Here is a 138,791-nt window from a genome sequence, read left to right as displayed (position 1 = left end):
TTTCCCACCGGAACTATGTGAGAATTTATTTTCCTAGATCCACTGCCGTGCTGAGTATTGCCCTTCTCTTTGCCCATCTGATAAGAGTATACAGTAATTCATTGCTCTCTGAGGCTGTATTCCCTTGCTTTCCAGAGAAGTCAAGTATCTTCTCAGTTAGCTTTCTTCTTTTGTGAATTGTCCTTTTGTATTACCTGTCCACCTTCCTATTTGACTTTTAAAACTAATGCATTTTTGTGGCGCCTGGGTGGCTCAGATGGTTAAGCATCTGCCTTCAGTTCAGGTCATGATCTCAGGGTCCTGGGATCGAGTCCTGCGTCAGGCTCCCCGCTCAGCAAGGAGTCTGCTTCTCTCTCTCCCTCTGCTTGCTATCCTCCTGCTTGTGTTCTCTGTCTCTCTCTCAAATGAATAAATAAAATCTTTAAAAAGAAAGAAAGAAAGAAAACTAATGTATTTTTAAGGGATCTTTATTCTGGATATTCCTTTTTCTGTTTTGTTTGTTTCAGACAACTTCTTTACACATCTGCCAGCTCTTCAACTTTCTTAATCTTGATTTTGTTTATCATTTCTTTTGTTGTATTGAGGTTTTAATTTTATTATGATTGAACATTATAATTTTTACTCTGTGATTGTGTGTCTGTGTGTGTCCTGTTTTAGGAACTCTTTCCTTTTTGGAAATCAAAATATATTCTTCTGTATTTCCTTCCAACTGTTCTGAAGTTTTATTTGTTACATTTTCTCTTGACTCCACCTACACTTTGTTTTTTGTGTGAGGCACAATGTGGGGATCTAACTTTTTTCTTTTACATTTGTCAAGCTAATTGTCACAACACCATTTACTTAAGTTCTTTCTTTCTTCATGGAATTTATGTGTTTCCCTCTCATTTTCAGGCTTTCTATTCCTATTATGAATCTGTTGTATCCCCTTCCACACTTTTTAAAAAAAGATTTACTTATTTTACAGAGAGAGCGCGTGCATGTGAGTGGGGGGAGGGGCAGAGGGAGCGGGAGAGAATCTCAAGCAGACTCTGCACAGAGCGTGGAGCTCAATCTCATGACCCTGAGACCATGACCTGAACCAAAATCAAGAGTCAGATTCTTAACCAACTGAGCCAGCCACATACTGAGATGTCTAATAATCTTTCTATTATCATCTTTCTATATATCAAAAAAATATATTTTTTTCCAGGTGAGCTTTTAGGGTTATTAGGGCTTAACGGAACCAGTAAAAGCACATCCATTAGGATGTTAACTGGAGACACAAAACCAAGTGCAGGACAGGTAGGTAGATGAGATGAATAATATGTAATCTAAAATACCCAGGATAAAGTCAATTTGAAGATCTAATTGGCTTTATTAAGCAATTGATGATTTGGGCAGCATCCCATCTAGCAAGAAGAGAGACATTCTTCTCCCCTCTATTGATAGCATCTGTGGTCACTGTGACGCATCTTTCTCTTCTCCAACCTGAGTGTCCCAACTTTCCAGCCCGTGTGGTCATTCACAGTACACCCCAGATTGGCACGGTGGCTGCTATTGGCCTGGGACATGTGGTGGCCCATTTCCAATCCACTGGGCTCCAATAGGGACCCTAACTGTGCCTCCCAGGCTATTTTGTTGAACCAGAAGTATTTTCAACTCTATTAGGGGCAAACTGTAATGGCTTCTGAAAAAAAGCCCAAGAGGCTATCTGTTCCTTAGACAACCATAGACAACCATAGCTGTCTTCACTCTAATCTCCTGATGTCTGCCTTTTCCCCAGGTTTCTTCTTCCCACAGCTTCCTGCCGCTGTGCCGAGTCTACTAAAGCTCACATGCAGGGAAGGAAAACTTCTCAGGATGTCTCCTCCCTCAAACAGAGATCTCACAAAGTGGACAACACCCAAAGATAACACACGCTCTTCCCCCCGCAAACCTGAGCAAACACGTTTGTGTGTTTAGCTATAAGACTCTCTGTCCATCACTCCATTTAAGATTTGCCTGTATTTTCTGTTTGTACCCTAAGGTGATGTCGTAAACCATCCAGATTGAAAAAAGATGAGCTCCTAATACCTGGCCATCCTTCTGCAGTTAAATAGAGCTTCAACCTGGAGGAGTACAGCCTCTTGCCTCCCAGCCTAGAGCAGGTGGGTCAGTGTGAGTGATTTTATATCATCCGTAGACTATCAGTATACAATACATGCAAGACCTTACACTCACTTGGAGCTACAGGACGCAGGGTGACATCCCTCTCTCTATTCCTTGCCCCCCTTTCCTGGAGAGGTTTTCTTGCACCTCTCTGAGGAGCAGGAACTGGATGATTTTGATGAGGAACTTCACCCCTCAGTGAAGTCACGCTTCCACAGGTATTTAAGCCCTAAATGCCCTATGTTTCTACAAAAGAAATATAATGTTATAACTTACTAAAAATGTTTTAGAATGATAAAGTTGTAATATTATAACTTTATATAATATTATATATAATAATTATGTAATTATTATTTTATAATTATTATCATATAATTATTTATATAATTATATAATTAAAATTATATTATATAATTATAATTATATATCATTATATTATATAATATAATATATATTATATTATATAATTATCATATTATATGTTATTATATTATATTATAATATATTATTTTATTATATTATATATAATATAATAAATATATAATAGTATATTATATATATAAATATATAATAGTATATATTATATATAATATAATAATATATATTATAACTTTATAACTATAATATTATAAAGTTGTATATTATAACTATAATGTTATACATTTCCTGAGAAACACAGCATGGTTCTTCCTGTGGTGGAGAGGAGGAGCAAGGGTTGGGCAGTTACAGCCACCACATGAACAGAGGCACGTGATTGAGCCCACCTCCCAGTCACAGCCTCTGTGTCTCTACAGGTCATGTCTAGTTTTCTTTTTGTTAACTCAACATTATGTGTGAAATCCATCTACATGGCAACTGATCACTCTTATTTGTTTTTGTGTGGTATTTCACTGTATAAATCTACCGTAATTGATTTATCCATTCAGGCTATTATGAATAAGCCTGCTGTGAACATCCACTTATAGGTCTTTTGGTAGAAATAAGCATTCATTTCTGTGTATCGATGTCCTAGTGTCTAATTGCTGCTGGTCATAGAGTAGGCACTTACTTACCCATAGTAGATACTACCAAACAGTTATGAAAAGTAATCATACAAATTCACATGAGTCATATCAATAGTATGCAAGAATTCTGAGCCTTCCACATTGTTGCCTATCTGTTTAATAATAGACATTCTGGTGGGTGTACACAAGTATCTTATTACGATTTTAATTTACGTTGCATTGATGGCTAATGATGTTAAATCCCTTTTCACATTTATTGGCCATTTGGAAATATTTTTGCATTGAGATCTCTTGTCCATAAAAAAAATCAAGTTGTATGCCTTTTGTTTATTGACTTGTGTGGATCTACAGCGGATGCACACATGTTCTCTTATTTTATGATTTTTAGTTTCATGCTCGTAATACTTCCTTTTAATGAACAGAATTTCATTTATGGCTAGTCCTGACTTAAAAATACTTTGTTTTCCCCAATGTTATGAAAATATTCCTCTGAATAAGTCTTTATTTTTCCTTTTTTTTTTCATTTTAAAATCTTTACTAAAAATATAGTAACAGTGTCTTCATTGTGTTTATGGGTAAATATGTGATCTATTAATACAAAGTATTTTTGATAAATTGTTTTCTAGTCTTAAGTTTTTTTTGTAATATACTAAATATTATATCTTGATCTAAAGTTTTTTCCAAATGTTTTCCTTTATTCTCTAAGAAAAATATTTTTAAAATATTTTTTAAATTTAATTTTATTATGTTATGTTAATCACCATACATCACATCATTAGTTATTGACGTAGTGTTCCATGATTCATTGTTTGCATATAACACCCAGTGCTCCATTCAATACGTGCCCTTTTTAATACCAATTTCCTTTCTAATTACCCATTACTTTCTAATTACGTCTTTTAGTTCATTTTTCTCCATTTTGGCACTGCTAAGACCTCCAATACAATGCTGAAAACACTCCACTGATTGTGGACATCCTTCTTTTTCCTACTCAAAGGGGCAAAACATTCCATACTTCTTCCATGAAGAGTAATATTAGCTGTGTTTTTTTAAAAATCCTTTATCATATTGAAGAATTCCCTTCTTAGTCTGCTGATAGTTTTTATTATGAACAGGTGTAGATTTTTACAAAATGATTTTTTCTTTTGGTAAAGTAACCATTAATTATTAGTGGTTAATATGATTAATTAAATCAATTGATTTTTGAATGCTGACCAGACTTGCATTCTTGGACCAGTTGATGGCCAATTAGGTCATGACTATCTGTATTTGATTTGGCAACATTTGCTCAGGATTTTGTATCTATGCTTATGAGGCATGTTGTTCTATAATTTTCATTTCTTATAATACCCTTGTTTGATGTTGGTATGAAAGTAGTGCTGGCCTCCTAAAACACATTGGGAACTTGTGTGGATCACACAAGATCAGATGTCTGAAGGGACGCTCAGACTCCTCCTGTGAGCTTTTAAAGGTAAAGGATATGCTAGACCAGGAAAAAACATAAGCAAGCAGTGGGCTCTGAGAATACTGCCCTGGGCTTCTTTCTTAGTCACACAGAATGTGCTTCTTGGACTTAGGATCTACCAAGATATGTGTAAGAAATTTGACATCAGGGAAGTCTGGGAAAAAGTTTTCAGCAAGATCTTCTATACCTCACTGCTCATGATGCCAACCTATCTTCAGGAGTTGGGCCAAGAGACCCTCGCCCTCCCGTCACTCAGGATCATAATTCTGGTCTTTGTCTCCCACCATTTCAATTGACACTGGTTTTGAATTGATTGTAGTTTCCTCTTTTGAGTGATCATCAAATATTTCAAAAGTCATTGATGCCGGCTTTCATGGCACGCATCTGCCATGGTCCTGTCGCAGCTCTAAGTGTTGGTGGAACATCTGGATCATCTAATCTCTTTAGTGTTCCATTCCAATTTTGGTAATTATCCATTTCTTCCATTTTTAATTAACCTCCTACATAGTCTACATGACTTAATTATTACAAGGTTTTTGTTTTTTTACATGTTTATTCTGATCTTCTTTCTTCCAAATGACGGACATTTCCTCCCCATTATTCAGGCACATTTGTGGTAGCTGGGTGAGGAGGTCTGCAACCACTTCCCTCCCCCCAGCTTATCCCCCTGACAATAAAGTCCTCCGAGGGGCCAAACAGTGGGAGGCCCTTTTATGATGGCATCCCGCATGAACTGAGGTAAAGACAAAATAAAAAGAAATTGAAGACTCGCCAGTTACCAAGTCTAAAGTTGCTTGCATTCCCAAAATTTTGGCAGCCTCAGAAGGAGTACTCCACTTCATATGTATGACTGGAGTTGCACAATTCCTGTCTCAGTGTACTTTATACAACCCTCATATTTACCCTGGTTAACAAATTGGGGATTGAGAATTTGTCCCTTTATACAAATTTCTACAAAAGCTGGTGCCACCTGATGGCCTGAGTAAGACTGAGCATTCCCTTGCACTTGGGCGTATCTGGTGCAAGAAGAAGAGTTCTTTGATATTCGTGTGTAAAATCCACTTCAATAGATGTTCAAGAGAGGGAGGGAGTTCCTTAAGCTTGCTCACAAAGCAGCCTAAGTCTTTGACCACATCTCCCCATGTTTAGGTAGTCTTGATTCTCCCTCCCCCCCTGCTACCTATATCATCTTGTTGGTGACCATTTATTAGACAGGGACCATATTCCCATCCAAAGAGGTTTCCCCCAACTCCTTTATGATGTTAAGTCCCTCCCTTACAGACTGAATCACTAGCCATAACTCAGGGGTTCGGGTGGTCTTGGGCTGTTACTTAGTTACTTTCATTCTTGGTGAAGGAACCCAAAGCAGCCAAGGTACCATTTTCTTGGCTGACCTCGGCTTGAATTTTCTTTTACAATGTACTTGTAATTCATCTTTGGCCCTAGATATACCAACCCCAAAGCCCCAGATAAGCTTTTCCTTTTGTCCACCACTGTGGTGCTTTGCGACTTCACCCCAGGGATGGCCACGAAACCCAGTGGGCATCAGCGGTTCTTCTCCTTTGGCAACCTTTTCCATTTGTCTCTCTCCCAAACAAAGCTACAGCCATTATTAAAACTGCGGCACCAAGGATACTTTCTTGTACACAGTGCCAATTCCATAAATTGTATAGAAGCAGATAATTGAAAGAACACACAGACTCTTTGGGTGTATTTCGGTAAGGTACAGCAGGGAAAACAAAGGGCAGGGAAATTATCTGGGGCCTGAGGGAATTCCAGAAGTAAGTCCTCAACGGTCCTTTTTCAGTCACACGGGTTACTCTTTGTATTTTGATTACCAGCCACAAAATAGGTGCAAGGAATATTGGCTTCAGGAGAGCCCAGGTAAAAGTATATAGCAGCATGTTTATCCCTCACTGGTGATTTATCCAAACCAGGCTGTGTTAACTGGTTAAATTAGATGTGAACTATCACCTCAACATCTCCATACAATGAAGACAGGATAGCCCCAGGTACTGGCCGGGGCATTTCACATTTTAAGCAAATTACTAGCTGGCCCTTCTAGTCTTCTCTTGGCCGAGGGTCAGTAGCCGACTTCCAAAGTCACTGGAGATAACATGGGCCCATCCAGTCTAGCAGTAAGGTAATTCTTTACATATGTATTCCTTCTGTTTTTTGAAAAGTTTCTGTAAGAGTGTACCAGTTCTTCCTTAAGTATTTAGAAACATTTTCCATCTAGATCTGGCTATTTCCCTCCTCCCCTCCAAGGAAAGGTTTGTGGTGATAAATTCAGTGACTTAAATTGATATAGAATTATTAGATTTTTTTATTGCTTCTTGTGTTACTTTTGGTAGGTTGCGTTTTTAAGGATTTCTCATTTAATCTGAATTTTCAAATTTATTAAAATATAATAGTTTATAATACCCTCATTACTTTTTGATGTTAGTGGGATTTATAAAGAAACTTTCCTTTTCATTCCTGATATAAGTAATTTGTTCTCTGTTTTCTTATTTTCTTACTCAGCCCTCCTAGTAGGTTAACAATTTTTATTATTATTTTTTAAGAATCAAATTCTGGCTTTGTTGGTCTTTCTCTTTGGGGCAACTAGACTTCTCTATTGGGTTAAATTTGCTGTTCTATTTCTAGCTTCTTAAGGTGGAAGCTTCGGTCACTGATGTTCAACCTCTTTTCTAATATACACCTTTAGAGCTATAAATTGCTCTCTAATCATTACTTTAGATATAATCCCAAGTTTGATATGTTGTATTTTCATTATCATTAAGAAATAATGTTTTCTAATTTTTCATTTTGATATATTTTTTAAAATATCATTGTGGCATCTCTTCTGAGTCCCATTTCTTATTTAGAATTGCATTCCAAACATCTATGGAAACACACATGCATGTATGTATGTATATACATCTGCATGCATTATTATTCTATTTTCAAAAATATTTCATTTTTTTAAAAGATTTTTTTTTTATTCATTTGAGAGAGAGAGAACAAGAGCATAAGCAGGAGGGAGGAGCAGAGAGAGAGGGAGAAGCAGACTCCTGCTGAGCGGGAAGCCAGTGGTGGGGCTGGATTCCAGGCCCCAGGATCATGACCTTAGCCGAAGGCAGACGCTTAACTGACTGAGCCACCCAGCGCCCCCTAGAAAATGTTTCATTTTAATCTATATTTCCTTTTGGGCGCCCAAATAATTAAGTTAGCCAGTGGTTTACGTATTTTTAAATGTTTATTTATTTAAAAGTTTCAGTTAGATCTATTTTCCTTCTCTACTTACTAATCTTTACTTTTTTTTTTTTTTTTTTTGCTGTCTCTTTGCTTTGGCTTTCTTTCTAGTTTATTTTGTTGTGATTTTACTAGCTTTCTGTGCTAGAAATGGACACTTTTTATTTTCTTTTTTCCAGTAGGAGTATGTGTTGGAGGAGGTCACAAGGGGGACAGGACTGCCCCAGGCCCCCAGGGCTGGCCCCAGCAATCCCAGGCTGCTCGCTCCTCCCTGGTCCCTGGAATGTGTGACCCACCCGCCTCACCCATGCCAGAGCCATTTTGAAGATCTCAGCCTTCAGAAAGCAATGTGCTGTTGAGACCATATGGAGGGTGTACAAGACTGAACCCCATTAAGGCCTTTGTGTAAACAATTAAGATTCTGGTGGCCGGTGTGGAGATCTCCCTGTCTGGCCGCGTGGGAAACAAGCCTCCTAAGTAAGTCCCCTTGCTTCTTAAACCCGCCACCTGCTATGGAGTGGTCTGCCTGTGTCTTCTGGTCTCCTGGCCCTCTGCCTTGGTGGGAGGTGTGTGTGTGGGGGGCGGGGGGCAAGTTTCAGATGTCACCCGGAGAACTCCTGAGGGTGCGAACCAACACTATTTAAGGCCATGAAAGTTTCCTTTAATCACTTACCTAAATATGTGCCCCTGATTCTGACCTGTAGTGTCTTATGAGCACTACTTTTTGTAAAATCAGGAACTTCCCGTTTTATGTCCCTTTCCACTCAAGAGGTGTTTAGAAGGTTGTGCTGTTTCCAGATGGACCACCTTTTACGTTCTGCTACTAATTCTTAGCCTTATTACATAATTTTCTCAGAATATTGTTTATCGTATTTCTATTTTCTGTAGAACTTATTGATTGATTTTGTGACCTGATACAGAGTCAGTATTTCTGACAGGTCCACGTACACTGGAGAGAAAGACGGGCTCCCTGTGGTCAGGGCGTCAAGTTATTTCTATCGATGTATGATAGAGCGACATAAATTCAGACTTAAGAAGTTGCAAGAGGGGCACCTGAGTGGCTCAGTTGGTTAAGGCATTGGGCTCCCTGCTCAGCGGGGAATCTACTTCTCCCTCTGTCTCTCCCCTCGGGCTTGTGCTCTCTCTTTCACTCTCTCTCTAAAATAAATAAATAAAATCTTAAAAAAAAAGAGAAAAGTTGCAAGAATACTTGCACACATGCAAAGTACACAGACACACACATAGACCCAGCCATACACATAGTACCTCGTTGCTGTGATGTTTAAAACAGGCAGATAGAACTATATATATATATACATATAACTATAGTTTTATGTGTATCTATATCTCTATGTAGTACCTCTGTAAGTATGTTGTTCAGATCTTCTGGGTCCTCACTGTGTTTCGTGCGGTTCCTCTGTCTCGTGCTGAAGGTGGTGTGTTAAAGTATTCCACTGTTGTGATGCTTCTCTTCATGTCTCCCTAGCACCTCTTTGTAATTTTTGTTCTATAGAATTAGTTGCTGGGCTTTTGGTGAATAAATATCATAATTGTTATAAATTGATTGTCATGTTTAATTTTTTTTCTTGGAGTTATATTTAGCTTGATAGCAGTATTGCTACATAGGATTTCTTACCAATTACCGGTATATTTTTGCCAATCTTCTTTCATTCCTGCTGCGGACAATTTCTGGGTTTTTGTTTGTTTTTATGGTTAGGTTAGCTAGAGGTCATCAATATTATCAGTCCTTCCAAAGACCCTGCTTCTGGTTTCATTGAATTTCTCTATTACTTTCCTTTATTATTTATTCTAGCCTCCATGTTAATTTTAGACTTTTCTTTTTTCTTATACTAGCACATACAACCATAAATTGTCCTCTAAGTACTGTGTTAGCTGCTTCTCAGAAATTTTGATATGCTGCATTTTATTTTTATCACTTCAAAATATTTTATTTCTCCTTTTAATATATTCTTTGAAATATTTTAAGTATATTGTTTAATTTCCAGCTGTTTGGGAAATCTCCAAGTGTATTACTATGATTAATTTCAGTTTAATTCCCTTTTGGTCAAGCTCACTTTTAAAAATACTTTTAATTTATTAAATTTATTGAGATTTGTTTTGTGGTTAATATAGGTCTCTTGTGATGAATATTCCATGTGTATTTTTTGAAAAATTTTTAAAGATTTTATTTATTCGAGAGAGAGAGTGAGCACGAGCAGGGGCAGGGGTGGGGGGTAGGTCCAGCAGAGAGAGAGGGAGAAGCAGACTCTCCACTGAGCTGGGAGTCCAACGTGGGGCTCGATCCTAGGACCGGGAGATCATGACCTGAGCTGAAGGCAGACGCTTACCTGACTGAGCCACCCAGGTGCCCCACATTTATTTTCTTTTTAAATCTGTTTTGTTTTGTTTTTTGCCTGGAATGTTCAGTAGAGGCCAATGAATTCAAGTAGCTTGACTGTGTTGTTCAAATTTCCTATATACTTATTAACTTTTTAATCTAATGATTTTATCAGCTACTGAGATATAGGTGTTGAAATCTCCAAATATAACTGTGGACTTTTAATTGGCTTTTTCAGTTCTATTCCCCCCCCCCTTTTTTTTTCTCTTTATACTCATTTTTTATTAAACAAATAAGGCTGGTGGGAGTTCTGTTTTTTCAATCATGAGGTTTCAAGCTCTGCTCTTAGGTCTGTGTACATTTAGGTTTTCCATGTCTTTTAATGAATCAACCCCCATATTATTAGGAAATATTCCTCCATTGCTGGAAATAATTCTTGTCCTGAAATCTAGTATGTATCATATTAATGGAACCACTCCAGTTTTCCTGTGATAAGTCTTTCCATAGTGTACCTTTCCCATTGTTTTAGTTCTCATCTTTGGGTCTTTAAATTTAAAGTGGGCTTTCATTTTTTGTTGGTAGCATATATTTATGTCACACTTTTAATATTAAATCTGGAATTCACTCTTCTAACTGGAGTGTTTTGATTATTTGTATTTAGTGTCATTGTTGAAATTGGTTGGGTTAAATCTACCATGATTTTTTAATTTCCCATCTGCTTACTATTTCCTTTTTGTCACTATTCCTTTTTTTTTTTTTTTTTTTTTACTGATTTTATTCATTTAGTATTCTACTTTATCTATGCACTTGTCGTATTAGCTTTCTTTCTTATTTATTTTCAGTGGCTCCTTTAGGGCTGACATTATGTATCTTTGTTTCTTTTTATTTTTTTGCACTGTGCCCAGTTCCATCAGCTATTTTTTGTTTTTCTGAAAAGTATTTATTTTGTCTTCCTTTTTGGTAGATATTTTTACTTCGTTAGAAATCTAAGTGGATTAATTTTTTTCCCTACTATAACAATGTGGCTCCATTGGCTATTGACTTGCATGGTTTCTGATAAGAAATGAACCTGGCTTTTTGCAGAGTTGTAGCAGAAACAGTGATTTGACACAATCTGCTACCTCTTGTCTAAAATCAGAAGCATCAGCAAACTTCTGCTTGAAGTTCATGGGTCTGTGAATATTTGCAAAAGGGCACAGGACTCAGAACTGAGTGTTTCAATCATCTGTAAATCATTTATGCATGAGAAAAGAAAGAATCAAAGCAAGTGAATTGTGGCATATACTGATTAATGTGAGCTCTGAAATTTTAATTGTAGCAAAGAATGTGGAAGTGATAGAGAAGTCATCTGGTCAGCTGGAGCTACTCCAGGAACAGGTGCAGAAGGTTCTCCTTTCAGTATCTTAGCCAAAAAAATCATTGAAAAGTTACCATGTGTTTGTGGTGAGATAATGCACCTTATTTTGGTAGCCCGACTAAATACAACTCCTCACCTGAGAGTTAAGAGTGCATTTCGGCCAGTATTAGAATATAATCATAGAGTACAGACCTGAAATTTTCCCTGGAGATGATACTGTCATTTGCGTGCTTTACAAATAAGGAAACTTCTCTGCATATGTGAGAACAGAGGGACCTTTATTACCAGCATGGGCTCTTGCATGCAATTGAAGCATCCTCGTGGTTTTCACACGTGATTTCCAGTTGTCTATTACTGGGCCTCAGCTACAGTGTGCTAATGGTGTTTCGCAGTAGCCATCAAATATCTTCACTTTTGTATTTACCTGTTGAGACCATGGTCTCAAAAGCCTTAGAGATTTGTACCTGCTAGTGCATTCCTTTCCGCCAGTGCATTTCCTCCTTCTCCAAAGGTGAAAGTTTGAACTGTTGGTCCACCACCCCCCTTTGCACAGGTTTGCGTTCTCCTACCACCCGACTACCCAAAGAAGGGAGGTTTCCATTTCCAGCGAGGAAGTAAGCGATATAGTGTCAAAATCCCATCTCCTTGCCCATTTTCTTGGACCATTTCGGATATTAAATATTAGATTCTCTAGCGCACGACACTGAATTGGCATTTTGAGTGCAAGATAAGGGATTCTTGTCTTTTAAAAGAAAGACGATGGGACCAAATGGCCAACAGACACATGAAAAAGTGCTCAACATCGCTCGGCATCAGGGAAATCCAAATCAAAACCTCAATGAAATATCACCTCCCACCAGTCAGAATGGCTAAAATTAACAAGTCAGGAAATGACAGATGTTGGCAGGGATGGGGAGAAAGGGGAACCCTCCTACACTGTTGGTGGGAACGCAAGCTGGTGCAGCCACTCGGAAAACAGTATGGAGGTTCCTCAAAAAGTTGAAAATAGAGCTACCCTACGACCCAGCAATTGCACTACTGGGTATTTACCCCAAAGATACAAATGTAGGGACCCGAAAGGGTACGTGCACCCCGATGTTTATAGCAGCAATGTCCACAATAGCCAGACTGTGGAAAGAGCCAAGATGTCCATCGTCAGATGAATGGATAAAGAAGATGTGGTATATATACACAATGGAATATTATGCAGCCATCAAAAGGAATAAAATCTTGCCATTTGCAATGACGTGGATGGAACTGGAGGGTATTATGCTGAGCGAAATAAGTCAATCAGAGAAAGACATGTATCATATGACCACTGATATGAGGAATTCTTAATCTCAGGAAACAAACTGAGGGTTGCTGGAGTGGTGGGGGGTGGGAGGGATGGGGTGGCTGGGTGATAGACATTGGGGAGGGTATGTGCTATGGTGAGCGCTGTGAATTGTGCAAGACTGTTGAATCACAGATCTGTACCTCTGAAACAAATAATACATTATATGTTAAAAAAAAGAAGAAGAAGAAAAAGATAGCAGGAGGGGAAGAATGAAGGGGGAAATCGGAGGGGGAGATGAACCATGAGAGACAATGGACTCTGAAAAGCAAACTGAGGGTTCTAGAGGGGAGGGGGGTGGGGGGATGGGTTAGCCTGGTGATGGGTATTAAAGAGGGCACATTCTGCATGGAGCACTGGGTGTTATACACAAACAATGAATCATGGAACACTACATCAAAAACTAATGATGTAATGTATGGTGATTAACATAACATAATTATTAAAAAAAAGGATATCAAAAAAAAAAAAAAGAGGATGGGAGAAAAAGGAATGTGGAATTGTGATATCAGAGCAAGAAAGCCTCAGGCAGCCTGGCAGAGGGCTCCGGATGAGTTCTGCCAGCAAAGTTGTCTGCATCAGGTTGGAACAGCTGGGCTTTGTATCGATACCAGCTTCACTCAGTCACTGGATACAAGTGGCCCTGGAAAGAATGTGACCTTGTGTCATATGGGCTTCTGCAGGGAAGATGGATCCAGAAGGAACTGACAGCTAGAGGCTGTCTACTGATCCTGCTCCCCAGAGCTAGGCAGCAGTTTCTTCCTTGAATGGAGGATTCGATGAAAGAGCTTCATGTCTACCGCAGTAATATGAAAGCAACATCATAACTCCATCAGGGTACAGCTCATTAATATGAGAATATCACGAAGGTACCATAGATAAGCATTGTCAGTGAGGTCATTGCCCCACAGATACACGGAATCAAATCTTATGAAAGGGCATCTAATGCTTTCTGATTTTCAGATGTGGTCTATTTATCTAGGTAACAGATTATGAATATTGAACATTTCTGAACAGAATTTCATGCTGAATTCTTAAATATTTTCAGTCTCCTAATTGTAAAATCATCCAGGTTGCCCCATGCTTAGGAATACAGTTTGACTGGTGTAGATGGAGGGAAGAGAGAATGGACCTAGATTTCCAGTATACTTGGGAAATTTTAGGAAACCGGAGGTGTCGTCAGGACATTGAGCTCTTGGTTGGAGTAGTGATGCCCAGAGGCAAGTATGCAGCTTAGAAAGTAAGGTAAGAGATATCAAGAAGGCAGTTGGACTGGTGCTGCCTGCTTCCTTCCAAGGACCCTGAGATGCTAAACTGACTGGATTTACCTTTTGTCCCCCAAATCCTTCTTGCGATCCAGATCATTTTCTTTATCGTGAATTCACTCTAGACTGTGACTATACCGAACAGACTCATATTTACCAAATAAAGACTAGAAAGAAGTTTTCCGCAGATTTGCATTTGTTGTAGGTGGTAGCCTGACACCCGGAGCCCAGCCTCCCCCTAGTCTCCCAGGGGTTCCTCTCCAGTGGTCTATACATTTCTGGGGGAGAATATGCAACATTTAGCCCAAACTTCCTTCAAATTAAAAATAGGTAAGAGATAAAAGATTGAAATGAGATTCTGAGAAGCAGATAATTTCAAACATTAAAATAATCCACGTATATGATCCATTGAATTTGACCATCATATGGAAAATGTAAAAACCTCAAATTGAAATTCAAGAGTATGCAACCAAGGAGGTAAGGTATTCTGTTTATAGGTGTGTATATTGTTGTTGGGATGGTTTCATCTCTTGCTCTGTGTTTTTTTGTTTGTTTCACTGTCTTGCATGTATGTTGGTGCAAAATAAGCAAAACCTAGTTAATTACATACCCAGTTATATATATTCATCAAAGGAGACTATGTTTTAGAGCGTAGAGACACACACATTAAACACAAAATATGATACATCCCTTTGTAATTGATATTCTTTTATTGGTTTACACCAATAAGTGGATTAAACCAATGGCTTAAGAAACAGGCCACTCATCTAGATGCTGATAACACGTTCTCCTTTGGTTAGTTGCACTTTACAACTAAGCATCCTCGAACATTCCCTCCAGCTCAGTCTTACGGTCTTCTGTTTGTTTTTCTTGCTACGCTAGCTCAGGGGCTCTGCTAGTCAGAACTTCCTCATTGTGCTCTTTTCCTTGTTATTGCTCAGTGATATCTTTGCTTGCTTGTCACCTACTCTAAGGTAAGCATTCAGGTTTTCTGGTTCTGGAAGACTCCTGACTCCTTTTCAGAGCAGCATGGTCACAGGGACACATCTTCTATCCATTCTTTGATTAAGCTGAGCACCTCAGCTGTCTCAAGGACGTGGTCATTGGTCACTGTCCTCAGATAGGCAGTGTGGCGGGGACTGACCCACCACTGCTGGTGGTGTATTTTCAGTCTGCTGGGCTCCTCTTCCAGGCTCTCACTGCCCTTCCCAGACTATTTTGGTCAACAGCAAGGGCGTTCAATCCAATTAAGGGCCATCTGCAGTGGTTTCTGGGAAGAGACACAGAAGGATATCTGCTCTAAAAAACCACAGATAACCAGCTCTATAATCTTCGGTTGCTTCTTTTTTCAAATGTTCCTTCCTCCCACCATTTCCTGCTACTGTGCTGAATGTTAAAACACTTGCTCATGTGCAGGAAGGAACCTTTAAGTTCAGATGCAGTATCTAAGCATTTTTTGTTTTCTCAAACAGACAGAAGCAAATGCATTATGTATTTTAACCCTGTGACAAACTGGGTCCACAGACTTTTATTACCTTATCTTGTTCCTTAGCATTGATACTTTGTTGCTTTTTCAGATCATCTGGATACAGAAATGTATGAACTCTTTTTTTTTTTAATTGAAATAGAGTTGACACATAATGTTACATTACTTTCAGGTGAAAAATGTGTGAACTGTTAACAATAGTTCCATAGTTTTAGAGTTAGAAATTCCATCTGGGGGAGGACAGCAGTCCCAGAGCTCTGCAAGGAGCAGGACTTGGCTGATTTTGATGAGAAAATAGATTCCTTGGTGAAGTAGAAGCTCCTGCAGGAAGACCCATAAAGCCCAAATACCCTACGGTTCTGTTTATGCCTCTGTGGTTTTGTAAGAGAATTATTTTTGTAGCTTTAATATGATGCCTTAATGTTGAATGATTATACCAATTATTTGGTATAAACTATCGTGGAACTCATGTTATGATTTTACATAGAGATGCTGAGATGAATCTTCATGCCAGAAGGAGGGCAAGTGCTAGGGTAAAGTCAGTGATGACATTGACTGAGAAGATCACCCTGTCATAACCAAGATAGATGGGTGGATGGGGAGAGAGACAGAGGGACAGAGAGAGAGGATAGATAATAGATAGTTATCTTCGATAACAAATCAAACTGACAAATGCACAGGACTCGACTTTAAAAGCGTGCAGCTCTCATTTAGGTCAATGTTGGATTCTGGCTTGATTGTTATCCTATGTGCTAAATATAAAAACTAAATACTAATTCCAGTTATCTCCTGGACCCCCTTTAGGTTTATGATAAAAGTAAAAAACAAAACAAACAAACAAAAAACCCCAAAACCCCAGAAAACATAAATGGTGATCAGTTTGAGTATAGCCCTCAACAATCCATTTGCTAATGCAGATTAAACATCTAATTTGAGAAAGAGGTTGGAATTTGGAATCCCAGGTCATCTGAGACGGCATTGGCTTCTTTCTCGTTACATGGTTGAGATTAAAGCCCTAAAGCCCATAACCTTACTGAGTCTGGTGTCCTCTTAGTCCTGTTTACCCACTAGGTTGTATGGAACTCAAATGAGAAACCGCAGGTGGAAGTTTTGTAAACCACAAAGCTCTTTATGCAGATTTTCTACTGAAGCAGAATGCACATTCACACAATGTGTGACCTTGACAACACAAAGTGATTTCCATTAACTCCTAAAATCTTCACTGGTAGGTCACAGACTGGTAAGTCTCTGATCCATTCTCCAGGACAAGAAGCCCACACAACGAAACATTCTCATTTTAACAGAATTTTCCCACCCTGGGCCTCTCCTGTGCCATAGGGCGTATAGATCACATGATGGGAGTGGCAACTGTTTGCAGAACACTCTGAAGTAAAGTCCGTTCCTACTCCAGGCTTCACTCAAAGATGGCAGCCTTCCCGGTGAGGCAGTGCATGGGCTGGAGAGTATTACTAGATGTTGAATGTGTTGCCTCCAGAGTACACAAAGCCATACTAGGTACTGGTCTTCTATTGGTAGAGGATGCAAGATGTGGCAATTCATCTCTTACTTTGGAGGAGATATGCAGAGCACCCCTGACCACTAGACCGAGAACGCCTTCAGTGACGTGATGGGTTCCTTATCCTCAGATGATTTGTCTCCTACTCTCTGGAGCATTTGTGTCTTCCCCATGTGACCAGTGGTGCCCTAGTCATCTCTCCTTGTCCTGATAGATCAGCATGATGTTATCGATGTATCAATATGATGTTCTGGGAGACACTCTAGATCTCTTAAGACTGTAACAGAGGCAAGAGGGTTAACGTAGCCCTGAGGCAAAACTATCAAGGAATATTATTGTGTAACTCACCTGACTATGAACTTTTTTCTAATCAGAATAGAAAAGACTCACCAGCTGATTCTGTTCTAGGAACAGATACCATGTCTGGCAAAGCAGCTGTCACGTTCTGTTTGAGCTTCCAATAACCTGGTTGTTCTTCAGGATCCATCTGGTTTCTGGAGGGATAAGACTAGTAAATTAAATGAAGATGTGGTAGATACACTTCCTTTGTGTCCTGTATGTCATTAATGGTCTCTACTTTCCCTCTCCTCAAGATGTGGTGTTGTTCTTGATTCAGGGTCTTGGCTGGGGGTGGGTTGAAGGAATTGTCAGAAGTGTCCACTTTCCCTTCCCCATTATGTGAGACTTCTTACCCAACAGGCTCAGGACCCAACGTGGGGGTTATTCCCAATACCAAGTATAATTAATTCCTTTTTTTTTTTAAAGATTTCATTTATTTATTTATCGGAGAGAGAGAGAGCATGCACAAGCTGGGGGACTGGCAGAAGGGACAAGGAGAAGCAGGCTCCCCGCTGAGGGAGCCCAGTGTGGGACTCGATACCAGGACCTAGGGATCATGACATGAGCCAAAGGCAGACGCTTAACTGACTGAGCCATCCAGGCATACCCAAGTATATTAATTCTAATGTTATACCTGGTGTTAGAGAAATGGCCACTAGGTGTGTTCATAGACCCGGTGGGACCACATAAAGCTGGGCTTTGACCATAACTCCATTTATTACCTTGACTTCATGTGCCCATTCTAACAATGAGGCCATAATGACATTTTGGTTTTCTAAATATCAGTGTCCATTTAGGCCCTATGTCCAATAGCTCTAGAAATGTCTGAGGACTTTTTTTTCTCCCTCTAGTGTACAGTCATCCAAGTAAATGGCTGTAGGTTACTTTGAGTAAGGACTAGGGGAAACCATCTGGCTACTTCTTCAGACAGAAGATTCTGGATCTGAAAATTAGCTCAGGACTGGGAACTACACAAGGAATAATAAGTTTTTATTGGAGTGATGGTGACTGCCTCTTACTCTCCATTCTTGACTCGTTCTGGTTGTAGCTATTAAGCAGCATCCCGTTGGCTGCCTACCTGTTCTGCCCCCATATGGTGGTAAGGCTTCTACATTCTACTTAAAGTGGTAAAATATTGCTTCTAAGTAGACTGTGTAAAGTTAAGTGTGTCTCTTGTAATCCCTAGAGCAACCGCTAAAATAACTACACAAATATATATGGTTTAACATCACAGTGGATAAATTGGAATACTTAAATTTTTCAGATAAGACAAAAGAAGGTAGGAAATGAGAAACAGAAGAATGAAAATCAGAGAAAATACATAACAACATGGCAGAACTGAATCCTGAAATATCAGTAGTTAGGTTAAATGTAACTGGTCTACACATACCAATTAAAAGGCATGTGTTCAGATTGGATTTAAACAAACAAATGAACAAAAATGATGTCACTGTAGGCTGTCTAAAAGAAGCTCACTTCATATAGAATTATATAGATAGTTGAAAATAAAAAGATGGAAGAAATATACCATGGGAACCAATCAAAAGGAAGTGGGAATGGTTATATTAAAATCAGACAAAGTAGGGGCGCCTGGGTGGCTCAGTTGTTAAGCATCTGCCTTCGGCTCAGGTCATAATCCCAGGGTCCTGGGATTGAGCCCCGCATCAGGCTCCCTGCTCAGCGGGAAGCCTGCTTCTCCCTTTCCCACTCCCCCTGCTTATGTTCCCTCTCTCACTGTGTCTCTCTCTGTCAAATAAATAAATAAAATCTTAAAAAAAAAAAAATCAGACAAAGTAGACTTCCGAGCAGAGAAAGTCACCAGGAATAGAGATGGGCATTATTACATAATGATAAAAAGGTCAATTCACCAAGAAGACATACCAGTTCTAACTATCTATGTACCTAACACCACAGTGTCAAAGCGGATTGGACAAGACTAGTGAGATCTGAAAGGAAAACAGAAAAATCCATAATTTTTGTTAACTTCGTCAGTACTCCTCTCTCAGTAATCAGCAGACCTAGTAAACAGAAAACCAGCAAAAATATAGAAAAACTGAACAGCACCATCAACCAACTAGATCTAACGGATATCTATGTAATACTCCGCACACTCAACAGCAAAATGCACTTCTCCTCAAGTGCATGTGGAATATTCACGAAGACAGATCATATCCTGGATCACAAAACAAGTCCTAACAAATTTGACATACAAAATAAATTTTTTGACCATCATACAATTAAACTAGAAATCAATAACCAAAATATAACAGGAGCATCTCCAGACACTTGCAAATTGGCCCATGTTTCAATAATTCACGGGTCAAAGACTAAGTCATGAGGGAGATTAGAAATATTCTGAGCTGAGTAAAAATGAAAAACAGAAATGAAAACCCTGATTATCCAAGTGATGATGTCAATCAGGCACTGGAGAGCCCTGTGTAGAGAGGAGCTTTTCTCTGATTCAACTGTTTACTTTCTCTTCAAAGGCACTGCTTTCAATGGTGATATTAGCCAACAGTTACGTGGGACAGAATAGACAAAAGCTTAGGAATACTGGATCTCCCTGATAAGATTGCTCCTTATGATATGATATGGACAGGCCACCAAGTGTAAATTCCACTGCGTTCTGCAGGATTTGGCCGAATGTCAATGAGAAGCCCAACGGTCCAAGAGGGATCACGTGAATGCAATGTTTGGCAGGGTCCACAGAGCCCAGGCTGTAACTTCTGAAGCCGGCCCTCGCAGGAACTTTTCATAGAAGTCAGTTAAAGCAGATTCTAGAGATGTGGTAGAAACCAGGGGAAAATGTGCATTGTTTTCTTCTAAATAAGGAGATCAGTGGATAAACTGTGCTTCTCAGAGTCCTGGCCTCAAATGTCTCAAAAGTAAGTTCACCGTATTTTTTCCGTGTTGTGATTTGTGTTTGGAGGTTTTGTTTTTTCCTTTTTTTCCCTCTCGCAAAATTAGAAATAAGCCTTTAGGAATTGAATGCTGACCCTCTGTGGGAGAATCATTTTGAAAACTAATGGGCTATCTTGATGTTTTTGAACACTCAGTGTTTAATATTGTGTAAATGAAAGCGCTGAGTTAAAATACAGTGTTTTATTAAACATTATGCAATTGTTAAATGATTTTTAACCAGAAACTGAGCTTGGAAATAAGCCGAAATTTGCTTTAAAAATTTAGGAAGAACTAAGTATCTTGAGAATTGATTTGTAAACCTGAGTTTTTTCCAAAGTGATAGATATTTACTTTTATTGCCCAATAATGTTAGGGCATTTTGGATAAACTGTTCTATGACTCTGAGACTGTTTACCAGAAGCATTTACAGAAATATTTGTCTTGTCTCTGGCTCTCACTCTGGGGCTCTGCAAATTTGGGAAATGTAAGATGCTTTCCAGGATCTTTTACTCTGTGCACAAGATGTACTGAGTCAGAATTGAAATATGCCACATTTCCTTATCACAATATTATTTCAAATGCACTTTATTTCCGTAAACAGAGATTTCAAGCTCCTCAAGTGTTAGCATTTTGCTCTGACTTTAACAAACATATAAGAGGAAAAAAATCAGAGTCCTCACAACTTGGAACTGTCTACTGCATGCATAGTAAGGAATTCAGGTTGTTAGTCTTTTGATAAACTACAGAACATACATGAGTTGGGGGGAAATAAAGTAGGCGATACTAATTTCCGAAGGAAAATCGAAGGGACTGGAGCCAGGCAGAAGTTTCTTAATCTGGCTAAAGCCTATCCAAGCCTTTTCAGGTGGAGTTTCTACCTTCCATCGCAAGAACAAGCTCAAATATATCACAGCATCCCCAGAGTAACCTGGGTAATCCATTAGCAAATTTAATTAACTATAGGTGGCTAAAATAAATTCACTTTGTATATTCTTTAAAGATTGAACAAATTTCTGTATAATAATAACCAGAATGATCAGGTTGGAAATTCAGCAGAGAGATAATTTCTAGAAAGTCTTTGTCTATAAGAGGATAGGGATAATAAATTATGTGGAGTTTCCATTTGAAAAAGAAAGATATTTTTCCAGGAAAGACCCCAAATTAAGAGTAGTCATCGAAGGAATATCTTTTATAAGTATCTTTGTATCTTTGGGACAGGAAGAAAACATGGGGAGGGATCCTTGATAAATTTCAATAGAAGGTAATATGGACAAAACTAGAAGCAGAGGAAAAGCAGACTTCAAGTGAGAATAAAACACAGTGAAAGATAATCCAAAATGAAAATTTATACATGACTAAATTCACTTCTTAAAAATATAGCATCTATCAGCTTGGATTTCTAAAAAGAAATTATGAATCTTTCTTACATTAATCACACATTAAAAAAATTTGCAAAAGGTTAAAAATAAAGAGAGGGATAGGGGCGCCTGGGTGGCTCAGTTGTTAGGTGTCTGCCTTCGGCTCGGGTCATGATCGCAGGGTCCTGGGATCAAGCCCCACATCAGGCTCCCTGCTCAGCAGAGAGCCTGCTTCTCCCTCTCCCACTCCCCCTGCTTGTGTTCCCTCTCTCGCTGTGTCTCTCTCTGTCAAATAAATAAATAAATAACCTTAAAAAAAAAAAGTATACACAAGATAAAATGCAATTTAAAAAAAATTAAAAAATAAAAAAGAGACGGATAAAGCTACATTAGGCAAATATTAAGCTAAAGTCTGTGCTATTATCAGAAGTAGAAGCAACCTACCCTTAAAATATGAATAGTAGAGCAATGTTTTATGCACCTAATCTCTTAGTCTTTAAATGCACACACTAAAAAGTAACAGAGATACAATAAGAAATTGGCAAACCTATTATCAGCCTGGAAAAATTTAATAGAATTCTATCATGAAATAATTGATCTAGTAAACGTAACATTAGAAAGGATACTGAAAATTCAAAGAACACAATTATAAAACAAACTAAAAGCTGACATATGTTTATTTCAAGCATCTATGGAATATTTCCAAATATTAATATATGCTGTGCCACCAAGGAAGTCTCAGGATATTTCAAGGAAGCAATACCTTACAGAGTCGCAATTCCTCTGACCACAGCATGATCAAATTAGAAACCAAAAATAAAAAGCCACTAAAATCAAAGAAACACAATATTGTAGAAGCTAAATAGGGAATCCTAAGTAATATATCTGTGGTCTATAGCTGCATTTACATTGCACAGCAAAAGAGAAAGAAGCAACAAATAACACATAACAATAAACATAGCTGGGATGCATGGGGTGATATAGTTTTTTGGGGTTTTTTTTCATCTTTTTTTTAATTTAATTTTATTATGTTATGTTAGTCACCATACATTACATCATTAGTTTTTGATGTAGTGTTCCATGATTCATTGTTTGCACATAACACCCAGTGCTCCATGCAATACGTGCTCTCCTTAATACCCATCACCAGGCTAACCCATCCTCCCACCCCCCTCCCCTCTAAAACCCTCAGTTTGTTTCTCTGAGTCCATAGTCTCTCATGGTTCGTCTCCCCCTCCAATTTCTCCCCTTCATTTTTCCCTTTCTACTATCTTCTTTTTTTTTTTTTAACATATAATGTATTATTTGTTTCAGAGGTACAAATCTGTGATTCATCAGTCTTATGCAATTCACAGCACTCACCATAGCACATACCCTCTCCAATGTCCATCACCCAGCCACCCCATCCCTCCCACCCCCCACCACTCCAGCAACCCTCAGTTTGTTTCCTGAGATTAAGAATTCCTCATATCAGTGAGATCATACGATACTTGTCTTTCTCTGATTGACTTATTTCACTTAGCATAATACCCTCTAGTTCCATCCGCATTGTTGCAAATGGCAAGATTTCGGGGTTTTTTTTTTTTGATGGCTGCGTAATATTCCATTGTATATATATACCACATCTTCTTTATCCATTCATCTGTCGATGGACATCTTGGCTCTTTCCATAGTTTGGATATTGCGGACATTGCTGCTATAAACACTGGGGTGCGTGTACCCCTTCGGATCCCTACATTTGTATCTCTGGGGTAAATACCCAGCAGTGCATTTGCTGGGTCGTAGGGTAGCTCTATTTTCAACTTTTTGAGGAACCTCCATACTGTTTCCCAGAGTGGCTGCACCAGCTTGCATTCCCACCAACAGTATAGGAGGGTTCCCCTTTCTCTGCATGCATGGGGTGGTTTTTAGGAGGTTCTGCTGATCTTGGATAGGCTTGGATCCCTAGAGTCTGGCTGCCCATAGTCTGATGTAGGCTACTCTATACTGGCATGACTGGGATGACTCAGCTCTGTTTCATATGCTTTTCAGGTCCCAGAGGCTGGCCCAGTATTCTCTTACAGCAATGACCAAGCCATAACAGCAAGCAGATACACCCAGGGCTTCATAAGGGCTAGGCTGAGAATTGGCACATAGTCACTCCCACTCCTTTCTACAGTCAAAGTTATACTCTGCCTTTAAGGAAGGAACTCAAGAGTTACCAGACAAAAGGTGTTGACAAAAGTAGAGTGAGGAACTGGGGCTTCTGTGTTGGACAGGAGGGGTAAAAATGGGTGTCTTTGTCTTATTCCCAATCATAGATGGAAAGCTGTCAACCTTTCACCCATGAGTATGATGTTAGCCATGGGCTTATTGTATATAGGCTTTATTATGTTAAGATATATTCCTTCTATACGTACTTTGTTGAGGGTTTTTATCATGAAAGGATGTTGTCTTCTGTGAAATGTATTGTCTGCATCTATTGAGATGATCATATGATTTTTACCTTTCATTCTATTCACGTGGTGTATAACATTTATTGATTTACATATGTTGCACCATCCTTGCATCCCAGGAGTGAATCCCACTTGATCACGGTGTGTGATCCTTTTAATGTGTGGTTGCATTCAGTTTGCTAACGTTTTGTTGAGAATTTTTGCATCTAAATTCCCCAGGGATGTTGGTCTATAATGTTCTCTTCTTTTAGTGTCATCTGTCATTGGCCTCGGGGTAATGCTGGCCTCACAGAGTGAGTTTGAAAGTATTCCCTCCCCTTCAATTTTTTGGAAAACTTTGAGAAGGACTGGCATTCATTCTTTTTTATTTTTTAATTTTTAAAAAAGATTTTATTTTATTTGAGAGTGAGAGAGCACAAGCAGGGGAGAGGGGGAGAGGGAGAAGCAGACTCCCCACTGAGCAGGCAGCCCAACTCGGGACTTAATCCCAGGACTTTGGGATCATGACCTGAGCTGAAGGCAGACGCTTAACCAACTGAACCACCCAGGTGGCCTTCATTCTTTTTTAAATGTTTGGTAGAATTCACCAGAGAAGCCATCTGATCCTGGCCCTGGGCTTTTCTCTGTTGGGAGGTCTTTGATCATGGATTCAATATCCTTCCAGCTTTTCTTTTGTTTCTGATTTCTAGTTTCCTATCCCCATGGTCAGAAAAGATACTCAGTATAATCTCAATTTGCTAAGACTTGTTTTGTGGCCTGTTGTACAATCTGTTCTTGTATCTGTTGGGAGGTCTTGAATATGTGAGAGCCGCTTCACCCCTCTTTGGGTAATAGCTTGTCTCTGCTTTGTGTCAATGCTGGGTTGCCAAGCAAACCTCAGCAACAACTCACCTTTGCTTAGGAATGGGGGCAGGGAGGTTTCCCACCCCACCCGTGGTGGTAGATGGCCATTGCTTTTTACTCCATGCAAGGGTCATGTTGTGTCAACTAAGGTGTGTTTAGATAGGTGTTGTCGCAGCCCACTGAAAGTCAAGCCATGGGCACAAGGAGTGCACTGACTTTGCAATAGGGGATCCAAAGGAAACAAAGCTCTGGGGGAAAGGCCCTAGCTGTCTGGGGCTCCCAGATACATTACTGCTCTTGAGTCAAGAGCTATTGAAAACACACAGTGAAACCTTCACCATCCAGGCACTTTGCATTGGAGAAAATCATTTAGTCTGAGCAGTGGGGAAAAAAAAATACAGTCTCTAGGAATGGGGAAAATGAACCACTCTGACACCAGAAAGGAGGGCCTCTTCTTCCTGCAATGTCTCTTCGATCCTCTCTGCTGACAAAGCTTTACATCATGCTGGCTGGCAAAGAAAACAATTTAAAAGGCCGAGATCCATTTTCATAGAGCTGAGGCAATACGTTGGTCACTGATACAATGCATGACCAAAAAAATAAGGCAGTAAAGAGTTTGGAAGTGGAAAGAAAAGAAAGCCAGGGGAGTCATAACACGCTAACTTTGGAACTCACAGAGTCCAAGCACTCATTTGTAGCACTGCAATTATCAGGCTGCTCTTCTTCTGTTTGCAGGGTATGTCTTCTCATGAAGATCGTCACATTTACGTTATCTTCTCTTTTTCTTTCTTCTTAAACAGGGCAAAATGATTAAGAGAGAAATAAGTGTGTGTCAACAGACATGGGCATTATTATGCAAGAACCTTCTGAAGAAATGGAGAATGAAAAGAGAGTCCTTGATGGTATGATTCAGTATCTCTGTCACTTCTTATTTACAATATGGAAATGTATATTTCCTGGGAAGTAACCATACTTTATCTCCCCTTCCAAAAACCAAACCAAACCAGAAAACCTCTCTACAAGAGAAGGAGTTGTTCCTCAAACTGCAATCTGTCTGCAGACCTTTCAGTTGACACAGATCCCAAGTTGAGGTCTAAAGTCACTGACACTGGCCAGCAATAGAAAATCCAATAAATGTTTTAAAAGTCAGTGGTCACATGTTTGCTAGGGCTCCTACTCATGGATAGTCAGGTTTAGACACTGAGATTTTGAAGGCATGGTTAATTAACCCACGGAAGTAGGTAACTGGTATATTCTCTTTTGAATCTCTTTCTCTTTTTAAAAATAAATCATTCTCTTCAAAAGAGTAGAAAACTTGGAAATGTTATTAGTACCAAGAAGAAAATTAGCATTAGCTCCTATCATTTTACCATATAACAAAAATCCTGGTTGAACTTTGATATCTTCTGAAAATCAGATAGATATAAATTAGTAGCATTTTTAACTAAATTAGAATTTTACTGTCTAATTGTGAATTTTTTCTATCATCATCCATTTAGGAAATAAAGTGATGTCTTATTGGAAGTTTGCAGGTGACCAACAATGATAACTAACAAAACAGTCTTTCTCCGGTTGCCTGATTTGTGCTGAGTTTCCAATACCAGGATCTTGGCATGTAGCCAGTATATTATTACTCAGTAAGCAGTGCCTTGGAACTGTCTCATGTAACACTAGGCTCTCAGTAGAACCAGATACAGCATGAGTAGGTCATACCAGCTGGTAATAATTTATAATAGCTTGCCTCTCATACTTTCATGATCAGTGCATGCTTTAGACTGGTGCTGTGGATCAATACACTTGAATACCTATTAAGAGCTCATTGGAATTACTCAGACTGCTGAATTTTGTACTGTACATATTTTAAACAGTTCATAATGTGGCATATATTGAAAGCAGAAAAATGCACAAGACAAACTGTATGACCAAATGATTGTGGATAACTAATTCAAAATCATAATTTTCTTTATTCTTTCTCTTGGATTGTGTAGGAATGGTTGACCCCATTGCTCCTCCTACTTTGTTTGTATCTATATCCTACTAATCATAAAGTTAATGATTTTTCTTCACTGCCTGCTGTGGACCTGGGACCGGTAGACTCATTTAAAGATTCTACATTTTCTATTATATACACACCTGTCACCAATACAACCCAACAGATAATGAGTAAAGTAGCCTTAGCCTCCTTCATGAAAGGTGAGTTTTCTAGCAACCAAGAGGAATTTCTGATGTCAATTTTTGGTTCATTTGACTGCAGAGACATGCATTTAATTTGCATTTCAGTTGATAAACTGTGTTGTCAAAATTTATAGATTATGTGAAATTGAGTGCACAGTCTCTCAGCAAAGAAATCTTGATCTTGCATAGGGTTTGGGGAAGCATGGAATATAGTGTTTGGAGACTTTGAAAAGCAGGAGTGTTTAGGGAATTGTTGACATTTGGCTGTGGAAGCCTTATTACTAGAATGAGACTGTCACTCTAGTATTTGCTTATTATTAGAGACAAAAACAATGAGTCTTTTCTTGAATTTGATTATGGGAGTTCTATCTCCAGCTTTTTACTACCAAAAATTGTCTTACTATATTTGAAGATTCTATTGATGAGTATTCTGAGTTTCAAGTTTCCACCCTTCAGTGTTAAGATACTTACCAGTGAAAAATAAGGAGAGCATTATGACTGTCAAAGTCACTTTCCTTTAGAATAATTTTCTGAAATCAGAAGAGAAACAGCCTAGTGCAGAGGCAAGAGAACTAGTCTTAATATTCATTAAATGCTCTCATGCACTAGATTTTATAGAGCCTTTATTCTGTAGTAATAGAATATTATTCTGTGATAATATTATTCTGTATTATATTTTTCTGTACTCTGTAGTAATATTATGTACTAATAATAGATATTATTGTTTATTTTACAAATAATGGAAATTGAGTGATAAAGCTTACATGACTTGCTCAAGATCACATGGATTTAAGGAATAGATTCCAGAAAAAGAATAGTTCTATCAAAATACGTGCTGCCTTTTTCCTCCACTTGCATCTTCAACACTCCCACCCCAATCCAGGACTTTCTTTGCATTCCTTCTCATTCTTTCAGTCTTAGTGAGACCTCTGTATGGCATTGAACACAATATCTGCTGAAAAGAGGGATTATTTTAGTGATGTCAATCGACGTATTTTTAAATTTTTTCATTCTTCCTTTTTTTAGTATATTTACCATACTGTCAGGATTATTAAAGGAAAGTGAATTTTTATAATTATTTCCATCTGCTATAAACCAGAGCCTAATTGTGATTTAAACACAATGACCTACCATTCGTGACCATTTTTTTTACTACAATTGTAGATTTATTGCAATGCTAATTCTCCTGTGAATAGTTTAATTTGTATGGAATAATATTATATGTGATTGAAATTGGTTCAAGAACTACAAATGAAAATAAAATAACTAATTTTCATGTAGTTCTTCTGAAGAGCAATGTCTCTTCCCAAACTTTACTCTGCCTGACCTACTCAAAGTTGATATTTGATTTTATTTCCATGAAGAACTCTAGTAAAAGTAATTTATCATGACATCCTGAAGTTGATCTCCTAGTAATTTACTAACAAATATATTCCCTTCTTGTAATGGCAGGTATAAAAGTTTTGGGACTGTCCAATGAAGAAAATATTAAAGAATTAATGCCAGATTATCCTGAGGAAGTAATACAAGTCATCTTTACTAATACATTCTCATATCATTTGAAATTCTTGCTGGGATACAGAATCCCGACAAAGAAGGAACACAGGGACCATGAAGGTAACTTTTCCAGCTATGTAATTCCAGTGCTGTCCACTTCAATTATGTCATAAGTTATATATAGGAATGGATGTTAATACAGCAAATTTAAAAATCCCTATCTGCAATGTGATGTCAACAGGATAATCAACACATTTTAAAAATGTACATTGGTTTTTGGGTTTATTAACATACTGTATTAGATAGTTGTTATATATGGTTTTATATATATATTATATATTTCCATATATGCATGTGCACATATACATATATATTAAATGCAATATGTGGTTATAATATATATTGCTAAAGGAAAGTAAAATTGTTTATGGATAAAATAGAAGCTTCTCTTCAAATGTCTGAGTAAGCTTATTTTTGAGGGCCCAAAATGAAGAGGGCACCAAATCCAGAGTGATTGATTATTGTTAATGCTCTATGATTTTGCCAATCTCACCAACCAAGAGGTTTGGGTTTTAGCTACATGAGGACAGGTGAGAAGATCTTGGGTTTATATGAGATGGACATTTCTGTATTAATTTGGAAACTGGAGAGACTATATACTCAGTGAATGCATAGACAAGAAAAAAGGCCAAGATGGTTTTTAAAAAGAATTAAATAAGTAATTAAGAGAGTATGCTATTACCATAGTAAAAGACAGATAGACCAATGAAACAGAAGAAAGAAATCTGGAAAGCTCTCACATAAACATGAAAACTAACATATGACTGAGAAGACACTGTGATTGGTACTGGGAAAATCATCTCTCCATAAAGAACAAAATGAAATTATCTCATACTAAACAACCAATTCCAGGTACAGAACTCAGTGAAAAAAAAAATCCTGTAAACTTTCTAGAAGTCAATATAGGAGAATATCTTTATAACTGTCGGATAGAACAGAATTCTTAAACAAAACAAAAAATACATAAACTATAAAAGAAAAGTTTGCTTAATTCAGCTAGATCAAAATTAAGGAATTATCTTTATCAAAAGACATCAGAGAGTGAAAAGTAAGGGCAAAACTTGTGATGAAATATTTATGCAAATGAAACTAACAAAAAGTTAATACCAGAATATATAAAGATTTTCTCTGAATAAATAAGAAAAAAAGCATAGAAATAGGAAAGAAGTGAAAGATATAAATAGGAACTTCATAGAAGGAGAAACACAGATCAAGAATAAACACTTGGACCTGCATTAGTAATCAGGGAAATGCATTTAGAAACCACATGTGATATCATTTTATATTTAACAAGATTGGCCAAAAACAGTAAACAGAACGATACAAAGTATTGACGAGGATATGTAGCAAAGAAAACCCAATATTATAAAAATATTTTAAACATTTAATATTGAGAAATTTTATTTTTAAATTGAAATTTAAATAGAATTTAAATAGAAATTTAGCATCATAGAAATTTTATTAGTGAAAGTCTCATGCCTGTGTTAAAGATTTGCAGCCTATTCTCCTCTCCTTCTGAGGGCATAGAATAATTGTTTTGTAGCTATAATTAGATACCTAGATTCAAGGCATTGAAAAACAGATGTGAGTTCTCTATACCCTTTCCTCACCTTCTTCTGCAAGCTAGATGGAAACTGTCACCTTGGGACCCCTGGTGTGAAACAGAGGACCTCGCTCCCCCCCTTCCAAAGACCTGTGCTGAATCTATAGTCTGAGTGAGAAGTAAACTGTTGCTGTGAAAAGACATTAAGATGTTGAAGGTTGTTACTAGGCATATCATAGACTATCCTGATGATACACACATATTCATGAGAAGACATATATAAGTATTTTCATAGCAGTGGCTTTTTTTTTTTTTGTAATAGCAAAAAGAAAAAAGAAATTAACCAAATTGTCATCTATGAGAGAATGGATAAATACACTGAGTTGCATTCCTGCAACGTGGTTCTACACAATCATAAGAAGAAAAAATGGGGCCATCTATATAAATTTCAAAATCATAACATAGAACAAATGAAGCAAAATGCAGAATGATGACTGTAATGAGGTAGAAGATAGAAAGTTCAACAATTTTAAATTACGTGTGTAGTTTGGGGATACATTACAGAAGCTTAATGGCATATATAAACACAAAGTTCAGGAAAGCAGTTAGCAGTTAGGAGCTTGCTGCTAGGAAAAGCAATAAGATCATAGACAATATACAGGGAATTCCAGTTGTATTTGTAATGATTTATTCATTTTTTTACATATGTGTTCATTATATCATCATTTGTAGGCTTGAACTGTTTCCAAATGACTTTTAAATATTTAAAATGTTAATGAAACATGAAACATGCATTTAATTCTAATACTCAATTTTATTTTATTTTATTTTTTATTTTTTTATTTTTTTAAAGATTTTATTTATTTATTTGACAGAGAGAGACACAGCGAGAGAGGGAACACAAGCAGGGGGAGTGGGAGAGGGTGAAGCAGGCTTCCCGCAGAGCAGAGAGCCCGATGTGGGGCTCGATCCCAGGACCCTGGGACCATGACCTGAGCCGAAGGCAGATTCTTAACGACTGAGCCACCCAGGCGCCCTCTAATACTCAATTTTAATTTTTCATATTAAATATCACCATCTCTTTAATGCAGTTTAATACTCAATGGACTGGTAGGCTTTTTTTTTTTTTTTTTTTTTTTTTGGTAAGATGTTTTTTCTTCAGAAGATGTTCTGGTTGACATGATTTGAACATAGTAAGTTATTTCCTCTGAACTCCCAGTTGCTCATTATTGCCTGTGTTGCATGTAATGTTAGGCAAAGCTCTAGTTCTCAATCCATATGGTTCTCAATCCATAAAAGACCTACTAACCTCTGAAAAACATAAAAAGACTGTTTTGACAATACAAAATCATAGAAGAGAAAAGCTCCACAAAATTCTTGATGGGTGAAGAAGCAGGGAAGATAGTGTAAGAAAGCATAGTATATGCTTTAAATGCTAATTTAATGCAGAACATCCCCTATAAGTGCTCTGTCTGCCCTGCTTTGAGAATCATTACTCCAGTTTATGTTTTCATAGGCCTTGAGTCAAAATAACAACATTTGGAACGTGCAGCCATTGTAAAGTCCACTGTTTCCTATAATCAGGACTGAAGTAATCCATAATGATATTTATGGCTTTCTTTTTTTTCTTAAAGCTCATTGTTTTAAAATGAGTGGCGATGTTAACTGCCAAGTTTCACAGTACTGGGAGAGAGGTTTCATCGCTCTTCAAGCTGCTATCAATGCTGCTATTATAGAAGTGAGTTCAAATGTTCCATGCTAACTAATGTTGCATGCAGACTAATGATATTAGAGGCCTCAAAAGGTTCATAAAATAATACATAAATGGGTAGCCTTGTTCTTTCACTTAATGACTGGTTTCTTTAATACAAAGTTTATTTATAAAGTTTCTATATGCCATGGGGGCTACAAACATAAACAGAAACTTTCTCTCCCAAGAATTCAAACTTGTCAAGAAGCCAGGCATATAATAGGAACATTATTAGCACCCAAATGTCCATCAGCTGATGAATGGATAAGGAAGTTGTGATACATATATATATATTTATTTATTTATATTTTCTTTATATATATTATCACATATATATTATACATATATCACATATTATCACATTATATATATATATACATACACATACATATATATATATAATGGAATATTACTCAGCCATCAAAAAGAATGAAATCTTGTCATTTTAATGATGTGGCTGGAGCTAGAGTGTATTATGCCAAGCAAAATAAGTTAGAGAAAGACAAATACCATATGATTTCACTCATATATGGAATTTAAGAAACAAAACAGATGAACATAAGGGAAGAAAAAAAAAGAAAGAGGAAGGCAAACCACAAGAAACTCTTCACTATAGAGAACAAACTAAGGTTTGCTGGAGGGGAGGTGGGTGGGGGAGGGGCTAAATGGGTGATGGGTATTAAGGAGGGCCTTGTGAAGAGCACTGGGTGTTGTATGTAAGTGATGAATCACTAAATTCTACTCCTGAAGTCAGTATTATGGTATATGTTAACCAACTAGAATTTAAATAAAGAAAGAAAGAAAGAACATTATTAGAAAGGGAGAAGTAAGGTATAGGGAGGTATAAAGTGTCTGTAAGTAAACAAGCCTAACTTCTCAGCCTAGAATGCCATGGAAGAATTCCTAATTGAAGTAACATTTAAAACGGAAGCTTGAGGTAAGATTTGCCAAGTATATAAAGTCATAAATGGATTTCAAGCACATTTTAAGATAGTGTTAGGCAGGGAGGTGATAAAACACATCGTAAATTTTGAGAACTGTGAGAAGCTCAGAATGCTGGGAGTCAGGGCCCCAAGTGGGCCAATGGTGGAACATGGAAGTGAAAATTTAGGCTAGGATCAGATCCAGATTGACCAGTTACACGTTCAGAGGAAAACAGATGACTGAAAGAAAACAGAGCATGCCATCCATGAATATACAAATTTTGTTTATTAATATATTTCTTCAGACTGCAACAAATCATTCAGTGATGGAGGAATTGATGTCCATTACTGGAAAAAATATGAAGATACATCCCTTTGTCAGTCAAGGGGGCATTGCAACTGATTTCTTCATTTTCTTCTGCGTTATTTCCTTTTCCTCATTCACTTATTATGCATCTCTTAACGTTACAAGAGAGAGGAAAAAGATGAAGGGCTTGATGAGGATGATGGGTCTTCGGGATTCGGCATTCTGGTGAGTAAAGTGTAGCACAAATAAATGTAGGGATTCAGGAAGAGTGGGCCTCTTCAAAGCATCAGTATTCAAACCTAATGATTTTCTTTTTTTTTTTTTTAATTTTTTTATTGTTATGTTAATCCCCATACATTACATCATTAGTTTTAGATGTAGTGTTCCATGATTCATTGTTTGTGCATAACACCCAGTGCTCCATGCAGAACATGCCCTCCTCAATACCCATCACGAGGCTAACCCATCCTCCCACGCCCCTCCCCTCTAGAACCCTCAGTTTGTTTTTCAGAGTCCATCGTCTCTCATGGTTCATCTACCCCTCCGATTTCCCCCCCCCTTCATTCTTCCCCTCCTGCTACCTTCTTCTTTTTTTTTTTTTTCCTTAACATATATGCATTATTTGTTTCAGAGGTACAGATCTGACATTCAACAGCCTTGCACAATTCACAGCACTTACCAGAGCACATACCCTCCCCAGTGTCTATCACCCAGCCACCCCATCCCTCCCACCCCACCCCCCACTCCAGCAACCCTCAGTTTGTTTCCTGAGATTAAGAATTCCTCATATCAGTGAGGTCATATGATACATGTCTTTCTCTGTTTGACTTATTTCACTCAGCATAATACCCTCCAGTTCCATCCACGTCATTGCAAATGGCAAGATCTCATTCCTTTTGATGGCTGCATAATATTCCATTGTATATATACACCACATCTTCTTTATCCATTCATCTGTCGATGGACATCTTGGCTCTTTCCACAGTTTGGCTATTGTGGACATTGCTGCTATAAACATCAGGGTGCACGTACCCTTTCGGATCCCTACTTTTGTATCTTTGGGGTAAATACCCAGTAGTGCAATTGCTGGATCATATGGTAGCTCTATTTTCAACTTTTTGAGGAACCTCCATACTGTTTTCCAGGGTGGCTGCACCAGCTTGCATTCCCACCAACAGTGTAGGAGGGTTCCCCTTTCTCCGCATCCCCGCCAACATCTGTCGTTTCCTGACTTGTTAATTTTAGCCATTCTGACTGGTATGAGGTGGTATCTCATTGAGGTCAAACCTAATGATTTTCTAACTCTTCCCTATGAATGGGATAAATTGTCATTGATGTAATACTTGCCAAGTTAAGGCTGCGGGTTACTGTGCTTCTCAGACTGAAGAAAGAATAGCAGGTTTGGGTTTGTGTGGTGGTTGTGAGGTAGGGATAATGAGGGATGGCCATTGAGTCTACTGGTAAGAGTACAGTAGAAATGGTAGATTTGGGTGTCAAAGCCGGATGGAAGTGGAATTCAAGCCAGCATGGACTGAAAGGGGGAAAAAAAGAGGTCAAAGATCAGGAGCTCTTTTGAGACTAAAGATCTGGTATGATGGATATATTTGAAGGAAGAAGCTGGCAGAACAGGATTGTGAATAAGGGCTGGGTAGTTTGGATGGACAAGGCCCTGTGTGAGAGAGAACTTGAGAATGACTGAAAAAAGCATGGAGGTGATGTTCGTAGCGAAGAGAAAGTAAAGTAACACAGAGGCTAGGAAGCCAGGTGGAATATGCAAATGGCAACGAATTTGGAGTCTGGAAGAAAATGCTATAAGTCAATATTGAACTGCTTATTGAATTAATATTGGAGGGAAGTATGACGGAGCAGTGAAATCTAACGACTCTAGAGCCAAAATGCCTGGACTTGAAACCATATTACTTAACATCTTTGTTCAGTAGGTTCTTTGTCTAGAAATTAAGAAAATAATGATGCTCCTGCATAGAGCCTTTGTGAAAATAAAATGATTTTCTATTTGCTAAGTTCATAAAACACTTTCTGGCACAGAGTAATTGCTATATGTGTGGACTATTATTTTGTTGGTTTTGCTGCTGTTTTTGTTTTTCATTATTTCATTATACCCTTCAAAGAATAGTGATCAACATGATAAAAGAATTGAAGAAAGGAAGGTGAACTATCCTATCTCTTTGAGGAAATCCATGAAGCTCCTCACCCCTAGAGAGGCCCGAGACGAGAAAAGGATTTGAGATTCACTGAGGGGTTACCGTGTACTAAGACAGTGTCCCACATAAACATAACTTCATTGAACTAAAACTGTGGTATTATTCCTAGTGTACAGAGCAATAAAAAAAAAAAGAAAGAAAATGATGAGGGATTACAGAGTTTGCTCAAGGTCACAGAGTATGAAGGCAGCCGAAAAAAATGTTTCAACCAAAATCAATCAGACTGGAAGACTATTTTCTCCTTTTCCCCACAGTGATGTGTGTGTGTACATGTAGGTGTGTGTGTATTTCTGGAATTAATTTTAGGACAAAAAATATCCCTAATTCCTATAGAATTCTTCCCAAAACATTTATCTTGTATTTATATATCCTGAAACTCAATAAGTATCTACTGAAAGAATGAATGGATCAATGAATAATATTAGAATCCATTCTAGATCCTCCTTTCAATGGAACATGAAATTCTAAAATAACATCTTGTTTCCATCCTAGGCTCTCCTGGGGTCTGCTCTATGGTGTTTTCATCTTCATTATGGCACTTTTCTTGGCACTTATTATAAAATCTGTCCAGTTTGTCATTCTGACTGGCTTCATGGCGATCTTCACCCTCTTTTTCCTCTATGGATTGTCTTTGGTGAGTTGGTGAATTAAATTGCTTTCTATCCAATTTACCAATCTACCCTAAGGATCAAGTGTTGGTTTCTAAATAGGTAATTATTCTCCATATCCCTTTTCTTCACTGTCTACTCTTTGCCTGAGAACATCTATGTATATCTATGTATTTGATTTGTAGTGTTTTTTTAAAAGATTTGCAGTGTTTTGTAATGCCAACTTATAGTGCAATTTGTAGAGCACAGTTTTGTATTATAGACCCAAAAAAAATGTAACTCTAATTTTGTATATTCAATCCCTTATTGTGTTATGCTAAGAATAATCCTTAGAGAAATATAAACCAACTGGATCTTCTCTCATTTTAGATAGCTTTGGCTTTTCTAATGAGTGTCTTGGTAAAGAAATCTTTCCTCACTGGTCTGGTCATGTTCCTTCTCACCGTCTTTTGGGGAAGTTTGGGATTTACAGCATTGTACGGGCAACTTCCTACATCCTTGGAGTGGATTTTAAGCTTTCTTAGCCCCTTTGCCTTCATGCTTGGAATGGCCCAGGTGAGAAACAATCCAATTGTTGATTGATGGAATTTCAGAAACATCTTTTCTGTCTGGAATTCAGTTGTCTATAGTCATTTCTATGATTAGCGTTGTCAGATTTAAAGCCTCAGTGCCGATTACTGTGACATTGCAAAGATGAACTTTTTAAAAAAGATTTATTCATGTATTTGAGAGAGAGATTGAGAGAGAGACAATAGGGGAGAGGGACAGAGGGAGAGAGAATCCCAAGCAGACTCTGTGCTAAGTGCAGAGTCCAACACAGGGCTCGATCCCAGGACCCTGAGATCATGACCTGCACTGAAACCAAAAGTTGGTCACTTAACTGACTGAGCCACCCAGACACCCCGCAAAAATGAACTTTTAAAAGCTTTAGGCATACTGAGCTCAGCAAAATAAAGCCATTTGGTGAGTGAAAAAAAGGAAGGTCAGCGTATCATTCTTCATAGATGATCTAAAGCATTTTCTTGACTATTAATTATTATTATTTTTTTAAGATTTTATTTATTTATTTGACAGAGAGAGACATAGCGAAAGAGGGAACACAAGCGGGGGGGTGGGAGAGGGAGAAGCAGGTTTCACGCGGAGCAGGGAGCCCTACACGAGGCTCGATCCCAGGACCCTGGGATCATGACCTGAGCCGAAGGCAGACACTTAACCGACTGAGCCACCCAGTGCCCCTTTGGCTCTTAATTAAATATGGATTTGATATTGCAAATCTAATTCTAATTATTCCAGCTCGAATTTTGACTTCGTAACTGAACAACACACATGAATCTATAAACCACCATATAAAAGAAAAGAAAATCACAAGTTAAAAACACATTAATTGACCAGCAAATTTCATTTCTGCTCATCAAATGTCATTTCTCTTTATCTGATTCTCAAATTGAACTCACTTTGCTGTCCCTCCAATTAAATGGTAATGTCGATCATTGCATACATATCCGTTATTTAGTTCTTAATGAAAGGATTATTAATTATAAAAGACCCATTAACTTGAACATTATAGACAAGCCCACTTTTCCCACAGGTTCTCCTTAAACACACCAGTTTTGTTTTGTTTTGTTTTTCCAAGAGCATGAATTCTCTCTCATGTAGCCATTTCAAGGAGGACCACACTTTTGTCCTGTATCCTATTTGGTAAAAATTTATCTAAGGTTGAGTTCAAATGTCATCTTTTCCCATATTTCCCTGCCTCCTCCTTTTAGGACTTAATTGGACACTTAGGTAGTCAGGGCCAGGGTCCCCAACAAGAAAACAGAAAGCCAGGACAGCTAAGATGAAACCACACTAGCATCCTGTTTTACAGATTAGACAAGACCACAATGGCATCCTGTCTAGTAGCCTCTGCAGAAGTGACTTTTGCAAAACATCCTGAAACAAAACAATTAACCATAAAACATGGGTCACTACCACAAGTTGAGGCAGTTCATGTCCAAATGTCAGCCCAAAAGACCATCAACATGTGAACAATAACCCAACAGGTAGACAGGTGCATGATCAAAGCCCTGACTGGCACCCCTTAGCAGCCAATCCACAAGGGGCCCACACTCAGGATGCTCAAGATACATCTGCAAAAGAGCTTAGAAAAACCCCTAGATTTGAATACCAAAAGGGCAACCCTCTCAGGTCCCCTCCCTCTCCTGGAGCTTTATACTATCGCTCAATAAACTTTGCTTTGCTGCCCACCACTCTTTGTCTGGTCTACCTCTTCATTCTTCGAAGTGGCGTGACCAAGAACAACAGGCACCAAGGGAACAAAAATCCTGTAACACTCCTAATGCTCCAGTTTCACTTGGAACATACTTTAATCACAGCAGTTACTAAATTTCATTATAGTTGGTCACACACCTATGCCTTCCAAAAGATTTGAGAATTGTAAAGAAGGCAGTTTCATTCAACTTTGTGTTAGTGGGAGGCAAAAAGTAGCTCTTACACGTTTACGCTAAACCTAATTGTTTAAAATTTATCACAAAACTAACGTCCTTTCTTTAACTACTTTTTAATTTTCAGCTTTTGCGCTCAGACTATGATTTGAATTCCAATGCATTTCCTAATCCATCGGACTACTCAAATCTGATAATAGCAACAAATTTCATGTTGGCTTTTGATCTTTTCTTCTATGTGGCACTGACGATTTATTTTGAGAAAATTTTGCCAAGTGAGTACTGATGTGATTAAAATCAAATATTATTTCCTAAAGACGAATCTCCTAACACATGTGTTATTTATATTTTAAAAACTACTTTTTGCATCCAAAGGAAGGCAATGAACAAGGTCATTGCCAATGGCCACATTAGTTCTTTATTTCTTGCTACTTGACTGGTCAGAACTACAGCTTGAATTTTGTTTATAGGATCACTGATCTTCGAACTTCACTGTGCTCTAAATGTAGTTTGTTTCTTTTTAAAAAGATGCTTAGAAAGCTATTTCCTAAATGGGTCTGGCTTGGTATTTAATCATGGAAATTTACAGTTGCTTTTGCGTAATTATTTTGCTCAGTGGTTCTTAGCCCTGGCTGTATTTCAGAACCACCTTGGGAACTTTAAAAAAAAAAATACCAAGCACAATTCAACCCTAAGAGATTATGATTCATTTCATCAGTGGTGGGACTGGGCATCTATATTTTTAAAAATCTCCCTGGAGTTCTACAATAGGGAAGTCAATAGGTCATACATTTTTACTTTTGTAGTAGATCTCAGGTGTTTTCACCACACACACACACACACACACACACACACACACAGAAAAATGATAACCATGTGAGGTGATGATATGTTAATTTGCTTGATGATGGTAATACTTCACAATGTATGCCTGAATCAAAACATCACATTATATACCTTCCATGTATACAGGTTTTATTTGCCAGTCATACTTCAATCAAGCTGTAAAGATTATGGAAGTTTCTAATGAAATAAATACATTGAGTATATATTTTTTTAAAGTCAATGATTCAACACTTGGTCAAAGGGACAAAGGAGAAAGAGTGAGGGCGAAGGTGCAGAGAAACATCTGGAAGCAGTGAACTGATCATGTTGTTGTTTTCAGATAATCCCTTAAGAACAGTAACTGTCTCTCCCTTTCAGAAGAGACCAGAATAATAGAGGCCAGAATCTACAATTGTGGCTAAAACATTTATTATACACTTGGAATTATTTTTATCATCCATTCACTAAGGCTGAATGTAAGCCTGAATTCAAACAAGGTGACTTTGTTCAAAATTCTTTGAAAGATAAGCAGTATCAATGAGAGAAAGGAAAATTAACTGGCTAAAATGACAGAATCATGTCATGGGGAATCTGGTGGTAAAATGGACCCAGTCGAGCTATATGCTTTCATTCAATAGATTTCCTCATGAAGGGAAAGAGATAAGTACTAACTAATAACGTACCAAGTAACAGGTGTTTAGAAAGTATTCAGTCAATATTGCACGAAGGAATGAAATAAACACGTGAAAAGTACACATAAATTTGAAAACCCATGGTTAGTACCCTGGAGGTCATTACAGAATATTAGTGAAATATAATGTTTTTTTCATTTCATAATGTCTCTCAACATGTAGGGAAATAGAAATGATAATTAAATGCAAATACACAGTGGGTTAATTTCCAGAAAGAGGGTCATGAAGAGTAAGTTTGCTTCAGAGGAAAATTATTATTTGGGGATGGAATAAAACATAAATACAAAAGAGCTTTTTAAAAAATTGCACTCTGTTAAATTTCAATAAATTATTTTGCCTCTTTCTCTCCCTTTGTTACAGTATGTCCACCTTTTTCCTTAAATCCTGTTCTGTTTTCTCTTGGAATATTTGTATCCAATAATAACATTGGATACAAATTCTCAATTTCTTCTTCCTTTGTGGGTGGCATGACACCTGGGCTCCTAGATAGCATTCGGCATGCCTGGCACATCTTGCATTTGTATTCTAATAGCTGGCTTTCTTGGGGTCAGGGAAAGTCTTAACATTTATTTAAGTCCCTCCTGGATTTTTTTTTTTTTTTTTTTTTTTTTTTTATTTGACACAGAGAGACACAGCGAGAGAGGAAACACAAGCAGGGGGAGTGAGAGAGGGAGAAGCAGGCTCCTGGCTGAGCAGGGAGCCCAATGCGGGACTCGATCCCAGGACCCTGGGATCATGACCTGAGCTGAAGGCAGACGCTTAACGACTGAGCCACCCAGGCGCCCCCCCTCCTGGATTTTTTAAAATTCCAGTTTCCTTTCCTCCTGTAGGAACAATGATTATAATAGAGACATCTTAGTGATTTTTTTTCCTTATGTGATTACACCTATCAAGGAAAATGTGTGCATTTTGTGTTGATGACGTGTTCAGATGTCTGGGCAAAGAGGTGACATTGTGCTGCTTTATTAGGATGACTCTTTCCCTTAAACTGGTGATTGACCCAGTATTTTTCTCCTGGTCATATAGATGAATATGGACATGGATATCCCCTCTTGTTTTTCCTAAAGTCCTCCTTTTGGTCACGGCAACAGAAAGCTGATCATGTGGTCCTTGAAGATGAAATAGATTCCAATCCTTCATCTAATGACTCCTTTGAACCAATGCCTCCAGAATTCCATGGGAAAGAAGCCATCAGGTAACAATGATGCAGATGGAGAGCAGGCCAAAGACTGAGAATCTCAGTTCTCTTTTGTGGCCTACGGACAGCTCCCACCTATAACCCCCTCCACGCTACCTTCATCATTTCCCACCTCAAGTTTAGAGAAAAATTCCTTTAACCTGTTTTAGATCATATTGTTGACATTTACATTAAATACAAACTTAGATTTCACCAACAAAGATAATCCAAAGAAAACCTTGCCTGGATTCTCAATCTTTTCTCTGCGGTTTCTCTTCTCTGTCCTTGGCTTCTCTCATTTCTTTGCCTGGTCTCATTTATTCACACCTTGCCCCACCTCCTTTATCATACTCCCTATTTTTTTCTCGCAGTTTTTTAAGCTTCTCTTTCCTCTTCTCTTGATTGCCTTTTCAAAGGGAATGAAAGAGTAGGGGAGAGGAAGGGAGAAAGGATCTGGAGACAGACACACAGGGAATTGAGGAAGATGTGCCTTAGAGTGTCATGCACATCTTCGTTTCCAGATGTGTGTTTCATTTGGGGCCAGCAACTTTTCTTTCCAGATAAGAAAATAGGAAGAAAGTTCTCTAGATCCCTGACTGTTTGCATCTTCCTTGTCCGTCAGTGATTGCCACCTGTCAGCCCTCTGTGAGTGGTCTCAGGTTACCCCAGCCTACAGAGTTTCTAGAGCCCATGTCAGTTTTTAGTTTAGCCTGTTCCATATTTATCTTCTATCCTTATATTTGTCCTGTGACCTAAGCTAGGTTTAACTTCCAGCAGAGCAGCTGGGAGGGAGCAAAGTAATGGCTTTATTTAATGTGTTTCTGTGTTTCTTTTTGTATTTCTTCTATCTCTTTAGCATCTCACCCAACTATAAGTGCTATGGAGTGACAGTATATGGGATTAAAATAGAGTTAAGAATCTAATCAAACAATCCAATATGAATGGAACCTGAATCCTTTGATGAATTGTAGATGACAATATAAGAAACATAAATTTGGTTTAGTTATGGATTACATATTTATCTGATAGAATAAAATTAATAAAGTGCCTAGGATTCCAGATCTGTAACAGCACTGGGCATATGTTAATTCTATTCCTTTCTATTATCATAATCAACTAATCTAACTGATACCATTTTATGTTTATTGAATATTTATCATGTACAAAGCACTGTGCATGCAAGATGAAATATTTTACTCATCCTTCAACACAACCCTAAAACACTCAAAAGTTTCAGGTTGCAAAAGCTGAAACTTACCTGGAATAAGTACATTGGTTAAGGTAACAGCTACTAAAAAGTATAGATAGCATGAGTTCAGTTAGGTAAGACTGCAAAACCCATGCTGTCACTGTTATCATCTTTGCATCTCTTCCTTACTCCACCCTTGTACCTCTTACCCAACTTCTGGAGACCTGGACTCAAGATAACCAAAGATACCTCCAACCTGAGCCAGTAGTTCATAATGAGCCTTTCAGTATTGGATGCCATGTTACCTGTTGGTCTAGCTTTCTTGGCTTTGCAGTTTAAGAGATGATCCTGGTCCTCAATACTAATGCCGGGCCATACCCTAATCTTTGGAATCAGAAGATCTGGTGATGGGATATAAGCATAGGTAAATTTATAAAACTCCTCAGGTGATGCTAATGTGCAGCCAGGACTGGGAAGCAGTATTCTAGCTGATTCTCTCACACAACCATGACTTCATAAGAGTGAAATCCCAGATCTTCCTGTACCCTGAGCATAAGAGTTATTTAATCCTGTCAACCAAAGCTAGAATTACAAACTGAGGAAAATTGTCATACTTTGAAGTATCTTTTCTTTTTTTTCAGAATCAGAAATGTTACAAAAGAATATAAAGGAAAGCCTGATAAAATAGAAGCTTTGAAAGGTAAGGGGGGAAAAAAAGAACATTTAGTTATTATATTGATACTGATTTGTAATTTTAATTCAATTTCTTTTTTGCTCTTGGTGAGCAATTACTGGTGGTATTTCAGATTTGAAATGAATTATTTGAGCCACATGATAAAATTTCCTTTCTAACACACGCTTTGACTGCATAAAAGTTAGAAAAAAGTGATTATATTTTAGAACTAGATGTACTTGAAAGACGTATTGTGTAATAGTGAGGTAGTCTAAGGATTTTCTTGGAGGGTTGGTTTCTACAAATTCAAATTTTTCTTCTGTCATTTCAGAGCTGTTGTAGATATTATATATTTTTCTTTTGTGCAAAAAGAGCAATTTATCTCAAAGGATATTTAGCCACATAATAATTTACTGAACTATTAATCTGTTATTTAGTCCATAAATATTAACATCCACCTACCGTATGCCAGGCAATGTCAATGAACCTGGTAGTATTAAATATGTTACCTGCTGTGAAACCACATAATTTCAAAATTTCAAAACAGAACAGACATTTTATTTAACAACCCAGTGTATTTATATTTAGAAAACAAGGCCATTCAAGGATATAAAAAAGCAGTCCATTAGTTCCATAATACAGTTTTATTTGTGATTTCGTTTTCCTTCCTGTCTCCCTGCTACTTTCCCTTCCTTCCTTTCTCTCATCTTTTTTCCCTTTCTTTTTCTTCCTAGATCTGGTATTTGACATATATGAAGGCCAAATCACTGCAATACTTGGTCACAGTGGAACTGGAAAATCAACACTGTTAAACATTCTTAGCGGGCTATCTGTTCCCACCAAAGGTAGGAGGTTTTTTTCCCAAAGTCAGGTCAACATATAAATCAGCTGTTAATATAAAGTCCTTCTGATTATCAGTCACAAACACAAACAACTATGGAAAAATGGAAGTTAACTTATAGTATTCATCTATAGAGGTATATGATATTTAATTGGTATATATGAAATTTGAGTTGTTCATGAGAATCATCATCATGGTCATTAGTTACTAGTTGACATTCGAACTTGTACCTGTTAGCTTTTGCTGCATAACAAGCATTCCCCAAATTAATTGGCTTAATATAAAAATGTTTTATTATTTCTCATGATTCTGTGAGTTGACTGGCAGTGTTTCTCTCTGGACTTAATTGGCTGGTGCTGAATGTTTTGGAGTGTCCTCACTCACATATATGGGGCTTCAGTTAAGACTGCTGCTCCTCTCTGCTTACATGGACTTTCATCGTCCAAGAATCCAGTTGGGATTCTTCACCCAGGGGTCCACGATCCCAGAAACCAAGAGAAGGCACATCCCAGTGCAGAGGCATCTTCACAGCCTCTGCTTGTATCCCATTTGCTAGGATTCTGTTTGTTACATAACCAAGCCTAAATGGGAGGGGTGGATAAATAGATGACATCTTGATGGGAAAAAATACAGATGGGACTTTTTTTTTTTTTCCTTCCAGTATACCACACAACTATAATGGAAGCTTGTAATGCCTGAATTGTAAAAACCTTGAAGAGAAAATCATGTGTCTAAAATGTAATAAATATATAGTGATTTTTCATCTAGAAAGATCTTTTCTTTTTAAGTGTTTATTTCAATTCCAGTTAGTTAACATACAGTATAATATTAGTTTCAGGTGTACAATATAGTGATTCAACACTTCATACAACACCTGGTGCTCATCACAACAAGCGCCATCCTTAAGCCCCATCACCTATTTCCCCCATCCACCCAGGCCCCTCCCCTCTGGTAAACATCAGCGTGTTCTCTATAGTTAAGAGTCTGTCTAGAAAGATCTTAATTCAAGCATTACCCTGTTATTAACTTTTAACCTCTGTTATAGGTTCAGTCACCATTTATAACAATAAACTTTCAGAAATGACTGACCTAGAGAATATCATCAAGCTCACTGGAATTTGTCCACAATCCAATGTGCAGTTTGACTTCCTCACTGTGAAAGAAAATCTCAGGCTCTTTGCTAAAATAAAAGGAATTCAGTCGCATGAACTGGACAAAGAGGTACTAAATAGTTAGAACGAATGTACTGGTCAAAATGAGATTGTTAACTCTACTTGCATGGAATTCTTTATGTTTTCATTAAATTATATTTGTGCAAATCATGTCTAAATGTTGGGCCAAAAAAAATCTAATTTAGATAACAGCTAACATTTATGTATGATTTACAATGTGTCAAGCATTATCCTTAATTTCAAATATAACAATTGACTTATTCCTCACAACAACTTGAAATGGAAACTATTATCATCCCCATTTTACACATGTAGAAACTGAAGTTCAAAAGCAAGTTATTGCCTAAATGACGCAGCTAGCACTTTAGTAGTGTGGTTTTCAAATCCAGGCATTCTGCCTCAGGATCCATGCTTTTAACCATTTCACTTTACAGCCTTGTATTTCCAAATGGAATGGAATGGAAAAGAAAGGAAAGGAAAGAAAAGGAAAGGAAAGGAGGAAGGGGGAAAGGGGAAAGGAAGTGGAGAGAAAGAGGAAAGAGGAAAAGGGAAAAAGGAAAGAAATCTTGGTTTGTGACATAAATGTTGTCATTTGGCTAGATACAAAGAGTTTTGCTGGCATTGGAGATGAAAAATATTCAAGACGTCTTGGCTCAAAACTTAAGTGGTGGACAGAAAAGAAAACTCAGCTTTGCAACTGCTATTTTAGGGGATCCTCAGGTAAGTCAGACTAAATTTAGAGATGAATTCAAATTTTTAAAAATGAAACTTTAGTAGTAGTTCCAATCTTTTATTTGCAAAGGACATCTGTGATAAAATAGTTGTGGTAGAACATTAAATATAATAACCAGGTCCTAACTACAATATCCTTTTAAATATGTAAGTAATATGGTTTCTGCATGTTTTCTGAAAGAACTGCACTTTTCCTGGAAACGCCCTTTATATACATCCATCCTTGGTAGGTTTTCCTGTTGGATGAACCAACTGCTGGATTGGATCCCTTTTCAAGGCACCAGGTTTGGAACCTCCTGAAGGAGCGGAGAGCAGACCGTGTGATCCTCTTCAGTACCCAGTTCATGGATGAGGCTGACATCCTGGCTGGTATCTGCTGACTTTCTCTAAGTGTCCTGATGAGGTCTTTATGAGACTTGAGAAATATGGATTGGTATTCTGAGCAGCTGTATTTTATAATGTGGTCATCTAGCTGTACCTGGCAATCTGAACTGATGGTAATGATGTGAACTGGGCCCAAAGAGTCTCACTCCGAACCCTTTCCCTTTATCTCCTCGAATTTTTTATCATTCGATTACACAGGGGTTATCATCTGCCAGGAAAGTCAATTATTGTGAAGTGAGAGTCTGTATTCTAATACATTAATCCTTTTACACAAAATTAAGGCAAATCAACTTGAAATATTCAAATGATTTTGGTGTCTGGTCCATTAAAATAAATAATGTAATGGTAGCCTATTTTAGGAGACATATGCCCATAACCTCCCTGGCTGGCTGGATAGCAAAACAATAGCCTGAAGTATACAAATAAGATTAAAGGGTGTCTGTTTCAGTGAGTCTTTATTAAGCCCTGGATTCGAACATGCAAATGATCCTAAATTAGAGTTGGGTCATGATTACCTGTCTTTTCTTGGGAAAGAATGGGTGACTTCTTAACAAGCTTTCTTCTTTGCTTCTTCCTTTTCAGATAGGAAAGTGTTTCTCTCCAATGGGAGGCTGAAGTGTGCAGGCTCTTCTCTGTTCCTAAAGAAGAAATGGGGCATTGGATATCACTTAAGGTAGAGCCACGTAAGGAGGCTGGGAAAATGAGAAATGAGCTAGAGGAGGCATGATGCTTGATGTAGCACATTACAACACACGAGAAACTCTTGATTTGTTACACACAGATGTTTGCATATACATTGGTGGAGACACTTGTGTACATATATGGAATTGCTGTATGTATATGAGGATACTGATTGGTAGATTTTAGAGATTGAAAATAAAAGATCACTTGGGGTGCCTGCTTGGGTCGCTCAGTCAGTTAAGCGTCCAACTCTTGATTTCATCTCAGGTCATGATCTCAGGGTTGTGAGAGCATGGAGCCTGCTTAAAATTCTCCCTCTCCCTCTCCTTCTGCCCCTGCAGCCCCCCCAAACACGTGTGCACATTCTCTCTCTCCCCCCCCAAAAAAAAGAAAAGAAAAAAAGAAAATGTAAGATAACTTAACAAAAAATTGAGATAAATGTGATAGAAAATGTATCTACAACACATTGTTTGTTAAGGAAAGTTTGTATTAAGGGAACTTTCACAATTGACACATTATTTCATACACCCCTCGCCTCTCTCCCCCACCTGTTAACCTAGTATCTGTTCTTATCAGTTTAAGTAGGCTCCTTGCTTCTCCTCCTCCTCCCAGCTATCCTGTTCTTGTGTTTCCTCTTCTTCCCATCCTCTTCATTTTATTTTTATCATTATGTTGAATAGTAGCATGTTCTAGCTGTTATTGAGTCACTCAGAGATAAGATACTTAACATTATTTTATTTAAATCTTTTGTCTTTTGAGATAGAAACTCTTGTTAATTTTACTCTACAGATAAACATTTGGTCTCCCTAGGTTCATAAATGATAGAGCCAGGAATTGAACCTGGATATTTTTAACTTTGAAGACTAGTATCCATATCCATATTTTAAATTAATTTTTAATTTATTCATGAATTGATCAGTTTGTCTAAAGTACAGCTCTGATTTAGACCATCTATACCTTAAAAAGAAAAAAATATATATGACAACAACAAGATCAAGCAAACAAAAAAACTTTAATGGTTCCATTTTACCCACTGGAATCCAAATTTTGTAGTCATGTGATGCTGGTGTGGCCCACCCTATCATGATTTCCTTATTATTTGCCTTTAGCGAATTCAATATCATTTAGTAAAAAATAAAATATTCATTGTTCATTGCACATGTCCTAGCATGACCTACATTTCCCCTTGTTTGAGGTTATTTACTGAGCTTGGCAGTTTTCTTGGACCCATTACCACCTTTTCAAGTCCTAAAGCATTATTTGAATGCCATCTCACGTAGTCTTTATTAATCTTCCAGCTCTGTGTATTGTTCCAATATTTCATTTCCTAAGCCACGTTGTTTGAATTGCTTCTTGGAAATTAATTAAACTCCCTGAAACTCAGTTTTCTCACTTATGAATTGGGAATAACAATTCCTAGCTGCAAGTAAAGGTTATAGAAAAGTAAATGACATGGTGCCTAGCACATAGCATGGCAACAGAACGTGTTCTCAAAATAAAAAATGCTCATCAGGATCCCTGCCCAATTCACAAGTCTCTTCATGGGCTCCTGGACAATACTTTGTGTAATTGCCTTATTTCTTCTTCTAAATCAGGGTCAGCCAACTATGATCCATGGGCCAAATCCAGCCCATTTCCTGTTGTTGTAAATAATGTTTGATTGGAACATAGCCATACCCATGTGTTTAGATATTGCCTATGACTGCTTCCATGTTGCAGTGGCAGTGTTGAATAATTGCAGAGGAGATCTACTGGCCTGCAAAGCCTGAAATATTTATAATCTAGTCATTTTCAGAAAAAGTTTGCTGACCTCCATTTCCAAGCTATACACTCTCATGCACTGCTCATGCCATTCTCTGGTGCCCCACACAAATTCTTGTAAGTGACCAAGAAGTATTTCTTAAATTGTTCTTATTTCAGGGGGCAGCAACATCACAGAAAACAACTATGATTTTTTTGGTTTTTTCTTCATTCCCTCAGTGGGTTTCACGGCTTCTAAAAATAGCATATATTCTCAGATGTTCTTAATACTTGAGTAAATAGCATAATTTCAATATAAGCATTTGCTCAAATAAAATAGGCATTTTTAAAGGACTTGCTAAGTGCAAACATCACTATTATTCTGTTCTTAGGACAATCTTAGATGTTAGGAATCATTATTCCATTTTTGCTAATGAGCAAACTGTCCAGATAGGTTAAATAACACATTTCAAATGGCAAAACCAAGGTTAGAAGCCAAGCCACTACTGATATTTTGTCCACTACATACTTTATAACCTTGATTAATACATTTTTGTTTGTTTTCCTATACTGTGGAGTTATCCATGGTATTTTTAAATGGATAGACTGGTTTTCTCTATGATAGTTTGTTCTTAGTCAAAGTTCTGAGTTTAGCATACAAAGAAAGCAAAAATCAGTGATCTCAACAAACCATACCCACATTCATCCACAGTTAATTTCTATCTATAACCCATTTCCTTCATAGCACTTACTACTATTGTTAATCATTTCTTTATCTGTTTGTTTATTTGTTTTCTCCCTGTCTCCCCATTAGACAGTCAACTCCATAAGAGCAGGGCAATGCTCTTTTATTCACCATTGTACCCTCAGCATTTAGGGATATTTTTGTCACATACTAATAACTTAATAAATATGTATGAAAGAGTAAATTAAATAACTGAACCTGCTTTGTGTCTTTCCCTATCAAAAATCCCCTCTTCTTGCCCAATGCAATAATCCTATTAACTCCCTTCGAAAAATCCACACCATTTTCCATTTTATGTAGTCCTGGTTGTGTCCCTGCTATCTGTACTCTGCCACTGTTCTCCTTTTAAGGACTTGAGTGAGTACCAACCTTGTCTGGGCATCATAACCTGAATGCCTGACCAGTAGTTCTGATTAGCTGCCCCTGCTTTCTCCCATTACATTTATATGATCTGATTTTTTTGTCCTCTCATTTCATGTTTGAATGGCCTATCTCTTGCATTGGATTTTAATTGATTTTTCTTTGTCCACTAGAAGTTAGTAATTTTCCTCATGCCACTGGAGACCATGTCAAATAACATAGATCTTTTTTTTTCAAATACCAGTTTGCAGTTGAAAGAAATGCATGTTCAGGAAAATATAACATCACTTATTAAACAGCACATCCCTGATGCCAAATTATCAGCAGAAAGTGAAGGAAAACTTGTCTACACATTGCCCTTAGAAAGAACAAATAGATTTCCAGGTAATGTACAAGAACACTGAAATGAAATATGTAAATAATATTCATAGTAATAATGATGATTCTTATATATTGAGAGCTTACAATGTGTTCAGCTATTTGAAACATGATGCAAAGAATAATACAGTAACTGGATGATTTTATCTACAGTGAGAAATATTATATTCTTATAGTTGCATTACAGTGTCTGGGTATTTTGGGAAGCTTTTTTAGTCTTTCATTCCCTTTGTAGTACATAGCAAAATATTCTAGTGTTCATAACTGTGAATGAATACAAATGGTTAAAAACCTCTGGCTTAACCATTACGAACAGCTCCATGATTCTTCTCTTAATAAGACTTTGTGATGACTTTGGGGTTTTTAGGCCAATGCATAAAAGTTTACTTTATGACAGCTTTTTTTTATTTTATTTTATGACAGCTATTTTGAATTCTTTGTCAGGTAAATGGTATAGCTTCATTTCATGAGGGTCTGTTTCTGGTGGTTTATCTTGTTCCCCTTTTGGGAACATCTTCCACTGATTTTTCATTTTCCTTGACACTCTGTGTTAATGCCTATGCACTAGATAAAGCAGGCACCTCTTCTAGTCTTCAAAGACTGGCTTTCTGCAGGAGAAGACACCCAGAAATCAGCCCGGTCAGAGATTCTGTGCACCCCCATCAACTCTTTTGAAGCAGGCAGCTGTGGTTTTGGTCAGGCCACTCTGTGGAGAGTCAGGGGAGTGAGTTATAACATTATGTAAACTAGAATAATCAAGATAATGTGTTACTGGCAGAGTGATCAATGCAAAGATAGATAGAACAGACTCAAGAACCCAGAAATAAACCTACACAGATATGCCTCACTGATTTTTAACAAAGGTGGAAAAGCAATTCAATGGACAAAGGATAACCTTTCCAACAAATGGAGCAAGTAGATCCACAGGCATAAAAATGAACCTTTACCTAAATCTCCCACCTTATTATACAGAAATTAACTTAATGTAAATCATGGACTTAAATGTAAAATGTAAAACCGCATTTTTTTTTTTTAAATGAATAAGAAAATCTGCAGGATCTACTACTAGGCAGAGTTCTTAGACTGGACACCAAAATCACAGTCTATGAAAGGAAAAAAATAATAAGTTGTCCTCCATCAAAATTTATTTGTGGAAAGATCCTGTTAAGGAGATGACAGAACAAGCTATAGATTGGGAGAAAGTATTCGCAAACTATGTATCTCACAGAGGACTGGTATCTGAACATATAAAGAACTCTGAAAACTCAACTGTAAAAAACAAACAACCTAATTGGAAAATGGGCAAAAGATAAGAAGAGACACTGAAGATGATGTACGGGTGGCAGAGACGCACGGAAAAGGTGTGCAGTATCATATGTCAGCAGGGACCTGCAAATTAAAACCACTACGAGATCTCATTACATACTTAGCAGAATGGCTAAAGAAATTTTTTTTTTACACAGTGATAATATCCAATGCTGGCTAGGATGTGGACAAAATGGATCACTCACACATTGCTGATCGGAGTGTAAAATGGCACCGCCACTCTGGGAAAAAGCTTGCAGTTCCCACAACTCCCATACAACTGAATCATTTCACTGCTGGACATTTATCCCAGTGATATGAAAACATATTCACACAAAAACTGGTACATAAATGTTTGTAGCAGCTTTATTTGGAACAGACAACAGCTGAAAGGACCCAGATGCCCTTTAACAAGTAAATGGTTAAATTGTGGTACATTCATGACATGTAATGCCGCTCAACGATAAAAAGGAACAGGCTACTGACTGGCATATGCAACAACCTTGATGAATATTCAGAAAGCTATTCTCAGTGGAAATAGCCAGTTCTCAAAGTTTATATACTGTAGGACTCAATTTATATAACATTCTTGAAATAACAGAATTCTAGAAATGGAGAGTAGATTAGTAGTTGCCATGGGTTGGGAGAAGATGGGTCAGGAGCAATGGGTGCGGCTGTCAATGGGTAGCATGATCTTTGTGGTGATGGAAATGTTCTGTATCTTGATTGTATTAATGTCAATAGCATAGTTGTAATATCCTATGGTGGCTTTTTAAGATATTACCATCGGGGGATACTGAGTGAAGTGTACAGATCTATTATTTTTTACAACCACATGTGAATCTGAAATTATCTCAAGGGACGCCTGGGTGGTAGTTGGGTAAGCGTCCAACTCTTGATTTTGGCTCAGGTCATGATCTCAGGATCGTGAGATCGAGACCCACATCAGGCTCTGTGCTGGGTGTGGGGCCTGCTTGGGATTCTCTCTCCTTCTCCCTCTGCCCCTCCCCCTGCTCACACCCTCTCTCTCCCTCAAAATAAAATAAAATAATCTCAAAAAAAGTTTAATTAAAAAAGAAAGAAAAAGTTTAGTTATTATGTATGCCATTCAGAAGATTTGCTCCCTGGTAATGGGGTAAAATGAGGGCCATGTTTGGTGGTTGAAGCAATTAGCCTGGCCGTAAGTGTGGTTAACAGACACATAAATTACCCCACAAAGTCATTCAAATATACATTTTACAGTAAAAGCACAGGTATTCCTTAGAGCCATCAGGCAAAATGCTAATTGAACCCTAATTAATGTGTTTTCATACTAGCTATAATTTAGAGGAGGCCTGTAAAATTTTAGGTAAAATGAAGAATGACACATAATGCTCATTAGCAGTTTGAATCTTACTTCTTTTCTGCTTTTCTGTATATGTTCCTCTCACCAAGACAGAAAGCCTTTAACTTATCCTTTTGTCCAATGAGAAGCTGCAGGTGGAATCTTCAGGACGTCTATAATCATACTAGGATTTAAAATTAGGTTTTTATTCAAGCTTCATTGAATTAACTATTATTATTCAGATCCGTGTAGGCAGGTACATTGTTCATTGTTGTAAGAATACCCGAAGTATTTTTGGTAAACAAACTAAGGAATGAGTGGATAACAGAATTGCTAGCGGGAGACTGGCTGCCACTTTCCTACTATTCCAAGATGCCCTGAGTCAGCTGTGCATTCTCTGTGAGATATTGTGAATTTTTTCTTCCACAGTCAAAAGCTGAAATTAACAAAAATGATTTATAATTTATGTCCTTCCTTTAACAGAGATTTTCTGAACTGAAAAAGCTTCTGCACCATCCAACTAATTCTCAAAAATATTAGTTCTTTCCCTCGGGTCGGTTAAAACAGGTGGCTCTGGAAAAGAGTCTTCAGTTAATTCGAGTTAATTAATATATGGGCTGTAACACAATATACAATTAAAAATAACATATAGGATTTGAAGAATAACATTCCTTATTAGGAAATATGAGTTTTAAAATGTCTGACCTATCACAAGTATGATTTCATATATTTGTGCTTTTTAGTTTGAAAAGTTGTCCTCAACTCACTTGTGATTTTTGTTGTTTTGATTTGCTATTGTGTGTGTGTTCTGCAGCACTTTATGAGGATTTGGATAGATGTCCTGGCCTGGGGATTGAGAATTATGGTGTTTCCATGACAACCTTGAACGAAGTGTTCCTGAAACTGGAAGGAAAATCAGCTATTGATGAATCAGGTAAGTAAAATGCATGAGCACAATCATGTAACGGTATTCACAACACCTCGTGCAGTGTATATTTCCATAAGATACAAGTCCATTCCTAGACAGGGATAAATAAAGCCAAAATGCATCCCTGTGACTTTTGTTACCTTTTCTGCCAATATTGCCTTGTTATTAGGGATGGCCCATTTTCTTCTAACCAGGGCTCGCTGCCTTCATCCCGCTTCCCAAGAGCAATTTCAGACAAAACATTGATTTTCAGTCTCTCTTCTCAAGCATTCTGATTATGTCTTCTCACTGCCTGCTAGCTTCCCCAGTTTCTGATGAGAAGTCAGCTTTAGATCTTGTTGAGAATCTCTTGTGTATGGTGAGTTGTTTTTCTCTTGCTGCTTTCCAGATTCTGTTTTTGTCTGACAGCTTAACTCTGATGTCTTTAGGTGTTGGTCTCCTTGCATTTATCCTGCTGGGAGTTTGGTGAGCTTTTTATATGTGTGGTTAATGTTTTTCATCAAATTTGGGGAGTTTTTAGCCATTAATTTTTCAACTGTACTTTCTGACCCTTTCTCTCTCAACTCTCCTTCTGGAACTTCCATTAATGTATGCGGTAGTGTATGTTAGTAGGCTTGATGGTGTTTCACATTTCTCTGAGACTTCATTTTTTTTCATTCCTTTTTCTTTCTGTTCTTTAAACTTAATAATCTCAATTTATCTTTTGTCATGTTCACTGATTTCTTTCTTCCACCAGAAGGCATCTGTTGAGCTTTTATTTTTTTTTTTTTGGTGAATTTTTAAAATCAGTTATTATACATTTCAACTCCAAAATTTCTAGTTGCTTATTTTAAATAATTTTACACTTTTCATTATATACCCTATTTGATGAGAGAGTATTGTAATACTTGGTGATTTATAAATGTATCATTCAATGTACAAATATTTGTGGATTTCCTAGATATTGTTATTGACATTAAAATCATATTCCAGCACAGGCAAAATTCTAGACCTCTCTCTATGTTATATAGCCCACTGCCAATATCTCAACGATAAGAGATATCTCCCTGATTTTCAGCTCGCTATCATTTTTTTAATTTATTTGTTTTTTGGGGATTTTCAGTTTTTCTACTACTGGGGAGTTAACCTGACTTTCCACTCTTGACCATAGCTACCATGTCTTGGGAGATCTCTCCATCTTACCACCCTACACTCAAACATTAGTCAGTCAATGTATGTACCCAGCCAAGATCCATTCTACCTCAGTCTATCTCTCTCTCTGCTCATTTGTCCAGTAGCCAGTCCCTGGTGGATTTCCTTCACAAAGGAAGGTCCCATGTACCTTGATGATATCTTGCACAAGACTCTATGTAACTTGGTGTGTATCTTTCTTAGCTTTTCTTTCCTGTCTCCAGCCTTTGTTCCCATGTGTTTGGTGAAGTTCTCATGGGAAACAATTGGTAAAAGGTGTAAACTCAGTTTGTGACTTGGGTACCATGTGACTGTAGTCTGTCCTGCCAGACTATATATGACCATAAGAGTTTGTTTAATGCTCTCTCCTCATTCGTGTCTAAAGTTGTTCTTTCCTTCTTCTACCGTGCCCCTACCATGAAAACACCCATACGTATCATCTCCCCTAGGAATGGCTCTTCCCTTTATGAAAATTTTTATTATTATTTTGCTTTCTTTGTGCTCTCATTTATCTGATGGGTTAAAAATAGCAGGTATTCTTCTCTTGGTAAGAGAGGTGACAGTCTCTGGGGTGCCTGGGGGGCACTATGTGATCTTGCATATTCATCGTAACCTCTTTAATGTATTGTCTGTATCCAGATGATCTAAGATTCCCTTGCACCACATAATGCCTACAGTTTCGCAGAAGACTGTGAGATCGTTGGTAAACCAACTCCTCCAGTAAGCTCTATAAGGTCCATCTGAAGTGGGGTTTTATGAATTGTTTTGTTGTTGTTTTGTTTTGCAGATATTGCCACGTTGGGAGAAGCACAGGCAGAAAGAACCGGAGACACAGAGAGGCTTGTTGAGACGGAACAAGTTCTCAGTTCACTCAATGAGATGACAAAGACAATAGGGGGCCTGGCTCTCTGGAGACAGCAGCTCTGCACGATTGCACGGGTTCGCTTCTTGAAGTTAAAGCATGAAAGAAAAGCTCTCTTATCGCTGTGAGTGCCAGAGGGCCACAGGCAGTTTTTTTTTTTTTTTCCAGTCAATACATTAAAAGACAAATCTAAGATGTAAAAACAAGAGAAGACAATCAAAAAATAAAAACACATGTCTGCACCTACAAAACTGGATAAAGAATAATACCCAGTTGAGTAAATGGTTTCAGTGGTTACCTATCGGCATTCTAGCAGGGGAAATTTATAATGTTTTTGGAGGCAATTTTCAGGAAAAAGTTGAAGTAATGTAATTTTCCTGTGTTATTCTGTCTCTTTCAAATTTTCCACGAGGGTAGGTGACTGAAACATTAGGATGTGGATTTTTTTTCCCCTAGAGTATCCCATATGCCGATGCCTTATTTTGGATACTATACGGTAATGCTCCTGACTCTTCCCTGGATGTCCTGACTCTCCCACTGGGTTCTACTTGCGCTTATCTACATGTCATAACTTCCCACCAGCCCTCTTAAGTGATGCTAGTTCACTCTCCATACTTCCTTTTTTTTTTTTTTTAAGATTTTATTTATTTATATATCAGAGAGAGAGCAGGCTCCCTGCTGAGCAATAAGCCCGATGTGGGGCTCCATCCCAGGACCCTGGGATTATGACCTGAGCTAAAGGCAGTTGCTTAACTGACTGAGCCACCCAGGCGCCCCTCATTCTCCATACTTTCTGTGTGCACAACGGTTACTATCCCTGCTCCTCAGATTCGCATTACCTCTCATTGGCACCTTGTGTCTGGCTGTCAATCAGTACCTGGTCTATGAATACTTTGATTAAGCATCAAAAAGAGGAGGCTTGTTAACATATAATAGGGTCTCAATAAGTACTTACAAAATAAGTAATGGGAATTCATTGAGAACCTTTGACAAGGAGCGAGCATGATTTAAGAAAAACCTTTATTATTAATCTGGCAACCCTGTGCAACAGAGTCTGGACAGATGCCAGGCATTCAGCAAGAATTCAAACAAGATGTAATATTGTAAAATTAGAAATTAGGAATAGAGAAAAGTTTTGAAGTAAAATATGAAGAACGATAAAAATTTTCAACTGGGGGTGACTGGGTGGCTCCATTGGTAAAGCGTCCAACTCTTGGTTTCAGCTCAGGTCATGGTCTCAGGGTCGTGAGATTGAGTCCAGTGTTGGGCTCCGTGTTCATCAGGGAGTCTGCTTGGGGATTCTCTCTCTCTCCCTCTCCCTCTGCCCCTCCCCACCCCACTCACGCCTTCTCTCTCTCTCTCTCAAATTAAAAAAAAAAAAATTCAACTTATTTGAAATGGAGAATACAGGAGAATAAAGAGTAAAGAATAATTGAAAATTTGAGTCCGGAGACTAAAAAAATCCTGCTCTCACTAACAGAAATAGGGACCATGTGAAGAGGAGTAGATGTGAAGAGAATTGAGTACGGAGCGCAGATGGACTAACTAGCAGGAAGGGAGGGCAAAGAACTGGAGTCTCAGGAGAGAAGCTGAATCTGCAGGCACAGTTAAAGGACACCTGCCCCTTGAAACCGTGTGGGATATGCAATAGCCAGAGAGTAACAAGAGAAGTGAGCAAAGGATAAATCTCCATTTTGTTATCTTTCATTAAGAGGTAGGAAAAGGGCAAAATACTCAAAAAATGAGTCAGAGAGCTCTAGGTTTAATTTTCATAATCTTTTGATCTCATCACATCATCATCTGCTCAGGCAGTTCTGAAAGGTTCAGAAATGACTGTGCATTCATGCTGGCTCTTTTCTTCTGTGTAGGCTCTTGATTCTAGGAGTTGGAATTTGCCCTCTTCTTTTGAAGAATATCATCACTAGAATATATGAAAAGAGCTACGCTTGGGACCTTTCTCCTCGTTTATACTTCCTTGCTCCAGGACAGCAACCCCGTGATCCTCTCACTCAGTTATTGATCATCAATAAAACAGGTAAGATGGGGTGAATACTCCATTCCTAAATGCATTCACTGTTATGAAGCTTACATAGACAACATAAAACATAAGAGAGAAAAATGAGCTTTGGACTTCTTCAGCATAAAACTGCTCATGAGGCTTGAGGATGATGAATACAAGCCCAAAATGGAGAAGGAACTAGGAGAGGATTTGCCAAGGAGAAATAAATTTTCTGGTGGCTGTGTGCAAGATGAAAGCATTTGTATCAAAAAAAAATTTTGGGGGGCGCCTGGGTGGCTCAGTCGTTAAGCGTCTGCCTTCGGCTCAGGTCATGATCCCGGGGTCCTGGGATCGAGCCCCGCATCGGGCTCCCTGCTCAGTGGAAAGCCTGCTTCTCCCTCTCCCACTCCCCCTGCTTGTGTTCTCTCTCTCGTTGTGTCTCTGTCAGATAAATAAATAAAATCTTTAAAAAAAAAAAAAAATTTTGTAACAGCTTGAGATATAACTCATGTGCTATTCCATTTATTCCAAATGTACAATTCAGTGGGTTTGAGTGTATTTCACAGAATTGTGTGACCATCATTACAACTTATTTTAGAACATTTTCGTCTCAAAAAGAAATCCCATACTCGTGAATACCTACTCCCATTCACTCTGTCCCCAGCTTGGAGAAACCACAAATTTTCTTTCTGTTTCTATGGATCTGCTACTCTGGACATTTAATATAATTAGAATTATACAATGTCTGATATTTTATGACTGACTTCTTTCACTTAGCATGATGTTTTCAAGGTTCCTCTATGTTGTAGCATGTTTCAATATTTAATCTCTTAATTGTGGAATAATATTCTGTTGTGTGAATATGCTACATCTATTTATTATTCACCAGATGATGGGTATATTCCTGGCTATTATGAATAATGCTGCTATAAAGATCCATTGACAAGTTTTTGAATGAATGTATTTTTTTTTTCATCTCGTTGATGAAACCCAGGAATGGAATTGTAGGGTCATATGGTGACTATATTTAACCTTTTGAGGAACAGCCAAACTTTTTTAAAGTGACTACCCCAATTTATTTTTATGCTAGCAGTTTGTGAGGATTCCAGTTTCTACACATTTTCACCCAAACTTGTTATTTTCTTTTTTTGTCATACCCCTCCTAGTGTGAATCAAGTAGTATCTTTTTTTTTAAAAGATTTTATTTATTTATTTGACAGAGAGAGAGACAGTGAGAGAGGGAACACAAGCAGAGGGAGTGGGAGAGGGGGAAGCAGGCTCCCCGCTGAGCAGGGAGCCTGATATGGGGCTTGATCCCAGGACCCTGGGATCATGACCTGAGCTGAAGGCAAACACTTAACGACTGAGCCGCCCAGGTGCCCTGAATCAAGTAGTATCTTGTGGTTTGATTTGCATTTTGCTAATAGCTAGTAACCTTAGGCATCTTTTCATGTGCTTACTGACAAGTTGTATATCTATCTTTGGAGAAACGTCTTTTTAAAAAATGGGTTGTATGTCCTTTTTATTGAGTCCTAAGTGTTCTTTATATATTCTAGATACATGTATCTTATTAGATGCAATAGATCCTCAGTATTCACAGATTCTGTATTTGCAAACTTGTCTAGTCAGTAAAATTTATTTGTGACCCTGAAACCAATCCTCATGGCTCTTTCATAGTCATTCACAGACATGCTCAGAGAACTGAAAAATTTGAGTCACCTGATGCACAATTTCCAGCTGAGGTAGAACAAGGTGATACTCTGCCTTCTTGTTTCAGTTCTCATACTGTACATAAATATCCTTTCTGTAGTCTATTTAGTGCCATATTTTTGACATTTTCATGCTTTTTTTGGTGATTTTGCTGTTGAAAATGGCCCCCAAGGATAGTGTGGAAGTGCTTTCCAGTGTCCCTAAGTAGGGAAGGCTGTGAGGTAACTTACAGAGAAAATATGTGTGTTAAATAAACTTTGTTTACGCATGATGTTTAGTGCTGTTGGCTGTGAGATCAATGTTAATGAATCAATTATATATACACCAAAACATATGTAAAATATGGTGATACATTGATTGGTCAAAGAAACTATTGTGACCAGAGGCTCACAGGAACCTAACCTTGTGTTTCTCTTCAGAACAATAATTAAGAATTCACTAATTCAGTGTTTGTGGTGATGTTAGAGAATATATGTACCATCAATAATAAGAATCGACTTCAAATGTTTTGCAAATATTTCACTTCATCCTGTAGATTGCCTTTGTATTTTCTCATTGGTGTCCTTTGAAACATAATGTTTTAAGTCTTATGAGGTCTAACTTATTTTTTTCCCTTGCTTGTGCTTTTGGTGTCATATCTTAGTGAGCTTCACCTAACCCAAGATCACAAAGATTTACTTCCATATTTTCTTCTAAGGTTTTCATACTCTTAGTTCTTGTATGTAGGTCTGTGATCCATTTTGAGTTAATTTTCATGTATGGTGTGAGGAAGGGATGCAACTTCAATGGCTATCCAGTTATCTTCCTAGAAGGGGCTGGCCGCCAACCTCTCTCATTCCTTCCAGACGGGTGTTGCAGAAACTCCATCCCAGGCAGTGAGAGGTCTGGAGTTCTCTTATTCCATCCATCCTCTACCCATAAGATGGAAACTCTATTGTAGGCACAAGTTCTTGGCTAGATCCAGTCAGAGTGGAGCTTCTGTCACACTAATCAAGGACAGGGAGTGAAGGTATAGGTTTTTGGCTCAAATGCCAGTTTCTTAGTGTTCTTCCCCAGATTTATTAAATTTTCTTAAATAAAATTTTTTTTTCATTTTCTATATGCCCTTAAGACAGTCCAGAGATTTTAACTTGTTGGATTTTTAAAAATTTTCACAACTTATGGTTGCTTTTCTAGGGGAAGGCCCACGAACCTCGCCATGCCTTCATCCAGCAAGTTGTCTTCCTGTTTCAAGACACATGTTGAAAGTCAGTTAATAATGTAGCAGTAGTGAAGTGATATTTTTAGCAATTTTGGTGGTTAGTTACTGGAGATTATCTGTGTCACTAAAACTTTAATTGTTACAGCCACTCATTGCAATATTCTGGGGGAATATATCTATTCCAAATACCGTATGGTGGTAAAAAAGACTTACCTTTCACATTAGCAGTAATCAGAAGCAAATAAACATATTGTAAAGTAAACTGCATGACAAGTGATTAGACTTTTAATTCACAGTAGCAAGTATGTTCTTATGTGGAAAAATATCTTGATAGTCCATATTACAGTAAGGATCACATAATGACATTAATTATAATTTCACTGTACAACCTGATATTGATTTTCTAAGTTTTGTGATATACCTAACTACAACTTAGGGGCAAGCATTGATGATTTTATACGTTCTGTGGAGCATCAGAACATAGCTTTGGAAGTGGATATATTTGGAACTAAAAATGGCCTGGATGACCCATCTTATAATGGAGCCATCATAGTATCTGGTAATACAAAGGTATGCTGGTCTCTGTTTTATAATGTTTCCCAAAGGTGTGGAAAAGCTAATATAATATCAGTGTACTCAGTTCTCCCCTTTAGGAAACAAAATGAAAAACAAATACTGCTTTTATTACTTAGTGAATGGTATTAATATGATGAATAATTCATATCTTAATCATTGTCTACCAATACAAACTGTGTGTATTAACAAAATAAATACTATATAATACCCACTGTCAAGTGCATATTTGAGTCCAAAGAACTCAGATTTCCTCTCCGTGATTTTATAATACATATATTCTGAAACCTCTGTTTTATTCTTTTTTTTTTTTTTTAAAGATTTTATTTATTTATTTGAGAGAGAGAGAATGAGAGACAGAGAGCATGAGAGGGAGGAGGGTCAGAGGGAGAAGCAGACTCCCCGCCGAGCAGGAAGCCTGATGTAGGACTCGATCCCGGGACTCCAGGATCATGACCTGAGCTGAAGGCAGTCGCCCAACCAACTGAGCCACCCAGGCGCCCCTCTGTTTTATTCTTAAACAGTAATACTTGATTCTAGCCTTAAGCCAGATGTCTGGGGTCCTGAAAATTAGATACAGCCTGCATATATGTTTTGTTTTACTTACACAGTGTTTGTTTTTTGCTTTGACTATTTGACATCATTTTAAAAACATGATCTTTTCATCAAAATATTGAATTTTGACCTCTTCAGCAAAAAAAAAAATGAAGATCTTTAAGAATTTATAACCTTACTTTTTATATTTTAGAATTACAGATTTTCATTAGCATGCAATACCAAAAGACTAAATTGCTTCCCAGTTCTTATGGATATTATTAGTAATGCGCTACTTGGAATGATTACACCATCAGCACATATCCAAACTGACAGAAGTACATTTTTAAGGGTAAGTATATTGACTCTCCTCCATCAGGATCTGGACTCTCCTCCATCAGGGATCTCCCAGATCACTCTTTTAAGTGCTGTGATCTCATTCTTGTTGAGTGAACTACTACATAATAAATTACCATTTGTATTCATGCTAGCTCCTGGTTTTGAAAAATCAATACACTTTTTAGAGCTTCAATTTTTTAAGTCATCTCTACACCCAACGTGGGGCTTAAACTCAGAATCCCAAGGTCAAGAGTCACATGCTCTACCAGCTAAGCCAGCCAAGCCGCCCCAGAGCTTCAATTTTTTAAATGCAAAACAGAACTAACAAAATATTTTTCAAAGAGAATGTGAGGTAATGAAAATGAACTCATGCAGCACTGAGACTAGCACAAAAGTAACAAAAGATGGAAGGAAAGAAAGGAAGGAGCGAAGGTGGGAGGGGGACAGAGAGGAAAAGAAAAGAAAAGAAATTGAAGTCTTATTAGTACTTTTAGAAATGCTACAAAAGGAAAAAATTTAGGACAAAGTTCAGGCCAAAATTGCAGACTGGTTACATTAAAATTACTCCAGTTCCTTGTAATAAATACTCATTATCTGAGCCAACCCTAGACCTACCAAACCAGATTTTTCATACCTGGGACAAAAAAAAAAAAAAAAAATCCTTATTTCTAAAAAAAAAGCCCAAGTGATTAGACTGTATACAGTTTTGTAAGTTTAGAAACCAGAATACCTATTAGAGTTTGTAATTATTCCTTTTTTATTATTTCCTAAATATAGTTCTTCCTCTTAGAGAGTTCTTTGAACACAAAGAACATGTATTTTTTTTTTTAAAGATTTTATTTATTTGACAGAGAGATACAGCAAGAGAGGGAACACAAGCAGGGGGAGTGGGAGAGGGAGAAGCAGGCTTCCCGCCGAGCAGGGAGCCCGATGCAGGGCTCTATCCCAGGACCCTGGGATCATGACCTGAGCCGAAGGCAGACACTTAACCGACAGCCACCCAGGCGCCCGAGACCATGTATTTTTAACACTACATAATATTTTGTACCTGAGATAGGCCTGGAACATGATAAGCACTAATTTATTTGTTAAATGCATAAATGAATGTCAGAGGTCAGCAAATTATCTATATTCCATTCCAGTGTAAGGTTTTATGATAATATATATGGCTAAGAACCAGTTACTCATGTGTATATAAAATGAACCCACCATTATTTTTATACACTCCTGCAAGATCTTGAGTTAGCTTCTCACAACATACCTCATGGTGTGTTCAGAAAATGAAAATCCCTTTCATTAAGAATGTGTAAGAAGCTAAATCATTAAAGCAAAAAGTTCTAATTCTCCATCAAGTATTAATTAATTTTAGAACCTATGCTGTGGTTCGTTTAATTAACCTCCTATCAATTTTCTGATTTCTGAGGGAGGATACGAATTGAACAAATTGCCTTGAGCTTCCATCTATGAAAACATTGTTTTAGCTGCGAGGAGTTTGATACCAGTCACTTTGTTTGACCTTGTACATATGTGCCCAACATCTGAACTTTAATATCTCCAGCAACTCATTTCCTGTTCTATTTGAATTTACCTATTCATTGCTCAAGTAAGAGTTTTCTGTAGTTTCAGACCTTGTGTCTGTCCTGTTCAAAGTCATGGACTTACCACTGAGTCCTGAACCCACCAAGCATGGAAGGTGTTCTGAAAAGATCCTGTCAATAAGCCTAAATCTCACCTTTCTGTAGTTAGCAAGTGTATCTCTAATGGCCAGGCTGGAAATGACCAGACTCTGCTTGTAATAACTTTTTTTCAGTAATATGTGTAATCAAACAACACCTATGTGGATCATGAAAGTAACATGGGAATTGCTTTCAGGGCAGCCTGTGAATCCTCTGTCCTCAAAGATTGTTCCAAACAGTAGCAACAATATGTGTAGCCAAGTGCAAAGGTTTTTTCTTGGAGATTTCACTTCCCCTTCTAGTACTGTACTTTATCTCTACTTTTGAACCCTCAACCAATATTTATCTGGTCTCATGGTGTACCTAGAAAGATACTTAGCATCACTCTGCCCATAAAGCATCTGATATGATTTTTTGACTCAAGCTATCACATTTGAAATACTTAAACAGGAGTTAAAAATGGAATGTTTCAACTGTGAATGATCATTATTTATTAGCATCAGAATAAATTTTAGAAGCATAAGAAAATGACAAATCTTACTCCTTTTTTATTTTCCAACTGTGTTGTATTATCAATTCATTCACCTTCTTTGAGTCATTTTCCTTATCCATGAATTTGGATAGAAAGCCAAGAGTTAAGCTTCAAAATTGGATGGATAATGAAAGAGTTTGGGAACCTCCACAGGGACCTAAGGCAGGAGTATAGATCATCCCCGTTTAATATTTTTTAAAATGTATTCCAGAAAACAAATTTTGAATTTGTTATTCAGCTCATTGTATTCTTTGCATTTTCAGGACAGAAGGAGTAATCCTTATGAATTCCAGGGATATTCCATTCCCTGGTTAATTTTGACATCCTCATGTACTCCTTATATTGCCATGAGCAGCATTGATGATTATAAGGTAATAATGAAACCTTCATTACTTTGTATGAATAGAAGCTGAAGGGTAATATAATGATAGGATTTTCCTTAGGGCTATTTTATACACGTTTAATAGAGCAGCCAACTCAGCAATAAGTCCTAAGATACAAAATTTTTTTAAGTCTTTATAAATATAGGGATAAATAAATAGATTACAGATAGAGAATGATTCTAAAATTTACATGGATATGCAGAGCCTAGAATAGACAAAATAACTTTGAAAAAGAAAAAAACAATGTTGGGTGAGTTATGCTTCTGACTTCAAGGCTTACTACAAAGTTATAGGGATGAAGAATGTGTTGTATTTATTTAGGAGAGTTATATGGGCATATGAAATGAAATAGACAATTCAGGTATTATCAGTTGAATTTCAGTAAAACTACCAGGGAGTGCAGCAAAATTTACCAGAACGACCTGATATTGGTATGAGGAAAAAAGAATGTTCTCAACACTCACCTCACGCCATACTCAAAATTATTTTGAAATAAATCATAGATTTTGTGGTAGGCAGTTATTTCCTAGATGGGACAGAATAAGCATATACCTTCAAAGAAAATGAGAACTTGAACCTCATCAAAGTTAAAACCTTTTGCTCTTTGTAAAACACCAATAATAAAATAAAAAACTTTGGGCTGGGAGAAAAATATTCACAATACTCATTCATCTAACAAAAGCCTTGTATCGTGCTTGCGTTGGTAGCACATAAACTAAAATTGGGAAGATACGCAGAAGAGAAATATGGTCCCTATACAAGGATGTCACAAAAATTTGTGAAGCATTCCATATTAAAAAAAAAAAAAAAAGATTTGTGTCAAGAATATAATTAACTCTTACTAATAGAAGATAGCCTAGTTTTAAAGATGGGCAATAAAAGACAGCCTAATCTTAAAGAGAGCCTAATTTTAATAAAATATAGCCTCAGTAATAAAAGATAGCCTAATTTTAAAGATGGGCAAATATTTGAACAAACACTTCACCAAAGAAGATATATAGAAGGAAAATGCTCCAATAGAAAGATGGCTGATATCATGAGTAATCAGGAAAATAGCCCCAATGAAGTCCCTCTGCTCATTAAATAAAATGAATAACATTAACATGACTGAAAATATCCAGTTTGTGAGGATATGGAGACACTGGAACTCTTATGCACTGCTGGCGGGAATGTAAAATGCACAATCACTTTTGGCTCTGTCTTATAAAATTAAAAATATATTTATTGTATGGTCCAGAATTTCTCTCCTAAGTATTTACCTGGGAGAAAAGAAAACATCTTTCCACATACAGACTGGTACATTACTATTCTTGGTAGCTTTATTCATAATAGCCTACAATCTGAAACAGCCCCAATTTCCATCAAACTGTGAATTGATAAATAAATTCTTGTGAAGGAACAACTAAAACTGCATCAGCATGGGTACAACTCACAACCATTACACTGAGGGAACGAAGACAGAAAAGAGTAAATCCTGAATGATTTCATTTATAGGAAATTCTCAGAAAGGTAAAATAAATTCGTAGTGACAGAAAGCAGACCTGTGGTTTCTTGCAACCAGTGCTAAAGGCTATTGACTGCAAAGGAGCGTGGGAAGTTGGGGGTTGGCAGGTAATGAAAATGCTCTATACTTTGTGAGTGTGAGACAAGAATACATGCATTTGTCAAACCCCTTGCAACTCTACTTAACAGGGATATTTTTTATTGTTTCAAAATTACATTTCAAAAAAGTTAATGAAAAAGAGATGACTGAAATAAAAGGAAATGGTATTTTGAAAATGTGAGAACTTAGATAAAAAATAAATTTCAATGTTTAACTGACAATCTGTTTTTACATTTTCATTCACAGACACTCTTTCATTAATCCCAATGAATTTTTAATGTATCTACACATATTTGGAGCATCTTGTAAGGTGAAGATTCTGATTCAGTAGTTCTGGGTGGAGACAAATTTTGAGTGGCAGTCATAGGGTGGTGAATTTATGACTAATCAACCCAGGCCAACTCACGTTAGTTTTATTTACAGATCTTAATAGAATATCCTTTAATGGTTCCATTTTTGTAACTTATTACACAAAATGACCTTGCATAACCATCTTTATCTGTTTCAAACCTCCTCCCTCTCCCAAGTAATTCTGTTGTCCAAGGGAAGGGTGTGCTATCCGGATAATGTCCTCTTCTCTTCAGTGTAGAACCTCCAGGAATCTTGGGGAATGCCATTTGCTGGCCTGATGTGACTGTCAGTCATCCTGGTGTTAACATAGTCCCAATTTAAATATGTCTCCCATGGGAAACACAAACACTCTCTTTCTCTGGCCACAATTCTATCATGGTTCTCCCAACACCGTGGCCACTGTCTGTCTGCCTCCGTTGGAACTTCTAATTCTTCCCCATTGTGCCTAAATTCTGGAACCCCTCAGAGCTGATCTCGTAGCTCTCTCATCATGCTAGAGTCATTCTCTCCTTGGCAAGCTCATCGAACCTGAGGGCTTCAAACCCCCTTTACCTAACCCGTCACTCACAGCTTTGACCCCAGCCCAGATCTCTAATTTCTAACATTACCTCCAGGGCTGATCTGAACTCCCTTCTCAGGGTCGCTACTGGGAGCAGCATCACAGACTCAAACTTCACATCTCCAAAGCTGAATTTATGATATTCTTGAATGTGTACCCCCTTCTGTATTTCCTGCCTCCATAGATGGCAGCACCATGTATTCAGGTGCTCTGTCAGTAACCTAAAACCACAATTCGCCCCTCTCATGGCTTCACCCACAGATCAGTCCAGCACCAGAACCTTGTCAGTCGTGCGAACCGAACAGGCCTATGCTGGGAGATTTTGATATGTATCCTTAGATCAGATTACATCTAAGACGAGAGCCTCATTTAGCTAATCAGAGACCACCAGCAAATGAATTTAACTATTTATAAGTAGTTAAGTAGTATTTTTAAGTAGTTGATAAGTAGTTTTAAAGTATGTAATTTAGTATGTTTATTCAGAGAATGACAAGGAATGCAAAATACATAATATTTATGAATGTAATAATAATATATATATATTTATTATATACAAAGAGACAGCACAAGTCTCTCCCCAAAGATGATGTATTTTATATATATAAAATACTATATCTTATTTATGATTATATTCTACATAAATATATAAAATAATATGTATTCTTATATACATATAAAATTGCTTTATTCTTTTAATTATAAGTAAATGATGCATTAGGGTCATTTTGGCATAGCACACATTCAAATATTTATTACCCATCCAAATATTTATGCATACATACATCAATATTATTACATTCATAAATATCATGTATTTTGTATTCCTTATCATTCTCTGAATAAACATAACCAAATCCATATTTTAAAATTACTTATCAAGTGATGTGGGGTTTGGCACAAATTAAACAATTATAATAAACAATTAAACAAGTTTGAATATATTTTTTCTTTCAAAAATAATTAAATTCAGGGCGCCTGGGTGGCTCAGTTGGTTAAGGGTCTGCTGCCTTCAGCTCAGGTCATGATCTTCGGGTCCTGGGATCGAGCCCCATGTCGGGCTCCCTGCTCAGTGGAGAGTCTGCTTCTCCCTCTGTCCCTCCCCCACTCATACTCTCTCTCTCTCTCTCTTTTGGTCTCTCAAAATCTTTAAAAAAAAATAGTTAATTTGCTGATAGTCTCTGATTAGCCAAATGAGGCTCCTGTCTGAGATGTAATTTGATTTACACTCCCATACATCATTAATCTCTATATTGTTTACTGCAGCGCTAATGCCTTGATTACACTTAGCTCTTCCTTCACATATGTCTACCAGGTGTGTGATGAACATCAGTGTTGTTAAAGCAGCAAACTGATCACTCATGTTTGGAATTATCCGTATCCCTTGGTCCAGATGATGCATATAGCATGACGCAGAACTATTACAAATGAAAATTTTGTTTGAATATTTCCTTACATAAGCCATATTTTCTTAAGCCTCAAGTTGAAATGCCACTTCGTATCTTTGCTGTTTTTTAATCAGAGCAAAGCTCAGTCCCAGCTATGGATTTCGGGCCTCTTCCCTTCTGCCTACTGGTGTGGGCAGGCGCTGGTGGATGTTCCGATGTACTGCTTGATCTTCCTTCTTATGTATTTGATGGACTACGGTTTAAATGCCCAAGACACTCTATTTACAGTTGTAAATCAGATTATACAAGTAAGTGACCGTCTTCATAGAACAAATACCCTGTATGATTTAATGAAAACATGTTTGCATTGATACTTAGTTGTCATAAATGAAATAACTGTAGAACCCTGTGCTCTAACCATCTTTTGGACCCTAACGTTTTCTTGGAGTGCATTTGTCTTTAACTAAACATTCCTGTTGATTTCAGATCCTGTGTGCGGTTGGTTATGCCGCCTCCCTTATCTTCTTGACATACGTGATTTCATTCATTTTTCGCAAGGGGAAAAGAAATAGTGGCATTTGGTCTTTTTGCTTCTGTATGGTAAGTATATTTCTTGTGAACATTCATTTTATGCATTTAAATACACAATTCTGAGCCAGTACTTTAAAATGTGCCCTCAGTAGAATAAAAAATTAGTATTACAGTCTAAAGTATTTTGTTTTCCTTAGGTAGGATCCTTTTCAAAATCTGCATCTTTTTCCTCTTCCTAATTTCTACGCTTGTCTCTTTTAAAAGTCGCTAAATTGTTCCTAGAACCATAAAGTATTTGCTAGAAGGAAACCTGGAAGCCATTTGTGTCTTCTTTTTACTGAAAAAGAAATAAGCACAAAGACCTCCACAAAGATAATACAGGATAACAAATATTGTTGCTAACATAGTTAAAACTAGAAACCACTTCTCCATACTCTACTAGAATTAATTCCATAAAAGCAACACTTATTTTATCTAAATGAGGAAGGAAAAATATGTGTTATCTCCTAGTATCTATTCTGATTTCCTGTCATTTCAACTGCCAAAAAGTAAATTATCATTTCAACAAATATTAGTTGGCTTCCAACAATGTGTCACAAACGAAGATCGATAATGCAGAAAAAATAAGACCGTTTCAACCCTGAGAGGGCACTCAGAGGGTAAACAGAGAAGTAAATAGCCACTTACTAAAGCAAAGTGATAAGGAAAAGATTATCTCCTTTTAAAAGATTGTTTCTGTGACAACCAGAGAAGGGAAAGATTAACTCATGAAAATGAGAGCACAGATTTCCTTGAGGAACTGAAGAGTAAGATTTTAGTAGCTGGAGAAGACTGATGAGTCAGTGAATGAACAGAAACTCAGGCGAGAAAGTCCAGGCTTATCCTGGGAACTGGTAATAATCTGGCATGGATAAGGGAAGAGAACAAAGTGAAGCGTGGGCGTGGCCCTAGTTATAAAAATATTGATTGGAACCACATTGGCCTTTAATCATGCACTCAAGAATTTATTCTACAAGCTGTGGGAAGCCGTGGAAGCTTAGAGGGCAGAACAGAAATTCGATCAGAAATATACTTTTAGGGGCGCCTGGGTGGCTCAGTTGATTAAGCAGCAGACTCTTTGATTGCAGCTCAGGTCATGATCTCAGGGTCTTGAGATCAAGCCCCACATCTGGCTCCGCGCTCAGTGGGGAGTCTGCTTGAGATTCTCCTTCTCTCTATGCCCCACGCCCCGCTCGCTTGCTCTCTCTCTCTCAAATAAATAAATAAATCTTTAAAAAAAAAAGAAAGAAAGAAAGAAAGAAAGAAATATACTTTTAGGAAGAATATGCTGAATGCCATAAAAATGGTAATTTGTAACAGAAAGAAGTACAAAAACTGTTAGGAAGCTTTTATCATTGCAATGTTTTAGAAGAAAAAGTCTGAGAAAAAGGGGATACCAATACCCTTGTCCCTGTAACTATCTCTTATTCCTGAATTTTGAATTTGAGTACTTCCACTGAAGCCACTCCGGGTTGCTCCATGCTTCTCTTTCCCCACTGGTGTCCCTAACAGAAGTCTTCTCTGTTGCCGTTGCATGATTTCCAGGAGATATCAATTTGTGTTCCCTCTGATTATTGCTTATCTACTAATTTTTCCTCCAAAACCAATATAATGCCAACTTTCTTCTCTTTCTGTAATGAAAGTAAGTTATCTATTAGATCCTAGATTTGTCCAGTCATGTCTCATTCATGACACTCCCAGTTAAAGGAATCTGGCTAAGTACCTGAGAGAACATGTCGATGGAGATACGCTGAATCCCTTGTGTTTCTGAGGTGGGAGTTGAAATTAGGAATATCCTCAAGATGAGCCATCTCAATTTGGAGCATATGTGGAAATGCAGAGTGGTTAACGTGCATGTTCATATCTTCTTTAGATCACCATCTTCTCTGTGTTTATATTGCTGTTTGAGCGCTATGGACATGTCGTGCTGTACTGTGTCACCTTTTTAGTACCACACGCCACGTTAATTGGCTGTATGTTCTTATATTTTCAGGTAAGTAATGCTGCTGTCTGCCCCAGTGTCCTGGGAACTCTTAACCAGTTGTGGAAGCTATGCCTGAGGGGCTCTCCTCCATGCTGAATATACATGGCATTTAAAGATTTCTACCTCATGGATTCCAGTTGAATTCCTTCCAGATAGGGCAGTGTGCTCCAGCTGAATCATGTTAGAAAACCTGGCCCTGGTCCATGTGTGGGGAGACAGGGTAATAGGTGGTGGGAAATAGAGCAGCAAATAGGCAAATGAAATACCCCTAATCTTTGGGATCTCAAGATTCTAGAGAAGCATTCAATAGGAATAAAATCTCCACCCCCCCCCTTTTTTTCTAGATAGAAAAGTATCAACTTCTACAACTATATAGATATAGATGTAGAAGTATCAACTTCTACAAATATATGGATATAGATGTAGAAGTATGGACTTCTACGAAAGGAACAAAGATACAGTACGTGAGTGAAGATGGGGAAAGGGAGGGGAAAAAAAGGAAGGGGCCTTCTGAAGGATCAATGGACATAGGAAGGTATATGAAGCTCTGGGGGATAAGGAGAAAACACTGTTTCTCTCTCATTATTTGGGGAGGCTAACACAGATACCCAAGATTGTCTCACCAGGTAAGGAGTAATTGCTAAACCTTATTGCTTCAAATAAAAGCACAGTGCCTCATAGACCTTGGGAGGAAGGAATACCTCCTCTTGCTACACATTTTGGAATAGACATCTACCAATACCCATGGTGAAATCAGGGCACGTGTTAGTAGGACCGTTCAGGGGGTCAGTTCACAATTATATAGATAAAATTCATGAAACCAAAAAACTTCCTATTTAACCATTGTTTTTTTCCTTTTGCAGGTGTTCATATTTTATTTCCAGAATGAAGAATCAAGAAGTATAGAGCTATTTCTGGTATTCTTAATTGTAAGAACACACTTGTCTTTAACAATCTTCGTGTCTTTTACTATACTGAAACTTTTTAATTCCTGTACACACAGTGAAACTTTTTTTTATTAAGGTAAGCATATGGATATTTGTAGCCCATGGAGATAAAGTATTTGTAAAATATAGAAAAAATTTTTCTCTAAAGATTGACTGACCAGATAATATGCTTCCCAAATTTTGAAAACACTGTACCAGTATTAGCATAAGTGACATAAAGTAATGGTATTCCATAATTATATTTGTTTCCAATGCTCTGTAAACAAGATTGAAAGTGAATTTGATAGTTTCACAAATTTAAAATAGATCATTGGAAATTCGTAATGGTTTTTCCAACTGTATCTTTGGAGAAGTCCAACTACTTCTAATTCACTTCTGATGTGAAACATTTTTCTTGGAGTGCTTCTAATCACGCATCTCTCTCTCTCTTTCTTCCTAGCCTTTCCTTCATTTTATCATCTTCCTTTTTATTCTTCGATGTCTGGAATGGAAGTTTGGAAAGAAACCAATGAGGAAGGATCCCTTCTTTAGGTTGGGAGAAATCAAATTGGCTTCTTTTATTTTAGTCATTAACACTTAAAATTTTTTTCCTGCATAAATTAACAGTCAGTAAAGAACTGCCAAGTCTGAGGTAACAACCATATGCCAATACAAAAAATAGAGATCTAGGTACCTAAATCAAAGAGGATTTTAGGTAGAGAGGGAAACAGACCTGAAACATTGATTATTAAGGGCTCTGACACCATGTGCAGTAAAAGGGTGGGAAAAGCTACATGCCGCTACTTCAATTTAAATAGCAATCCATTTAAATAGATTCGTAGTTGAAGGAATGCTGCCATTCCAGGAAGGAAGGATGGAATGATCAATAGGCCAAAGACAGCAATAATTGTCCCCTTTTTCTGTGGTAGTAAGAAGCCCAACTGGTGGATCACAGATTGGTCCAGTTATTAATGGGACTTAAAAGCTGAGACTGTCTTTTTACACCGTGCAAGGACATGGCCATAAGCATCTTATTCCCTCTGTGTCTCCCATTGGTTTCATCTTTACCTATTACAGACAGTTGAGTGGGCAACTTGCAAGATGACCTTTAACTATTTATCTACTCATCTTTAACTATTATAGACAGTTGAGTGGGCAAGGAGAAAGATGACCTTTAAGAAATCTAAGATCAATATGGGGGATTAGATTGAGGTAAGAGAGAATAGAATGACCTATATATGGGTATGAAGGACCAGACTTAAAGTGGAGGAGAAAGTGAATCTGACACACATTCCCAAGAAATGGCTAGGTTTCCGAGGAGATCAAGCATCTAACTTGTATTTTCTGAGACCATCCTGACTTCAAATACTCTGACTCATTATCCCCATGGGAATGTAATAATGCCAACATGGCAGTGGTATTAAAGCTAAGGTTTCCAGAAAGATTACATCATTAAACTATGCTATTAAAATCTTCTGTTAGATAATAGATACTAAGTTGCCCAGTGATAATGGAAAAAGAATCTTCCACAGATAAGTAGGATGAAAGGTATGTACGAAGCAAGGGTCACTAAATATAGCAGTACCCTTGATAGGAACTAGGTTGGGAAGGGAGGAAGAGTCACCTCACTGAAAGAAGGTTATAATAGTTTATTAATTACCCGACCTACTCAAAGCATAAGATTTAAAGAATGCAGTATTCTTAATACAAGGATGAAAACCCCGTATCGATGATTCATGGATGGCTCTTGACTCTAGAATTTCTCCAAGAAGCAACGATGTTTATGAAAATCCAGAAGCACCAGAAGGGGAGGATGAAGATGTTCAACTGGAAAGAATGAGAACAGCAGATGCCTTGAATTCCACAAACTTTGATGAGGTAACACCTATGAAGTACTCATTTCATCAAATAACACAAACATTGGTCAGTTAACGTAGTCAGTCTACGAGTCTGATCCTCAAATAATCCTGGTCTATACAAGCACAGATCATGACTTCCTTTTAGTAAGTAATCATCTTGTTTACATTGAAACAAACAGATTAAAAGTCACGTCAACAATAAAAAAATTAAAAAAAAAAAAAGTCACGTCCCCTCAGTTTGTTGTCCTTGGAGTAAAAACCAAGAAATGGAGTACAACTGAAGTTGCAAAAGCCAAGAAAGAACTTTATTTTTTAAAGATTTTATTTATTTATTTGAAACAGCACATATGCAGGGGTAGGGGAGGTGGGGGTCGGGGGAGGGGAGGCGGGGCAGAGGGAGAGGGAGAAGCAGACTCTCTGCTGAGCAGGGAGTCCTAGGTGGGGCTCGATCCCAGGACCCTGAGATCATGACCTGAGCTGAAGGCAGACGCTTCACTGACTGAGCCAGCCAGGTGCCCCAGAACTTGTGAATTTTAGAATGGGAAAAAAGTGACACATTAGCACTGCTCCTTGGAGAATGGCACTGTATGGACTGCAGGGAAAAGTCTGGTCGGCAGCCCGTTGTCTTGTCCTTAGAGCAGGACTCAGTACTTCTCCAAGTCTCTTTGCTCCTGTTCTGCACAGAATAATGTGCTTCTGAGTAACTGCCTCGGTAGGAGGGGAAAACGACCATCTCTTCTCTCCAAGACTGAGGACCAGGATTGGAGAATGGCCAGGAAAGGTGTCCCCTCATGGAAGGTCTCCTGTGATGGCATGGCTTGTGTCGTGAGGGGCCACACCAATGGGAGGACAGAGCTTCAAAGTTCATGGAAAGAATTAAGGTCTGATGTGATTTACTTACAGAAACCGGTCATTATCTCCAGCTGCCTGCGCAAAGAGTATGCAGGGAAAAGGAAATGCTGCTTTTCCAAGAGGAAGAAGAAGATCGCCACAAGAAATGTCTCTTTCTGTGTTAGAAAAGGTTTGACCCCTATGGCCCTTCCCCCGGTGGCCTGGGGCCCTCGTGAGCTTTATTATGTCTTGATGAGAATCGTTCTGTACATCGCCTCTTGGTTTCCCACACAGACCCATCAGCAGGTGACCTTGACAACACCTTCGACATGTCCCATTTCTAAGTTGAATTAATCAACATCTACACGGAAACCATAAGCACTCTATTAAAACAAACCACTGAAGCCATGACGTATCTATTTCGTGAGCATGATTGATTTCCTAGTGTTTGTTCTATTTCATAAGAGAACGAACTGGGGTTGTGCCCAGTGCAGTCTGAAGGCTTGAGCAGCAGCTGTTGAGATGACCTCATTTTGTGTACTGACCACAGTACTTAGGGTCACAGGAGACAGAGTCTGACACACTGGCTTCCAAGAGGGGCTTTACCCCTTCCAGTCGGTGTGACCGTGGGCAGCTAACCTCATCTCTGAGAGCCGTCCCCAAATATGTACACAGGGATTATGACAACAACCTCTCAGGCTTGACGAGTAAATGAGACACCGTATATAAAGCACAGAGCACAACACTTGTCACATAGCAAGACTTCAGACTATGTTTTATTCTTAATTTTACTATTAAAGTCAATTCATATTAAGTGCAACCAATTTTTTTTTTCAGGTGAGGTTTTAGGATTATTAGGACACAATGGAGCTGGGAAAAGCACATCCATTAAGGTGGTAACTGGAGACACGAAACCGACTGCCGGACAGGTAGATGAATTGTGTGGAGAATGTGCTATCTCGTGGTGCTCAGAATAAACTTGTAAGATGTGAAAGCTTTGTAAAGAGCAAATCTCATTTAGTCATTAGATGACAGAAGTAGTTAAAGTTGCAGACTAACATCTTCACAAAGTTAACGTGTTCATACATGGAAAAGTTAATCACTGGCAGGGAATAATTACTTATGCCTTCAACGACATCTAGAGGGAATGTCCAGTATCTGATCAGAAATAACATCAGAATCTACACAGGCCTTAGTTATCATACCATAAAACACATGGAGTTGCACTTTTTTTTTCTTGGCAACTATCTGTTTCCATGTATTAACAGTGAGTGCAGTGTAACACATTACATTTTTGGTTTTGATTTTTTTTTTGAAGATTTTATTTATTTATTTGAGAGAGAGAGAGCACAAGCAGGGAGAGGGGCAGATGGAGAAGGAGAAGCAGACTCCCCATCGAGCAGGGAGCCCGACGCGGGGCTCGATCCCAGGACCCTGGGATCATGACCTGAGCCGAAGGCAGACGCTTAACCGACTGAGCCACCCAGGCGCCCCCTTGATTTTTTTTTTAATGGAAGTATAGTTGACATACAGGATTTGTACTTTCAATGGGCATTGTCTTCCCAGTATGTAATGCTTTAATCTTGAATTAAAATTAAAAAAAAAAAAAAACCTTTATTAAGCCATTATATTCATTGTCCTCCACAAAGTGCTTGGATCCTGAGACATATATTTTTGTAGAAATACACTATTTCTTGGGAGTGTTTTCAAAGAATGATTCAAAATTGAGCAACAGGGATACGAAGTGAACTTGAGTCCTACATGCAGTTGAACCATATAAGATGGTCAGACACCAGAAAAAGAGCTGAGATTTAGTAAAGAGGGAGACAACACAATAGAGTATAGAGAACATATTTCCCCCCAAATTCTATGGCAGAAAATAGACTGCTTTAAGAGCTCCTTTGGAAAGGATGTCCAGGGATTTTAGAGAACAGAATATAAGGCAGAGAGAGGTCTGTGGCACCACACCAGGGGAGAGGGGCTGGTGCTCAAGCCCAGAAGGGAAAAGACCTCCGGGAATGTGATTGATAAATATGCCACCAAAGACGGAGGAGAAAATAAATATCCATAATCCCTCCAAAGCCGAGATGAGAGCACGTGATGGTGAACGGGGACTGCTCAGGGATGTTGGTGGCTTGCTCGACCCTAACTGGATTCCTTAGCTTAGTGGAGACCACGCTCCAATTGAGTCACCATCTGGACCCTAAATCATTATTTCATTTCTCATTAAGCATGGGCAAAAAAGGAGGTAGTAACTGTTCACAGATATATGATAATGAACTATTTAAAAGGTAAGTAAGATCTGAGTTAACAAAGCGAACTCTTTGGGTGTCATGAAATTAGCTTTAATCAGATCAGCCAGTGTGATCTTTATAAACAATACTATCGTCCTACTTCAATATTTTCAACAACCTCTTACTGCACTAAGGCTGAAGGACCCCCCTCCCCACATCCCTCTGGCTCGTCCGGAGGGGCCGATTATCATATCCCTTCCTCACTCTGCACCAGGCCCCCAGCTTTGCCTCGGGTCTAAAAACAGATCGAGCTTCATCAGGGCACAGGGCTTTGCTCTGCTCCAAATTCCTTTCGTCTGGGCTTTTCCATGGCAGGTGCCCTGTCCCTCTTCTGCCCCAGTGGTCCCTCAGCAGACAGGGCCCTCTCTAATCATCCTACCTAGTGATGTTAGTTAGTCCCCGCCCCCAGCATCCTGACTACTTCCGTTAGAACACCACTTAGGAGCTGTCTGTATTCCAGCCGCTCATTTTTCTACTTGTTTATTGCCCAATTTGCTCAGCAGAATGAAAACACAAGTAACAAGGGTGCTGGCTATTCCATTCCCCACTGTATCCAAAGCAGACAGCACAACATTTGTTACGTGCTCAAAAGACACGCGCTCACTGAGTGTGTTCAATAGTGAGGAATTCCATTCATAAATTCATATACTTGTTTCCTGATTGTGATAAAAAAAAATTGGATATAACCGGTTGGCCATGATGGCAAGACATATTTGCGAGATACTTGATTTTTCAGCTTAGATTAGGGGGTGCACACACTTGTTTTCATGTGTTTACTCTCTGACAACCTCTCTCCAACACAGAATGATTATAGATTATTCAGCCCAATTAGGACTTAGAGAGTTTCTAGTTTTTCTAGGTTTGTAAGGAGAAAGAGGCCATTGTGGGGTGCCTGGGTGGCTCAGTCATTAAGTATCTGCCTTCGGCTCAGGTCATGATCCCGGAGTCCTGGGATCGAGCCCCCACATCGGGCTCACTGCTCCGCGGGAAGCTTGCTTCTCTCTCTCCCACTCCCCCTGCTTGTGTTCCCTCTCTCGCTGTGTCTCTCTCTGTCAAATAAATAAATAAAATCTTAAAAAAAAAAAAAGAAGCCATTGAGAAATGCAGGAAAGACAAACCCAGAAGGCAGGCTCTGAGAGTGAACTTTTCTCTGCAGGTCCTACTTAAAGGGAGCAGCGGGGAGGGCTCCTTGGGCTTCCTAGGGTACTGTCCCCAGGAGAATGTGCTGTGGCCCAATCTGACCATGAAGGAGCACCTGGAGGTGTTTGCTGCCATTAAAGGGCTGAGGAAAGCGGACGCAGCCATCACCATCTCGAGGTGGGTGAGAGCCACACCTGTTCTATACCTGCGGGGGCAGGAGACGGTTGGGAGTGAGGAGCTTCACTGTCAGTTCAGGACAGGAGACTGAACCCTGACCCAGATCACACTGGGTAGATTCCCCACTAGAAACTGGTTTCCCAGATTTCAAAGTGTTAATTTTCTTCTCATAGTAAATATAAAAGTAGTAACCGTTGGTGAAAGTTATCAAAAATACTAAAATTTAAGTATAAAGTATTTCTCATAGACCAACTATTTAAAAATCATGAAATGGGCTTATATTCTTTTAAAAGGGAAAACTATCTGGAGGGATCAAACCAGCCAGTTTAAGATTGCCTGGCCTGGGGCCCCTAGGTGGCTCAGTCAGTTAAGCGTCTGCCTTCAGCTTAGGTCATGATCTGGGGTCCTGAGATCAAGCCCCGGGTTGGGCTCCCTGCTCAGTGGGCAGTCAGCTTCTCCCTCTCTCTCTGCCCCTCCCCCCCCATAAATAAATAAACTCTTTTAAAAAAATTGCCTGGCATCTATTTTCTGAACTGCATTTCTGAGCTCTGCTCCCCATCCCTGTGCTGTGTGGCCCATCCTCCTACCAACTTCCTTACTGTGATGCTCCATTGTGTTTGCTCCAGGTTGGTGGATGCGCTCAAGCTGCAGGACCAGCTGAAGCAGCCCGTGAAGGCCTTATCCGAGGGAATAAAGAGGAAGGTAAGGGGGGGGGGCTCAGTGTTACTCTGCGCACCCCACACGTCGGTGCCAGACATGCTGTTCTCCCATTCCAGCTGTGCTTCGCACTGAGCATCCTGGGAAACCCATCGGTGGTGCTTTTGGACGAGCCGTCCACGGGGGTGGACCCCGAGGGGCAGCAGCAGATGTGGTAAGGGACGCTATCCAGTCACGGACGGCCCCAAAGCCTTGCAGGAAATTTGTGAATTGTTTTACTTGTGTAAAAATGGTCCCTTAAACTGTTTCTTAATGTGGGGGGGGGGGGAGGAGGGAAAACACCTCTCAATATCATAAGTAACACCAATATTTCGTGAAACAAACACCAACCCTCTCCCTGATAATATTTCATCATTGAAGGAAAAATAAGCATTGGCAGGACCCAGACACACTCACTGTAAGTAGTACCATTGGCCCAGTGATCTTTTAGGTAGGGGTGGTGCATCCCTGGGCCACGGGGACCGTGGCCAGTGCTGGGGGAGGGGGGGAATGGTAATTCCCATTAGGTTGTAAAGGTGGGGGCGGGTTCTGGATGTTATCTTGAATATTTATTCTGCATTTATTTTCTCCTACTAGGTTGTGACCCCCCCTGTTGTTGAATTCTGTTTCTCTGTTCCTTGGCACAGCCCTTTCATGAACAATCTCTTGCTCAGCATTTCTCTCTCAACACAAGCTCGGGATAAACTCTGTGTTCCCGGACAGCTCCTCTTCTAGTGCCTACCTCCGCCTCACGCCCTCACCTGGCTCGCCCTTCCTCCTCCCACCTGCCCTCTCAAGGGTCCTCCCTTGCTTGAGCTCCTTTTGCTAATTACTCACAGGCATGCCGGTTAAAAATTCTTTTCCCCGCCCATCTATGATTAATTCGAAATCTTTCTTCACTGCAAATGGTCTTTTGACGATTTAGGCAGGTGATCCGGGCCACCTTCAAAGACACAGAGAGGGGTGCCCTCCTGACGACCCACTACATGGCAGAGGCTGAGGCCGTGTGTGATCGCGTGGCCATCATGGTGTCCGGGAAGCTGAGGTGGGTGCCCGTCCCCGCCCACACTCCCCCCCCCCGCCGGCAACAGGTGCATGGCTGGAGGAGTTTGTCCGCGCACAGCGCGACTATAGCTACTGCATCTGGGTCTAACGGTGACGCCCTGGAGACGACCCTAGCAGCAAATCAGGAGTCTCAAACATTGTGTGCCCGGTCTCTTTCCCCTTTCTGTGACGACCTCATCCTCCTCTGACCTCCAGATGTATCGGTTCCATCCAACACCTGAAGAGTAAATTTGGTAAGAATTATCTGCTGGAGATGAAGGTGAAGACCCCGGAGCAGAGGGAAAGCCTCCATCGTGAAATTCTGAGGGTTTTCCCCCAGGCTGCCCGGCAAGAAAGGTAAAGTTGGTTGCTGAGTTTGATCTGATACCAAATGTCAGCTTTTCCTTGCTGGTTTCATTCATTTTTTGTCATTAGAGTCCATATTTAGCCCAAAAGGAAACCTAAAAGAAAGTATCTGTTGGACACTGCAGAAACTAAATTAGAGAAGAGGAGAGCTGGATGGAAAATCGGAGGTAACATGTGTTGCAGTCTTACTAGCTGCCAGATACCGTCCTGGTCTCGTGCTGTCGTATTTAATCCGCACTGAAACTTTCCGAGGTAGACACTGTTTTTCCAGTGAAAAATGAGATGATTTCAAAAAAGCATTGTGAGCGTCTGGCCACTACAAGGACCTTAATAAATAGAATTGATTATTATCTTTAAGCATAGGAAACTGAGAAGTTAGGTCACACGACAGAGCTAACAAGTGGCATAGGTAGAATAGAAAGCTAATTATTTTCTTTCAAATCTATTAACACTTCCAATTTTATACACAGTCTGGTCATGGAACAGTTCTCAGGAAAATCATACAGTAAAAATCAAAGATTAACTTTAGAGTCATTTTTAACACCTAGAATTTACTGCAGAAGACAGATGATTTAGGAGTTGGGGGAAAAACAGATAGAAAAGAGTAATAATAAGTCATAACAATATGGTGGGAAAATATATTTCTACACTGGAGTATAAATGTCAAAGCAAATGCTGTACCTCAATGTGCAGCCCACGACCAAATAGAAATAGGTCATAAAGGCACAGGGAATGAGCAGAATAGATGAGAATGATCGCCCCGTAAATAGAGGAAAGAGTATCTTATGAAATGAAATCAAAATCTTCCTGATTTTCAAATGATAAAAAGACAAACGTTAATCTGAGAAACAAATTATTTAAAAAAAAAAAAAAAAACTGTTCCTGAACATTATTTGGTGTTGAATTCCTGGCGATTTCCAGTCTCCTCGTCAGAGACTCAATGATAACCTAAATTAGAAAAGTAGTTTGGCAATGAATCATGGAACACTGCGTCAAAAACTAATGATGTAATGGATGGTGATTAACATAACATAATAAAAAAAAAAAGAAAAAAGAAAAGTAGTTTGGGTAACATGGGGCAAGGTTGGAGAGGTAAGAGTTCTCTAGAGAAAAGACCTAGACCCCCACCTGAGTTCAGTGACTTTAAGAAACTATGTGGCATCAGTTCCTGGTGGAAGATGAAGCTCGAGAAGCAAGTGTTCAGCTGAAAAGATAAGGTGGCAGGCAACTTTGGAAATGTCCACATTTCATCTGCCCCACACCTGCTCCTCTCCATCCCAAGCCTCTCCCCTCACCGGGTTCTCCTTGTGAACAGCCTCACCCTAGGCATTTCGCCTGCCCCACACTGACTCTTATTTATCAGGATAACGACCAGAGACAGGGTCGCAGCCAGCTTGCCCCCGCACAGGTGGTATCAGCCTCAGCCCCACCTCTCTCCCTGCAGGTACTCTTCTGTGATGGTCTATAAACTGCCAGTGGAAAATGTGCGACCTTTAGCGCAAGCTTTCTGCGCATTAGAGAAGGGTAAGAGCGATAAACTTTGAAATGAGATCCCAGGAAGCAGATAATTCCAGATCATAGACTAATCCATCGGCCTGACAAAAACAGAATGGGAGCTAAGGTGTTAATTTTAAAGATTTTATTTGTTTATTTATTTTAAGAGAAAGAGAGCACGAGTGGGCAGAGTGGGGGAGAGAGAGAGAGAGAGAGAGAGAGAATCTCAAGCAGACTCCGTGCTCAGCATGGAGCCCAACACGGGGCTTGATCCCACGACCCTGAGATCCTGACCTGAGCCGAAATCAAGAGTCAGACACTTAATCGACTGTGCCACCCAAGCACCTCTAAGGTGTTAATTTTTGAAGTTAAAAATTGCCAATTGAACTTTAGGGGCACAAAAAAATCAAAGAAGTGGAGGTATTCTGTGTTGGGGTGTTGGGGGGCAGGGGCTTAATGAGAGTGATTTTACTTTTGCTTTGTGGGGTTTTTGCATGTGTTTTTGTATATATGTGTATATATATGTATATATATATATAGGGAAAACCTAAATCAAAATTCAGTTGTGTATGCATTCAAGGAGGACACTTTCTTTGGGAACATTGATGCATGATGCATGTTTACAAGTTTAATTTTATATGGACTTGCATGTTACTTATGGCCTTAGGCTGTGTATTAAGAAACTGGCCTCCTGTCTGGTTATTAAAACAATCTTCCTGTGTCTGTTGCACTTCACAGCTAGCCACACTGCATCTGTCATCACCACCCCGTGTTTGTCTTGCCACCTGAGCTCATTAACTCTGCCTCTCTGAACTGTGCTAGCCAGAACTCCCTCCCTATATGCTCTTTTCATTGTCACGGCTCAGTGATCTTTTTGCTTGCTTGTCACCTTCCCTAAGGAAGAGATTCAAGTCTCCTGGTTCTAGAAGACTCTTTGTACTCCTGCCGATAGCATTGATGGCCACAGGGACACCCCCTTTCCATTCTCTGCACCGAGCACCCCAACCTTCTGGACCATGTGATCATGCAAACACTCCCAGATTGGCACCGTGGCCAGTACTGGCCTGGTACTGTTGGTGACATTTCCAGGCTGCTGCCTCCTATCAGGGCTCTGACTACCCTTCCCATCTATTCTGGTCAAGGAGAAAGGTTTTCAACTCACTTAGGAGCAAGAGGTCATGGTAGAAAGAGGGTCACAAAGGATACCTGCTCCCCAGGAAACCTCAGACATCTTTCTCCATAGTCTTCTGAGGCTTCCCTTTGCAAAACATGTCTTCCTTCCACCTCTTCTTATGCTCAGTGTGCAAAAGCACTAGCTCACGCGTACCGGGAAGGAAACCTTTGCAGCACTGTTTCCTGCTTAAGTAGAAATCTCCAACACTGTGCTAAATGAGCATAGCACGCACACTTTTCTCCCCAAACCCAAGTGAATGCATGGGTGTATTTTTAACTGCATGCCATACTTAAATCAGGAACATTTTTATCTAAACTTTTTTATTTAAGATTTTTAAAAAATTGCTATTTGTATGGTATGCTGACTTCTGAGACTGTCTGGGTATAAAAATATATGAACTCCTAACGTCCATCCGTCCTTCTGCAGTTAAACAGAGCTTCGACCTGGAGGAGTACAGCCTCTCCCAGTCCACCCTGGAGCAGGTGGGTCAGTGTGCGTGACTCGGTTCATCCATGCACTATGAATGTACGGCGTGAGCGACGCTTTGCACTCACTTGGAGCTACGGAGGCGTGTGGCCTCTCTCCCTCTTTATTTCTTGTCTGTCTCAGGTTTTCCTGGAACTCTCCAAGGAACAGGAGCTGGATGACTTTGATGAAGAACTTGACCCTTCAGTGAGGGGGAAACTCCTCCCACAGGAAGACCCTTAAAGCCCAAATACCCTATGTTTCCATTCAAGCATGTGGTTATTTTTTAAGACATTTATTTTTATAGCATCAATGTCATATTTTTAGCAACTGCATTATAAGCACTGACATGGTTCTTCCTGTGGTGGAGAGGAGGGGGGAGCAATGCCTGGGCAGTCCCTGCTACCACGTGGACAGAGGCCCGTGGCTGAGCCCACCTCCCAGTCACTGCCTCTGTGTCTCTGCAGGTCACCCTGATTCCACTTTTCTGTACAATACTGAATAAATAAATTTACTTTTATGAGGTCGTTTCATTTTTTTTTTTGAGTACCGTAAGCACATTTTGTTTAATTTTTTATCAAAACCTTAAAAAATACTTTTTCTAACCTAGGCTGGGAAGTCCGTACATTTATTCTTCTACAAGTTTGATACTTTGTGAAGCTGGTATTTTAGTAAGAACTTTAAGTGATCATGTCAAAAGCATCATACTTTTTAAAATAGATTTTTGTGTATATTCTTATGGCTTAAAAATATTAAACCATCATTGGCCATAATATCTGATATCAGTATATTTGAAAACATATCTGCTGGTAACAATCAATAGTATAGACATAGTCTGATACTTGCTATTAGGAATTTATTGTACTTTTTGGATTTCTGTGAATCAGTGAAGTCCCACTTTCATTGTATTTTAAAATCAAGGCTTTAGAGTTGCCTGTTTTTGTAACTGACCTTTTGTGGATATTTGCCACTTGGTCTAAGAATATTGATCCATGTAGTAAGAAGTCAAATGACCAAGTTGGTGGGAAATACAAATCTTGTATGTGCAGTTTTGAAATACATTCTCTATTTCAAGTATTTTCACGTGTCTTTTTCTCGACTAAGTGGCCTTCCTATTTACAAATTCATTGAAATCAAATTGAAAAAAGTTCTGATATAAGAGCTAGTTTACCGCTTTCATCAACATGTTACCAAATGTAAAGAAAGAAAAAACACCACACCATGATTAAGGAAGTTAAAGGTGGTGGCAAACAGAGACATTTCCTAGAACAGTGTTGTTGTTGTTGTTGTTTTAAATACTGGCTGTGATTACCTTGCATAAAATGTAGTTAAACAAGATTTTCTGAGTTGTGAAGATGATTCTCTGAGCAGATTTCCCCTCCAGTTCTGACTTTGCATGTCCTTTCTTCCCTTTGGAATCTCTGACCCTCTCAGACTCAGATAATTTTGAGCAGCTCAGAAAATTCTGTTCTGGAGAGCACGCCTCCCATGCTCTCTTCCCAAGGTCCATTTGCTCATCTTGTGCTGGTGTGTGGTATGTGCTGGTGGGCTGGTTTGTGCAAGCGCACCCTGATTGCCCCTTTAATCTCTCTTGAGAAGGTAGGGATCCTGTCCTCCCTCTGTATTCCTACCAAGCAGAATATGCCAAAGAACATGCTGTTCAGTGTTCAAGGTCAGGGCTCCAGGGGTGGCCAACCTGGAAGGGCTCCTTTGTAACAAAGACTATCCAGATGGCAGGCTTTGCTCTCCTGGGAGCGCTGCTCGTGCAAGAAGGGGAGAAGCTACAAGTGAGTAGTTGCGAAGCGAGTTACCATGCTATGCAACCTCACTGCAGATGGGTCCCTGCAGCGGATGCTTTGTCCCAGTCGCTGCTCCTGGACACCCAGTGCATAAGGTCCCCCCAGTAAACCTACCTCTCCATCGCCATCTTGGGTCATCTCTTCAGTCTTTCTGGGCCATCACCCACCCTCGGCTTAGAGTCTGCATGGCTGGGGGACACAGCTAAGGATGAAAACATGAGCAAAACTCAGTTCCTGCCTTCAGCAACTGATGCTGTGTGGCACAGTGGTTTAGAGGTCGACCTAAATTCAGTCTGGGGTCTACCATTTACTACTTGTGCACCCCTAGTTTACTGTCTTCAGCACGGAGCTACTAGTACCCACCTCGGAGGGTTACCGCGACCACCCAAAGCGACAAACGCGGTAACAGCGTCAGCTGCTGTTCAGCTGTTCACCAGCGTCCAGTGACTCCAAGAAGTGCTCCCCTGCCCCGGATGGCTCCCTCTCTCTCCCATAGGCCCTCAGTTCTCAAGGATGCATCGACATGGACCTGTTTCACCACATTTCCTAAGGGCCAGCCAAGGTATCTGTAAATAACACCACCAAACAGACTTATTTTCAGACACAAGCCATGTCTCCTTGACATCCTACACCTGGTTGAAAAATAAAGATCTTGATCCATTAGCAGAGGTATTGTTTCTACCAAGCCAATCAATTTACTTTAATTGAATGTTTCCCTTGAATACTATTTTGTTCATCTCTACACAACCAAAGGAAAGACAAAACAAACAAGCAAACTAAGTCAGAAGACTTCACATCACAACCCAAAGAAATAATACAAACTAGCTCTGTTTTCTTATTTGAAGTTATCTGGGGGGTCAGTGGGAGAGACATCCCGACGGGAGCAGAATTACAGCACTAAGCGGCTTTTTACTCGGCCTGTGGATCGAACCAGCCTTAACATTACAGACAACCAGGTCTGTGGACAAATGAAAGTGACAGTTGTGCCAACCTGAGCTTACGTTTTGTACTTTCTCTTTTGCAAGGAAAAGCCTGCCAGCCCTTCACATGGCTTCATGTGGGACGAACATCTGGGGTTGGCTTCATCCGATACACCTGCGGAGGTCATCTGCTATATCACACACTCGGTGCCACACAGAGCATGGTGACCTATGAAATGTTGGTGACCCCATGGCAGATGTTGACATTTCTGAGGCCGGTGGGGAAACTAGAAACTAAAAGCACAGACTAGCTCTGCAGGTTTTACCCCCAACCTGGAGCAACCCATTATATCTGCAGGCCACAGAAGACAGGGAACATTGCTGTGCTAAAAATCACTCCTTGCTCCTTGTGGTCAATCTTACTCTATCCATCCTTTTCCTCCTCATCTCGCTTGTAGCCTATAATATTCTTCTAACTTCCTTTGGTTTTTTGTTCGTTTGTTTTGCCTTTCCTTTGGTTGTGTAAAGATCCAACAAAATAGTATTCAAGGGAAACATTCAATTAAAGTAAATTGATTGGCTTGGTAGAAACAATACCCCAGCTAATGGACCAATATCTTTACTTTTCAACCAGGTGTAGGACGTCAAGGAGACATGGCTTGTGTCTCCCTGTCCCCAACTCCGTCTTATTCTGATCTCCATGCTTGATTCCATTCCAGCTCACTTGTTGGTTTCCCCTCCTTCTATCCAGATTGACACCACTTTCAGAGCCTTTCCAAAAATGTTGAAGTAAAACTGTGGGGGAGAGATTTTTCCCACAATTAAAAAAAAAAGCAGTTTTCCAAGATCCCAGAGAGTACAAGTAATACATTATGTTGAATAACAAATGCTAAAGGCATCAGGAAAATTATGCAATGACTTTAAGATGGTGGGAACCAAGTGTCTCAGGAGACATCCTTTATCTACTTCATCCAAGAAGAACATGCACAGATGTGCAAGAATTGAAGGGCTAACTAAAGCAGTAGCAACAATGTCACACAGAGGAAATGCAACATTTTGAAGGAGGGAGGCTTAATATTCTTTTTATAAATTCCAAAATGTCCTTACGTTCTTCTGTTGATTTGAAACTTGTGTCTTCTTCCTGCTCTTGATGTCCAAGAAAAAAAATACACCACATCTAAATTAAGTAGAGATTCTAGAGTTGAGGTCTTAACTCCTGGAAGACTGAGTGATCTAAGTCTCGCTTTGGGGATTGAGAGGTAGCCTGTACCCAGATTCTAGACAGGCCAATGCTGCTCGGCTGCCACCAGTCAGAGCACTCATGAGGACAGACATAAAAAATGACAAGAATTCTTATTATCCTGGTGAGTTGAAATCTGACTCCCTGGACTGGTTGGGGTGGCCCTGAAACGAAGGAGAGGAGAAATTTCCAGCCTCTACAATACAGGAAAGTGTCCTGGAAGGAGGATGGAATAGATGTTGGAGTCTAATTTATCAAATGCAATGAAACTCTCCAATAAAGCAGGGCAAATAGTGAGTGAGAGTGACTGGGAGCTACTTCAGATTGGGTGGTCAGGGTGATATTTTAGAAGAGGAGGCATCTGAGCTGAGGCCTGAAGGATAGTCAGGAGCCAAGCATATGAATGTCTGAGGGAAGGAAGTTTTGGCAGAGGGAAAAGTAGTTGCAAAGGTCCTGATGTGGGAACAATTGTTGGGGAGCAAGAGTTCCCGTCCCTTCAAAGATCCTTCTAGCTGGACTAAGAATCAAATTGACATAAGACAGAGTAATAGGAGAAAATCAAATTTAATAGGTGTACATATGGCAATCCACATAGACATGGAAATTCCAAAGACAGGCAAAATGAGGTCTATATGTCATTCTGAACTAAGGAAAAGGGGGAACGGATCTGGGATTTCAGAGGACAAGAATGCACTTCACAGGGTGGCAAGAAGAGCAGATGTTTGACAATTAAATGTTTGCCCCACCATGCAGATGGGTCACTCAGATAAAACTTTTTTCTGTTAATAACCCTTATTCTGGCAAAGACCCCTCCCCACTGCTGCCAGTTTAGATTCTTCTGTGTAGTTAAGGGAAACAAAAGTTTCTCTTGCACCCCCAGGGTTTCAAGTGCCTTCAGCTCAAAATAATCCACATGCCAAAGTGGCCCATTTGGGGAAGGGGGGGGCCTGTCCCAAACCCCCTCACAATCTTGATGTGTTTAAGGAACAGAAAGATTCCATGTTGCTGGAGTCTCAGAGTGGTGGGCAGAGGCCACATCATATGAGGATCCGTAAGCCTGAACAGGGAGCTTGAATTTTATTTTAGTGCAGTGGTGGATTTAAAAAAGAGAGAGAGAGAGATACCCAGGAAAACTGAGAAACTCCCTGCAATGGCCCAACCATCACCCTAACTGCCATTTCCAGCTAAAAACAAAAGATATTAGGTGGTGGGGGAGAGCCAGGTATGGGAGGTTTTCAGGAAAGCACAGTAAAGAAGGGTGAGGTTGTTGTTCAAGCGCATGTCTTCTCCACTGATAACAGTTTCTAGAGATTTTTGTCACCCCCCACTTCCTGGTACAGCCAGGGAGACACCCTTACACAGGGAGATTGCCCTTGTAAATGTAAATTTCCCTTACAAAAGGGTAACTTCGACTTGGTTTTCAGAGCTTCTCTTGCGTCTGCTGTTTCTTAAAAATGAGCAGCTCAAAATAATCCCTATGCCAAAGAGGCGTATTTTGGAGTGGTTCATTTTGTTCCCTGACAAAGGGGAAGGACCATGTCTCATTTGTCTTTGTATCCCCAGCTCCCAATACATACTATACACTCAGGAAATGTCAGGTGAGTACTCCGAGAAGTGGAGAACATCCGAGAGAGCAAGGGGGAAATTATCTGAGACAAATTGTTCTTACTTCAAAATAAGGTACGTGGCTGAAAATAACCTGAACGTTGCTAGACCAAAGGGCCATTTGAGCAACAGTGACTGATTGTTCTAATTACAATCTGTGAGCTTCTGAGACCCCCCCAAAAACTTGAAAATTGAATTACAAATAAAAATCACAAAATTCATGGCTAGGAATATAGATCAAGGTTGAGAAGGGTGGTTTGCTTCTTTCAAGATGAAAAATTCATGACATGTAATATACTCTCTTGGAGAGGTCTTCTTATTCCTTTCTTCAATAACTCCTTCAAAAGGGAGAAGAAAAAGAAAGAATTACCTATTCTTTCTGTGCCAAACACCAACACACTTACAGGAATGGCAAAATAAGTCAAACACTATCAGGAAGGGGAGGGAAGAGGACTTCTGTTAATTAATCATCTTCTCTATCCCAGACATTCAGACTACAATCTTAAAAGGACAATTATTATCACGTCGCAGTAAGAAAACTGATTGGCAGTTGGAGTAACTCACCTATAATTACATGGTTGGCAGAGCTGGAATTTGAACCCAAGTTTGTCTGGTTCTAAAGCCCCCATGATTATTCCAATGTATCTAGAATGAAAATTGAATATGATAAATGCTGTGCAAACATAATTACCTAAAACCACAGTGGGAGAAAAGGAGCGTAATTGACTCTTGGCTCTTTCTGGTAGTGAGAGTAAAGTTTGAAGCAGAGAAAACTTCAAGGTGTCCTTGAAGTGAGGTCCTACAGGATGAAGGAAGTATATGGCAAGTCATCAAAAGGGAGAAGAAAAAGCAAGTGGAGTGGTAGGGAGTCATGAAACTGACTAACCCAGTGCCCATGCCAATTTGGGGAAGACCAAAACCAATAAACTGTAAGATCATTATTTTACTGCCTAGAGAATTGAAGGAAGGGGATCAGGAAAGGGAGACCAAAAAAGTTCCCAGAGCCACTTTTTTCAGATCTGAGCCTGAAAACCAAGATTATTTGTCTTTTTTTTTTTTTTTTTAATGGCCATGGCCATGTTTTGTGGCCATTCAGTGTATTTTCTTGGATTTGTTGCAACATGCAAACCATGGCAGCTGGGCATTTAGCTGCCATCGTCTAAGCAGTGACACATCAAGTCTGTGCTTGTCGGACACTCTGTGGGTCCCTTTGTAAATGGCCATTTCCTTTATTTTCTCTGAAGAGGGATTTCGAAGAGCAGAGAGGCTTAAAAACAAATACAGGAGATTGCTATTTCTATGTGAACACAGATTTTGGATGCTCTATGCTGAATATCTGCTATTCAAAAAATGGGATGTTATGAAGAACCTGTGTTCTGTGCTTCAGAAAGGTGGAGAGCCTGGTTCCTTCAAGAAATCCCAGCAGGGCAGAAAGAAGATGCTGGTAAAGAACACAGAAAAGGAGGAAAATGAGCTGTGGGATGAGAAGGATGTGCCAGGGGACCCCAGACTAGAGAGAGAGGGAGCTGATTTCCCATTTTGTGCACTAATGAAGTCTTTGCCAGAGTTCTGGAAGGACGAATGTTTGCAAAGTTTGAATACAAGGAACGAGGGAAGGTCTATTAAGCTACTGGAGCCTTTAAGACTAGTGAGAAAGAGCAATTAGTACAAATACCCCAATTCAAAATAAAACTATGTTAGCATTGTTTCTTCACTCAAAACCACCATGCAATTTACCTCTGTTGACCAAGACTTCAAAAATAACGTCGCTTTTGTCTTTATTTTTATTAAACTATGCGGCTCAACTGTATGCTCTAAACTTCTGGGCAAGATTTTTATAAGGGCTTAGTGGGATACTGTTTCCCTACCTTTCGGTTGCAATAACAGGTAACTATAGTTAATAGTAATGTCACAGGCCACTTGAGCAGATGGTGATCCAGGCTGTCTGCCTTTCGCAATGGATCCATGTTGCATCTAGGCTTTTGATGCTACCAAATCAAGTAGCTAATTTTTTTTCTCAGAGCCTCTAATTACATTTGTGAATTAAGATCAAAGTTGAGAAGTGTTCTAACAGTATACTAGAACTCTACCTCCTTCACTGGGGTTCAAAGATATTAAACTGATAGGTTGAGGTGTCCTCAAATTAGTCAAGATGACTGTATTTTCAGAATGAGAGTGAACTTGGGAAGTAAAGGGAACTTGGTTTTAAAGACTCAGAAACACAGGTTCCACAAGTTGAGGGGTTTACTTGTTCCTTGTCAGTGATTTGCGCTCTTGAGATTTTTGTAAGTATTAAAAGCAGAAAGCACAGGCTGGTTCTTCAACAGATTGTAGGTGTCCATATAATGACTGTGCCTCTTAGCTTAAATGTACAAGAATTTTAGAAAAAAATGATTGAGTTAGTGAATATAATATTCTCATTTATTATTATTATTCATACCATTTCACACTGGTAAAAAGAGTTGAGATAGCTTGCACTAAACAAAATACAATCCAACTATTCAGACAAGGGTAAAAGAACAGAAAAACTAAAACAACAACCAAGAGAACCTAGAATGCCAAGAAAATACACAGGAGGAGGAGGAAATGGGTGGATAAAAATTTAGGCACGTGTAAAATGATACGCCATGTCTGCAAATGGGTTTAAGAGGGAGTGGAATAATTTTTCATCATTAAAAATGGCTGCAGCCGTATCTCAAAGGAATTCATCTAATCTGGCCAGCCAGATTTCACAATAGATGAACACTTGGAAATACTGCAGCTGCAAAAGACCTCTGAGAGAGTGCGCTGTATCAGCCTGGAACATTCCACAAAACAAAGGGGAAATAAATTGCCCTTGTGTGTAGGTAAGAAAATACTTCCATAGTGGCGACATTCTATTAAGAAAAACTTTATTTTTTTCTGCAAAAGACATAAACACTGGTAGGTATGTGGGAACTTGAAGTCATGTGGAAATTCATTTGTCTGGTTTCATAAGCCAAAGAGCAATTGTAAGACTACTTGCAGGAAAAGCATCATGGAGCAGATCATTTTCCTTCATAGAAAACAAGTATAAAACTGGACAAAATCGTTGCAAACAACCATTTGAAGGTACCATTGAAAATGATCAATGGAAGACAACAAATTATGATGATTTCCCTCCTGAAAAATTGCCCCTGGACCTGGTAGGACAGTGGTGAATGCATGGCATTCTTGCCTGGACACATCCAGGTGAGACACCTTGTCATCCCTCATGCATACACCCAGGCAGCAGAACCTGCAGGATTGCCCTTGAACCGAGAGGTCAGGAAGCTCAGCTTCCTGCTGGCAGCAAGGACCCTCAACTCTACTGCCGGAAGCAGGGCACTGAATTCAGGGCAGCTAAAATTGTAACAGAGAGTTTCTTGAAGTCAGCAAGCCACAGGAAGATCGAGAAGGTAAACTCACCACGTGTGGGTGACTGTCTACATACCCATGAATGCGGTGATAGCCTGGCAGACAAGTGAATCCTGACAGAAGTGGAGAACTTGCTAGGACTTTGAATGCAACCCTTAACTCACACACAGCTCAGGCAGCAGAAGGAGGACACCTCACAGGCTCCAAGTGTCTGGAGCAGAACTTCTGCCCAAATCATTGTCTGACCTCCAAAGTGCACGGATACTAGGGAGAGCCCTAAGAAGCTAACAACGGTCTACACATGTGCTTCCCCCTGTCCTGCGATCCACTGCTCCCTCTTTTCTAACACAATCCTGGTTTTGAGGTGGCTTTGGGGCATTTGGGGACAAGGGGTAGGATCCTTTATTATAAATCATGGCTACCTGCGCAGGAGGGGCTGTGGGTAAGGTAGAGACAGGTGTGCATCTTACGAAATATATGCAATAGACACACAGAACAAGGCAAGACATGGTTCTCACCCTCTAGAGAGGACTTTGTATGAGTGTGTGTGATGTGGAAATGGACTCATTGGGAAGAAAAAGGCACGGGAGTGTCTAAATCTGAAGAATTCCTGGTTGGAGTCAGGTCCCAGCATGAGTCGGCAGACACAAACCCCTCTGCCTTCCTGAATGCCTTTTAACCAAGAGTGAAGTTCGTAAAAAAAAAAAAAAAGATGTGGATTAAGGTAATGAATTCCACTGACATTTGTTCTTTTCTCTCTGTCATCTTTCTGCAGAGATAAGCTAACTAATCTATACAATGACTCATGGATAAGGACATCCCTAGCTTTGTGCCACCTCCAGAAACTCAAGAAGGGTCCCACTCACAAGCCAAAGCTTAATTCAAAGAATTGTTCTATGGGTTATGTAACAGTCTTGTTTGAAATAATAGAAATCAAATCTGGCAGCTCCCAAAGCCTTTATTGTAAAGATACTGGGAACTCACAGAAATGCTGGAAAAGCTAAACACCCAGTCTCAGAAAGTGGTCAGGAACCAGAGGTTAGGCAGGCGGGAAATCACAGCTAATGTCACACTTCAGGGGCCATCTGGTTCGAGGTCACAATACCAGCACCATCACTGCAAGACTGTTGACGCCAAGAGCAATGGCCACAGCTACTGGATGCTGGATGTTGTCACTGCTGCTGGACTCCCAGCACTGCCACCACGAAGACTGTCTCTACTATCCTTACTTCTTTACCTCATTTCCCCTGGGTTCAAAGACTCAAGCTGGAGCATTTTACTGGATGTACTGAGAGGGAAGATTGGTCCATTTGGCATACATGGTGGGTAGCCAAATCCTGCCTTCCACCAATGCTTAAACTTTATCAATTTTGCTCAGTGTAATGTCTGAAAGAGATGTACTAAATTTAAGAAAGTTTGCATGAGGATGAGAAAAATGGCTTACTTAGAGCAAGCAATGCTTCAGGGAATGGAAAAGACGGACTTATCATGGAAGGAACACATCCCCTGTAAAAGACAAAGCTTCACAGGAGAGAACATCTTCCAGATCAGCAGCTGTGAAAGTATGAGAGGATAAAGATCACTCAATGACACACAGAAAAAAATCAGATTTATCACAGGACTTTCTTGTTCTGTTCTTTCTTGTGGTCTGTTGTTTGTCGCTACTCCAGCATCTCCACACTCTTCTGGATACTCATCAATTACTAGCTATCTTCAATTTAAAGATTTTAAATATTTGGACTTCATATGAGATTTTCTTCCATACCCAAATAAAATATCTTGAAACCCCAAAAATTCACTAAACAGAGGCTCTTCATCTCAGAAAACTTACTCGTTTAATGCTTTTAGGTATGTTTTTGTATGATGGAGAAAAGAATAACAAAATTGTGTTGATGGTTGATTCCTTAGATTAATTGATAATTCCCAACATGATGACCATAAGACCTCCATGAAGAGTTGGTTCTATCTGCTTTGTTGTACTTGTAAACCACGATGCTGGTTGCTTTTGAAGCATCCTCCGGATTTCAAATAACTTCCTGCATGTTGAGAAGATGGATGACCACTTTGTTCTAGTTCTGATTCACTCTTTAATGACACAGTGATAACACAGTTGAGACCTTCCAGAGTCACCAAAAATTTTATTGGATTCCAACTTTCTTTTAAAACTATACTCTGGGGCCTTCCCCCCTTCTTTCCTGAAATCCAAACTTGCAATGTCTGTACATTTTTGAGCCAAAACATTGAGATCTTCCTTCAACGAGGGATATTCTACAATTTGGATAGTTTGCCAAGTGAGAGCTCTTCGATGTCAAGAGGGAAATCCAAAATTTCACAAACTTTGGATTAAATAAAACCAATAAAAGAAAATCTTTACAATACTGTTTTGCTTTAAACTAACTGGGAAACTCTGTCATCATGTCATTAAAAATGGAGTCTGACTGATTTTGTGCCTTTTACAGTCAGAAAAATAGGCTCAGATCTGAACCTATGTATCATTGATAAATGCTGGAAGAAAAACAAACCACTGGGGCTCTTACATAACTTAGCTTTTAAAAAATCAATTAAAACCAAGTGCATTTTATCCTTTTGCTTGTTCTTGAGACCAGCGCAGAGTAAATCCAGTTTTCAATATCCCATCTTTTTTTTTTATTATTTTTGTATTAATATATAATGCATTATTTGTTTCAGGGGTACAGGTCTGTGATTCATCAGTCTTACACAATTCACAGCACTCACCATAGCACATACCCTCCCCAGTGTCCATCACCCAGCCACCCCATACCCCCACCCCCTCCACTCCAGCAACCCTCAGTTTGTTTCCTGAGATTAAGCATCTCTTATGGTTTGTCTCCCTCTCTGGTTTTGTCTTGTTTCATTTTTCCCTCCCTTCCCCTATGATCCTCTGTCTTGTTTCTCAAATTCCTCATATCAGCAAGATCATATGATAATTGTCTTTCTCGGATTGACTTATTTCGCTTAGCATAATACCCTCTAGTTCCATCCACATCATTGCAAATGGCAAGATTTCATTTTTTGATGGCTGCATAATATTCCATTGTATATATATACCACATCTTCTTTATCCATTCGTCTATTGATGGACATCTTGGCTCTTTCCATAGTTGGGCTATTGTGGACATTGCTGCTATACACATTGGGGTGCACGTGCCCCTTCGGATCACTACGTTTGTATCTTTGGGGTAAATACCCAGTAGTGCAATTGCTGACTTGTAGGGTAGCTCTATTTTCAACTTTTTGAGGAACCTCCATACTGTTTTCCAGAGTGGCTGCACCAGCTTGCATTCCCACTTCAATATCCCATCTTGCAATGACTTGAAGAACTCACTCCTCACATAACACAGACTCAAGATTTTGCTTAAACAGGAGCACAGTGGATCTTCGCACTTCCTTCCTTGACTATCTCAATTGTTCAGTCAAGTCTTTATGTAGAGCAATATGCCCATTCTTTCTCAAATATACTAGAAGGTGGGGAGTCTTTTGTCAGGGGAGGGGAGAACGGAAAGAGGCTGATGCTTGGTGTCCTTGTTATTTTCTATCTCAATCTTAAATGGAAGATTTCTGTTTCAAGATAAATAATTACATCCTTCCCTCCCACTCAAACTCCTCCGAGATTATGAAAAGATGCAAAAACAAATAAACAGTGAGTATGAGAAAAAACATAGACAACTGGTAAACCCAGAACTGTGAAGAAATCCTCAAAAAAATAAAAGCTACCAAAAGCACATTGAGAAAAGGAAACTTACCCCAACATGTGGATCAGAGAGGGCTATAAGAACAAGTGGGAGTGATGCAGTGCTCTGCACTCAATAGAGGTGATACCAGGAGTAACAGAAGCCCAAGGCCAATGAGCAGATAATTTTTTGGAAATGTTGACCCTGCACAGCACCCTCCGTTTGGGCCAGGACTGTTCATGCCACATGGTTGCCCGACATCAGAGAGAAGAGATCAGTGGGTGACCAAACAAGACTGAGGTGCAGGAATGTATTGGGACCAATACTGCATTTCTGAGAGACCGGTCTTGATTCCAAATGCCTGCGCACATTTCACCTCATTTGGTATTTACTTGAATGAAGCCACATCTGTTCTCCATATGAGCGGGTTGTTTATGCTACATTAGAGATAAATTCTTCCCCACTGAAGTCATTAAACTTTGTCCTTAATTCTCTCCCTGGCTTGATTCTCTTTCCTTCTAGCAAAATCAGGCTTGTTCTATTGACGGTTGTGTGGTCTCTGAGGGATGTTTCAGTCTTGATTTCTCTGAAGGAGCAGCTCAGGATCCATCACCTCCTGACCTGGGCGTATCGACGTGGTGTGTTACTCATCTTTGCCTCCAAGTATCTCTGGCTCTGTTATCCCCAGCGGTTCACACTCTCTGCCATGTGTCTACCTCTGCCTTCCCAGACTGTTTAAAAAAAAATTGAGGGACACCTGGGTGGCTCAGTTGGTTAAGCAGCTGCCTTCGGCTCAGGTGATGATCCCAAGGTCCTGGGATCAAGCCCCGCATTGGGCTCCCTGCTCAGCAGGGAGTCTGCTTCTCCCTCTCCCACTGCCCCTGCTTGTGTTCCCTCTCTTACTGTCTCTCTCTGTCAAATAAATAAAATCTTTAAAAAAAAAAAACCTCTAAAAATCTCTAGATCTCAAAAAAGAAAATTTCTGGATCTCTCCCTCAGAGTCTTACTGTTTTGTCTTTTAGATGATGAATATTTAAAGCGTATTTTCTTTATAATGGCAAGAGGAGTTTTATCCCTGTAATCTCCAAAACTTAGACAAGACAAATACAAATCATAGCAGACAGTTGTTCCTTTTATTTGCTCAGCATTTCTTTCCTCTTATTCTTCAACCGTGTCCTTTTTTTTTTCTCTCGAAGGAATCCCATCTCTCCATGACACCGCGGCGGGGCTCTATTGTACCCTGGCAAGCTGGGCTGGTAGCTGGTAGCAGTGAGTTCATACCCAAAAGAGGACACTTCGATTCATTACTCTGGTGTCTAAAATTGAACCTTAGGATTCTGATCGCCTTCACGTGGTTCTGCTAAGGAGATGGAAGCTTGGAGCTGCCCACAGACATGGTTCCAGACTCAGAGAGAGATGCAGTGTGAGGCAGGTAGCAATCAGAGATCCAGGGCTATGTGTGGCATCTTCAGCTGCACATCTTCAGATAATGCCTTAGATTTGGTAAGAACCTTTCAAGAGTTGGGTTAGGGAAGGAGGGAGTATGTGAGAGGGGGCAGCCAAGGAGTGGACCATAGCAAAATGTCTCTTTCCTAATAAGCCCCTCTTTCTGAAATACTCTGCAAGAATATGATTCACGAAAGCAAAGAGTATTGAGAGAAGGTTATTGACACTTGGTTCACAGAAGTTACATGTTTATATTTCATGTGTATTTATATAGGTATACATATATTTATACACAGAGTATATATCTATACAAATGTGTGTACATAGTATGTGATCTTCACTAATTCATGTAGTGAGAACAAAGTGTGCATAGAGGAAAGGAAAACAGAAGAAAGGGGAAAGAGGAGTTTCATACTTTACCAGCTGGTTCATTCTCTTCCTCACAACACGCCCCTGCAAAGAAAATTAAAGGGCACCACTAATGGGGCGCCTGGGTGGCTCAGTGGGTTAAGCGTCTGATTCTTGATTTCGGCTCAGGTCATGATCTCAGGGTCGTGATAAGGGGCAGATAAGTAAAATAATTCTTTAAGCTCCTGAAATCACTTTGAAAGGAAGGGGTTGGCTTCTGCTGTGATTCCTGCTGCTCGAATAAGAAAACATTTTGTTTGTCTCTCTGCTGATGTGGGAATGTACTCTTGCACTCACCCTGGAAAGATGAAATATTTGTGATGTTTCTTATTAAGTTGTTGACTTCCTGCAGCTATTGAAAAATCTCTGACATCAGCGAGAAACATCAGAGGTCTGCTCTTAGTAATATCTTGCTTCACAGTGCTGCATAGAAGTGATAAGGAAATCCACCTCTCCAGCTGATTTGAGCAATTTGAAAGTTTGCAAATCCAAATTTATGTCAGTCTCGTTAAAGGGGGCAGTTGAACAAAATAATCATCCCATTTTGCTTCAAAATTAATTTTAAGAAAGCTTTGCTTTGCAAACGAGAAAATATGGCCTATCGGGCCGTTCTCCTATCAAGGGATGTAAGAACAAAGTTAAGGTATGAAGGTAGGGGTGCCTGGGTGGCTCAGTTGGTTAAGCAACTGCCTTCGGCTCAGGTCATGATCCTGGAGTCCCGGGATCAAGTCCCGCATCAGGGTCCCTGCTCAGCATGGAGTCTGCTTCTCCCTCTGACCCTTCTCCTTCTCATGCTCTCTGTCTCTCATTCTCTCTCTCTCTCGCAAATATAAATAAATAAATCTTAAAAAATTTTTTTAAAAAAGGTATGAAGGTAGTCATACAATTAGGTTTTATTTGAGCCCTCAGGTTATGTGACCAAGGCTCAATGGAGCATCCTCTGGGGGAAAACATTTCATTTGCTGCTCCCTACTCTCTGTTCTAAAATGTATGTGACCAACATTCCTGGTATCAGCATCCTCTGAACTTACCACCTACCTACATTTGACAGTTCGATGTTCTTCCAAATGTGGCAATCATGAATTTTTTCGGTAATGAACCTCACTCATTGACTCCCCAACTGAAACATGTGCAGCCTGAATGTAACCCAACTGAGGTTGTGGAGATGACCTGTTTGTCTTTGTCTCAAGCAAATGTTGATGAATATGAAATACTATTGGAGAAGACACTTGATGGAGCAGATACTGCCGTCACAACTCTCTTGAAGGATCCACACTGGGAAGACATACAGGTAAAAGGACTAGAAAAAAACTGAGTAAAAGGGGCAGGGGAAATGATACTTTACAGGGTCATTTCCAGTTCTGCCATGTTGTTGCCGTGGCAGCTTGCTGGCTCAGATGCTTCAGGTCCCACCCTGGACCGCACTCAAGCTCTGGCTGCCCTTTTCTTATGCGGAACATGGACTTCTTAGTTCAGCGAACCAAAGAGACATTTTGAAAGTCCTTCCTTAGTTGAAACTCGAAGCGTCTTCCAAGTGGCTGTGGTGGAAAGATGGAGGTAGGAAAGGGGGAAATGGGTCATCCATCTTGGGGAGGATTTGAGATGGTATTATTGCCATAGTTATGTTTAGAAGGTTGTTCTAGGATCAGAAGTGCCTTTTCTTCGGAATGGTGCAACTAAGTAATGGACTTCTTTTGTCCAAGAAATATATTCAGTGATGTAATGGGGTCTTGAATTGTTTCTTAAAGACTATTTTTTCTTTCCGTACCTGGATTAAAACCTCATTAGCGTAAGAACCAGGTGTTCTGCTCTAGCCTTGTTGTAGACTCAGAACACATTTCCTAATATTACTGAGGAATTATTATGAGCTCTTATGCTCTTTGACTTCTCCTTAACTAGATTATCTTTTTTTTCCTCCAAATTGTACATTTTCTCCAAAGTCAAGCTCAAATATGTAACTACTTATAAAGGCTTTGTCAGTTCTGTGTATTTTTCTTCCTTAAATTTTCATTGATGTCAGACTTGTTGGGACTAGGCAGTGAAACATCTGATAGTATGTTGTTCTGCTCTCTTCCTTGGTTTGCATTACGTATCTGTAACTTGTCTTCTTTATAAAATTGTGAGGAAATCAAAGAAAAGGACTGAGTTTTCTAGGTCCACTATCCCCTCACTCAGTGTTTGGTGAGTGCTCAGGCAGCTCGGGGTAATGGGGAGACCACCAGCTTGATGATGGGCCAATCTGGGTTTTAATCCTGGCAGGGCTCATTAGTAATTGCATGGTCTTGGTCAATGTATTAATCTTCTTTGAACATTGATTTACTATCCTGGAAAAATCATTAAATCGACCCATCCATCAGTGTCTGAAATCTCTGCATCAGGAGAGCTAGAACAGACACTCAGTAACCTGTGGCCTGCTTGACTTTGAAGTTTAGACTCTATAATACAGGGACTTTTGCTTGGTTCATTTCAAACATTGCACACAGCTGCATATGGCTTTCTGCTTCTACAGACTCTGCGTGTAAAGAATATTAGGATTCAGGAGAGTGCCTACTGCAGCTCCTTGAGTTCCCAGCAACCCAGCAGGTGAGTGGGATGGAAGAGAAAACCAAGGTTTGGTGAGGTCATGGCGTCACAAAGCTAGAAAGAAGACACTCTCAGATTGCGTGGGCTCCAAATTCCCTCAGCTTCAAGATGGCAGAGGAGGAATGGGAGGTGAGTGTTTAATGGGTACAGAGTTTCAGTTTTGCCAGATGAAAAGTTAGTTGTGGGGATGGAAGGTGGTGATGGTTGCACAGCATCATGGGTATTACTGAACTGTATATGTAAAAATGGTTAAGATGGCAAATTTTATGTTACGTGTATTTTGCCACAACTTAAACATTTAAGTGTGCCTCTAGAATGTCTGGAACACTCATAGTCTGTGCTCTATGATAGCTATTTGCTACATCTTTTTCCTCATTGTGATACTCATTCCTCTGAACTTACCGTAGAGCTGAGATTCTGTGAGACCCAACTTCAGTGAAGGAATATTGAGTTTTATAAAAATATTAGATTTAAATTCGCTACCTAAAAAGATCTCTTTCTTCATGTCCAGAACTTTGAGGGAATACTGAGAAAGCTAGAATGATACAAGAGGGTTGTCCCAGGCTACAGGCCTGGTTCCCAGAAACTTGGTCATTAAGCCCTCTGAATGGCAAATCCTTACCAAGGAGCAGTACAGCCTCTATATTTGAATTTGGAGAGGGACAAAACTCTTATAAAAGGTGAAGGAATTCAGCACAAGAAGAAGACTTTCTTTAGTTTCTCTTGATACAGGAAATATGATTCCTACTCCTACCAACTGCTCTGTAAAATACTCTATATTACGTTAAGAATGTCCATATATTACTTGATCACCAACATCACCCAATCAACAAGAATAATCTTCCATCCTTTAAAGATGAATAAACTGAGGCTCGGTGCAACAAGTTTTCGTTGATGTTTTCCCTATGATCAAAAGCTAAGCAACAGAACCACACTTGTGTATGGTTTAATTTCAAATCCCTTCACATTTCCTGGGATTTGGAGACATTACACAGATGTTGCAACTTGTAAAGCATGACCTCTGCCCTCACAAATACAAAGATAAGCATTCTTCTCTCTGCCAATGACATAGTTTTACTGTTACAAATTTTAAGTAATCTCAACAACAACTGAAGTTATGCTCTTTAAGGACAAACAGTTCAGTACAAAATATGCCAAATTTCAAACTAACGACACTTGGCAGATCTATACGATGGTTTAAGAGACGTTAACAAAATTAATATAGTATTATTTTTAAAGATTTTTATTGTCTCTATTATCTCCAAACGCATGCATTATAAAAGATGGTGCTGTGGGCTGAATTGTATCTCCCTCTCTCAAATTCATATGTGGAAGCTCTAACCCCCAATGCAATTGTATTTAGAGATGGGCCTTTTAGGAGGTAATTAAGGTTAAAGGTCATAACAGATAGGACTGTTGGTGGCCTTATAAGAAGAGATATCTCTCAGGGCACCTGCGTGGCTCAGTAGGTTAAGCATCTGCCTTCAGCTCAGGTCATGATCTCAGGGTCCTGGGATCTAGACCCGAGTCAGACTCTCTGCTCAGCGGGGAGTCTGCTTCTCCCTCTCACTCTCCTGCTGTGCTCTCCCTCTCTCTCTCTCTCAAATAAAAAAAGAAGAGATCTCTCTCTCTCTTTCTCCATCTCTCTTTCTCTCTCTCACTCTCTATCCCTCCACAAGCAGGTGCCAAGGAAAGGCCATGTGGGCAAACAGAGAGATGGCTCTGTGCTAACCAGGAGGAGGACCCTCACCAGAGCCTAACCACCCTGGTACCCTGATCTCAGACTTCAGTCTCCAGACCCCAGAAGGGATTCTGCTGAAACATAGTGGGTCAAGTCAAAGAGCTCTCACACAAAGCTCTAGAAAAAAATAAATAAAATGAAACAAGGAATTTGTAAGATGAAAAGCATCAAAATAATATAATAGGGTCTACCTAAGAAGGAAAAAATTAACGCAGGGGAAATATTTGAAGAAATACCAATTGAAATTTTCCAGAATTAAAGAAACAGGTAAGCTTCAAAATTGAAGGGCATAAAGCACCAAACAAGAGAGATAAGAAAAATGAACTCAAAATCAAATACATTGTCATGACATTTCAGGACATCAAATATAGAAAGAAAAATTTAAAGCACCGTAAGAGGAAAAACAGATCAACCACAGAAGTATAAAGATGATATTGTTAAAAATCTTTCCAATGAGAATGTTGGACGTGAACTAAGAATGGGGTGATATTTTCATTGGGTTGAACAAAAAGGACTCTGAAGCTAGAATTTTATCTAGCTTCAAGATAAAATTCTATCCAATTTGTTTTATTGATCCTTACGTGTGTCAATTTTGGCATCTCATATAGGTTGGACTGGATGAAGACACATCTTTTGTAGAACAGAATATAGAAATGATGGACTTAATTGATAGCAAAACATCAATATATGTATGGGTCATATTGAATTTGGAAAAATTATCTGAGATGCCAAAATTGACACAGGCATCAATAAAACAAATTGGATAGAATAATAATCATTAATGATGTGGGGCGCCTGGGTGGCTCAGTGGGTTGAGCAACTGACCCTTGATTTTGGCTCAGGGCATGATCTTGGGGTCCTGGGATTAAGCCCTGTGTCAGGCTCTTTGCTCTGCAGGGAGTCTGCTTGAGGAATCTCTCTCCCTCTCCCTCTGCACCACCACCAACCCTCTAAAATACATAAATAAATCTTTTTTAAAAATCATTAATAATGTTGAAATAACAACTGAATCCTTTACACCCAGAAAGCCCCAGGTCCAGATAGTTTAAGGGATAAATTCTATCAAATTTATAAGAAGCAGATAAAAGTTATCCTTGTTTTATGCATGTTAATATTTTATATATATATTTGTATATAATATATATAAATTGTATTTCATTCTTTGGACTTACATGCCCAAATCTCTTTCCTAGTTATAAACCATAATTTAGAATTATATATACTATTATACAAAATATGTATAATGTATTATATAAAATCATCTATAATACATTATATATTATATTATATTATAATATGTAATATATAAATATATAATATATGTTATATATAAATTTTATAATATAATTACAAATATATGTAATTATATGCATAATACAACTAATACGCTTAATAATATTATTGTATATATTATTACAGAGAAAGAATTCTAGATTATGATTTGCCACTAGGAATAGAGAGATCGGCATCTAAGTCCAGAGAATCAAATAGAAGAAAGAGCAGGAAGGTCAGAAGCTGGAAGCCTGGAGAAGAGGATAAGCAAACTGAAGAATGGACTAGGGCGAGTGGTTTGGTGGAAAGAGGACTCTTCCTGTGATATATTCATGGAGAAAAGAGGCAGAGCTAAAATAAAAACAAAGCCCTTATTTGGGGTCTCAGAATTGCAGTTTGGGGAACACAGAATTGGGCAGAAACCCCCAATAGCTCCATTCCCACCAGGAACAAGGTCAAGGGTCTTTAAAGACAAAAGGGAGTGCTTGTAGGTATCATTTACGAAGACTTTGATTGGTGATGGCTGCAGAAAACTAAGCTTGACCAAATCAAATATAACTGGTTGCCGAGGCTGTCACTAAGCAGAGTCTCCTCCCGTAGCCACTTGCAGGTGTTTGGGCCGAGTCCTTGGAATATGGTTCCTCCCGTGAAGATGTACATATGAGGCCCATCTCCTTCATGGCTTCTCAGTTCCATTGTAAAACCCCTTGACATAAGTGACCCCATTTCATTTCACCGTTCATGGATACAAGTGCCTGGCTCAAAGGTGGAGTAGATAGTTTAGAAGACCCAGCTGGGCTTGCTCCGGATGTTTAATGAATACACCACCCTTATCGTGTATGTACGTGTATGTGTGTGCGCCTTTGGGTTGGGACTGTTGCTTGTCGTTGGAAGCCTTGACCATGATGTTGGGATCATCCACCGCAGCAGCCTTTGCTTTGATTCTGGGAGCCTTAGTTGTACAGGTCCTCAGTGGGCTCCTGGTGGGTGGGGGTTGGGGTCACTTGTGTCTCTCAAGAATGTGGCCCTCAGACTCTGGGGGTCTTTTCAAAAGTGATGCATTGGGGGCACCTGGGGGGTGTCTGCCTTCAGCTAGGGTCATGATCCCAGGGTGCTGGGATGGAGTCCTGTATCAGGCTCCCTGCTTGGTGGGGGTGGGGGGGTGTGTGTCTCCTTCTCCCTCTGCCCCTCCCCCCACTCGTGTGCTCGCTCTTTCTCTCTCTCATGCAAAAATAAATATATAAAATAATCTTAAGCAAAAAAAGAAGAAGAAGGACAGAGAAGAGAAGGCGCTATTGGGGGTTTTTGCCCAATTCTGTGTTCCCCAAACTGCAATTCTAAGCAAGGAGTGGTCTGGGCTGAAGAATAGTTTCAGCCTCCTCCATGAGGAGCTCTGGAGAATGATTTGCCCCAGACTTGGTGAATTTGAGGCGAGTGTAACCCGTGCCTGTGGATTGCCAGCTGGGGGGGGGGGGGAGGGAGGGAGGGGGCGTGGGGAGGCTGCTGCCCTTAGGCCAACGGCAATTCGCAGGAGGAAAGAGTGACTGTGAGTCAGTAGCAAACAAAACCCCATCTCAGAGAAGGAGAATGAGGTGGGTCCCCACAGCCGCCCCTACCCACGGTTTGGAAGAGCAGAGCCAGGATTCCAGCCCCGGCAGGCGGGTCCCAGAGCCCCCGCTGTTTGGACACGCCACACATCGCAGAGGATGGAGCACGCTGATCTCTTAAAAATTAAGATATCATAGCGTTATCTCTAAGTTCATTTTCAGTTCAAAACTAGACAATGATTTTGGATCTGGGGCCAAAACACACTCCCTTGCTTAAGCTTGAGAGTCGCTGCTCCCTCCAGCTCCCACAGCTAGGTTCTGTTTTCCAGAACAAGCAGATTCTGGCCACTCAGGAACCGCCTTTCCTGTTGCCCGGCTGTGGAAAACAATTCGGGCCCTTGTACCTTCTTGTACACATTCAAAAAGAATGAACTTTCAAAACCGGCTATCCCATCACCTAAAAGTTTTCCTTCCAATGGAATAAACAGTAATTATTGCTAGCAGTTTTGAATGATTTTCAGTCAATTCCCCAACACGCATACTGAGTACAGGACAACTCCATGGTGATGTTCATGCAGGGAAAACATGAAGCGGAGGAAGGGGGATCGAGAATGAAGGACACATCGAGGGCAAATCAAGAGCAAGTCGCTCTTTCAAATACAGAGGTTCGGGTCGATTTGATCAGGCATGATCTGGGCCAAGACTTGAAGAAGGTGAGGAAGTCAAGTACATGGAAGAGTCTTCCAGGCAGAGGAAACAAGGGCAGAGCAAGGGTGCTGGGGTGGGAGGCTGCCTGGCAGGTGCGAGGAACGGAAGAGCATGGGCGAGGCTGAAAGGCGGGAGCGGTGGAGGCGGAGGGAGGAGGTAAGAGCAGGACAATCACGGGAGGAGGCGGGTCTATGCATGCGCTCCGACTTACACCCGGGAGTGGGAAGCGGACTCGCCCGGGAGTCCCGGCACTGAGGTGGCAGGCGAGCGTGAATTCTGGAAAGGGGCAGTCCCCCTGTGGAGTGGACATAACTGCAAGTCTCAGGATGGACGACGGAATTCCTTTGGGATCTGAGCATCGTTAGACAATAACCAGAGACTCAGCAAATTGCCTGATATTCGTGGGAAAGACAAGAACATATTCCCCAGCCAATCCTGTCTGTACAAGAAGCATGTGGTAAAATATGGACATGAAATGACCTTGTGGTCACGCTCGAAACTTCCCACCTTGAGCCTGACAAGAGCCCCTAAGCACTTCCTGCCTGTGTGCCAGGCTCCGGGCAACTTATAAAATCTACGAAGCGTACCTACAGCCCCGAGGATTCCTCCAAGCTCTGCCTTCCACTCTCATCCTTTTTTTTTATTTTTATTTTATTATGTTATGTTAATCACCATACATTACATCATTAGTTTTTGATGTAGTGTTCCATGATTCATTGTTTGCGTATAACACCCAGTGCTCCGTGCCCTCTTTAATACCCATCACCCTTTGAACTCTTTTATCTCATACCTGCATTTCCCTTCTCCTCCTTGTCTGTGGGGATCGATAACCAGGTTGGACTATGTGCCTGGCTTTCCGTTTTGGTCTGTTCATAAGATAACTTGCTGTCTCAGCTTCACACACTGTAGGCCATGAGCAAATGTCTCTTTGCTCCCTGGCAACAGACCATATTCGTTTGGGAAAATCATGTTAATTTTTAGCTGGGATTCATGAAAATAAAGATGCCATTGGGTCCCCACCCCCAAGCCCATGGACCCCTGAATTGTAGCCCTGAGCCCTTGAGTTCTGTGGACCTCCAATGAAGCATCTCTGGACCACATGGAAGGAGATTTAATCCCTGAGTATTAAATCAATGTGATTTGGGTCTCTTTATTATAATAGTTAGCCTGCCCTCGTTAATATGACCTCTCCACTATAAACACTTTGAACTCTCTTCTCCAACTTATTGACCTCAAGTTTCTGCCTAATTCCGAGTGTACTGACTGGCGTGGGAAGTAGATGGGGAAGATAGAACAGGTAGAAGTTTTATCTACTTACCTTCCTTTGCAAATCACAGCAGTCCCAGCATACCTCCAACTGAGACAGAACATACAGCTACCAGTGACATCTAAAATCACAAAATCAGGGGCGCCTGGGTGGCTCAGTTGGTTAAGCAACTGCCTTCAGCTCGGGTCATGATCCTGGAGTCCCGGGATCGAGTCCCGCATCGGGCTCCCTGCTCAGCAGGGGGTCTGCTTCTCCCTCTGACCCTCTTACCTCTCGTGCTCTCTGTCTCTCATTCTCTCTCTCAAATAAATAAATAAAATCTTTAAGAAAAATAAAAAAAAAATAAAATCACGAAATCAAATACAATTATGCAAGTCCCTGACCCCCAGTGCAGCATTACTTCAGAGTTGCTGGATCCATCTTTTTTTCCAAGCTTGATCTATTCCTGAATAATGAAAAGTATGTCAGTGCTTGTGGATTGAAGTAGTAGTTAAATATTGGGATTTGCAATCGACATGTAATTAATGCGTAATACATCAAAATCAATGCATAGACCTCCTAACTATTCTCCACAACTGTAATAGCAATTAAACCTTCTAATGCTCAAATGAAGTTTAGTAGTATTAAAAGGTCATTAAAAATAACTAGGACTTATTACAAAGGCCAATGTCTATTGTCTATCAACTGAGATGAGAATACTATTAATAGAAAATACTTCCAAAACCAGTGGAATCAAAATGCAAGTATAAACAGGCTTTTGATGGTAGATCAAGAATCCCGATCAAGTTCTGTAAGTTAGAACATATTTTTAATGAGATTCCATTTTAATGGAATCAGAGTTTTCGCTTTTGAATTTTACTTATATTTGTCCTTTCATTAATGTTGTTGCTTGTTTTGGACATTGGATCATCTCACCCCAGTGTCTACGCTGGGACTTGAACCCATCTTAGTTTTACTATACTATGTAGGATGCGTGTGGGTTGAGACTGTATCTTGGTGCTCAGATGCTGGGAATGAACATCATCAGAGATTTTACTAGCACTAATTGGCAGATGCTGCAGGTCACAACTGTCTAGAACTCTTAAGAAAAAGATAAGAACATTAGATGGGACTCATGAAGAATGACACCAAAATTTTCCTCTTTGTTGTAGTGGTTTTGGGAGAAAAGATTGAAGAAAGCAAGACTAGGATAAGGTGTGGTAATAATTAAATTGGCACAAACTCATTAACTGGGAAACAACACACACTCACATGCAGAATAATGGTTGCATGAGGATCGATGGAACTAGGATACAGAGGCAGAAACTCACAAGGCAATTTCAAGAGCTTCTGTTGTCTGATACCCCAGGAATAGTTTGCCTAGAGGGCAGAGGTGTGTTCCAATATCACATGAAATTAACAGTAGATCTTTGTTCAATATGGGATAGAAAGACAGATCCATCCATATCAACCACTTCTGTTTGTGAGTACATACTGGACAGAGAATAAATGATACTGAAAGTATTTCCCACAATTAAGAATTGAGTAGAACAAACCTCAACTCTAGGAATTAAGGAAACACAATCAGCCTAAGAAAAGTTGCAAGGTAGGCAATATATTATCTCTTGTCAACTGCCTGTCTCCTTCTGAGTATTTCCCCCTATATGTCTCCCATAAGGTGCTCAGAGCTTGATGCCTCCATATAGTACTTTCTTGCTAACAAAAAGCTAAAAACAACTAGAGTTACCTCTTTTTCTCCTCTTCTTCCATCCAACGAACTAAACCCCACTTCTACTTAGAGTAACATCACTACTTTTGGGGAATGCATCATAAAAAAGAACAGAGGAAAAAATATTCCTCCCATGCACTACAACTTCTAAGTATAGCAGGATTTTAATTAAATTCCTACAGTGGGCCTTCTTGGTTCATGATGGGAAGAAATAATTAACCTTAATGCTAGGTATTAGAAAGTCAACTCACTACACCTACCTGTAACATTGGTGCAGAAAAGCTCATGGTTTAGAGCCTTATTTTACTTCCTGCCTCTTTAGCCAGTAGCTATTATTACCTAGGAAAGAAAGAATGAAAAAAGAAAAAAGCCTCAGACTCCATCCTGTTATGTACATCAACAAAAAAGGCTTTGTTTGCAACTCTCTTGAGAACATTGTAAAATCTCTCCAACTTTCCCAGAAAAATACATGAGATTCCTTTGCCAATTTTTCAAAACTGAAAACAGTTTAACAACAACAAAAGTCCCTCCAACTTCCATTAAGATGTTCTTTAAGGTCATTAATACAGTGTTGTGCTTTTCTCTGCCTTACACTTCTGAAATCGACATAGAGAACACCTTTCTGTATTTTTTCTTTTCATTTACCAAGCTAAATTTTCAAAGGGTGCCATCTTTTGGTCTGATTTCGAAATATCCATGGACTCCCAATTCCAGAATGCTTCTAGAAGCTTACTATTCAGTGGTGCTGCATGAATAAATACTTGCTTTCTATTTCCAGCCACCTGGGTGGCATCAAATGTCTCCATCTTCCGAGAATCTGACCCAAGCTTTTTGGCAGGCCCCAGCTGGAAATGCCTTCCAACAGATGGGGATTGCAAAAGTATAATGCCTGCAGATTTAGAGGCAGCTTTTAAGTGTCAACATATGTTTTACAAACGCACTTAGTCTCTGCACTGGGGACAGGTTACCGCCCCATAGTGCCCTTTCCTGCCAAAGGAACCAGAAGTCCACAAGTTATGCGCCTTCCAGCCTCTCATACATATTCAAGATGGCATCAACCCGGAAATCTGAAGCTAATACCAACACAAAATACTGTCATTCCACGTATTTATTTGAGTCACTACATCATTGATCGTGTCAACTTTTAAAGTCCTATCTTACTCTTCTGAGTGCAATGTACAAATCCTTACTAACGTATGCCAGTTGCAATCATGACAAGATAGTTTTGTCAAAGTAAACTTCCTGATGATAACAATTATGAAACTTGGGAGGGTGGTGAGGGCGATATTCAAAGGCAGTGGAGGACAGCTAAAGCATACAAAAACTGGATAAGCTGTGACTCTTGAAAGAAGAGGCGCACATTAGACAAGCTCCATATTTATCCAGCTTTTCCCCTAAGGGAAATATTTTCCAATTCTGGGAATAGAGCCTAAGCAGAAAGTTAACAGTCATACTGAATTTAGGAGACAGAGTTCAGAATTCATGGCTTCGATAAGTGACTGGAAATTAATCCTGGAGAGGAAGGAACCATAAAGTGTGAGCCCCCAATTCTACACACAAATAGTCCGAAATAGTTGGTGTATACCTCAACAGCTGTGTAGACTGACCCTCCAAGAAATCTAGTGGGAAGCAGCAGAGGCCGACTGAATTGCTAATGGATTTCAGCAGCCACGCTATCCTTGCAAAGTCTGATGGGTCAGAGGGGTTTGTAAACACCTCTATTAGTGAATTAGTGGACTCACAGGCAAGTCATCAGAAAATATTCAAACTAAAGCACAAAAAGAGAAGAAGAAAGGGAAGACGGAACAGACCACAAGAAATACGTGTGATGTAGTCAACTGATTTACCATACATATAACAGGAATTCCCAGAAGCCAAGGAAAGGCTGAATGGGACAGAAGCAGTATTTGGACAAAGACAGAATTCTCCCAAATCGACTCACGTATTAGGCTACGGATTCAAGACCCTCAGTGAAGCCAAAGCAGCACAAATACCATTAAAACACATCTAAGTCATGATAGACATTTGAATTAGGTTCTTTATTTTATTACTATAAATGCAACTGTGAATTTTCTTTTACACACATATTTCTACACAGGTAGGAGTATTTTCCTCATGGGGACAAGGTAAAATGGTTGGTAAACAGTGCTGGAGAAATTGTCTGGAACCAGAGTTTCATTTCAAAAATTGTTGAGAAAGTAAAAATAGACCTCTACCTCTTATTTTTCAGAATAAAAGCCCCATGGGGCCCCTGAGTGGCTCAGTTGGTTAAATGTCTGCCTTCGGCTCAGGTCATGGTCCCAGGGTCCTGGGATCAAGGCCAGCATTGGCTCCCTGCTCGGCAGGGAATCTGCTTCTTCTCCCTCTCCCTCTGCCCCTGCCCCTACCCCTGCTCTGCTCTCTCACTCACTGTCTCTCAAATAAACAAATAAAAATCTTAAAAAAAAATAAAAATAAAAACCCCAGATGCTTTACAAAGCTAGACACACACACACAAAACGCACAAATGATGTCTATTAGAAGAAAACATAACATTTTGATCATGTTCCAAACATAGCTGTTCCTTCTACCTAAAATTCTCACAGGCTGACTATGGCTTCAGCAAAAGGTACGGAAGAGGTTTCACTGTCGTCAAAAAGTCTGAAATCACACCAGAAGGAAATCATGTTACATCCTACCTTAGCAAAAGTCGGGTCCCTGGGCTCAAATCCCTGTTCCAGCTCTTCCCAGTTGTGTATTTGGGGATAATAATAGTACCTGCTTAGACTGTTTTGTTAACATAGATTACATATACATTTTTGGAACGGTGCTTTGACACATGGTTAGTTCTCAATAGATACTAGGTTGTGATTATCACAATAAGAGCAAAAAATAAAATAAGACAAGGCAAGAAAAAGTGGTGTAGGACCTAGGTGCTCCTGGGACTCTGTTGGTCACACATTTTTTTTCTGTAAAGGGGCAGATCGTAAATATTTTAGGCTTTGCAGATACATAAGGGCTCTGTTGCATATTCTTTTTTTCCTCTACAATCCTTTAAAAATATAAAAATCACTCTTAGCTCATGGGCTAAGATCTGGCATGGGCCAAGACAGCATCTTCACTCTGATAGTTACCAGAAGGAAGTTAATGACTGTAATAACCAAACTGGTTAAGATCACTTTGTGACGTACGTGGCCACTGTCTGCATTCTATATACCCAGTCTTGTGTCATTCACAAATATATGAAGATGAACTAGGGTTGCTGGAGGGGAGGCGGGTTGGGGGATGGGTTGACTGGGTGATGGGCATTAAGAAGAGCACTTGATGGGATGAACACTGGATGTTATATGCAACTGATGAATCACTAAATTCTACCCCTGAAAATAATAATACACTATATGTTAGCTAAATTGAATTTAAATTAAAAAAAAAAAAAAAAAAACAAGGCCCATTAAAAAAAAAAAAAAAAGATGAACTATTTGAAATTGCCAATTCGGTAGATCAAGAAGTTGAATATTGGCGATTGCATGTGGCTGGACATAATAGTAAAGCCATGTGATGTGACACCTGGATTCCTCATTGTCTTATTATTTCCCCTTTCTGTTTGCATCTGTAGTATGAAAATAAATTGTCTTGATGGAAAAACAAAGCCCATCAAACTTCATGTTTTGCATATCGGAAACAAAAGGCATAATAGTTCAGGTTTGGGAAAGTTGGGGGATTTTTTGTTTTGTTGTATTCACTTTTCAGCCAACTGTCTTCATAAAACGCAATCTTTTCCTCCACCTTGTTTTCCAGATTCTTCCCCAGTTGCTTCTTCTACTGATTTAGGATTTACCAGCTTCTTACCTTTATTCCACCATCTCCTTGCTAGCTTGCTCGTGTTTATTTTTTCTACCCTTAAGGGATTACACAGCCTTCCAAGTTGCCTGGCAGTAAAAATAATGGATTTTTCTCATAAACAGTATGGAAAGGGAGAGAGTAGGCGGGTGTTCTGGAAACAAACGTGAGTGTGGGGCCTCCAAGGGTTTTCTATGCCTGAACCTCACAGCGAGAACATCTGGTGCTGTGTGCAGCTGTAGAAAGAGCTGTTTTTAAAAAAATAAACAAAGCTCTACTATTTAAAGGGGAAACCGTGGTTTTTATTACTTCAAAGTTACAAGTGCTCCTTCTTCTGTCAACCTTTAGCATTTGCGCTCTCTTTGGGCCACCCGGCACATCCAAGAACAAGTCCCCAACTTAAATAGTAAAATGATGCAGAATAAAGTTCTTCACCCGTGGAAGCTTGAATTATGGAAGCCGTGGGAAAGAATACTGGGACATACTGGAACATTCCTGGTAGTGACCTACTGTACTAAACGGAATGTCCCCCCCATGGTAGTGGAGACTATGGTTCTGTGCTATTTGAACTTCACCACTGAGCTGCCAGGGGGAGCGGGTGGGAGCTTGTCCTTCCAAGATGAAGGACTTGACTAGCAGTTTGGATCAAGTTCCTGTGTCTGTCCAGCCTTGGTCTCCTCATGTGGAATATCTGGTTGATGAGAGTACCTACCTTATAATTGAATCACAATAATTAAGTGAGCTGACGACCAGAAAGCTTACTACAAACATATATTTGCATCCCGATAAGAAGTCAGTAAATGTTAGCGAAAACTTCACCATCGTCATCACCCAAATCTGAAGAACAGTTTATGGCAATACATGCGCACTGAAAGCTTTGACTACGAAGCCTTCATTATTAATGACATACCGTCACAGACATTACTGTTTGCTGACTGCCTCAAAGATATTTTTTTCATCGTCAGGTGCTTGTAATTGGCTTTGATTTAATTTCATAGATCTATTTCAGTCAAGAGGAGGAAAATAGAACATAAAAAAGGGAGGAAAGCATTTCAAACTGTATGTAATAAAGTGGACAAACTGTAAAATTTAAACCTCAGCCCCGTGTGGCTTTAAAGCAGTGAATCATAGCACAGAATATAAAATTCTAAAGCATGAAGAGAAACTTACATGAAGAAAAGCTGACCGCCTCTGATTTGTATGTTATAAATTAATGGCAGCCAAGATTAAAGATCTAGTATGACTAGCGAAGAATAGATCTTGACCTTTATCTTTCAGACAGGCTGGAAAGGAGATTTTGGTGCTGTAAGTTTGGGGGGGTGGGGATGTGGGGGGTTTCTGGTAGATGCAATGAAAATTTGCTTCATCTCAGCTAGTATGGGTCTGTGCCTACATTTTTATCTGTGAGTATCCTATTTCTAAAAGAATGTGTTCCCAACATGTTTGTTTCTTAAGTCACCTCCCTTGTTGGGGTGGGGGTTGGGGATGAATGTGCATTTTAGTCCAAACTGCTATTATGTTTGTACTCAATTGGAGGAGAACAGAACTATTATTCCTGCTGCTTCAAGCATCAAATGGCGGGTAACCTGCATTCATGTTCACTCACCAGGACCCAGTGTCTTACGGTACCTTGAGTAAAGATAATGAATATATATTTCATAGCAGGGGCTTCTTGAAGCTATAATTCTGTGTTTTCCACCAGGAATTCAAAATTGTAATCAGAATCAATTCCAGTCAGATATTCAATATGCTTAAACTACTTGCAAGGAGCAAATAAGTGAGTGAGATAAATAGAGTGGAAAAAAGTTTTCAAACAAAAGGGACAATTTCTTAGAGTGAGAAGGGCTTCCTTTGGTTTATGCAAAAAAAAAAAAAAAAAAAAAAAATCCCTGGCTCCTCATTCTGTTATCCCCTTTCTACCCAGTGTTTAAAGCCATTGCACTCACAGAATGGTCACATGAGGCTGACTGTCGATGTCTTGGAGATTGTCCTATGGTGGTAAACTCTAGTCCCCTTGGCACTGCTGGAAATTGGCACATGATGCAACACAAACACAGCGTGAGCTTGATTCATGCCAAGGGAACAAGTGGTCCCTTCTCTAGGAAGCTTCCATCCTTAGAACTGGCATTTGGTCAAAGATGAGCAATCTTCATGACAAGGAAACCCAACTCCTATCACCCTGTAGGGTGACACAACATTCCATTCCAGACTCTCCACATGGGCCAGGACAATTCATTCTTGTTTCATAAGAAATGCAGCAACTCAGAGCTACAAATAACCCCTTAACCTAGTCAAAGGATCTGTCTGTGTGGGACCTTTTTGCTTGAACCCAAGGTCAAGGCGGCCTCACATTTTAAATGCGCTCCAGTGGCAATTTTTTGTTGGGAGAGATGGAAGGCATTTGTCACAAGTATTGATCTTAATTAAATTTTTGGACACTTAATATTAATCAAATCAAAGAGTGGGGAGATGGTTCAAAAAATGAGGACCACCACCCCCATGAAAGTTCTACGAAGCCTGACTTTTCATCAAGGGTGAAAAAAACTAGCTCATCCATTGCTGAGCAGGAATAAAATTTCTTTATGACACTCATTTTAGTCTCCTAATCTCCTTTGTGGAAAGGGCAGATTGCTAGCATTTTTCTGGGTCTGGTATATCTCATATTTTTAAGAGCCGATGGCATACAGAAAAAAAAAAAAAAGAGAGAACTCCCTAGAAAAAATCCGGAAATTGGGCCATGAACTGACTCTATCATCACATTATCTATCTTCAGTCCCAGGACTCAATGTCGCAAGATCCCTGCGAGCCAAATGCCATTAACCAAATGCCATCACTGCCAAAATCTCCATCTGCCTAAAAGATGTCTCCTTCCTGGAAAATGGCCCCCTTCGCTGGAACATAATCTGAAGGCTCCTGAGTCCATACAGAAACTCTGCATAGAAAGGCCAGCATAACTTGAGTCTCTTGCAGTTTGTTAGAATGAGATTCTGTCCCCTAACAGTTGGCATCCAAATCACAGTTCCAGCTACACATACTCATAACTGGAATCAATTCGTCAGTTTCTTGATTTTGAAATTGCATAATTGCAAAGAGGTGCTAGGCCTTTTCCCAACATAGAAGTACGAGGCAAGAGGACATTCTAGGATATTTTCATGCAAAAGAATGAAAGTGAACCCGTTCCTCACACCATAACAAAAATTAACTCAAAATGCATCAAAAACCAAATGCAAGAACTGAAACTATAAAAATAGGTATACTACGTATAAATCTTAGCAATCTTGGATTAGGCAATGATTTCTTAGATATCATGCAAAAAGCACAAGGAAAAATTAATAATTTGAACTTGAAAATTTAAAACTTTTGTGTGTCAAAATGCACTATCAAGAAAGTGAAAACAAAGCCCACAGAAAGGGAGAAAATTTTTGCAAATAAAACATGACAAAGGTTGAGTATCCAAACATATATTTAAAAAATCTTGGGGCGCCTGGGTGGCTTAGTCATTAAGCATCTGCCTTCGGCTCAGGTCATGATCCCAGGGTCCTGGGATCAAGCCCCGCATTGGGCTCCCTGCTCTGCGGGAAGCCTGCTTCTCCCTCTCCCACTCCCCCTGCTTGTGTTCCCTCTCTTGCTGTCTCTCTCTGTGTAAAAAAAAAAAAAAAAAAAAACTTTATAAAAAAAATCTTGCAACTCAACAAAAAAGATAAAATGCCCAATTTTAAAATAGGGCAAAGATTTGAATAGACATTTCTCTAAACAAGATCTATAAATATAAATAGCCAATAGGCACATAAAAAGATGCTCTGCATTCTGAGGCATTAGGGAAGTACAAACCAAAACCAAAATGAGATAGCACTTTACACCCACTAGCATGTCTCCAGTTAAAAAGGCAAACAAACAAACAGAAACCATCAAGCGTTGGTGATGATGTGGAGGTACGGGAACCTTCATACATTCCTGTTCAGAATGTAAAAGGATTCAGCACCATTAAAAAAAAGTTTGGCATATCCTCAGAATGTTAACATAGAGTTACCATATGACCCAACAATTCCACAGTAAACACCTCGCTATCAAGGGGAGCATTAAGTGCGAGGTTATACTCAGACCTCTGTGGCTGCTGGCTGGCTTTGGAGCAGAAAGAGCTAGGGGCCACCAGTGTGTGAATGCTCAAGAAGAAAAAACCTGTCTTATCAGCTGCTGGGTAAAATTGGACTCTGATCCTGGAGGGGTTAGGGGGTGAGGCTGTGGTCCTGGGTCTATGACACAACAGGTAGGGATTAAGATCTGGGAAGCAGAGATCCCTGAAGTAGACTGAGTCTCAAAATCATGGTGCTGTGGCAGTCTCTTCTTGCTGTAAGACAGATAAAAGGACTGCAAGCCTCCCTAGTGAGATCCCTCAAGGGAGAAGCAGGGTAGAACAATGTAGAGTTCTCCATAGCAAAGATGATACAGACTGCAATGGCAAGTCCACTTTCCCTTTGACATGACTCTGGGCCAGATGCATTAGGTAAAATGTCATGAATGTTGGGTAGAGTGAGATCCCCGGGGCCTGGGGCTTGGGTGGTTGTAGCACCTAGCCCCACCTTCTGCAGGAGGACCAAAGCAGAATGTCTGGGATGGAAGGAACACTTCCCTCAGCTCAGCTGGCTTTCCCCAAAGAGGCAACTTCCTTGACTGTGTTGGCCAAACTTAGAGGAGAGAGCCCCCATGGCTGGAAGACAACCCCATGAAATGTGCTTGGAATATCTTGAGGCACCAAAAGACTTTGGAGTCTGGTCAGGTCTTACATTGACCTTTATGAATTATGGTAATAGAGAATTCTGAGACCTCATCTGATATTTGCACCTCAAACTCAAATTACAGGAAGGAAAGACTTTTTTTAGACTCTTTCATGTTTGCTGGAGGGTTTTGCAAATAGCATATGTCTAAGAATGAAGAAGACTGTCTAGAAGGCAGAGACCACTAGAGTTTGAGTGGGACCCCTTGGCTTCTAGAGCTGAATCTGTCCCAAATTATTCCACGCGTGCATTTCCCGACATGATAAACAGATGTTCTAGGAACAAAGGATTCTAAAGTCAAAATTGGGCAACATTGGGTTAAACAAATTATATTGGTTTCTCTTGGGTACATTATAACTCTCCCAGAAGGGCACATAATACACAAGTCTTTTGTAAGGAATCTAATTACATAAAGTTCCATGGAACACATTCGTAGGAAATATTAGGAAGTAAAAAAGGCATTTTGCCTACTTTGAAAGACTTCTAATGGAAAAGAAAAATACACCATCATCACCAGTATCAATTTCTCTTAAGGTCCTTACTTTTTAGACTCCTTTCAGCCTAAAATGGGCAAGTTACTGTAGGGACTGATAACTTTCAATCCCGATAAAAATTTTCCCTGCTGTAATTAAATCACTTTAAGCCATGCTTTCTTGTTCTTATTCCATCAGGAGAAATAGATTAAAACACATCAGCCCCTTCTTATATCTGAAACAGCCCCTACAGCCCATTCTCCCCATATGATTTTTCCGGCAAACAAATAAAAAAACAAACACATGGATTTTACGTCTAACGAACGCAGTCAAAACCCAACTCTGTCACTGCATACTGCAGTATAAGTAATAGGCTTAGATTGTACACATATAGAAGTAGATGGAATAAAAGAAAGAGTGCCAGGGTTAGATGAGGAAAATAGTGCAACTTGAGTAGACGAGAGGAATTTGCTGAGCTTATAAATAGTCCTCTAAACTAAAATACATTATCTGAGTCCATAGTAGACTCTTAAAAAATAAAGAATGAATGAACAGCTGAATAAAGTAAGGAACAGCTACCCAGGGAGTATTGTATTCCATGTGCAGCAATAATACGCCTTTTTTTTTTTTTTAAATAAAGCGTAAGTAATGGAGTCTGTGGGTAATGGGAACAGCATTATTTTTAGCAGAGTGCTTTTACGTGTATTTTCTCATTTGTTTTGCACCACAATCCCGTGAAGGAGGAAGAGAAGGTATAATGATTCCCATGTGGTTGATCCATTATTTTGCCAGTTAAACAGCTGTGTGGTGCTCCAAGGGGGAGCAAGACTCTAAGGGTGAAGAGAGAAGCCCCAGACAGTCTCTGCCCTCACAGAGCACAAGCTAACGCAGGAGGCAAATGTCCCATGAATGAGGAATGGCAAGTCTCAGAAGGTTATGATGGGGCCAAAGTGACCTACAAATAAGCAAATAGAATCCCAAAGGGATTAAGTGGTTTACCCAGGGTCAAATGATAACTGGTTTGGTTTTAGAAATATCATCCAAACCCATATCCTCCCACTCTGGACAGGACGCAGTGCAGATCAAGGAAAGCAATCACGCCCGCTGATTTCTAGTGCAGTCGTTTTTTTTTTTTTTAAAAGAGAAACATTGACAAATGAGTTGGTTACAGAGAGAGCCAACTGGGTAGTAAGAAGGCACAAGCCTTGTCTTTTAGGGAACAGTTAGAAAACTGAGTCTGTGTAGCCTTAAAAAAATTTTTGATAGAATGAGAGGCCAGATATGTTCATTGCACTCAAGTATTTGAAGGGTTATGGTGTGGACGAAGGGGCGTTAGACTGAGGAGCTGAAGATCGATCCGGGGTCTCTGTAAGGCAGATGTGCCCAGCAGGGTTGAGATGAAAATGCTCAGGTGGCAGGGGGAGAACACAGGGTCCCTACGGGGCCATCCACATAAACTTTGGGTCCGCTAGAACATTGTAGCTCAGTATGTGAACTCTGGGTTCATCAGACGGCTCAAAGCAAACTCCCTGCCACGACTGTCACCACTCGCTAGCCCTGGTCCCTTGGACCTGTGGTCCCTGTGGACAAATTACCTAATCTTTCTGAGCAACAGTTGCTTTACCTGCAAATGGGAAATAGTAATACCTGTTTCAGGTGCTGGTTATGGTGTTTAAGTAAAGTTAAGCACATAACCTGTTTCATTCAGTGCCTGGCACAGGAAGCCACGGTACTAATTAAACAAATAGTCATCCATTTAATGAATGGATCATGAATGAATAAAGTGTTGAATAAGCAGCATTAGGAATATTAGTAGCTCAACTAAAACAAAAACCTCACGTGCAGGTCCAAGGATAAACTGAAAGATGTGGGGATGGACCATTGGCCCGAGTGACCTTTGCAAATAGACCGCATGTCTATCTACTCATGAGATCCATTCCTGCTCTGGGTAATCCTTGGACCATATGTTCTCTAAAATCCTTCGCAGTTCTTAAATACCATGAGAGTAAGAAATGTCAAATCGTCTAATTGTAGAAGTCAGGAAGTTTCTATTCCTCCAGGGCAATGAGAAAGGTCATGGAACTGGGATCATGAAGCTGTTTCTTTCTAGAAAAGGAATGAAAAGTCCTTCTCCCACTCCCTACTCCCATTTATTATTTACAACAACATAAGAGCGCTTTGTTTTTGTATCTTTCTCTAAAAGAACATGGGAAGCCGTCTCTACAATTCCCAGAATGTACATAGGAGATTTCTTATTGCCTTTTTTTCCCCTCTGGGCCCTCCCCAAGAAATACACCCAGGGACTGCAAGAATCTTCAAGATATGAATTATGGCCTCTGACAGTATTTGGTCTTCTTCCAGTTCTGCTTTGGAACTTCGACTCACTGTGAAAAACAGAAACTCCTTGTTTCTAGTGAGATGCAGAAATAGGTTTTCAGATTGTGCCACCTCCCGGTCAGATATGGAAACCAGCAGGGCTGATTTCTTGCTTGTTGTTAGCATAGTAGCAAGCCTACGCCATCAGGGAGGCTGGACAGGAAGCGCTTCTCTCCCTAGAATTTAATCCGGGCTTCCTGGGTGGTGACAGCTTGAACTGCATTCAAATTAAGCCATGGGAAACAGTTTCAAAAGTTCAGTGCTTATTTATTTAGAAGTCCATGTGCCTATTGGAGAATAATTTCCCATTATGCTCAGAGGTAGGTTCAACCTCTGGGAAGAGAAATTGAATGGGGACTTTTCTAAAATGCTCTTAGCTGCCAATATCATCAGATATATAAGACATTTGTCTGAATACGCTCAAAACTACTTCTGTTTCTCTGATAAGGAAAGATTAAGAGAGAGAGAGAGAGAGACAGAGAACCGGGATCCAGGATCTGAAATTCCCCATCTATTTATGAGCATACCTTGTTTTATTACACCTCAGTTTAGGGCACTTTGCAGATACTGCATTTTTTACAAATTGAAGGTTTGTGGCAACTGTGTTTTGGGCAAATTTATTGACAGCATTTCTCCAACAGCATTTGCTCACTTCGTGTTTCTGTGTCACATCTTGGTAATTCTTGCAATATCTCAAACTTGTTCATCATTATTATATTTGTGATCAGTGATTACAGCTGACTGGAAACTCAGATAGTTGGTCAGCATTTTTTGGCAATAAAGTACTTTTTAATTAAAACATGTACATTCTTTTAGACATAATGCTATTGCACCCTTAACAGACCACAGTGTCGTGTGAACATAAATTTTCTATGCACTGAGAAACCAAAATATTCACTTGACTCCCTTTATTGTGATTGCTAGTATGATTGCAGGTTGACCCAGGATAGATGCAAAGGAGCCATTCTAGAGAAACTCCGTCATTTAGCACCACAAGCTTTAGGTCTAAACCCTTATATAAAACTTTTTCTACATCCGAACCCCAGGACTCCATTTGTGCCTCTGCCCTGAGCCCAAAAGTCAGAAGATTGAGTAACCTCTTTGGACTCGCATCTTAATCTAAGCCCATGTATGTGGAGAGAAGGCAAGGAAAAATGAACCTCAGTGAAAGAGTCCCCAAAATAACAAAGTTTCTTCCTGAAGCTCAAAAAATCTACATTAAATAATCTATTCCAGCCTTCCCAGAGTGTCACAGTGGAGAAAGAAGGCAACTTTACCCAGGAGGGAGACATCTCTACGCCCACCAGGTACTTAAGCTTCATGGAAGACCGAAACCTTAAGAAGGCAACCCCAAGGGGCGCCTGGGTGGCTCAGTCGTTAAGCTTCTGCCTTCGGCTCAGGTCATGATCCCAGGGTCCTGGGATCGAGCCCCGAATCGGGCTCCCTGCTCCGCAGGAAGCCTGCTTCTCCCTCTCCCACTCCCCCTGCTTGTGTTCCCTCTCTCACTGTCTCTCTCTGTCAAATAAATAAATAAAATCTTTAAAAAAAAAAAAGAAGGCAACCCCAAGACTTGGCATCCTGAGATACCATATGAAGGGCTCCCACCCCTGGGCTTGTCTCAGCAGCACCTTCAAACCAGCTCTGGACCCCTGGGATACTCCCAAAACTCCCTGTTCAGTGCCCCTCTTGATGAAAGAATGAAGGGACGAAGGATGCTCTTCATTCTTTCCTGGGACCGGCAGCTTTCACCAGAACAAAAGTCAGCATTTGCTCAATCTGTAAGGACTTATAAGGCGCACTTTCAGCTGATGCTAGAAAGTGGAGTCTTTCAGAGAGCTGGAACATGACCACCTGTCGGGCTCTCCTAGTGCAGAGAGCTGATAGCAAGCACACGCTCCCAAACATGACTAAGGTTTTTTGAGGAAAAAAAATTTTTCAGAAAATAGCAGTATGAATGTGTTATTCTCCATGAAACATATCACAGTACATGCTTTCAAAAGGAGCTTAATATGAAACCATATATACATAGCCCTAAATAAGTACCTGATCTGTCATAAGGTAGATCTTTGGACTATGGCTGTGTACTCCCTAACAAAAGTCTCTACTAAAACTTTAGTTTGTGAGGGTTTTTTTCAGGAACATATAAGGTACAGATTGAAGTATTTCAGCATTTCCCAGAGTTGGCTCATTGGGGCATCGTTCCCTCAAGATGCTTGGCCAAAACGGTGTCTGCATCCAAAAAGTTGGAGAAATCGGGGCGTCTGGGTGGCTCAGTCATTAAGCGTCTGCCTTTGGCTCAGGTCCTGATCCCAGGGTCCTGGGATCGAGCCCCGCATTGGGCTCCCTGCTCAGCGGGAAGCCTGCTTCTCCCTCTCCCACTCCCCCTGCTTATATTCCCTCTCTCACTGTGTCTCTCTCTGTCAAATAAATAAATAAAATCTTTAAAAAAAACTTGGAGAAATACTCTGTGTTATATCTGCCTTTAAGAGATTCACGATGTGCATAAACTAATGAAGAATGAGAAATTTGGAGGTTAAGGAACATTTTTTTAACAGATGAAATTTTATTAAAAAAAACTTTTAACAGATCAAATTCACCTCACATCAAAATTTTCAAACTTCATGGGCCAAGAAATACTCAGGCAAGGAACATCGAATAAGATGTCAAAGATCCAGTGCCCTAAGGAACGGACCGTAAGAAACTTTGCTCATAAAACAAGCAGGTATGTGAGGCTTTTGTTGGTGGTGATGATGATTTCCTAGAAGCAGGAGGGATGGACATCAATACAAGGCCACTGTGTCATTGCTATGTGACAAGGAAAACAACTCCATGACCTGAGAGCAGAGAGGAGAACCTGAACCAATAGGTCCTTGAGTTGCTGGAGACCCATCTACACTATTCCACTGAGTTTTGCCTGCAACAACTCTTCGGGTTCCAGGAAATGATAGCACAGCATGTAGTTATGACAACAACAACAAAATCAGCTTCCCTATAAACAATTTAGGACATGAATCAACCAAGTGGTATGTAAAAAGCTGGATTCTAACGTGAGTACAGTAACATTCTGGCTCCGCTAAAGCTCCTAGAATCCTCGCACTAGAGATCACTCTTCCAAAAACAATTGGATCCTTATTTTTTGTGCGCCGAATGAGAACACATGGGTTGGGGCAGCTTGCAAAGACCCCTCCGGCCTTAAGAGTTCTTAACACTTGTGAACAGTAAAAAAGAAATCCATCGTGTGGTCCTTTTTGCTGCCTTTCCTAGAAATTTAAATTTGTACGGAAACTTTTTGTATGTTTTCCATACTAGACAGTACTTTTTATTTCTGGGTTACTAGCATAGGGTATTGTGTTTCCCCGTTGGGTGGGGGAGGGCAAAGTGTGTTCCATAATCATTGTCTGGGGATTTGCAAATGGGTTTCTCTGGCTGAACCTGTTGAGTGTTGAGCAAATCTCCCTGGAGAAATGCAATTTGCTTTGCCTCTTGAGAGCACTAAATCATAAACTGGCCACTTTCTCCCTTCCGCTTGACCTTCATCTCCCACAGAGACTTCCTCTGGACTTGGTTCCCTGTATTTTGCTACTTTAAGCAAAAAAAAAAAAAAAAAAAAAAAAAGATTAAACACCATGGCCTGAAAACCTACTCTGGGTTTCTTAAACACTTAAATTGCACTAAACACTATCAATGACCCCCCCCCCCCCCCCCCGAGGAGACTTGTCACATGCTGTTGGGAAAGGAGATTTCATCTCTTTCCTACCAAGGAGCTCAACCTGATGTGTCATCTACAAGAGGGATGGTCAGTAAAAGTCAGAGAGGAGCTACACTTCTGGTTTCATGAACACAGTCTTTATTTTCATGCAAGGCTGAGAGACCCGATCTTTCCAGGCCTTTTCCACTCTGCTATGGGAACATCTATACACAGTCAAGGGAGCATCCATGGTCACTTCTGCCCACACTGACTGAAGGATCAGGTGATTTCTGATCACAAATTGCTACTACCACGCAGCAAGACAAAGTAAGAAATTTGAGGCAGGGGCTGGTGGTGGGGGGTGGGGGAATGGTAAGTAAAGAGGCCAAGATGAAATTCAAAGACCTATCTTAGACTCTATCAAGAAGACTTATTGCCATCTGTCACTTAGTAAGTCCTATACTGTTGTATATTTTGAAGATACTGTCGGACTTTTCCAAAGTTCCTGCCAATCCATTTGAGTCCCCACCTGTCTCCAAGGACCTGTGCAATTATAAATATTCTAGAGAGTAGAGGTGCTCATCTCACTGCTGATGCCCTTGCTAGTGTTTTTCTTCATCTAGCTGTGATTAAGGTGAAGAGAAAAGCCTCAGAGGAGTTGGATGTCTGTCATTTGCAGGGTGTGGAGGCACTGTTTGCTTTTCTCTTTAGGATTCTGAAAAAAAAAAAAAAACAGACAGACAAACAAAAAAACAACCCAGAATTTTGACTCTTCCAAGAGTTCCAGAAGCCTCTATCTAACTTACTGGACTTGAAGTATTGAGATCGCCAGCGTTCCTTTTCAATAAGGTATTCATTCTCCTTGAGATTTAAAATTTAAGCCTTTGTGGGCACGGAATATGGGGCAGGCATCCTGTGGAAGGTAAGAGAACTCTGGTCCAGAAACAGGACGGCACAATACTTAACCCAAAATAGAGATCGTGGTCGTTGGTTGGTCTTTTGAGAGCGTGAATTCCCAGCTGTCATTATGAAACCTTCTTCTTACGAGGCATCTATGGTTTCTCATCCTCCGATCCTCCATCTGCTCCCATTCTATTCTTTTGTCTCTTAATGCAAGCCTCAACTCTGGCCAAGGAAGCTGAAGGAACCAATTCTAGCCATAATAAAATGCGTCATCAATGATTTCTCCCTTCCAGGGGGCATTTGCGGTCATTCCTGAACCCAGATGATTTCCTTAACCCCCTTGGATGTAGCTACTTTGCCTTATTGATGTGTTTGAAATAGTAAAGACATTTTAGGCAAGGAGAAATGCTGCCCTCTACGGGGCTTGTGAATCTCAGCATTTTCTAGGCTACCATTGGTGAGCACGGCACATTCCTCTTTTAGGGATTGTTCACTCTTGTCTTCTTTTACTTTGAAGCTAATACAGCCAGTGACAATCTTATTGACGAGAATGACTTCAGCACACATTTATTGCTCAAGTGGAAAAGGAGAAACAATGCTAAGAAACAAATTAAAATTCCTTTCTTTTTGAAAAAAAAAAAAGATCCAGCACAGTTTCCCTGATCAGGTGGGCATGAGGATGTTTGGGGCCCCTCAGTATTATGGGGAAGACATGGGAACCTCGATCTCCATTATTAAGCTAGCGATCTTATCCCTCCCTGCCTATTTTTTTAAGCAGGGAAATGTAAGTTTTTAGTTCTGTTAGTGGAAGAGACAGACAGACATCTGGTGCACATATCAATATCAAGATTCATCCACTGATTGGTAATTAATGGGTTTTTCCAAACAGAAGGTTCTCCTTCACCTGCTGTGTTTCTTCTTTAGCTGCCTACCTGTTGAAGCTGGGGTCTGTCGATACCTGTCATCTGCTACACCATGACAGCCCCATTCCTCAGGTTTTGACCTCAGCTTCCACAGGCCAGATTTCATTATTCTCTTCCCATCAGATTGGAGAGCCTCTGCATCATGTCCTCTTCTTCCTTACTCCTTCCTTACCTTCCTTACTCCTTACCTAAAGCAAACACCTGCCAAGCCTGCAGAAAGCTGCTCAGCGAGCTCGTTCACGAAATGCTTTGGGAAGGCATTTCAGAAATCGCATCCTGGTTCACACACTTCCCCAGCCAGGGCTCGGTGGGCAGGGTGGTTTCAACTGGAAGAGGCAAGACAGGCATTTTGCACACACAGCCCACAACTCTTAGTGAATAACAGATTAAATTCACTTCACATCAAAATTTTCAAACTTCATGGGCCAAGAAATACTCATGTAAGGAACATCTAATAAGATATCAAAGATCCAGGTATAGATGCCTCTTTTAGCTTCAAAAGCCAGGGAACGTCAGGAAACCCCATGGATGATTCCCGAAGACAGCTCTGCCTGACAGTATTTTCATGATGGAAACAGTCTGAGAGGAGCCAGAGAGTTGGAAAAGGAGCGCTGTTGGGGACGGGGACATCGTTCTCTCTGAAAGAAAAGCAACAGTGCTAACAGTAAGTTATGAATAGAGAACAAAATGGGGCAATCTGACAAAAAGAGAAGGGCCAAGAATAGCACTAATAAAAGGATTTGAGGGCAAAGCTGTGGGCAATCACCAGTCTCAAAACAAAGGAAGAGGGGGGCATACGTTTATTCGCCGAAGCTTTGATGGTCAGTCTGGGTCCTCTGCTCAGGCCAGACCAGGGTTATGCTAATAATAGCAGCAATAAAATATACTATTGCTTTTGTAAGGTTTATTCTTTCTTTAAAACATACCAAGCCCTGGGTGGCTCAGCCAGTTAAGTGGCTGCCTTGGCTCAGGTCATGATCCTGGAGTCCCGGAATTGAGCCCCACGTCCGGTGCCCTGCTCAGGGGGGAGTCTGCTTCTCCCTCTCCCTCTCCTTCCCCCCCCCCCACTTGTTTTCTCTCACTCACTCGCTCGTTCACTCTCTCTTTCAAGTAAATAAATCTTAAAAAAAAATAAAATGTACCAAGTAAATTATTAATAATTACATCTGTCATATTTATCCTTTGTATTTTAATAAACTCCATGGCTTATTCTTTAGTTGCTATATAGACTGAATGTTTGTGTCCTCCCAAAAGTCATAGGTAAAATCCTGTTGCCTAACACGATGGTAGTAGGAGGTGGGGTCTCTGGGAGTTACTTAGGTCATGAGGGTGCAGCCCTGGTATGCAGAATTAGTGCTGTTATAAAAGAGAACCACGGAGGGCTCCCTTGTCCCTCCTGCCCGGTGAGGACACACCACAAGAAGACAGCCAGCCATAGGTGGACAGAGACGAGGACCCTCGCCCGACACTGAATCTGCTGGCGCCTTGATCTTCGGCTTCCCATCCTCCAGAACCAGGAGAACTAGATCTCTGTTGTGCAGGAGGCTCCCAGTCCATGATACTCCATTAAAGCAATCTGAACAGACTAAGAGGACAGAAGCTTAGTAGCTTGGTAACCAAGGGAAGCTCTAGGAGCCATACAGACCTAAAGAAAGCCCTTGGTACATGGTAGTGATGAGGCAGCCCAAGGCAGGCTGAGGACAAAGCACAAGCTGATAGCCCGCTATCCCCCACCCCCACGCCCAAGGTGGGATATGTGTGACATTCCTCGGGCACTCCTGGCTGCCCTAAAGCTAAGGGAAGGAAAAACAAAGGGTTAATTTATAGAGCTTACAGTCCTGCAAGACAGGAGTCTCCCTCGGTTTACAAATGTCTTAGTGATTTACAAGAAAAAAGCATTCTTATCAATAACCCAGCTTCCAGAAGGAAGCTCCCAGCTGTCTCAATGTCAATGCCTTCTTAGAGGGAAAAACAACCTTAACTTGACAATGGCAGGACCTCCAATATCTTGTAGTCCTCTTTAGCATACAAAGTTCTTTTGAAAACCTCCCTTTTCCTTACCTCCCCCAGCTCCCAAGTATATAATCAGCCACTCCTCACAACCCCGGGGCAGCAGCTCTTTCTGCCCAGGGGTCCTGTCCCCGAGCTTTAATAAAACCACCATTTTGCACCAAAGATGTCTGAAGAATTCTTTCTTGGCCGTCGGCTCCGGACCTCCCCACCGGCACAGCCTCACCTACATTCAGAAACAACATCAGCAGCATCAACTCCCATTACAAGCATAGTCACCGCTGGCACATTCTTTTCAAACTGGTATCAGTATGGGAAAGCATGGTTTCATGAACCTTTCACTCCAGTTACCTCTGGGGATGTGCGTGTATTAGTAACAATATGAATATATGTGTCACGGGCAATTCAAAAGCTTGAAGGCCAGGACCTCAATGCAAAGAAATCTTTGTCTGCTGGTCATGCACATTCAAACCTATTACGTGACGATTAAACTCCACGGTCATGGAAACCTAAGAGAAAAGAGACTTTTAAAATGTCAAATCATTAAAATTCTCATCAACTCTACAACAAGCCTACACACATGAAAGCAGATAATGAACAGTTAAGGTTTAGGAAATTCTGAAATGTCTCATTTATTAATTCGCTAAGGCTGCCATAGCAAAGTACCACAAAGTGGGGAGCTTAAGCAACTGTCACGTATTTGCTCGCCATCTGGAGGCCAGAAGTCAGAAATCAAGATGGCGGCAGGGGTGGTTTCTTCGGAAGCTTCTCTCCTTGGCTTCCTTGATGTCTTCTACTCCCGGTGTCTTCATGCGGTCTTTCCCCTGGGTCTGTCTGTATCCTAACCTCCTCTTCTTATAAGGACACCAGTCATTAAATTAGGATCCACCCTAATGACCTCACTGCAACCTAACCACCTCGTCAAAGGCCTTGTCTCCATACAGTTACAACATAAGAATTTGAGAGGGGCACACATTTCAGAGATGAGTTTAGAAACTAGAGTTTATCTTTAGAGATTTGTACCTTCCACCTCTCTCTTAGCTGATTCTGTAGGATTTTCCTGCTTCTGCCATCTGCCCGGAGAGTCCCAGTTAAGATCCAATGTCTTCTTTTTCTCTTTCCAGCAAGAACCAACTACGGTGAAGCGGGAGAGCTAGGTTCTTGTCTCACGGAGTCAAAGAATGAATCTCGCGGACAAAAGAGAGTGAGTAAAGCGATAGAGTTTTATTACGCAAGGATACATTAAAAAAAGGCCTCAGCAGCGAGAGGGGTCCCGACAGGGTTGCCAATGTGGGCCTCCACCCATAGTCTTTTATTTAGAATTGATCAGGGAGCTTGTGGCCCTATCATTCTTGTGATGTCTTGGTTTGAGTAAGGACTGGTGATCACATCTGTAATGGCTTACTTCTTCTTTGGGGTCTGGTCATTCTTTGTTGGTCACAAGGTGACTGCCATAAAAAGACCCCACTTCTGATGCTCAGGGCAGGGTGGTCTGCTTTGTTCCCTTATCTCTGGTTTCCTTACGCCTCAGCATTCCTGGGATTTCTGTGAGCCTGATCTGTAGCCCCTACCTATCTCTCCCTACCTAGCCCCGTCTGTCCCTTAGTCAATGAGACCCTTCAGATGTATATCTGTGGGTCATATACTTAGGGAGTGATTACCAACATGTATCTTGCTGGGGGCAGTGGGGAGGGGTAGAGATAAAGGAAGTTTCCAAAGGAATTCTTACATGTTAAAGTAGACTTACAGGATCCTGGGGATTGGGTCAAGATTGCCTTTTGCCCTTAAGAAAATGTCAACATCCAGGCAGTTAAGTCCCTAGAGGAATGTCACTCTGTCCACCTCAAGGACTTGTCAATGAGCTGCAGGTAGTAAGGAAACTGAATAATTTTTCTTCTGCCTTTGTTTCCCACATCAGTGGGATTCGTGATGTTCTCCTGTCCTCCTCCTCTGAGTTTTCCGAGGGTCTACACAGGACGGATTCTCAGTCTTTGGGGCCACACATGCCTTGTTCAAACATCATATTGATGATGAAGTCACGCCAATACAAATTTCAAGCTGGTAGCAACATATCAGAACTGAATGCAATGTTACAAAGAAGAACTGGTAATGGCAATACACCAAATACAACCTAAGTATTGCTGAAGTCATATAACCATGAAACAAGGGAAGAATAATTCATACCGTTAATGTTAAAAATATATTTTTCACCTGTGCTAATGTTGCTGGAGGGGCGGAGGACAGGCTGCTCCAAGATGGGCCACTTTGGCATAAAGGTTATTTTGAGGGGTGCCTGGGGGGGGCTCAGTCGGTTAAGCGTCTGCCTTCAGCTCAGGTCATGAACTCAGGGTCCTGGGATTGAGCCCCACATTGGGATCCCTGCTCAGCGGGGAGCCTGCTTCTCCCTCTCCCTCACCAGCTCCCTCTGCTTGTGCTCTCTCACTCTCTCGCTCTGTCAAATAAATAAAATCTTTAAAAAAAAAAAATCCAGTTATTTAATCAAACACTGATCTAAGTGTTGCTGTGAAGGTATTTTGAGATGTGGGTAATATCCACAATCAGTTGACTTTAGGTAAAGGAGACCACCCTGGTTAGTGTGGGTGGGTCTTGCCCAATCAGTTGAAGGCCTTAAGAACAAAAACCAAGTTTCCCAGAGATGAAGAAATTTTGCCTCAAGACTATCATCAACTTCTGCCTGAGTTTGCAGCCTGCTTGCATTCCCTACATATTTCAAACTTACCAGCCTCCCCAACTGTGTGAGCCAATTCCTTAAAATCTCTTAATAGTATACATACATATTCTATTGGTTATGTTCCTCTGAACAAGCGTGATGAATGCACTATGTTTTGTTAAAAATAATAAGGATGTCATAGAGGTAGCCCAGGCCTTACTGTTCTGTTTGTTGCAAAAGGCAACCAGCCCCCTTTGTCCCATCTCCCAATTGCTAATCACACGAGAAGGGCCTGCAATACTCCTCTACAACTCAAGGTGGCACTCTTGTTCTACCCAAAAAGTTCAGGCTTCCCTGTTGCCCGCCCCACCTCACAGGCTTTTTTCCCCCTCAGATTCCAAGACAACCCAATGACTCAGCAATAGGAACAAGGAATCATAAAATTCGGACGAAGGAACTACGTGCCCAAGCTTGCCATCACCACCAACTGAAAAAACAAAAACAAAAAACAAGAAAACACTTTTTAGATGTGTCCTTTTTTGGAAGTCCCATCCTTTGGTAGGGTTTAGCGGGCTCCAAGCAAATAACCCCTTGGGCAAGTCCCATGAAACGCCCAGTGAATAAGAAAATCCCAGGGCTAATAGAAAAGGAGACTACCAAGCTGGCTGAAGGTTGGCTGGCCGTTTTGTCATCCTTCTGCCTGCTGCAGAAGACGGGCCACCTGCTTGTTGTTCTAGGTTTTCTGTCTTTTCAAATCTTCAGAGTTGTCCTTTGGGGATGGAAGCCACTATCACTCACCCAAGGGTGCCACGCACATACCTGCCTGTGTGTTCATGCACCCTGGGCTTGACTCAGCCCGACCCCAGGATGTCAGCTGCCCCGGGTCCTGGCAGGAGACTCTGTCTGAGCCTGCCCTGCAATCCCCTCGGTTAATCCTGCTGGTGGTCAGCACTGTACCCTGTCATTAGGCCATGTCCTTGACCACAGAGCTCAAAACAGGTTCACGGGTGTAGGCTTGTTAAATCCTTGCAAAATTTTGTAAGAAAAGTTTGAGATGGCTTTACTTTTGAAATTTCTGCTTTGCATATGGGGAAACAGAACCAGGTATGTTGACTGATGCTGAAAAGGTCACCCCGTAACTCAGAATTAGAAGCCTGGGCACTCAACCTTCAATCAGGGGTGGCTGACTTCTAAGTGTCTGCCACCAGAGTCTCTCTGTTCCCACTAATCCTTTCCTTGTGCATATGGTATGTTTTGGTTCTTATTTAAAGTAGACACATTCACCTAAGGACACAATTCCATGCCTGTGTTTCTGCAGTTGTAAGCAATGTGCCAATGATGTTGTGTTACCAGCATCACCCAAAGTAGAAACATCGCCTACCTTTTACACGAGAACCTGACTTAAATTATACACAGTCTCCCTCTTAGAGATGCACAATTCAGGATAACAGTTGAGAAACCCTGAAAAAGCCTGTAGAAAATAAACATCTTAACTCTATTTAACTATGTATTTTCTAGACTTGCTTGAACATAGATGACTTTTTTTCCACAGTACCCTTCCCTTAATATTGTCGGAATAATAGTCCCCGGAATAACCTTTTGGAAATGCTGAATAATAGTATAAGCTCTTTGTTTCAGAGGTACAGATCTGTGATTCAACAGTCTTGCACACTTCACAGCGCTCACCATAGCACATACCCTCCCCAGTGTCTATCACCCAGCCACCCCTTCCCTCCCACCCCCCACCACTCCAGCAACCCTGTTTGTTTCCTGAGATTAAGAATTCCTTGTATCAGTGAAGTCATATGATACATGTCTTTCTCTGATTGACTTATTTCACTCAGCGTAACACTCTCCAGTTCCATCCACATCATTGCAAATGGCAAGATCTCATTCCTTTTGATGGCTGCATAATATTCCATTGTATATATATACCACATCTTCTTTATCCATTCATCTGTCGATGGACATTTTGGCTCTTTCCACAGTTTGACTACTGTGGACATTGCTGCTATAAACAATATATGTTAAAAAAAAAGAAGAAGAAGAAGATAGCAGGAGGGGAAGAATGAAGGGGGGGATATCGGAGGGGGTGACAAACCATGAGAGACAACGGACTCTAAAAAACAAACTGAGGGTTCCAAAGGGGAGGGGGGTGGGAGGATGGGTTAGCCTGGTGGTGGGTATTAAAGAGGGCATGTACTGCATGAAGCACTGGGTGTTATATGCAAACAATGAATCGTGGAACACTACATCAAAAACTAATGATGTAATGTATGGTGATTAACATAACAATAAACAATTTTAAAAAATAGTATAATCTCTTTGCAGCATAAGGTCGGGTGTGTAGGCACTGCTCCCCACTAAGATGAATGCTAAAGTTCACAGGACTCGTTTTCATAGAGTTAGGTGAATTTTGGGGGTCTCCCAGGGCATCTCAATTGTTGACAAAAGCCAAATCCTATGGAAGTTTTCCAAGCCTGAGATTATGGAATAGAGAGTAGATTAGCGAGTACTCTCTCCTACTTCTGATGGGCCCATCCCTTTAAACCACACAGACATCTCTACTCAAGACCGCTGTGAGTTCCTTCCGGCTGCTGCACCGTTGACATCAGTGGGGACTTCCCCTTCCCAGTCCTTCAGCAGTGTCCTTTGGCCACCATCGTTTCCTTGAAAGACAAATGGAAAGACAAATTGGTACCCGGGATATTCCTTAAAAAAATTGCTTAGTTCTTCAGGTCTGGCCAAACCAAAGCCATCACCCTGGGGCAGTCATCCTGCCTAATTCTTCCTAGGAACACACCCTTCATCGCTTTTGTTTGTCCAAAAGGGTAAGCAGCTTTGCATCATTGCTAGAGTTTCTACACTGCCCCTGGTAACGGTCCATGGTCATAGGAACTGGGATGAGGCACGTCCTTACTTTGACATCTTGTGGTAGCTGAAGACCTCACAGCCATGCCCGTGTTCATTTTCAAACTCTGTGGAAGTTTCCCAGCTCATCTCAGAAAAACATACTGGCTTAGAGGGATGAATCTGCTAGACAACGTGGTCATCCCATGTTGGGTGATTTGCTCTGGTTTCTTCATGAACCTTGAGAAGACTTGTCTTCACTTAGTGGCTCTTGTTGACCTTCATTTTACAATAATAATCTTCATGCTTCTTTAAACAATTACAATTGCTGAGTCTGAAAGGGCAAGGGGACCCTATAGGATCAGCCCTCAGCCCCTTTTTTGGTAGAAATCGGATTTCTGTTGATCAGATATATTCTTTTAAGAACCAGTAAATTCCCCAACTCTACTCCTGCAACAAAAATTCATTATATTTACAGGACTATTAACATCTGTATCTAGAGACAATCCTACCAAATGTTTCTTCCTTCCTGAAGCTCAGGGTCTAAAGCAGATCAAAGACTCCTTTATGAAGATTTTAAGGAATGAGAGTCCAATTCACTTGAATGACTTGAGTCCTATCTACCCAAGCTATGGAGAAAGAAACTCATCCCTTAAGAGTTCATGTGGGCTTCTTCAAGAAGCCCTCCCTGACTACCACCCCACACAGCTTGGTCTGATTTAGGTATGCTCCTCTCTGAGCCCTTAGCACGAGGGACAGATCTCCATTCATCTGTGTGTGTAGCATAGAGTTTTGATGTTCTGCTCATTGGCAGAAGGCCTGGGAGTCATTCACCTTTGTGGGTCTAGCCCATAATGGTTTATTAAATTAACTGAAACTTCCAGGCCAAGGATTTTGGGGATTCAAGGATAGGAGATGACAAATGTTGCCTGTAGCCCTCCCTACTCAACCTGCATCTGATGATTGACATGGCTCCTTCACCACCCATTAGTCCCTAAAGAGCTATTCATTCTTACTCTGGGGAGATGACCATGAAGACTGAGTGTACTCTGTTCCCACCATCCTCATGACTGTTTATTTGAAAAGTCTTGGACCATATGGACTCTCAGGGACCTTCTAGATACTATTCTGTCCAGGGTAAAACATCACAGGAAATTGCATAGCCTATGAATCTGGAGCGTCATGCTGAGCATCTGGTTCATGAAGTTCCAGTGTTCAGTAGACAAAAAGCCACAATAATGGAACCAGCCCAGTGGACATTTGTATGCATTCATGGTGAGTTGGGAATCCCACATAGACCAGGGTAGAAGTTCTAGAGGAATAAGTGATAGGTCGGAGTCCATTCAAACCATTTCAAGAGAGATGATTATGTATATCTCTTTTCAACTCCATCTTCAGTGGAATTAAAATCAACCGTGGAGTAGGTATTATATCACACAAACAAGCCAATGCTACACACTAGGGCTTTTTTTATTTTCAAGAGAGCTCTTTGTAGACATTTATTGGCACACCGCTGGGAGAAACACACTTTCATCTTGATCAGAGCCATTGGTGCTTACGCAATTATAGATAAACGTCTGAGTTTTGTCCCAATCCACTCCTGGGCTTGACAACTGCCCGAATGTGACAACCCACATTAAAGAGGTTCCTTTGACGTTGCCTTGGTGGCCGGCAGTCCTATCTTCTGACATATTTAAATCAAGTCCTGTAAAGGACACATCGATGTTTTCACCAATATTTTTAAGCCACCGTTACATAATACCATCCAAATTCATATCAGGCACCATGCTAATGCAAGTTAATAATTTATGGCAAATGGATGAGGAGGAGGACAATGTTTCTAACTTCAACTTCTTGCCAGAAATAAGTAAATCATGTTTTTTAATTGAATTGGATTCTAATCTTGAGAGAGGTTAGTGATTTTTGTTTGTTTGCAAGAGGGTAAGGGGGCAACATTTCTTCATTTGCAAGACTGGCTTTTAGAAATTGTTATATAGAACTCATCAATTTAGTCAGTTGAGCTGACTAACATTTATTGGTTATCAAGTATGGGCCAATAGCCAGGTGCAGGGACACTAAATTCTAATAAGACACCGACTCTGTCCTTTGGAAGCTGAGACAGAGTCAAGGACATTCATCAAAGATGTAGGTGCTGCTCCTGAAGAAACATGTTTAGGCCAGTATTTCTCTACATCAGGTCAAAAGTCATGATATATTAGCTTAGTGGGTAAGAGTCCAACCTCTGGGATCAGACCTTGTTCAAAGACCCTGTTCTACTATATACTAGCTCTGTGACCAGGAGTCATTTATCTGACCTCTTTAAATTTTGGTTTACTCATCCACAAAATGGGAGTAATCATAGCCCTTGTTTGTATCTTGTCATGAGGATTAACTGAGAAAATACATCCAAAACACATGGAGCAATACCTAGAAGATTGTAAGCTTTCAACAAAAATAGCATTTACTATTCATCTTCTTCTCCTCACCCCCACCCCACCCCCCACCAGGACAGGAAAAAACACAGCCAACTTCTGAGCTATCTCTACATGTCCAGTCTCTGCAGTGAAGCTATTCCCAATGCTGTGAATTCCAGAGATCCAGATCATTTCCTCCTCTGCCAGTTTCCAAGGCATTCATAGTAATAGTAGACGTTGACCAAAATAGAAAAACTCCAAAGGTGTGTTCAAAGAGCAAGATTGAGATCTATCCCAAATATCTTTGAAAAGTCAGTGGGAGAGAGCTGTTCTTCTAGGCTGTATTGTCCATTTGTAAATCCTTGTGTTATTGCTCACTCTCCAAGGGGTCATGTGCTTTGACTCTTGCATCGGGAGGGGCCGATGGCTCTGTACAGCTGTGGAGTCCCTACATCACCAATCACGCAACAGCCACTCTCCAAGGACATTGCATAGATATTCTGGGAATCGCCATCTGTGAAGCTCAAGGGCGGGTTCTCCAACCGTTCCAAGGATGCAGAAGGTGAGCTTTGCTTTTTCACTGGCTCTTGCTGTCCATGGAACATGCCCCTTGGTCTTCCCGCAGTGAAGAGAGAGTACAGTGTTTTCTTTTTAGCTACCTTCCCTTAGCAGAGAAACCTTACACCTCCCTCCTCTAGGCTGTGCCTTAGCAAATCACCTGGAGATTCACAGCAATTTACACCAGCGTAGCAACCTGTGGACAGATCTCCTGCCAGGATTCCCAAACTCTTTGCTCATCATCCTGATTCACCCTCGTAACAGGAGTGCAGTTGGATCCGTTTTATCAGAACATGGCCCACATGCAGAAGAGATCCTAGTTCAGTGTCTCAACCATGTTTTAGACTCAACTGCCCTTAAAGAGAGAGAAAAAGGTTTGAAAATGAGATCAAGCCAATAGTATGTTTTAGGGAGTGTGAAGGGTACAGGATCAAAGAATCACAATCAATTGATAAAGATTTTTTTTTTGAAAAGAAACCTCCATAATAGTTCATCATTGACCACATTTTTGTTATGTTCTATGCACTGTACTAAGTACCTTACATAGGCTTTCTCACAAAATCTTCTCAGAAACTCTTTGGGGGGAGGGGGTACCATTATTATCCTCAAAGCTGAGAAAACAAAAAAGCTTAGTGGGATTAAGCAATTTCCACAAGATCACATAGTAAGCTTTGGGGCCCTCTTCATTTCTTAAAACAAACAAACAAACAAACAAAAAATAAAACAACTGTATCTGGGTAAGTCAAGTCTTTAAAACCCTGAAGAAGAAAAAGAAAAAATATAATTTCAACACTTCTTGGATTGCTTTTGAATAGAAGGGTGTTATGGGCTGGTTGAGTACGTACGATCTTTGCGCCTTTAGGTGTTTGCTGGTTGAGCCGCCCTCCTTCACAACCATGTATTCCTGATGCACAGACCAATCCTGCAAGTAAATTATGGTCTGAGTGGTTTTACAGCAGTTCTTGGTCTCAAGAACCAGCTTCCTGGGGGCGCCTGGGTGGCTCAGTCATTAAGCGTCTGCCTTCGGCTCAGGTCATGATCCCAGAGTCTTGGGATCGAGCCCCACATCAGGCTCCCTGCTCCGCGGGAAGTCTGCTTCTCCCTCTCCCACTCCCCCTTACTGTGTTCCCTCTCTCGCTGTGTCTCTCTCTGTCAAATAAATAAATAAAATCTTTAAAAAAAAAAAAAAAGAACCAGCTTCCCGGGTACACGTGCTTGCTCTGAAAGTCTGAATTCTAGAATAGGTTTTTTAAGGGCCTTCTGCCTATCTTTGCAGCTTCAGAATCCGCTCTCTCTCAACCTACCACCCAGCACCACACATGAACAGGAGATCTTGCTGCCCTCTCTCTCTCTATCTCTCAAACAGTCTTATTGCCTGGCCTTAGCTAACGACTTCTCTAAATACATCTGGGTCTTTCTGATCACTCCTTTGCACATCCTGTTCCCTCCACTCATCTTCTTGGACTCACTTCTAACATCTCTGCATTCAGAGAAACTATGATATTTTCCCTGATCTAACAAACCCTACCCCCATGACATTTTAACTATTGGTTTACATGTCTGTCTTCCTAACTACACTGAGCGTTCCTTGAGGTTAGAGTTGTCTTCATAGTCCCCAGAACCTAGTAAGTACTCAGTCAATATTTACTAAATGATACAAAGGTACGATAAAAATCCATTCTTGATTCATGCCCCCGACAACTGACAGAGACAAGCATCTGCCTTCCTTCGTGCTTACACTGCATCAGCATAAGGCTGTTTCTGAAACATTATCCCCATTCCACATATATATTTTGGCCGGCAAATTAAAAGGATTGTCGTAGGAATGAATCACAGTCAACCCACTATTATATATTTAACGTTCAGAGCTTTATGGGTACATAAGCCTCTTAGAAGTGAGTTAGGATCTTCACTAGCCATTAGCAGAGGAACGTAGATGAGCACCTCCATCTGCATCATAATGACTGACCTATGTGGGATGCTTTAACATTAACACAATCCAGAACCCCATGGAAATGACGGCTTATCTTCTTTCTTAGGTGACGAAGATCTAGGACAGTCTCTCACACACATGCCTGCAGACTATGATGCTGAAGGAGTCTTATATCTCCCTGGGCCACCCTCCAGAGAAAGATGACCTCCCCCTTCTGTGTGTCCAGCAGCCTGCCCCCCTTCTTCTGGTCTCCTCAAGTTCCTCAAAGAGCCGACCTGCACCAAGTCCCCACTGGGTTAGTCTTGTGTAGCCACAGTTACCACCAGGTTAGACTGTTACTGAAATGTCCAGAAATGCCCAGACGCAAGTTATCTATGCTATAGACACCTACTTTGTAAACACTTAAGCCACTTGTGATTTCTTTCTCGGCTTAACCTTCATCGGAAGTGCTCCAACAGTGGTTCCTGGAAGGCTAAGTGGCTTAAACACTTCTTCAGTTGTGATTCCTAAATAG

The 138,791-nt window shown here is 40.0% G+C and overlaps 1 protein-coding gene and 1 non-coding gene across 10 annotated transcripts; both read left to right on the top strand.

Moving 5' to 3' along the window:
* Window positions 1-20,027: 20,027 nt before the first annotated feature.
* On the top strand, window positions 20,028-84,093 carry LOC118525074 (ABC-type organic anion transporter ABCA8-like). 9 transcript variants are annotated; one of them, XM_078065994.1, is made up of 39 exons: window positions 20,039-20,349; window positions 25,802-25,903; window positions 26,990-27,194; window positions 28,629-28,793; window positions 31,911-32,014; window positions 33,255-33,481; window positions 35,971-36,112; window positions 36,456-36,641; window positions 38,658-38,805; window positions 41,074-41,242; window positions 43,055-43,113; window positions 43,821-43,931; window positions 44,973-45,148; window positions 45,700-45,819; window positions 46,062-46,200; window positions 46,798-46,888; window positions 49,986-50,125; window positions 53,563-53,682; window positions 55,634-55,832; window positions 57,577-57,743; window positions 61,055-61,188; window positions 61,940-62,077; window positions 64,536-64,643; window positions 68,688-68,861; window positions 69,040-69,153; window positions 70,997-71,116; window positions 71,971-72,036; window positions 72,494-72,585; window positions 73,791-73,911; window positions 74,796-74,913; window positions 75,561-75,652; window positions 78,174-78,334; window positions 78,961-79,036; window positions 79,111-79,205; window positions 79,956-80,075; window positions 80,291-80,431; window positions 81,885-81,964; window positions 83,535-83,590; window positions 83,718-84,093. In XM_078065994.1, the coding sequence occupies exons 2-39, from the start codon at window positions 25,808-25,810 to the stop codon at window positions 83,814-83,816; spliced, it is 4,869 nt and encodes a 1,622-aa protein (XP_077922120.1). In that variant the 5' UTR covers window positions 20,039-20,349; window positions 25,802-25,807; the 3' UTR covers window positions 83,817-84,093. The 9 variants fall into 9 exon arrangements, 8 of the variants coding, with proteins under 8 accessions (XP_077922127.1, XP_077922124.1, XP_077922123.1 ...); XR_013445172.1 differs by lacking the exon at window positions 83,718-84,093 and having other exon boundaries at window positions 20,032-20,349; window positions 80,291-80,607; window positions 83,535-83,592; XM_078065995.1 differs by lacking the exon at window positions 70,997-71,116 and having other exon boundaries at window positions 20,038-20,349.
* LOC118525091 (U6 spliceosomal RNA) lies at window positions 65,347-65,453 on the top strand. Its single transcript, XR_004911969.1, has one exon. It is a non-coding gene; the product is annotated as a U6 spliceosomal RNA (small nuclear RNA).
* Window positions 84,094-138,791: the final 54,698 nt, after the last annotated feature.

The sequence above is a fragment of the Halichoerus grypus genome, chromosome 2 (assembly GCF_964656455.1).
Source record: "Halichoerus grypus chromosome 2, mHalGry1.hap1.1, whole genome shotgun sequence".
Taxonomy (NCBI): domain Eukaryota; kingdom Metazoa; phylum Chordata; class Mammalia; order Carnivora; family Phocidae; genus Halichoerus; species Halichoerus grypus.
Note: the sequence above shows the minus strand (reverse complement) of the source record. Positions and strands in the feature narration are given on the sequence as shown.

Excerpts from the sequence above, each read along its gene's own strand:
- LOC118525074 (XM_078065994.1), top strand. The coding sequence starts at position 25,808 with ATGATTAAGAGAGAAATAAGTGTGTGTCAACAGACATGGGCATTATTA. Across the intron at positions 64,644-68,687 it reads GCAGCATTGATGATTATAAG|AGCAAAGCTCAGTCCCAGCT; the intron begins GTAATAATGAAA and ends TTTTTTAATCAG. Across the intron at positions 80,432-81,884 it reads CAGGCTGCCCGGCAAGAAAG|GTACTCTTCTGTGATGGTCT; the intron begins GTAAAGTTGGTT and ends CTCTCCCTGCAG.